The sequence below is a fragment of the Lissotriton helveticus genome, chromosome 1_2, assembly GCF_964261635.1.
Source record: "Lissotriton helveticus chromosome 1_2, aLisHel1.1, whole genome shotgun sequence".
Lineage (NCBI taxonomy): Eukaryota > Metazoa > Chordata > Amphibia > Caudata > Salamandridae > Lissotriton > Lissotriton helveticus.
This window is the reverse complement of record NC_136058.1, coordinates 435,289,633-435,406,628: the sequence shown is the minus strand read 5'-3', so window position 1 is coordinate 435,406,628 and position 116,996 is coordinate 435,289,633. Positions and strand designations below refer to the sequence as shown.

The following is a 116,996-nucleotide window of genomic DNA, read 5'->3' as shown; positions in this document are numbered from 1 at the left end:
TGGTCTGGCTCATGATCCTACGGGTGGTCTGGCTCTTGGTGGCCTCATGATCCAACGGGTGGTCTGGCTCATGGTGGTCTCATGATCCTACGGGTGGTCTGGCTCATGGTGGTCTCATGCTCTACGGGTGGTCTGGCTCATGGTGGTCTCATGATCCTACGGGTGGTCTGGCTCATGGTGGTCTCATGATCCTACGGGTGCTCTGGCTCTTGGTGGTCTCATGATCCTACGGGTGGTCTGGCTCATGGTGGTCTCCTGATCCTATGGGTGGTCTGGCTCATGGTGGTCTCATGATCCTACGGGTGGTCTGGCTCATGGTGGTCTCCTGATCCTATGGGTGGTCTGGCTCATGGTGGTCTCATGATCCTACGGGTGGTCTGGCTCATGGTGGTCTCCTGATCCTATGGGTGGTCTGGCTCATGATGGTCTCATGATCCTGCGGGTGGTCTGGCTCATGGTGGTCTCAAGATCCTACGGGTGGTCTGGCTCATGGTGGTCTCATGATCCTACGGGTGGCCTGGCTCTTGGTGGCCTCATGATCCTACGGGAGGTCTGGCTCATGATCCTACGGGTGGTCTGGCTCTTGGTGGCCTCATGATCCAACGGGTGGTCTGGCTCATGGTGGTCTCATGATCCTACGGGTGGTCTGGCTCATGGTGGTCTCATGATCCTACGGGTGGTCTGGCTCATGGTGGTCTCATGATCCTACGGGTGGCCTGGCTCATGGTGGTCTCATGATCCTATGGGTGGTCTGGCTCATGGTGGTCTCATGATCCTATGAGTGGTCTGGCTCATGGTGGTCTCATGATCCTAGGGGTGGTCTGGCTCATGGTGGTCTCATGATCCTACGGGTGGTCTGGCTCATGGTGGTCTCATGATCCTGCGGGTGGTCTGGCTCAGGGTGGTCTCATGATCCTATGGGTGGTCTGGCTCATGGTGGTCTCATGATCCTACGGGTGGTCTGGCTCATGGTGGTCTCCTGATCCTATGGGTGGTCTGGCTCATGGTGGTCTCATGATCCTGCGGGTGGTCTGGCTCATGGTGGTCTCATGATCCTACGGGTGGTCTGGCTCATGGTGGTCTCCTGATCCTACGGGTGGTCTGGCTCATGGTGGTCTCATGATCCTACGGGTGGTCTGGCTCATGGTGGTCTCCTGATCCTATGGGTGGTCTGGCTCATGGTGGTCTCATGATCCTACGGGTGGTCTGGCTCATGGTGGTCTCCTGATCCTATGGGTGGTCTGGCTCATGGTGGTCTCATGATCCTGCGGGTGGTCTGGCTCATGGTGGTCTCAAGATCCTACGGGTGGTCTGGCTCATGGTGGTCTCATGATCCTACGGGTGGCCTGGCTCTTGGTGGCCTCATGATCCTACGGGTGGTCTGGCTCATGATCCTACGGGTGGTCTGGCTCTTGGTGGCCTCATGATCCAACGGGTGGTCTGGCTCATGGTGGTCTCATGATCCTACGGGTGGTCTGGCTCATGGTGGTCTCATGCTCTACGGGTGGTCTGGCTCATGGTGGTCTCATGATCCTACGGGTGGTCTGGCTCATGGTGGTCTCATGATCCTACGGGTGCTCTGGCTCTTGGTGGTCTCATGATCCTACGGGTGGTCTGGCTCATGGTGGTCTCCTGATCCTATGGGTGGTCTGGCTCATGGTGGTCTCATGATCCTACGGGTGGTCTGGCTCATGGTGGTCTCCTGATCCTATGGGTGGTCTGGCTCATGGTGGTCTCATGATCCTACGGGTGGTCTGGCTCATGGTGGTCTCCTGATCCTATGGGTGGTCTGGCTCATGGTGGTCTCATGATCCTGCGGGTGGTCTGGCTCATGGTGGTCTCAAGATCCTACGGGTGGTCTGGCTCATGGTGGTCTCATGATCCTACGGGTGGCCTGGCTCTTGGTGGCCTCATGATCCTACGGGTGGTCTGGCTCATGATCCTACGGGTGGTCTGGCTCTTGGTGGCCTCATGATCCAATGGGTGGTCTGGCTCATGGTGGTCTCATGATCCTACGGGTGGTCTGGCTCATGGTGGTCTCATGCTCTACGGGTGGTCTGGCTCATGGTGGTCTCATGATCCTACGGGTGGTCTGGCTCATGGTGGTCTCATGATCCTACGGGTGGCCTGGCTCATGGTGGTCTCATGATCCTATGGGTGGTCTGGCTCATGGTGGTCTCATGATCCTATGAGTGGTCTGGCTCATGGTGGTCTCATGATCCTAGGGGTGGTCTGGCTCAGGGTGGTTTCATGATCCTACGGGTGGTCTGGCTCATAGTGGTCTCATGATCCTATGGGTGGTCTGGCTCATGGGGGTCTCATGATCCTACGGGTGGTCTGGCTCATGGTGGTCTCATGATCCTACGAGGGGTCTGGCTCATGGTGGTCTCATGATCCTACGGGTGGTCTGGTTCAGGGTGGTCTCATGATCCTACGGGTGGTCTGGCTCATGGTGGTCTCTTGATCCTACGGGTGGTCTGGCTCATTGTGGTCTCATGATCCTAGGGGTGGTCTGGTTTGTGGCGTCTCATGCTCCTACGGGTGGTCTGGCTCATGGTGGTCTCAGGATCCTATGGGTGGTCTGGCTCATGGTGGTCTCATGCTCCTACGGGTGGTCTGGCTCATGGTGATCTCATGATCCTATGGGTGGTCTGGCTCATGGTGGTCTCATGATCCTACGGGTGGTCTGGCTCATGGTGGTCTCATGATCCTACGGGTGGTCTGGCTCATGGTGGTCTCATGATCCTACGGGTGGTCTGGCTCATGGGGGTCTCATGATCCTACGGGTGGTCTGGCTCAAGGTGGTCTCATGATCCTACGGGTGGTCTGGCTCATGGTGGCCTCATGATCCTACGGGTGGTCTGGCTCATGGTGGCCTCATGATCCTACGGGTGGTCTGGCTCATGGTGGCCTCATGATCCTACGGGTGGTCTGGCTCATGGGGGTCTCATGATCCTGCAGGTGGTCTGGCTCAGGGTGGTCTCATGATCCTATGGGTGGCCTGGCTCAGGGTGGTCTCATGATACTGTGGGTGGTCAGGCTCATGGTGGTCTCTCGATCCTACGGGTGGTCTGGCTCAGGGTGGTCTCATGATCCTATGGGTGGTCTGGCTCATGGTGGTCTCACGATCCTACGGGTGGTCTGGCTCATGGTGGTCTCATGATCCTAAGGGTGGTCTGGCTCATGGTGGTCTCATGGTCCTACGGGTGGTCTGGTTCATGGGGGTCTCATGATCCTACTGGTGGTCTGGCTCATGGTGGTCTCATGATCCTATGGGTGGCCTGGCTCATGGTGGTCTCATGATCCTACGGGTGGTCTGGCTCATGGTGGTCTCATGATCCTACGGGTGGTCTGGCTCATGGTGGTCTCATGCTCCTACGGGTGGTCTGGCTCATGGTGGCCTCATGATCCTACAGGTGGTCTGGCTCATGGGGGTCTCATGATCCTACGGGCGGTCTGGCTCATGGTGGTCTCATGAGCCTACGGGTGGTCTGGCTCATGGTGGTCTCATGATCCTACGGGTGGTCAGGCTCGTGGTGGTCTCATGATCCTACGGGTGGTCTGGCTCTTGGTGGTCTCATGATCCTATGGGTGGTCTGGCTCATGGTGGTCTCATGCTCCTACGGGAGGTCTGGCTCATGGTGGTCTCATGATCCTATGGGTGGTCTGGCTCATGGTGGTCTCATGATCCTACGGGTGGTCTGGCTCATGGTGATCTCATGGTCCTACGGGTGGTCTGGCTCATGGTGGTCTCATGATCCTACGGGTGGTCTGGCTCATGGTGGTCTCATGATCCTACGGGTGGTCTGGCTCATGGTGGTCTCATGATCCTAGGGGTGGTCTTGCTCATGGTGGTCTCATGATCCTACGGGTGGTCTGGCTCATGGTGGTCTCATGATCCTATGGGTGGGTCTGGCTCATGGCGGTCTCATGTTCCTACGGGTGGTCTGGCTCATGGTGGTCTCATGATCCTACGGGTGGTCTGGCTCATGGTGGTCTCATGATCCTACGGGTGGTCTGGCTCAGGGTGGTCTCATGATCCTACGGATGGCCTGGCTCGTGGTGGTCTCATGATCCTACTGGTGGTCTGGCTCAGGGTGGTCTCATGATCCTACGGGTGGCCTGGCTCTTGGTGGCCTCATGATCCTAGGGGTGGTCTGGCTCATGGTGGTCTCATGATCCTACGGGTGGTCTGGCTCATGGTGGTCTCATGATCCTACGGATGGCCTGGCTCATGGTGGTCTCATGATCCTACTGGTGGTCTGGCTCATGGTGGTCTCATGATCCTACGGATGGCCTGGCTCATGGTGGTCTCATGATCCTACGGGTGGTCCGGCTCATGGTGGTCTCATGATCCTGCGGGTGGTCTGGCTCATGGTGGTCTCATGATCCTACGGGTGGTCTGGCTCATGGTGGTCTCATGATCCTACGGGTGGTCTGGCTCATGGTGGTCTCATGATCCTACGGGTGGTCTGGCTCATGGTGGTCTCATGATCCTGCGGGTGGTCTGGCTCATGGTGGTCTCATGCTCCTACGGGTGGTCTGGCTCATGGTGGTCTCATGATCCTACGGGTGGTCTGCTCATGGTGGTCTCATGATCCTACGGGTGGTCTGGCTCATGGTGGTCTCATGATCCTACTGGTGGTCTGGCTCATGGTGATCTCATGATCCTACGGGTGGTCTGGCTCATGGTGGTCTCATGATCCTACGGGTGTTCTGGCTCATGGTGGTCTCATGATCCTACGGGTGGTCTGGCTCTTACTTCCAAACATCTTGTGTCGGTGTAAATGTGGCCAAAGAATGTGATCTCTTCTTTTTCTGGTTCACACTTGACTGGATTCAGTCGATCGAACGCCGTCCTGCTGCAGGTCTCTCCTCCTCAGTCGGGAAGCTCAGGGACTCTGGGCCTCATTTATGAGGTCTTGGGTTGGGCCGCTCCACAAGGAATCTTGCTGCACTGCTCTACGTCAGAACAAAAGGGCAGGAATGTGCCGTATATATGTGATACTGCGCATTCCTGTCCTTTTCCCCAGCGCAGGCGCACAATGGGCTGCCATGCGCTAATGCAGGCAGCCTTTCTCCATGGTGCAATGCAAGGGTGCCTGCGTTGCAGGGTTGATTGATTTTGTGCAGGAAGGGAGACCTTCCTGCACAAAGTGAATCACAAGAGGCGATTTCCTTTTTCTATGTGTGCTGCAGAATGCAGCACTAATAAGAAAAGGAAAGCATGGGGAGACATAAAAATAAATATCCTTGTTGTGCCTCCCTAATGCACCCCTGGGGTGGCGTTAGATTCTGACGTATTCCCAGGTTAACAATCTCTCGTAAATCTTTGAATGCGTCCGGTTCCATGAGTGTAGTGTGGGAACACCCACAGTAACACCCATGGAACGCCTGTTTCATGCAGCGTTCTGCGTGAAAGGGGCACATATTTATAAGGCCATGAAAAGCCACGTAAAGTGGCTTTACGTCGCCTTATAAATATGCAGTGACACATTGTGCCACTGCAACATCAAAAAAGTGAAATTCCGGCGGCGCAAAAGTGCCAGTCTCTGGGGTCTACCTGCTCCAGCATGGGACCTGGCGAGATGCCAACCATCTGGTCAGCTCTCAGCCTGAGTTGGCTTCATCTTGCCGACCACGAGCGGCATCTCCTTTTGGATTCTGGTGCAGAACATGTTAGCCCTGTGGGTCCCCCTCAGGTTGACCGATTTGCAACTTGTGAGAACGCCCATTGTCCACAATTGTGCGGCCTCCAGTTTACACTATGGGAAATGTTGGGGGGGGGGACATTTCGGTTGAGATGGAATTTTACGCTGCACTACACCTTTCTTCCCATATCATTAATTCCTCCAGTTCTCAGGAATATTCACCATGACTCGTCTGAAGCCATTCTTACCACCCATGACTGGTCAGAAGGGTGTGGTATGTGGACCATCTGAGCCTCTCTGTGTGCCACCCTCTACATCTGCCTCTCAGAGTGGACCTTCTTTCTCAAGGTCCACTCTGAGAGGCAGATTGGAAAGTCTGGAGATTGAGAGGGGAAGGATACGCACCTCACTCTCCAGAGCCTCCACCTTAATGTCTGGAGACTGAGAGGGGCGGGACCCTCACCTGCCCCTGCAGAGCCTCCACCTTCATGTCTGGAGATTGAAAGGGGCATCAGAGCTCCTTCCAGCTGCCAATGGAGGTGGTCGATATAATTTTATCAGCTTTTTGCCCCTCCACTAGTCAGTCTATTATGGAAGGTAAAACGCATACATCGTCTGACCTGTCAATCATAACGTGGACCCTTCGAAGGCTCTCCTTTCAGAAGGTTTCCATTGTGCTCTGTTGCTCGTCCTGCAGAGTTGAGCAGTAGACGAAGGATACATTGCTGCCCTGTCCAGCATGCCTCATGCAATCTCCAATCATAGTCAGATTTTTGAAGGGACTGGCACATATCTTTGCACCTATTCCCTTTCTTATGCGTCAATGGACTTGTTTTCACATTTCTGAGCCCTTCCACAAATACCAGCTATGGTTACTGATCCTGTAAACCGTTTTGTATTGCTATTATTTTTATGATATACAACAGGCAACAATGCTTCACTGTAGACTTATTATGAACTAAGACAGTTTACAAACTTTAGAAAAAAATGGAGTGTCTATAGTGCCTGGAAGTCACTCAAGGAGTCGAGTCATACGTCTTCACTTTGTCTCGATGTACCCCTCACTTCTTTATTCACATGTGCAGCTGTTCACATCTTGAGCACTTTATTTCACTATTATAACTGACTTCATTTGCTAAATTCCGTGAATAGATTGAATCAAGTGTGATTGTTCTATCGTTGTTTTTCAAATGTATTTTCCAAATTGTCGAAGTCATGTAGCATATGTTAAAACCGTACATTTCTGGTTAATGGACTGCTCATGGAGAGGGGCGGCATCCACACAGTCATAAAGTTGGTATTTTTCAGAAATCAGGTCACAGCGAAGCATTGCTACTTGTTATCTGCTGTTCCCCCAGGTTCCTGCTCTAGCAGTTTGGGCATAGCTTTGTTCTCTTTATAGCATCACCTCGTTGCAGCACACGAGTGAGTTACAGGCACAGAACGTGCGGCCGCCCTTCACATGCTTCTTCCTGGAGGAATTATTCCTCAGAACTACAACGCCTCTCCTGCCCAAGGTGGTGACCTCTTTCCATCTGAGGCAATCTGTCACCCTTCCCACCTTCTACCCCCAAAGGAGGTGAGATCAGATCAGATCAGATCAGAATATGCTTTATTCGATTTAAGAAGATGTTAAACCATAAAAGCACAATACATAATAAAAAACATGCATTTCATGTAGTATACAAAATAAAAATTCAAATGATATTTTAAGAAGGAGTGGGACAATCCATTGTCAGCCGTTGTCTAACCAACCCTTTCAAGGATTTAACAATGTGATCAGTCACAGATCTGTCATTCAAATATTGCAGCTTTAGAAGGGCAGGCGGCATTGTCTCAAGTCATAACTCATTAAAATTGGTCAGTGAGTCAGTCAGTCAAAGATTCTTTATTTCGATTAATTAAAATCATAAAAGAGCAATAAAAACACATAAATCCTAAAAACAAATAAAAATATATAAAATAATTAATATGCATTTGATTATTCCAATTCAGCAACAGACTATTTAGAATACAAAAATTCATTGTATACTATTATCAAGTATAATTAAAAACCAACAAGTTTCCCACTATAAGTCCTACTAGTCGATTACATACAGACTCTCTTTCTATTATGGATCCGGACAGCGGCCACCAGAAAGCACGCTACACTATAAGTGACATGCATACTACTGAGCATTTGTAGATAGAGCAGGGCCGGCCTCACTTGTACGAAGCCGACCTCACGCAATAAGGTATATAGAAATGTTTTCCTTGGCTCTAAATAATGCTCACAAAACATCACGAAATGTAGAGTGTCCTGTGTAGAAAACATATTACAAGAACAGGGAGCTGAATTTTCCGGTTTACCCTACCTTGGGAAGGTACCAAAGGTTAAATAAATTTGATTGAACCGGAATCTAACCAAAAGGAAGCGATGGAAAGGCTTAGTTACAAATGTTAAGTACGGTTCAATAGCAGGGGATGTGGCTAACAAATAGTTGTTTCTACCCCTGGTTTCCTTAGCTCCTGCTCTTCCAGGCCTGTCACTAACAGATTCAAAAAATTACGTTTAATCCAACCTATGTCCTCTGTTTGTAGGCCCTCAGGTGATATGTACAGTTCAGGACGCCCAAGCCTGAAGCACGCCGCTCTAACGTAACTCAGCCATGGAATCCTGTTTGCCCTATCCAGGGCTACACAATCTTTTAAAATCAAGTGGCTTAGTGTGATTACTTCATTTAACCACGATTTCACCCAGCATATTATTGGGGCCATTTTTAGGTGGTCTGAATTATAACCCATATACCTAGTTCAGTGTGTAGGGTGTAGTGACAGGAGTGATCTTAAGAACCTGTTTTAGCGACTTGGATTTTATTCAGAGCAGTATAGCCCCATAGATCTGCCCCATACGAGGCAATCGCTAGGCACTTAGGTTTGTAGATTTTTAACATTGCCTCCATAGGTCTTGCTCCCAACCTCTTTGAGAAGCCCAGGAGTGCTGCTGTGGATCTTGCAACAACATTACCCTTGAGCTTCAGTTGTGGGCCCCAATTTCCCTTCTCATCAAAAAGGACCCCCAGATAAGTAAAAACCGGGACCTTCGATAATTCTGCTCCATTGCACGTAAATGTTTTTGCTTTTATGTTCCTGCTTCCTGCTCTGGCCACCATTACATGGGATTTTTGAATGTTCACTTTTAAATCTAGTGAATCCGTGAAGCTACCAAAATGATCCAGCAGCCTCTGTAGGCCCAACCCTGTACGAGCCAGTAAAACTGCATCATCCACGTACAGGAGAACCGGGATACCCAGTCCCCTGCACGCGGAATATCTAAGATAGCCACTCCCAGGGACTCCTCCAGGGCGTTGATGTAAATAGTAAAAAGTAGGGTTGCCAGAATGCACCCTTGTCTGACACCCCTCCTAGTTCTAAATTGGCCGGTGACCCTAACTGAAGCTGAGAGGTCCCGGTGTAAATCACTTAAGAAGTTTACCAAGGCGGGATCTTAGTTCCCTGAGGATTCGCCATAGTTTGGAACGGGTAACCAAATCGAACGCAGACGCGAGGGACATGAAACCCATGTACAGTAGCCCATCCTTGGCGACTGTGTACTTGCTTATCAGGAAATATCAATTTAAGCATTGGTCCATGGTACTCCTGTGGCCTCTAAAACCATACTGAAGGTATGGTATCGTATCCATATTGCCTTGGTGTGCCTGATATCGTATTCGCACTGTATCTCCTGCATTCTGTGCCATTATTATTGCATTGTTTTGGTATTTGTGCCAGTGACCTCCTTGGTTGTGCCCCCGATCTCACCTGTGCCATTATTATTGCATTGTTGTGCCCTTAGCCCGTCTCTCCTCCCCGCTCTCTGCCGCTGCTCCCCCGTGGCCCCACCCCCGCTCCCTCCAGCATCTCTGGACATATCCCCTCCCCACTCGCCACCCCGCTCCCGCCTCCCAGCTGCTCCTCCCTCCCACTAACAACATAAGGCAATACCCGCGAGGCGAGGAGCTGTGACCGTCCTGACCTCGTCAGAACCGGTCGCTCCACCCGCCGCGTGGCCCTCCTTGGTGTGCCTTGGTGTGCCTGATATCGTATTCGCACTGTATATCCTGCAATCTGTGCCATTGTGCCTGGTATCGTATCCATATTGCCTTGGTGTGCCTGATATCGTATTCACACTGTATCTCCTGCATTCTGTGCCATTATTATTGCATTGTTTCGGTATTTGTGCCAGCGACCTCCTTGGTTGTGCCCCCGATCTCGCCTGTGCCATTATTATTGCATTGTTGTGCCCTTAGCCCATCTCTCCTCCCCGCTCCCTGCCGCTGCTCCCCCATGGCCCCACCCCCGCTCCCTCCAGCACCTCTGGACCGATCCCCTCCCCACTCGTCACCCCGCTCCCGCCTCCCAGCTGCTCCTCCCTCGCTCCGCCCCCTCAACTCTCCACTTATGGCAGAGTTGCATACGTGCTGTGGGCGCGCACTAAACGCGCCGAAGGCGCGCCAAAGGTATGCCCGTCTGCGCCCATCCGCGCCTGGACCACGCCCAGCGCCAGACCCCCTGGACCCAGCAGAGGCCATCCCACCCACCAAACGTACGATGCCGCCCCCCTCACTGCACTCAACACCGGCCGACTCCCCGACTGCTACCGAGCCAACCCAGGACGCACCCATGGACCCTTCACCTGCCAATCCTGCAAGTTCTGCTGCATCAAGACCTACACTGCATCCGCTCACGCCAAGCGGAGCTCCAACATCAACCACCTGAAGTGCATCCTGCTCAACATCCGCTCGGTCCACAGACACGCCATTGAACTATGGAACCTACTCGACTCCACATCTCCGGACGTCGCCTTTCTCACTGAAACCTGGATGAACGCCTCCTCAGCACCCGACATCGCCATAGCCATCCCTGACGGTTACAAGGTCATCCGAAGGGACCGCATCAATCAAACAGGAGGAGGCATCGCCATCGTCCACAAGAACACCATCCGCATCACGACCAGCTCCAACGACACCCTCACAGCCGCCGAACACCTACACTTCCAGATACACACCGACCCCAAGACCACACTCAGAGGCACCCTCATTTACAGACCCCCAGGACATCGCACACAATTCAGCGAACACATCGCTGACTTTGTCAGCCCACACGCCCTCCCCTCCGATGACTACATTCTCCTAGGGGACCTCAACTTCCACCTGGAGAATAACAACAACAGGAACACCACCACCCTGCTGGACAACCTCGCCAATCTCGGACTCCAACAACTGGTGAACACCCCCACCCACTACGCCGGACACACGCTCGACCCAATCTTCTCCTCCAGCAAGCACATCTCCTTCGGGTGACCGTCCTGTCCTGCACAGAAGCGGTCGCTCCCCGCATTTCCTCCTGGTATCGTAGCGCTTCTTGTTCCACGCTGCCTGGGCTTTGCTTGCAATCATTTGGTGTCGCTTTCCATCTCGCCACATTTCATAGCGCCGCATTGTGCCTCGTGTTTAGACGCTACCTGTGCTTTGTAACTTAATTTGATTTGCCACATTTGTTAGAGCCGCATTGTGCCTGTGACTAGACGCTACTTGTACTGTTACCGCATTTCATTTGCCACATCCCATAGCGCTGCACTCTGCTTTAACGCGCTGTAACCATAACGCTACTGTGTATTTTATTTTTGTGCTCACTGCTCGCCCAACCTCTCCCTGATCACCGTTGTTTACTGCTGCTGCCATTTTGTTGTTTGTGCAGTCCCAACCTCGTCCCTCCAATCACGCTCCCGCCTCCCTGCTGACCCTTCCTCGCCCCTCCCCCCACCAACCATTTATGACAGATGCTTTTGCGCGCAGCGTTCACGCGCAGAGTTCACGCGCAGCGGTCGCGCCCCATGCGCGCCCAAGGCGCGACAAAGGTAAGCCCGTCTACGCCCGTCCGCGCCTGGACCGCGCCCAGCGCCAGACCCCCTGTTCCCCGCCGCACCCAACCCACTAGAGTCACATATGATGCCGCAACTCTCCTCGCCCTCAACCCCGGACGCACACCACAATGCTGCTTAGCCACCCCAGGACATTCCCATGGTCCATTCACCTGCCTCTCCTGCAAGTTCAACTGCTCCAGGACCCTCACCAAACCCTCCTCCGCCACACGCCGCCCCGACGCTAACCACCTGAAGTGCATCCTGATCAACACCCGCTCGGTCCACAGACACGCTACGGAACTCTGGGACCTACTCGACACTGCTTCACCTGACATCGCCTTCCTTACAGAAACATGGATGAACACATCATCAGCACCTGACATCGCCATAGCCATACCGGACGGCTGCAAGATTACCCGTAAAGACCGCACCAACCAAACAGGAGGAGGCATCGCCATCGTCCATAAGAACACCATCAAAGTCACGACCAGCACCGATGATAATCTTACATCCGCAGAACATCTCCACTTTCAAATCCACACAGACCCCAGGACCACACTTAGAGGCACCCTTATCTACAGGCCCCCAGGCACCCGCACTCAATTCAGCGATGACATCACGGACTTCGTCAGCCCACATGCCCTCGCCTCCGATAACTACATTCTTTTAGGCGACTTCATCTACCACCTTGAAAATAAACACGACAGCAACACCACCTCCCTTCTGGACAACTTGGCCAATCTCGGACTCAAACAACTCGTTGACGCCCCCACCCACGCAGCCGGACACACGCTCGACCCTATCTTCACCTCCAGCAAGCACATCTCCTTCAATCACACCACAGCCCTCCACTGGACGGACCACAGCTGTGTTAACTTCAGCTACAAAACCACCCTAAACCACAACCGCCCACAACCCATTCCTCGGAGAAACTGGAATAAAATCACCTCCGACCAACTCCTCACATCACTCAATCAAAACCCTCCCACCCTCTCATTGGACATAAACCAAGCAGCCACCAATCTCAAGCAATGGATCACCCATAGCGCTGACGAATTAGCACCCCTGAAAAAACACCAGATCAAATCAACCAACAAAAAGGCTCCCTGGTTCAACGATGACCTTAAAAAATCCAAGAAGCTATGCCGCACCCTGGAGAAAACATGGAGAAAAAACCCGACCACAGACAAAATGGCCACTCTTAAGGCAGCCACCCGAATACACCACCAACTGATCCGATCCGCCAAGAAATCAGCATTCAAGGATCGTCTCGACAACAACTCTCACAACAGCAAGGAACTCTTCAACATCGTTAAAGAATTCACCAACCCCACCGCAGCATCCAACGACATTACTCCTTCCCAAGACCTCTGCAACGCGTTATCCTCCTTCTTCTACAACAAAATTGCCGACATCCACAACAGCTTCGAGAATACTCCCAGCGTTCATCCCTCCCCACCCCCCTCAGATCCAACCCCGCCAACTAACATCCTTAGCGCCTGGAACCCAATCACCACTGAAGAAACCATCCGCCTAATGAACTCAATCCACTCTGGCTCGCCAACTGACCCCTGCCCCCACCACATCTTCAACAAAGCAGACTCCATCATCGCACCCCATCTCCGTGATGTCATCAACTGCTCATTCAACTCTGCCACCTTTCCGGAAAGCTGGAAACACGCCGAGCTCAGCGCCCTCCTCAAGAAACCCACAGCAGACCCCTCTGAACTTAAAAACTACCGGCCCATCTCCATCCTCCCATTCCCGGCCAAAGTCATCGAGAAAGCCGTCAACAGCCAGCTCGCCGCCTTCCTTGAATCCAACAACTCCCTAGACCCATCCCAATCCGGATTTCGAGCCAAACACAGCACCGAAACTGCCCTAATTGCAGCTACTGACGACATCCGAACTCTACTGGACAACGGTGAAACAGTGGCCCTCATTCTACTCGACCTCTCCGCCGCTTTCGACACAGTCTGCCACAGTACCCTTATACAACGCCTCAGCAACATTGGAATACAAGGAAAAGCCTTGAACTGGATCACCTCATTCCTCGCTGGGAGAACCCAAAGAATCCAAGAAGCTATGCCGCACCCTGGAGAAAACATGGAGAAAAAACCCGACCACAGACAAAATGGCCACTCTTAAGGCAGCCACCCGAATACACCACCAACTGATCCGATCCGCCAAGAAATCAGCATTCAAGGATCGTCTCGACAACAACTCTCACAACAGCAAGGAACTCTTCAACATCGTTAAAGAATTCACCAACCCCACCGCAGCATCCAACGACATTACTCCTTCCCAAGACCTCTGCAACGCGTTATCCTCCTTCTTCTACAACAAAATTGCCGACATCCACAACAGCTTCGAGAATACTCACAGCGTTCATCCCTCCCCACCCCCCTCAGATCCAACCCCGCCAACTAACATCCTTAGCGCCTGGAACCCAATCACCACTGAAGAAACCATCCGCCTAATGAACTCAATCCACTCTGGCTCGCCAACTGACCCCTGCCCCCACCACATCTTCAACAAAGCAGACTCCATCATCGCACCCCATCTCCGTGATGTCATCAACTGCTCATTCAACTCTGCCACCTTTCCGGAAAGCTGGAAACACGCCGAGCTCAGCGCCCTCCTCAAGAAACCCACAGCAGACCCCTCTGAACTTAAAAACTACCGGCCCATCTCCATCCTCCCATTCCCGGCCAAAGTCATCGAGAAAGCCGTCAACAGCCAGCTCGCCGCCTTCCTTGAATCCAACAACTCCCTAGACCCATCCCAATCCGGATTTCGAGCCAAACACAGCACCGAAACTGCCCTAATTGCAGCTACTGACGACATCCGAACTCTACTGGACAACGGTGAAACAGTGGCCCTCATTCTACTCGACCTCTCCGCCGCTTTCGACACAGTCTGCCACAGTACCCTTATACAACGCCTCAGCAACATTGGAATACAAGGAAAAGCCTTGAACTGGATCACCTCATTCCTCGCTGGGAGAACCCAAAGAGTCCGACTTCCCCCTTTCAACTCTGAAGCCACCTAAGTCATCTGTGGCGTACCACAAGGATCTTCACTCAGTCCCACCCTCTTCAACGTTTACATGCGTCCACTCGCTTCCATCGCGCGTCAACACAACCTCAACATCATCTCTTACGCCGACGACACCCAGCTTATCCTTTCCCTCACCAAAGACCCCAACACCGCCAAAACCAATCTTCACGAAGGCAAGAAAGATGTAGCCGAATGGATGAATCATAGCCTCCTAAAGCTCAACTCAGACAAAACGGAGGTGCTCATCCTAGGATCTTCCCCCACTGCCTGGGATGACTCTTGGTGGCCTTCCGCTCTGGGCACAGCACCCACACCCACAGACCACGCACGTAACCGTGGCTTCATCCTAGACTCCTCTCTCTCGATGTCCAGACAAGTCAACGCAGTCTCATCCTCTTGCTTCAACATACTTCGCACTCTCAAAAAGATCTTCCGCTGGATCCCCCTGGATACAAGAAAGACTGTCACCCACGCACTGGTCACAAGTCGACTCGATTACGGCAACACACTTTACGCCGGAATCACAGCAAAATTACAGAAAAAACTCCAACGCATCCAAAACGCATCAGCGAGACTCATATTGGACATCCCTCGCCAAGATCACATCACCGAACACCTAAAAGACCTCCACTGGCTTCCCGTCAACAAAAGAATTACATTCCGCCTTCTCACCCACGCACACAAGGCCCTCTACAATCTAGGTCCCGAATGCCTCAACACTCGCCTGTCCTTCTACAAGCCCACCCGCCAACTAAGATCGTCCAATCAAGCCCTTGCCGTAGTCCCACGCATCCGAAAATCCACCATGGGTGGCAGATCCTTCTCCTTCCTTGCCGCCAAGACCTGGAACTCACTCCCCACTCACCTCCGCCTTACTCAAAATCACATCGCCTTGAGGAAAGATCTTAAAACTTGGATATTCGACAAATAATGATCCCCTTCCCCAAGCGCCTTGAGACCCTCTGGGTGAGCAGTGCGCTATACAAATCCCTGAACTTGAACTTGAACTTCAACCACTCCACGGGACTCCACTGGACAGACCACAGCTGCGTCCACTTCAGCTTCAGAAAGACCACGACGCACCACCACCCACAACAGGTCCCCCACAGAAGCTGGAACAAAATTACCACCGCCCAGCTCACCACATCACTAAACCAGAACCCTCCTGCCAGATCAACGGACCCCAATCAAGCAGACAACAACCTCGCACAGTGGATCACCAACTGCGCTGACGACCTAGCACCCCTGAAAAACCGTCCCAACAAACCAGGAAGCAAAAAAGCCTCCTGGTTCAACGACGACCTCAAGAACTCCAAAAAGAACTGCCGCGCCCTCGAGAAAGCCTGGCTAAGAAACCCAACCACAGACAACATGACCGCCCTCAAACACACCACCCGCAAACACCACCAGCTGATCCGCACCACCAAGAAGTCAGCATTCAGGGAGCGTCTAGAAAATAATGTCCACAACAGCAAGGAACTCTTCAGCATCGTCAAAGAGCTCACCAACCCCAGCGCCGACAACAACGACATCATTCCCTCACAAGACCTCTGCGACTCTCTCGCCTCGTTTTTCCACAGCAAGATCGCAGACATACACAACAGCTTCGGCGACCAGACCACTCCCCCACCCACAGAATCGAACTCCCCCCACCACCACCCTCCGCGCCTGGATCACGATCAGCACCGAAGACACCATCCGCATGATGAACAACATCTACTTCGGATCGCTAACCGACCCATGCCCCCACCACATCTTCAACAAGGCCGACTCCGACATCGCCCCTCAACTCCAGGACATCATCAACTGCTCCTTATACACCGCCACCTTCCCGGAAAGCTGGAAGCATGCCGAGCTCAGCGCCCTCCTGAAGAAACCTTCAGCAGACCCCACCGAACTTAAGAACTACCGCCCCATCTCGCTCCTCCCTTTCCCCGCCAAAGTCATAGAAAAGACCGTCGACAGTCAGCTCGCCGCCTTCCTCGAGTCCAACGGTTCCCTCGACCCCTCACAGTCCGGTTTCCGAGCCAACCACAGCACCAAGACCGCCCTCATCGCAGCCACAGACAACATCCGAACACTACTCGACAATGGGGAAACAGTGGCCCTCATCCTTCTGGACCTCTCCACAGCGTTCGACACGGTCTGTCACCAAACCTTAATTCAACGCCTTAGCAACATCGGGATACAAGATAAGGCACTGGACTGGATCATCTCGTTCCTCGCCAGAAGAACCCAGAGAGTCCGCTTCCCCCCGTTCAGATCAGAGGCCACAGAAGTCATCTGCGGCGTACCACAAAGTTCATCGCTCAGCCCCACCCTCTTCAACGTCTACATGAGCCCCCTCGCATCCATCGCACGCCAACACAACCTCAACATCATCTCCTACGCTGACGACACCCAGCTGATCCTCTCCCTCACCAAAGACCCAACCACCGCCAGAACCAACCTACACGAAGGGATGAAAGAAGTAGCCGAGTGGATGAAGAACAGCCGCCTAAAACTGAACTCAGACAAGACGGAAGTCCTCATCCTGGGATCATCCCCCTCTGCCTGGGACGACTCCTGGTGGCCCCCGGCCCTAGGCAGCGCACCCAAACCAACGGACCATGCACGAAACCTGGGCTTCATCCTAGACTCCTCCCTCTCGATGACCAGACAAGTCAACGCCGTCTCATCATCATGTTTTAACATCCTACGCATGCTCCGAAAGATCTTCCGATGGATCCCCATCGAAACAAGGAAGACGGTCACCCAAGCACTTGTCACCAGCCGCCTGGACTACGGAAACATCCTCTACACCGGAACCACAGCCAAACTGCAGGAAAGACTTCAACGCATTCAGAACGCCTCTGCACGACTCATCCTGAACATACCTCGACACAACCACATATCCGGACACCTGAGAGACCTGCACTGGCTCCCCGTCAGCAAGAGGATCACGTTCCGTCTCCTCACTCATGCACACAAGGCCCTCCACGACCTAGGACCCAGATACCTTAACAACCGCCTGACCTTCTACACCCCCACCAGCCAACTGCGTTCGTCCAACCAAGCCCTCGCCGCGATTCCACGCATTCGAAGATCCACCATGGAAGGTAGATCCTTCTCCTACCTGGCGGCCAAGACCTGGAATTCCCTCCCCTCCCACCTCCATCGTACCCAGAACCACCTCTCCTTCAGGAAGCAACTCAAGACCTGGTTGTTCGATCAGTAGCGAACTCCTCTCCCCTAAGTGCCATTGAGACCCTCTGGGTGAGCAGTGCGCTATACAAATTTCTAATTGGAATTGGAATAGAGAGCACCCCCCTGTCCTTGAGCCAATCCCCCAATCTCTGTAAAACCACTCTGCCCGGGATTTTAACTGCAGAGTCTAGAAGGGAAATTGGCCTATAGCAGGCGGGGTCCCCTTGATCTTTTGTGGATAAACTCCTGTTTTAAAAATTGGGACTATAACCGCTGTGGCCCACGATGGTGGGGCACCAACTAGAGATGCAGCATTAAAAACATTAGTCAGAATTTTTGCCCAAAAGACTGGGTAAAGACTATATAAGTCCGCGGGAACCCCGTCAGGGTCTGGAGCTTTATGTTTTGACATTTCTCTAATGGCCCTCTCCACTTCTGTCGAGTCAAATGTAACAGGGTTTACCTGTCGAGCACCCATGATATCCACTTCCACTAGATCAGGGTGCCCCACGCCCTAGATATTATTGAAGTGTTGAAGCCACCGTTCATCTGGAATTACACAGTCCGTCCCCTCATTTTCCTGTTCCGAGAAGAACGGGTGATTAATTGTAGTCCAAAACTTCTTACTATCCCTAAGCACATCAATGGATTGAAGATTGTCCCATGCCTCCTCTCTGATTTGCCGTTTACGTAGGGCGATGGCTATTTTATAATTCTTGCGCAGGGATGCAACTAGCGCCCTATCTCTTGGCCTTTGTTTAAGTGCCAATAGTAGTGCTCCATGAGCCCCTGAGCAATTATTATCGAACCATTTGTGTGCTTTCCTGGGTTTGGCCCTATTATCTGCCTCTAAATTTTTGACAATGTGATCGCATATGGCCGCGTAGGCATCCAGAATCTCAACGCCCGAGGCCATACCATTAAGGCAGGTTGCAAAATGTGCCTCAGCCTTGCCTGTGAGATCTTCAAAGAACACTTCCGGGACCACCCTGCCCTATTTGATTCTTCTCCCTTGATCTTTTGTGGATAAACTCCTATGAACCCCCCCCCTGTATTCCTTAGCACCACTGGAGATCCCTAAGACCACCTCCAGCAGGACAGTTTTGCGGTCGCTAAAGATTGAAGTCACCACTCTATATAGTGTAGTTTTAGCCAAAACTGCGGGGGATGAAAAGATATAGTCAATGACTGAGACTGCTCCCCGCCCTATAAAAGTGGGTACTCTCTCCTCTCCTTTTTCAATACAGGGTTCAAAAAGGTTCATGTTAGACAAAAACTCCTCAAGAGCCTCTCCCTGCCTGCTATGCTCCAAGTGGGGAACCCCACCACTTAGCGGTCCAAAAGGTTTACCTAAGGAACAGTCCCATTTATAAGGATGTATGTTAAAATCGCCCAGAAGGATCACTTCTGGTGCAGAGTTCTGTTTCAGCTTAAAATCTGACAAAAACAGGTCCAAAGCACATATGTGCTCATTGTGCTGTGATCCGTCAATAGATTTATAAAAATGAATTAATAAATACCTCTTACGGTCAAAACCGCTCCATTCAACTATCAAAATGTTGCCAGAATCTGCCTCAAGTTTTTGGAAAACACCTGGAAGGTTAAGCGAAAAGAGGAAGAGAAGACCCCCCTTTGCTCTCCCCGGCTTCCCTACAACCGCTGGAATAACGAAACTTACGTACAAATCAAAGCTAAAACTGCTTGCGGGGTCCCAAGTTTCCTGCATGGCAATAATATCATGCTGACTGACAGAATCCACCCAGATAGCATTAGTTCGTTTAGCTCTGGTGCCTGACACATTCCAGCTCAAAAACTTACGTGCAGCTATAGGATTAGGCCCTCCCGCTGTGACACCTTGCCCTTGAAAACTGGCGGATTGTCAATCATTGGACTCCATATGAGACAGAGGGGAGAAGCGATGTGTAAGAGCCACATCTGCGTTTATCTGATGCTGTGGGGGGGGAGCAGGTGTTATCGGCATGAACACCCTTTCAACCCTCTGAGGCAATCGCCCTATAAGTCTAGGCTGTGTGGTATCATCACTTGGATATGGGGTCGTATGTGGGCTACGTCGACTATGCCGTTCCCGAGTTGAAATCGGATATTGTACTAGAGGCTTCGATGGGGGATAAAAATATCCCAAAGGAAGTGGTCTAATGCCCTTATTAGCAACCACTGAGGCATCCCAGAATAATCTTTCCGCACATGCCCGATTATTGAAATTTACCACCACACAGTCCCCCAAGATACTTTTTGGGCCCGCCCAACCCATCTAACCCTCCTTGCCATAATAATAGAATCTGTTATATCTGTGCCTCCGCTACTATGTTGTGCACACCAGAGACTGGCTTGTTTCATAAGATCATGGGTAGATTCATTTGCGCTGTGCCTTAATGGGGGAACCCCTGTAAAAACAGCCACCAAAGGGGCAGCCTCTGGTGGTAACTCCAAGGTCAGGCCCTGCTGAATGGTCTGCCTATTTCTATCTGGACCCGGTCTCCTAATATTACTCCTGATGCTACTTACTCCAGGATTGGGATTCCCCCCTTCCTTAAAGGTAACAGGCAACAAACTTCCATGTAACTTATCCGGGCTTTTCCCCCGTGGAACCTTGGACTCCCTGTTCAAAATATCGACCCTATCCCTGTTCCCACTAAAGGCGTGTGTCTGGACCGAACACCCCCGTGACACATGTGCTGGTTATAAATAAATCAATTTTTTCGCATTTTTTTAGCAGTCCTGCAACACATGTATTTAAGGTGTCCACAATGTCTTTAGCGATAGCCTCTAAAGCTGGTTCCAATCGCGCTATGAACAGCTCCTCCACCATTTTCCTAAGATGTTCTCTGGAGCTAGAGTCTGAATAAAGGGTCGTGTCTACAGGTTTTTGCCTTCTCATAGTTTTTTTCGCTGTCTTGTGCTTACGGGGTAATTGTCTAACAGGTCCAGCGTAGCTATTGTTCTCCAATGTCTCCTGTGTCTCTGGCACTACCAGAGTATCTGACAGGCCTAGCCGGGCTCCGCCCCAGAGGGGCCATTCGTTATTACGATGTTCGGCTCCAACGGTACAGAGGGGATCTGATTGTTTGCTAGTGCAGGTGGTGAATTAGCGATATCCAAGCCCAGTTCTTTCTCGGCATTAGCAATTTCCTCCGATAATACCCCCAATGCAGATGTCAGATATGTAATGATTGACTTTGATTTTCTAGCCACCTTAGCTTGATTACCCTCATGCACCCCAGGGCATTGTTTTTTTCTCTTACCCATTGCTGCTAACAAATGTCAGAGGGGTAGCCCGGCCCGTCCTCTTCCATCCTCGGACGGCCACAGACGGCCCGCCCTTTGCCCGGGCTTAGACCGGCGCCACCCGCGCGCGTCCTGCGGGCGGGAGATGTTAATTAGTTAAATACTCCTGGCGGTGGAGGGAGGGGCTGCCTCGCTGCGCAGAGCTCCGCTGGTGTCTGGGGCGAGTAGTCCGTGTCGCCAAAGAGCCCCCTGCAGCCTCAGGTGAAGCGTCTCCCATGAAGCGGGAGGCGCAAACAGTATTTAAAGATCCTAGTGGTGGAGGGAGGGGCTGCCTTGCTGCGCAGAGCCCCGCTGGTGTCTGGGACGAGTATTCCATGTCGCCAAAGAGCCCCCTGCAGCCTCAGGTGAAGCGTCTCCCGCGAAGCGGGAGGCGCGAACAGTATTTAAAGATCCTGGTGGTGGAGGGAGGGGCTGCCTCGCTGCGCAGAGCCCCGCTGGTGTCTGGGGCGAGTAGTCCGTGTCGCCAAAGAGCCCCCTGCAGCCTCAGGTGAAGCGTCTCCCGCGAAGCGTCTCCCGCGAAGCGGGAGGTGCGAACAGTATTTAAAGATCCTGGTGGTGGAGGGAGGGGCTGCCTCGCTGCGCAGAGCCCCGCTGGTGTCTGGGGCAAGTAGTCCGTGTCGCCAAAGAGCCCCCTGCAGCCTCAGGAGAAGCGTCCATTTTTTTCTGGGCATAGAATAAAACTTGCAAAAACACATAACATGAATTGTCGACTGAGCAGAGATGTTATCACACGGGCATAAACATAGAGTGCGGGACCAGTCATTAGTTTTTGGGAAGGTAACCCTAGTGTGAAAGCTGCCAAGGCGTAGGCGGGTCAATAACAATCTATCATAGGCTCCTGCAGTGTTTAATAAGTATGGTTGCATTCCTGGTTGAGTCAAGAGTAGTTGGTGTGTACTCACTGACGGTTTTACAATGTTGCTAGATAGATGAATGGACTCCAAATAGTCCGACATAGTGATTTTAAACTATTTCTAGTAACATTGTTCAAGCTGTCAGGGTTAGAGAAATATTCAGGATTGCCTAGACTCTCTAAAAAATGTTTGACATAGGTCAACCAGGAAATTCGATCAGCCCCATCAAGGGACAGACAATCATTGATCAGGTCCCTGTTCAAGCCAGTAGAAGTGCCAGTCCAAACTTTATGCCACAACAAGATGGGCTGCAGTTTAATCAAGTCTAGGAGATAAGGCAACCACAGCTCAGCGTAGCATACGAATGCAGCTGTACTACTGAGTACAGCTAAAAGATATCTCAGGAACCTATTTTCAACTATTTGCAGGCCCTCGGCATTGGCATGACCCCAGATGCCTGCTCCATACATGGCAACAGGAATGCATTTGGCTTTATAGATTGTTATTAAATCTGCAACTGGGCACCTCCCCAATTTCCTGGCAAAATTAATTATGGCACCAGTGGCTTTACAAAATCATAACTTCCTGGATTCAATAGCTTTAGACCACAGACCCCTTTTTTCAAATATATTGCCCAAGTAGGAAAAATGAGCTGTGAATTCGAGTTTCCTGTCTTCAATAAAGAATTCACAGGCACTTGGTACTGGGCTTACGGCAATTCATTGTAAATGTTTTATTTATATTGACACGAATGTCAAGATCTAGCATATAGGCAGAAAAGCTGGTAATTACATTTTGTAGGCCAATGGGGGTACGAGCCAATAGGACAGCATCATCTGCAGATAATAAAGCTCTTACTGGCCGTCCGTTTATGCATGGCAAGTCCTGACAATCATTACCTAATTTTGCGCCCAGGTTATTAATATAAAGAGTGAACAGGAGGGGTGCCAACACGTACCCCTGCCTCACCCACTTCTTTACCGATAGGGTCTTACTGAGTTCACCACCCCTTCCATAGTGCACCCAGGCCCTAGCATCAATATAAGACTGTTTTAAAAAGTTAAGAATGGGTTGATCAACCCCCATGGCGTCTAAAATGCTCCATAGCTTCTGATGGTTAACACAGTCAAAGGCTGAACTCAAATCAACAAAGCATAAAAATAAATTCCCCCTTTTAGCCTTTAAATACTTTCCAACCAGTAAGTTCAGGTTTAAGCATTGTTTGATGGTTCCCACACCTTGGCGGAGGGCATACTGTAATTCAGAAATTATACAGTTTTCCCCTGCCCATAACTGGAGGCAGTTTAAAACAACACGCCCAGCCACCTTTGCAAAAGAATCTAGTAATGAGATTGGTCTATTGCAGGACGGATCGTCACGATTGTCCTTCTTGTAAATAGGGACCAGTATCGAATCCGTCCAAGTGGCTGTAAATCCCAGGGCCAAGCAAGCTTTTAAGACCAGGGCTAACAGGGGTCCCCATTGCAGTGGATCTGATTTAAATAAGTCCACTGGTATGCTATTGGGGCCTGGGGCTTTGCCCTCCATACTTTCGTTGATGGCCAAGATTACATCCTGGGCATTAAAGTCGATTTCAATAGGAAGATGGTTTGGAGGGATTAAACGTATGGCCGCCTCGTTTTGCGGATCCACCTGATTATTATAAAGGCCAGAAAAATGGGACACCCATTTATCCTCCTCTATTTCGATACTAGGCAGGTTATCCGAGGGAAAGAAAGGGGCATTCGCTGCCTTCCAGAAACCTTTTGTATCTTTCAAGGCTGATGCTCGTTTTAGATCTTGCCATAATTCGGACTTTATGTTTGCCTTGCGTTCCTTAAGAGATGTCTTATAGGCTAATCTTGCCCTTTTTATATCTGCTCGATCTTTTATGGGTTTATGTAAGGAGGTTATCAAGGCTGCATGGGTTTGGGAACATTTGGCATCAAACCAACCACTCCTCTTGTCAGCCCATTTCTTACTTTTTGCCCGTAGTCTATTTTGTATAGTCTGAATTATTTTCACATAAGAACTAAGTATATCTGTTTTGTTAATGTTTTCATCGAGATAACCTGTAAAATCTTCTTTGCAGATGGTTAAGCGGTGCTTACAAAGTTCAGATTGATTTACAGCCGCCCATTTGACTGTGTAACCATTTTGTCTATCAATAGCAACATCTCCTGCCAGGTGTGTTGCCAGTGTTTTACTTGTTAATGCTTTGGCAGGGAGTTTTAAAAGGACGCTAATCGGTTAATGATCGCTAAAAGCAACAGGATGTACTTTAAAATTGTGTATTCTGTCCGCATATCTATTTGATACCAGTATATGGTCTATGGCTGAAAACAAGCCACGTCCGTTAAAGGTACTATTAAAAGGAATTAGGGACGAACACACACTATTTGCAAATCCCAAATCCATAGAATATTTTAGCAAATGAAATTAATCTCCAGAAGCAGTGTGCAAGAAATGGGACGCATCATTTGCATCATCTGGGTCCATACCACAAACATCTCCCTCGATATATGGGCAGGGTCCACAATTAAAATCCCCGCCCCAGATTATACAGTAGTCTTTACCAGAACTTCTTTGGGTCTTGTCCAAATCTCTCTGCAAATGCATCAAGATTTGTCTGGTGTCCGCAATTATTATATTATTATAAAAATTTGACAAGACTAAATAATACTTATTATCTAAGATGATTTTTAACACCTGATAATAGGTTTTAGACTTCATGAGGTCTATCTTGTGAGCATTTTACCTGTAAGACACATAGTTGCAAAGGCCGCCCTTATTCCTTCCCTTACTTGATGGCAGCGCTGAACTGGAAAATGTCTTAAAACCATTAATATGTAAGATGTTATCAGACCAAGTTTCTTAAATACTTATAAGGTCAAAATTATGGATGAATTCCAGCCAGGCAGCATTAGTCAGTTTCGCTTTAAGACCTGCCACATTCCAGAACAGGATCTCTATTTCTTTCAGTCTAGGCCCAGACTGTGATATACAACCAGTGGGGGCAGGGACTACGTTGGGGCCACCAGAGCTATTTGGTGTTTCACTATAAGAAATGCTGGCCTTCGACGGAGTTATTTCACTCTGAGTATTACAGTTGTTACAATGATTAGCGGCATTTCTTGCCCTAATGTCGGGTTGTTCAGTATGTACAAGTAAAGCTGTACATTGCGAGATTGTTCCTATTGATTGACATTGTACCCTATTGCTATTACTGTTACTGAGTCAATCGTTATCTTCCAGAGAAGAAAGGGCCTCAAATCTATTAGTCAAAGGTATGCTAAATTGAGTGTGGTGCATGTTATTCATGAAATGGGCTGGGAGTTGCATCTCCTGTCCTGCGTTTCGGAGGTAGTTAGTGGGGGGGATACAAGTAACCCAACGGGAGTACATTTATTCCATGATTGGTCACATAGAGGGAACCCTGTAGGCTCAACATTGCTTGTGTTAAACTTGGTGTTCTAAAAGTGAGGACTATGCAATCACCCGGGAGCCTCTTATCACATTTCCCCATACATCCCACTCTCCTTGCCATTTTAAATTCGCTAAATAGGGCATCAGTTAAGCCAATTTTAGACCCGAGCAAGCAAAGAGACTTATTATGTAAAGTCTCCCAGGATTCAATTGATTTGGACGTGGATTGTGGTACATTTACCAATATTATTGTATATGGTGTGGCTTCTGGAGGTAGATTCAAGGTCAGGCCTTCTTCATTTACCCTGCCCCTTACTCTATATGTGATCTCAGGGTTTGGCAGTCTTTGATTAATAACGTGTTCTATATCAGATGGTGCTTTATTATAATCTAAATTAAGATGACTCGTATGTCCAACACCCCTCCCAGATGTACGGCTGGTTGTGAGATGTCCGCCATATGGGGGTTGGCTTTATTTCCACCATTTGATGTGCTCCCTAGACACCCTAAGCAACTGGGCGTTATGTTATTTGTGCCTACACCCTGTATTTTGCTCAACAGTTCATTGCCAGCAGTTTCTCTGATGTGGCTGAGGCCGATAGTGAAAGTTGATGGTATGGGGCATTGCCAGAGCTCTGCCCCTCACTGGGCACCAAAGAGATCACGTAAATGGAACAAGACTCCAGGCGCCCAGACAAATCAATCAATGTACCTTCCAGAAGCTTTAAACGGCCGTCCAATGAAGCAACATTTTTGTCTATAGATTCCCTGATCCGACCAATGGCAGTGTCCAATACTGTCATATTAATGGCATTAATGGCTGTGCCGTCCTCCTTGGGGCAGAATTGCGTAGACAATGAAACATCCATGGTCTGAGTACTTACAGAGCAACTCTTTACCGCTGTATTGGTCTGGGAGTCACACTCGGATTCCTTTTGAAGTTTTTGTTTTGATGGACCCTTACCCTTCTTACGGTTCACCGATGCCTTTGCCTTCGGCTTAGCCTTTGTGCCCCCAATAGAAGAATTGGAAGTCCGGGTTCTAGAGGCTATGCTTGGCCCGTTAGAGATATCCATTTGTAGTGCTGGCGGCTCATCATGTACAAGGGCCAACACATCCGAGACCACTGGTAGTGTCCCCAAGTTATAAGGTGATGAGCAGGACTGGGTTAAGTTTTGGGAGATACCTGCTGGATTATGTAATCCTAATGAGGTTCACCTTGAATGAGATAGGTGGTCTAGAGACAGCCGCCTCTCTGTTAGTTCTATCTCATGGCATAGTAATGATTCTTCCCTCGTTATAAATGCGTCAGATAATTACTCCACCACGACGTTAAGTACCAATCCCGCTTCACACGAATCAACAGAAAGTTATAATTAAAATCTGTACCTGAAGGTCGTTATAGAGGTGGTATGATGTAGGGCCACTTGTTAGAGGGGGGGCCCAGTCCAGCCTCCTCCGGGCTTTGACGGGCAAGGGCGGGCCCGCCCTTGGCCCACGCGCGTCCCGCACTATGGGATCCCCGGGAGAGTTTCATGGACCCAGTGGCTGGCTGGCGCTGCTCCTCACGCGAGACCGCACTGCCCTGTGGGAGATGGAGTCCAGGCAGTCCGCGGTCCGTGTTCGGGAGCAGAGAAGAAATAATACGGAGTCCTGTGGTGGTGCCCCAATATCCCAACAAGGGCCCAGGCAGCAGCACAAACAGCAGAGCAGCAATGCGGGCACGTAAGGGCGTGATCATATCAGTAAGAGCCCCAAAAGAAAGTCTATTTTTATATTGACCCTAGGTGCGGACAGTAGAGGCTGCAAGAAGGGCACCTCTGCCCAGAAGAGGACCTTATCTCATTGCATCATCTTGTGCATCACAAAGTAACTGACTGAGAGAATCTGCGCTCAGTCCCCAAGAGCAGAGTCCTTTGCATCAGCACTTGTCAGGGGTGTTCCTGTGGCTGAGATTTACTGTGCGGTAACATGGGCTTCCCTCCTCCACACCTTCACTAACCGTCATTGCATGGATTCAGAGGAGAGGAGGGAGGGCCAGTTCAGACGTTCAGTGCTTCAGGGTCTTTAACAGTGTTATTTAACACCGCAATGACTCTTGGTGTGGTTCCAGAATCATGGAAGTCTTCCATAACTGTGGTGATTCACAAGAAAGAGGGGAGAAATGACCCCTCCAACTATCTGCTAATTTCCCAATTAGGCAACATTGGAAAAATCTTTGGGAAACTCTTACAGTCCCGACTCGAGACCTTGACAGAGGAAAACATTATTCTCTCTAACCCTCAGGCTGCATCCTGAAAAGGCAAGGTAGAATCGACCCGGCTCTGAGGTTGTACATGATCTGTTTGAAGTACGTGTCCCTGGAAACTCCCCGCTCTTCTTGGTCTTTGGAGACCTAAAAACAGGATTCGATTCTGTTGCCGCTCCGTCCTTCTGAGTCTTCTGGAGGAAGGAGGTTCCCAAGCAACTATTTGAGTATCCGAAAGGATCTGCCGCGGCAATCATTCCAGAGTAAGATTTAGTGTAAAAGGAGAATGCAGAGAAGTTTGAAATAACCATTGGCGTTGGGCAGGGTTGCTTACTTGCCCCAGCTTTATTTAACATTCACATCAGTGGAACAGATTCTCTCTGGAATCTTCGTCTTGATGTTCCGATATTGGAGAAGGAAAATATTCCGATCCCGGTGGTTGCAGATGATGCAGTAACATTAGCGCGTACTGAAAAATCAATGCATCAACTTTTGGAAGGCTTCGAGCTATCTGTAAGGAACAAAAGTTAATAATCAATAAAGAGAAAAATATATGATAATTATTCCTAAATCACAATTTTTGTTGACATTCAGGATTAATGGTAAACCAACTAAGCGACTTAAAACAGGACTACCTTGGCATACGAATGGATGACCATTTATATTGAAAGCTCACGTGGCGAAGGCGGAAACAAACTTGACGCCACTATTCTACATTTTGCTAACTCAAGCAGCAAGAGACCAATAAAACTAGCACTGATGCATTCAAGACAAATGCACGTGTGGCCTGCCCTTATGGTGCTGAACTGTGGGATTTTACGAAAGTTCAGGCTCTTCTTAAACTGGGAAACATCTTCTTGTGACATGTACTAAACCTGGGTCCTGGAATCCAACTGACAGTATTAAGAGCTGAGCTGGGGTTCACTGGAGGATCTCACCCCGTAAGATAATGGATGCGAGTGTGGTCAAATCTATCCTTTGCATCATATAGTATGGTTCCGCAGGAACTGCGACGATGCAGGATTACAATAATTTACTCCGGATCAAGCACGCTGAGAACATTCTAACATACACTAGTTGAGTAGAGAAATGGAATCATCTGGAACTGATGAATAAGGCAACACTAGAATTGGTTAAAAAGAAATATTGTGCATTCATGTGGAGCACGCAAGAAGCAAGGAAAGGCATCCTTCCGACTAATTACCAGAAAGTAAAATGTGAACCGCGCCTGGAGCAGTTCATGGACTTGCTGTTCCCTGCTGAGAAAATGGCTTTATATCTCATGTTCAGATTAGGAACTCTTCAGGTGCGGACCTTAACTAAATCATGGGTAAAGCCCCTGGAGGCAGATCTGACACATGTTCCCGTACATAAGGGGGCCCTGAGTCATTTATGCATTTTATGCTGCTGTGTGATATGTCGCATAAAATCCGTAGGTACTACCTACGTCCACTTTTTCTAACACGTACTCTGAGATGCTGCAGTGCAGTACTTTTCTTATGTTATAGAACTGATCATAGGGAGATTTTCCAGGCAGTTGCTTCGTATATGCAGACCTGCTATAGACAGCAGCTAAGGAAGTGGGTTGAAACCATAAACCAACTGTAGTGATGGTTTTGAAATTTTCCGTTTATCTCTGGGGGCTTTGCTCGTCCTTTGACATATTTGCCCTCATAAACTGGGGCGTAGCTCGACTCCAACATGAAAGGCACTGGAGAACCTTATGGACTGGACAGAGCATCGGGAGGTATTGTTGCACATTTCTACTTGTACCTGCACTTTATAAAATGCTCGCTTAGGTGTTGGCCGTCTATTGGCCCATATCTGAGGGTTTAATTTCCGCCCGGCTGTCAGCAAAACAAACTATTTGGACAATCCTTGTTTTTTTAACACACTAGGTAACGTCTGCGCAGCAGGCTTGTGCTCTTCTTTTATTTCTGATGTTTATAAGACAGCTGTCAGGCTTGTTAGGGGTTTACTTGCTCTGAGTAGGAAACAAGCAGACGGAGACGCCGGTATCTGCACCTATGTACGTGCTTGTTAGCTGGTACGCTTTGTAAGATCTAATGACCGCTCTATCTAATTGATTGGTTTTAAAAGTGATATACGTCATCTATTTGCACTAGCATTTTACGTCAGATCATGGATTATACGCAAAGTGTAGTATTTGTATGAACTGTGCTTAAGTCGTTTTAAAAAAACAAGAATTGTGATTGTTTTATTATCTGCTGTAAATAACGCTGACAATAAACCTTTGCAATCAAGTACCACACCTGCAGGAATGCTCAGTGGGTTGTGCGAAGCTAGATTTAACATGGTCGTCTGTGGAAGTGTGTCCCTCCAGAAATCAGAGTAGATCATACGGTGGGGGTCAAGAAAGGTTTATTTAAGTATCACAGATGCAGAGACCCCATCCATCATCAAGCTAAGACCAACGGACAAATGTCTCTATTCCAGCTCACGGCCTAGCAACCATCCCCACATTCCAGAATATCATGACACAGGACGTCACACCTTCTCCCCCCTTATATATAGGGAGGAGTCACTTTAGTCTGGTGCTCAATTACATGTGTAGATATGTTTGGTGGTGCCTGATAACTGAAAGGCACGCATTTGTTTACATAGAATTTCAAATATGTCTGCTTTATTATTCCTATTACCGTGCCTTCAACCTTGAGAAGGCCCATCCTAGACCAGTGTGTGGACAAAACACATGCCGACAAATCCAGGACAAAGGGATTGGGACATGGTCTAGGGAAACTGACAACAAATCCTACATCAAACCTCACGTTTAACTGATAAAGCGCAAAGAGCGATATAAAGCGATATACTGAGAAAAAGTAACCTTGAGAATTGCAGCAAACTAAAGTAAATTAAAAAAACTAATAAAAGAACTACATATCCACAGCTGTGAGACCTGGAAGCCGATTATTTCTCAATATAGCCCTAGTTTATGATTACCTTACAGTGCTCACATTATCATACGTGGTAGAAGAGATGGGAGCCTGGGGTGTCTGGTCACAGAACCTCATTTACATACAAAGGGGGTGACAACCTGTTCACAACGCACAGCACAACTTGTACACAGAAAAGGGTAAAGTCTTGTGTCTCTTTTTTCATTTACTTTAATATATCCTGCACCTCGCTCTCTTCTCTTTCTCTCTCATTTCAATTCATCATAAATTAGTCAAATTCACTATTGCTTAATCAGCACGGCACAAGTCGGGGGTAGCCACAGTTTGAAGGGGTCCCCCCACTATTATCTAGAAACTTGACTCAGTTCCATCTAGCTCCTTAGCCTGCGACTGATAATTGTTACTTTGTGCCCCAACTCTGCAGACACAGGCCTCTGAGTGTTTGTGTGAGTGGCGCAAGGAAGGAACAGAGAACTTGACAAAATTAGCCCTTCTTTTGCTTAATACACTGTAAATGTGAAACACATTGGGGCTTAGGGGCTGGATAAAGAATAACATCAGGAAACAAACGCAAATTAAAAGCACGTTTTATTTATACTCTGAAAACTGTTTAAAAATGTAATTTCCAAGTTTCACATTTCTGTTTAAAAATATGTACACTTTCAGTCATTTCCGAGTTTAGTTACAAACAAATGGTGGGAAAAATACATGATGTATAAAAACTGAAACCAAAAAATAATTTTTACATTATTTTATGTTTCTTGTTTATTGTTTTTAAAACAGGCCGTCGACCTTTCACGTGAAAATTATTATAAGGGCCTGATATCACTTCTTGTGATGTCACTACATGTGACGTCACTGTGATTTGCATATGATAATGGGCTCCTTCACTATTTTCCTTACTTGTGCGCTGTTTATTGGCATGACATGGGTCTATAGGTATTAAAAATAAACATATAAATTCACAGGTGTTCCGTCCATTTCTCTGGTGATGTCACACATTGACATGTATTTGGCTGCTTCTTCTATTTTTAGGTGAGTACAAATAACGTGCAGTTCCCCTCCTTCCATTTCTCTCTTTTTCTCCCCCTTTCTTTGTCTCTCTCGCTTTCTGGATCTCTCCCTCTCTATCTCCCACACACTCCTGTTAGCGTTAGCTTCATGAATGTCTCTGCCACTTCTGGCATTCATACGACAAATCCTTTAGAAGATTTGAGGACAAGGGACAATCAAGTGTGGAAGACTAGTTGCTGGGAGTGCAACTGATTGTCCAGTCACATATATACTTTTGATGTGGGATTTCGCTATTTCACCACATTCTTCAAACAGAGTGTACTGCTTACAATGGCTCAATTCTGGTAAAAAGTAGAGTTTGGCAAGTCACAAAATGAATAGGGTGAGCCATGTCGGAGAGGAGCCACGGGTCACACTTAGTTATAAGGCCGAGGCACGAGCTGATCCATCAACCGATAACAGAGTGTAAAAGATGCAGCAAACATTACTTAAAAACAAGGTATATGCTCTTTTATATCTCAAAACAGGTTATTTCTTGAACACCTGTGCTTTGCTTTAGTTAATTACACATACTGCAGTGGCATTTGTTAATAGTAATATCTACATTTTACCAATGAAGTTTCTCATCTCCAGATCCCTGACAACATGTCCACTCTGGGTGTGTTTGGTTTATAGGTTTTATCACTAATCCGACAAGTTAGCTGAAAATATCGTTGTTAGTCCCGGTATTGTTCAGTGTTGCTTTCACAGATGGTGTGGTCAGGTGCGATTGAATGTTTTTCTTTGTATCTCTTCTTCACCAAATAAAAATCAACAATTTTTCTTTTCTTTTAGTCCACATTGTGCGTGCCTCCCACTGTGTATCCTGGTACATCATGCTGCTTTGCTATGTGTACGGAAGGGAACAATCACTGGAAACAAACACTTTTATAACTCTGCAAATACTATTATCTGTTTTCCTTCTTTACTGCTAGTCCGGTCTTCTATCACCTGGCATCTCGATGTCCCACATAATTTGAATTGAATCTTTTTCCGTAATTCATTCCTCTCATAATAACTGCACTGTTCTGCTCTTGTCTATGTCCTCAGAAGGGTCAGTATTATTTTTGATGTTCTTAAGTTCTTTCCGGAGTCTCTGTGTTCGCTGATGTGTTTGGAGGTTTGATAAGTGACTAAAGCTCTTCCCACCTTCACTGCATTTGAATGTTTTTTCTCCTGTGTGAGTTCGCTGATGAATCCTTAATGCTGAAGAGCTGCGAAAACTACTGTCACATTCACTACAATGATAGGGTTTTTCCCCTGTGTGTGTTCGCTGATGTGTTTGGAGGCTTGATAAGTGACTAAAGCTCTTCCCACATTCACTGCAGTTGAATGGTTTTTCCCCCGTGTGTGTTCGCTGATGTCTTTGTAGGGCTGATAATTGACTAAAGCACTTTGCACATCCATTGCACTTGAATGGTTTTTCCCCTGTGTGTGTTCGCTGATGACATTTTAGGTCTGATAACCGACTAAAGCACTTTGCACATTCATTGCACTTGAATGGTTTTTCTCCTGTGTGAGTTCGCTGATGATACCTTAATGCTGAAGAGCTGCGAAAACTACTGTCACATTCACTGCACTTGAATGGTTTTTCTCCTGTGTGTGTTCGCTGATGACTTTGTAGCACTGATAATCGACTAAAGCTCTTCACACATTTACTGCACTTGAATGGTTTTTCTCCTGTGTGAGTTCGCTGATGAATCCTTAATGCTGAAGAGCCGCGAAAACTACTGTTACATTCACTACAATTATAGGGTTTTTCCCCTGTGTGTGTTCGCTGATGTGTTTGGAGGTTTGATAAGAGACTAAAGCTCTTCCCACATTCACTGCAGTTGAATGGTTTTTCCGCTGTGTGTGTTCGCTGATGACTTTGAAGGTGTGATAACTGACTAAAGCACTTTGCACATTCATTGCACTTGAATGGTTTTTCCCCTGTGTGTGTTCGCTGATGATATTTTAGGTCTGATAACCGACTAAAGTACTTTGCGCATTCATTGCACTTGAATGGTTTTTCTCCTGTGTGAGTTCGCTGATGATACCTTAATGCTGAAGAGCCGTGAAAACTACGGTCACATTCACTACAATGATAGGGTTTTTCCCCTGTGTGTGTTCGCTGATGACTTTGTAGCACTGATAATCGACTAAAGCTCTTCACACATTCACTGCACTTGAATTGTTTTTCCCCTGTGTGTGTTCGATGATGTGTTTGGAGGTTTGATGAGGTACTAAAGCTCTTCCCACATTTACTGCATTTGAATGGTTTTTCTCCTGTGTGTGTTCGCTGATACCTTAATGCTGAAGAGCCGTGAAAACTACGGTCACATTCACTACAATGATAGGGTTTTTCCCCTGTGTGTGTTCGCTGATGACTTTGTAGCACTGATAATCGACTAAAGCTCTTCACACATTCATTGCACTTGAATTGTTTTTCCCCTGTGTGTGTTCGCTGATGTGTTTGGAGGTTTGATGAGGTACTAAAGCTCTTCCCACATTTACTGCATTTGAATGGTTTTTCTCCTGTGTGTGTTCGCTGATGATACCTTAATGCTGAAGAGCCGTGAAAACTACGGTCACATTCACTACAATGATAGGGTTTTTCCCCTGTGTGTGTTCGCTGATGACTTTGTAGCACTGATAATCGACTAAAGCTCTTCCCACATTCACTGCATTTGAATGTTTTTTCTCCTGTGTGAGTTCGCTGATGATTCCTTAATGCTGAAGAGCCATGAAAACTACTGTCACATTCACTACAATGATAGGGTTTTTCCCCCGTGTGTGTTCGCTGATGAATTTGGAGGTTTGATAAGTGACTAAAGCTCTTTGCACATTCACTGCAATGATATGGCTTTTCCCCCGTGTGTGTTCGCTGATGTATCAGTAGGGTTGATAACTGACCAAAGCTCTTGACACATTCACTGCACTTGAATGGTTTTTGTCTTGTGTATGTGTGCTGATGAAGCTTGCGTAGTGATGTCAAACTAAAGCTCTTGCTGCATGTGTATGATTCTTCTTTCTTGGTTAGTGTTTGTGGGTCGGGTATATATTTGTCTACATCCCTTGACTGCATTTCCTGATGGGCCGACATGGATGATAAAGCACTTGTGTTTTTCTCACACACTTTATATGTGCACCGTATTTTGCATGTTTGATTTCTGTTTTAACAATAAAATACAATAGCCACCAAATATTTGCCACACACCTAATACGTAGAATGTTTCTTTGTAGGCGATTGTGCCTTTAGATTGGATTATGGCTACGCACGATTGCGGGTAAAGATGTATCTTTCTTCTGGGCGGTGCAAATCGAGACAGTCTGTTGTATTGTAGATAGAAGAGCTCCTCTTTCCATTACCCGTCAGTTGTCTGGCTCCGCTCTGTTGTGCTCTTCTCTGGTTACTGTGGTTTGGCCAGAAAGAGTTTACAATTCCCCTAGAGCACGGAATGATGGCTTATAATCATCTTAGAAAACAGAGCACTGCGGTAATCACATCATACCGATCCCATGATCAAAGCTGATGTTGGACACTTGTTTAAACAGGAGGCGGTTTGTTATTGTTGTTGCCTTAATTTTAGCAAGGTCATTTCTTCGTCTTGTGGCGTGGAGGTGCACAGCTCAGACTCTTACAATCACTGAACTGCCCTCGATGCTTCATCCGGGATCTGTCAGTTTGTGTGCAGGTTCCTCTGTCGCCGACTGCGCTGATGTTTTCCTGAATATTGGAGCTCATTATTTCTGCTATTATTGAAGAGTTACAGCCTTCGCTTCATTATTGATGGTCATTTCACACATTCAAGGCTTGTTTTCTGTTGGATGTAAAGATATTTAAAATTACTAAATGGAAACATAATGGAATGAGAATTCAGAATGCTTAACTGGTTGTAAAAGACACTCCACACAATGCAACGCAGCCCTCCCCCGTGAGGCTACGCTACGTGGCGTAACAGTAAGGGAACAGGTGAGCACCATATTTTCAGAGATATGGCTCTCTCCTTTACTTTCCCTTGCGCCGGCACTGATTACAGAGCGCCTGCGCCATGCACACACCTTAGCACCAGAGCACTAGGGTATGTGGGTCTGTGAGTACAGCATGGGTTTTGTACAGGAAGGACACCCTTCCTGTACAAATTACTATGCCTCGACACGAGGGAAAGCTTTTACCATTTTTCATACGTGTTGCAGAGTGCAGCACACATGCAAAGTCAGAAAAGGAAGAAGAAATGAAAGCATTTCTCCTTCCTTGCACCTAGTTTTGTGGTTGCACGAGAACACCCATGCACCACCCTTGGCAGGCCCCCATGGCACAAAGTAATGCGAAACAATGCTATGCGCAGTGTCACATTACTTTAACATTATTTCCAGTGCTAAACAAGTTTAGCGCTGGAAAGGAAATTAGGAAAAAAGATTTTGCGCCATTTTGTGCCTCTTTTGTGATGCAAACACAGTGCAAAATCTTAGTAAGTCTCCCCCTTCTTCTTTATTGCTTTTGAAACTTAGCAAGGAATATTTCATCATACACAGATATTTAACTAAATGTTCTGTTGATCAGGTGACATCTTATTAATGTCTGGAAAAGAGGCGATTTACCAATGTTTACAGAGTAACTGAGCAAAGTAAGGGCGCTCACGTAGCACCCAAGTGCTTGAGGTATAGCTTAAGATAGACGCACATGGTCAAGATTTCATTTAAACAACAATAGAGTTCAGTAAAAGAGATGGATCAGGCTGGGCTGTAAAATTTCCCGTAACTCTTTACGAAGTATACAACAAAAGTAACTCCACTTACACACTTTTTCTCATTCTTTCCGATTTACTTAAGGTCATCTCAAATACCAACTCCTGTCTTTACCTCGCTGTTAAAAAGTCACCTTTGACACTTTCAACAACTCCCTTGGTTCAAGCATTTCTGGTTTCTTCTAACCTGGAAGATTGGAACATTATTGTGAGTTGAGGGGTGTTTCCTATCGCCATAACATCTGTCCATCTCCCTGAAACGAGTGTAGCTTACAGCACCCGTTTCTGGCCCTGAAGGACAACTTTAAAAAGCAAGTCTTTAGTTCTTCCTATGTTAGATAAAGTTCTCTAAGATGCAGCTCCTTCTGGGGTTTTTGTGTAAAACAGAGCGAGGTGTTCACTGTAAGGCCCGTCCTTTACATTATAAGCGCAGATAAGGCAAACAAACGTTGAGTCATATAATTTAATATTCAACGATATCAGTCATTTACTACTTATAGAGAATCCATCACAAGCACTAATTTACCTGACATATCCCCGGAGCAGATGTGTGCCTATTACTCTTTTCCCCCCTTTTCCAACATTACATGGCATCTGGCATGATGTTGTCCTTTTGGGGCACAGGATGCCATTTGTGACCGGATGGGCATTTTGAAGAGTGGCAGGAGGTGTCAGTTATCCACAGGTGATGCAGCATTTCTACCTTTCCATATTTCTCATATTCAAGTTTACCTAATTTTATGTCCTTTGGCCACCCTACTGCCCTCTGGCTGCGCACTCACTCTGTGGGGTTCATCAGAAGTCAGATAACTGCCTCATGCTCACAAGGCCATGGATCTCACTTCTTCTACAACACTTATTGCAGACAAAGGGCCTAGTTAGGAGTTTGTCAAACAGATTATTGCCTCAAAACTAGGGCTGGGTGAAGAATTACGCTCTGCCGGCAGAACTCGCAAAAAACTCCATGCAGAACGGAATTCTTTTCTGAAGCGGTTCGCCACCGGTAAGGTGGCGAGCGCTTGTGGTAAAATATAACACGCTAGACCTACTCCTGGTGAGATTTCTCATTGCGGTAGGTCGCGACCACTCAGTGTTAAAATCTGCCATTCTCGTTGATGAAGCTGCCATTCGATTAGAATATCAATTAGAGTGGCAGAAAGCAGCATCGCCCTCTGACACGACGCGTAGTGCTGTTCGTGCTGATTTTACAGTGGGGGTTAAACTCCTGGCACTAAAAATCAGTGAGAGCAGCGCAACTTAACAAACTCTGCCACTTGCGGAAGTCTGCAGAGTGCGGCGGAGTTTCCCTGACACTTCATGGAGTTCTGCGGGGTAAACTCTGCAAACTACACCAAGGCATTATCAAAACGTGACAGATATCCTGTCTGCCTTATCATAATTGCCACAGGATGTAATGCATTTTTAATGGGTCGGGCAGGATACCTGTCACATTTGTGATGGAATAAACAATCCGCTGAAATCTAAATCAGGCCTTTGGTGTACATTGCGTCCAGTGTGGCTAGCTGGGCTTCAAGGATCTTGTGGTTTGTGGTTCTCTCACTGCTTTGAGGTCACCACCAGGCAGACCTTCTGTCAGCTGTGCCCTGTGCGGATCTTCCTTTCTAGACAGGTCTTCTCTCATCTGTGCCCTGTGCAGATCTTTCTCCCAGGCTGGGTCTTCTGTTAGCTGCGTCTTGAGCGGATCTTCCTTCCAGACTGGACTTCTGTCAGCTGCGCCTTGTGCAGATCTTTCTTCCAGGCTGGACTTCTGTCAGCTGCGCCTTGTGAAGATCTTTCTTCCAGGCTGGACTTCTGTCAGCTGTGCCCTGTGCAGATATTCCTTCCAGGCTGGACTTCTGTCAGCTGCGCCTTGTGAAGATCTTTCTTCCAGGCTGGACTTCTGTCAGTGGTGCCCTGTGCAGATCTTCCTTCCAGACTGGACTTCTGTCAGCTGTGCCCTGTGCAGATCTTCCTTCCAGGCAGGGGCTTCTGTCAGCTGTGCCCTGTGCAGATCTTCCTTCCAGGCAGGGACCTCTGTCAGCTACACCCTGTGCAGCTCTTCCTTCCAGGCAGTACTTCTGTCAGATGTGCCCTGTGCAGATCTTCCTTCCAGCCAAGGGCTTCTTTCCTCAATGATGAGTTCAAAGGTCGGGAGAGGTAGAACTGGTCCAGGTCATCTTCTTTATTGCAGTTCAACTGGTCAAGCCACAGAGGTCGAGCTCTGAGATGAAGGAGAGTCTGGATTTTCTGAGCTCCGTAGAGCATTGAGACAGTTCTACCGCATCCAGCACACACTACAAGACTCGAAGAGTCAACGCTACAAGTGCTGCTCCAAGGTTTGATTCAACCACTGTATCTGAAGATCCCCTGGCAAATGCCAACTACAGAATAAACAGCCAGCCTGCACCAGCAGAGCGCAGACAGCTTTTCAAGCACCGCGAGGTAAATGGACTTTCTCTATCTGTCGTAACTGAAGATGTTAATCCTTGGTAACATCGATCCCCTTTGGACAAGGTCCTCCATTTTGCTATCAGAATGTAACTCATCCTGTGCAGACACAAACCCTGTAGTCTGTAGTGCATGAAGCTGGGTGGTTCTCACCCAAAAGAGGGCCCTCCACAAATTGCTGTCATTTTCTTACACCCCCCTGGACAGCCGTGGCAACACACAGACCAACTACACCCCCTCAGGGATCACCCGTCCATCTGCCAGGATCAAGACTCAGATCTTTCAACCTTCTCTGTTACCGTCTTTGGAACGGCCTGTCTCTGGGATTCGTGGAAGCTCCACACTCAGTGAGCTAAGAGTTGCCTTGTAAAACCATCTCATGAGAGTGGGAGAAAAGAACATTAAGTGACAAGCGCCGCACAGAAGTGTAAATAACTCTACCATTATCATTCCATGAACCATTGTCCTACTGCTGATGTTTCGACATGGATGTTTTGCTGTCTATCACAGCAGCTTCTTCGATTAAAATCTTACTCAACACTTTTGCATCATACCCATTTATCTATGTACTGTTGCTGACCCTACGACATCTCTGGCAGGCATGCTGGGCTGACTGTTGCTACATAAATAGGAAGTAGATTGCTACTGCAGGAAGAGTGCAGTGTCCTTGCAGTCAGATGCACTTGATTGGGATAAAAGGTACCATGTTTGTTAGAAAAGCTGCAACTATTAGAATAATAACATACCAAAAGCAACGCACATAATGCAATAACAGACCAGGTACTAGAAAAATGTGATGCAAACAATGCAATAACAAAGGCCAGGAACAAGGAAAATCTGATGTAAACAATGCAATAACATAGGCCAGGCGTTGGGAAAATCTGATGTAAACAATGCGATAACACAGGTCAGGCACTAGGTGAATCTGATGCAAACAATGCAATAACACATGTAAATGTAAATGTGCTGGACTTGTAAAGCGCACAGCTGCCCGTAAGCGTCCCGGCGCTTGCTTAGGGAACCCGTCCTGGTATTCCCCTGTGAGAAACCCCGGCAGGGTGTCCACAAGGTGAAAGCCAGGCATCCCGCCGCGAGGGGCCGTAGTGGAGATTAAGCGAGCTATTGCCAGAGTCGCAGAGTGTGACCCCATGAGTTGAGTAGGCACCAGAGCGAGAATTGTCGAGTCCGTGGAATTTTGAGCCCGAGACCCGCCGAGGCGGGGAATCGAACCCTGGTCCATGGTCGATCTCAGCTTCCGGGTCTGCCGCCTTTAACCACTGAGCCACGCTTCTCCTAACCACTGAGCCAGGCGCAAGGAGAATCTGATGTAAACAATGCTATAACGCAGGCCAGGCGTTGGGAGAATCTGAAGCAAACAATGTAATTTTGAGGTAATCAAATTGGAACGGACACTGGTATCTACCATAACCATTGGTTATTATTTGGCAACCCTCATAAACGCTTAGAGTGTAACGTTGCGGTGTATCTTTTTATCCGCCTCTTCTTTTGCGTTATGGCATAGTCATTGGGCTGTCAAAGGACGTGTTGTATGCCTGCCTCACCAGAGGCAACCTCTGGTAAGAGTAGAAGTGTCCAGGAATATAAGGACAGCAACTAAGCAAAATGTAACTAGGGCAGTTGCGAGGGGTATTTAAAACACAGTGTCTCACCGTACCAAAACTTTATTCTAAAAAGGTAGACACTAGTGATTAAAACTGGTAGGTATATTTTATAATCAAGTTACTGGATTATAAATATGATCAAAAATCTGGTCGACATGTTTCAGCTCACCTGGGCCCAGCCGGGTCTATGGAGCTTTCGTCAGGACAAAACAGGGGGAAATACGTAGTGCTCACACGACTTGTGTGGTTTACAGAGAAGTTAGTTGTAGAACTCTCAGAGGATTTTCCTGCATTTAGGGAAGAGAAATATGCATCGAGATACACACTGTACATATTTCAACAGTAAACATCATATGGCATATAGCACGTAGCAAGACAGAAAACTTCGTTTATCTATCTGTACAAGTAATCAGTAGAATCAAGGAGTACTTGTGAGAGGTGCGTCACTAGTCGCACATTGGAGCAAACATACACACACGAGGTCAGAGAACAGGCAGTTAAAGTCTAAACTTTAAGTAAACATCGAACTGAAAGTGCAGGCGGCATTCTGATGTATAGCGATGCCTCGGTAATTATTTGACATTTTGTATATAAATTGACGTGAGCTTTCGATATTGCTAGAGTATATAAGGCACAAATAAGGTGTCAGATTATATAGATTATATAAATATACGGCCCCAATCCATGACAAAGTCGGAATTAAGAGTGCGCCTACTTGTGTGTAGATAGGCATAAACACTCGTTATTGCTAGAGTAAATATGACTGAATTATAACATCCATATCTGTAGGATCATATGCGGCCCCATCTCCTGGCAAGGACGGAATTACGAGCGCGCTTGCAAACTCGGGTTTTAGTTACTAAGCCATAAACGAGAAAAGTCCAAATACCTTGGTTAGGTGAGAGGTTCGCTTCCTCAGGGCGCAAAGAGTCGCATGAGGATTCTTTTATCTATACAGAAAAAAGGATGTCTATTAAATACCTGTATGTTGAAGAAAAACGGTATCTCGGCGTCTGGAAACGCCGATCTTACCCTCGTGTGCGAGTTTAGGAACTTCTAGTGCTGACTCTGCCCCCGGTAATGGAGAACATACTTCCTGTCTCCATATAACCTCTTCAGTAGAAATAAAGGGAGGGTTCAGAATATTGGTAAAGTTACTTTCAAGATGGCGGTTTTTACAAATTATTTATATTTAGAAAATTATTGCGCACATCTGGATCTCTTAAATTATGTACGCCAATTTTTACAGTATTTAGGTAAAAAAGTGAAGACCTTCAGTAAAACTGGTGGTAGGGAATATTCTTCATCCCTATTATATGTGTTTTTAGACGCTCGACCCATCTTTGTTCTTTCTCAAATAGGCGTTGTTCAGCATTGTTGTCTTTTGTTTGCAACATTTCTAGGACAGTCCATCTCAAATCTTCGCAAGTGTGGCCTGTATCAACGAAATGTGCGCAGAGTTTGGTTGTCTTTTTCTTCAGTCGTACATTACTCCGATGTTCGCCGATCCGGATTTTGATTCTTCTGCAAGTCATACCCACGTATTGTTTTTTGCAGGGGCATGTCACTAGATATATTACGTGGGTAGAATTACAGTTTGTATGTTGTTTTTGGGACCAAACAAAATCGTTCATTAATTGTAATGTTTTTGTTGTTTTTGTGTATTTGCACACGCCGCAGGTGCCACAAGGATAGTGGCCAGTGACTGGGGTCATGGTTGCATCTCTGATGGTTGATATTGTTGGTCTTATTAAGGGGCGTGTATGAACAAGAGTATCCCGAAGATTCTTGGTCCTTCTATTGGCAAACCTTGGTTTGGGCCAATTTAGGCTTCCTGATGTAATGATCTGCCAGTTTTTTCTTATTAATTTTTGTACTTCATAGGAGGCTGGGCAGAAGGTGGTGACACAGGTCACTAAATCCTTGATCGGTTCTTTTTGATGGATTTGGAGAAGACAGTCTCGTGGTTGATTGGACGCTCTCTTTTTGCATTTTGAAATTACCCGAGGAGTGTAGTCTCTTGCTTGCAATTTTCTGCAGAGGATCGTCGCTTGATTCTTATAGTCAGTTTTCTTACTACAATTACGTTTGTGTCGTAAGAACTGACTATAAGGAAGATTGTCTCTCAGTGGTCTGGGGTGGTAGCTGGAGTATGATAGGAGACTATTCTTGGCTGTGGGCTTTGTGTACGTTTTAGTCTCCAGTTTACCATTTTCGCAGAAAATGGTCAGATCTAAAAAGTCAATGCTTTGATTGCTGGCAGTGCAAGTGAATTTCAGCCATTGATCTTGGGTGTTTAGCCATTCCAAAAATGTCGTAAGGTTCTTACTGGTGTCCCAAATTAGAAGGACATCGTCGATATAACGCTTCCAGTATAAAATACTGGAAACGAATGGGTTGTCATCATGTAAGACAAATTTATGTTCAAATTGGCTGACATACAGTCCTGCTACCGAGGGAGCGAAGGCACTCCCCATGGAGGTCCCATGGCATTGTAGGTAGAGCTGATCATTGAATTTGAAATAGTTCTCTTTTAGTGCCATGCGACAGCATTCAAGGATGAAGTGACGAGGAGTTTGATGTAACCATTCTTCTTGGAAAAGAAGGTCCTCTAGCATTTGCAACGTATCGTCTTGGGGCAGGCTCGTGTACAGTGACTCAACATCAAGGCCTACTAGGACCATGGTGTTAGGGTCGAAGGTACGGTCAGCTAATTGTATTAGGAGGTCTCGAGTGTCCTTGAGGTATGTGGAGGTTTTTTGGACAAGCGGTTTTAAATATTCGTCCGCGAATTTAGAAAGGGGTTCCAAAAGGGACCCTATACCCGACACTATCGGGCGACCCGGTGGTGGAGATTTGTTTTTATGGGTCTTTGGTAGCGAATAGAAGTATGGGACTTTAGGTGCTCTGGGTGTCATAAAGTCTGCTTCTTTTTTTGAAATCCAACCTTGTACCTCTGCTTCATGTATCATGATGGCGATGGTATTGGTGAGACCCTCAGTGGGATCTGAGTCTAATTGTTTGTAGAACTTGTCATCCAATAGCAATAATAAGCATTGTTGATTGTACCCTTCTTTGGTCAGGATTACAACCCCTCCGCCCTTATCAGCTGGTTTTATGACAATATTGTCATTGTCTCTGAGTTCCGCCAGTGCTTTTCTTTCCATGTTGTTTAGATTCTGAAATGTTTTTTTCTTATCCAAGTTGTCAATACCTTTCATAAGCGCCTGTTCGAAGGTAAGTATTTCTACTGGAACTGCATTACTTGCTGGTAAGAATTTGGATTTCCTTCTTAAGGTCGTGTCTCCATCTTTGGTTTGGGATGTTCCAGCAAAGAAAGCTTTGAGTTTCAAAGTCCTACAGAATTCGGAAAATTCGCATTTAAGTTTGAAAGAGTCTACCGGTGGAGTCGGCACAAAACCGAGGCCTCTGTTGAGGACTTGTGCTTGTTCAGCCGTTAGGAGAATGTCACTGAGGTTAACTATGAGTGAGTTTTCTTGTTCAAGTCCGTCTGGGCTGATGACATGCTGCGTGTCTGTACGTTCGTGGGATAATCCTGCCATGTCAGGTTTTTCTTTTTGCCTCTTGTCTGATTTTGGCCTCTTCCTAAAAAAGGCTGTTGCGGTTGGTGCAAAGTATTAGGGTTTGTCATCAGTTGGTTACTCATTTGGGGTTGTTGTTGTTCCATTCCTTGCTGGTAAGGATTCATCCAGCCTCCGAATGGAGACATAAATGGTTGAAAGAAGGGCATAGGATTGCCTTGAAAGAAAGGTGGTCTTTGCCACCTGTTTGATCTGTTGTTTCGGTTTCCTCGTCTGGGGCCCCTAAATCTTGGGTTATTGTATCCTCTCCTTGGCATTGGGTGTTCAGGGTTGCCCTCAGAACCTTCGGAAGACCCTCCTGTTGATTCATCATCAGAAATGTTTTCTGTTCTGCTGTAATCTTCTTTGGAGTAAGGATGCATCTTCTCTTGATTGAATTTTTGGAGATCCTTAGCCAGTTTTTGGAGTTTGTTCTGCATCAGATACTCTTGTGTTTCATTCATTTCTTTGGATCCCACTGAGGGTCTCACCAATACCATCGCCATCATGATACATGAAGCAGAGGTACAAGGTTGGATTTCAGAAAAAGAAGCAGACTTTATGACACCCAGAGCACCTAAAGTCCCATACTTCTATTCGCTACCAAAGACCCATAAAAACAAATCTCCACCACCGGGTCGCCCGATAGTGTCGGGTATAGGGTCCCTTTTGGAACCCCTTTCTAAATTCGCGGACGAATATTTAAAACCGCTTGTCCAAAAAACCTCCACATACCTCAAGGACACTCGAGACCTCCTAATACAATTAGCTGACCGTACCTTCGACCCTAACACCATGGTCCTAGTAGGCCTTGATGTTGAGTCACTGTACACGAGCCTGCCCCAAGACGATACGTTGCAAATGCTAGAGGACCTTCTTTTCCAAGAAGAATGGTTACATCAAACTCCTCGTCACTTCATCCTTGAATGCTGTCGCATGGCACTAAAAGAGAACTATATCAAATTCAATGATAAGCTCTACCTACAATGCCATGGGACCTCCATGGGGAGTGCCTTCGCTCCCTCGGTAGCAGGACTGTATGTCAGCCAATTTGAACATAAATTTGTCTTACATGATGACAACCCATTCGTTTCCAGTATTTTATACTGGAAGCGTTATATCGACGATGTCCTTCTAATTTGGGACACCAGTAAGAACCTTACGACATTTTTGGAATGGCTAAACACCCAAGATCAATGGCTGAAATTCACTTGCACTGCCAGCAATCAAAGCATTGACTTTTTAGATCTGACCATTTTCTGCGAAAATGGTAAACTGGAGACTAAAACGTACACAAAGCCCACAGCCAAGAATAGTCTCCTATCATACTCCAGCTACCACCCCAGACCACTGAGAGACAATCTTCCTTATAGTCAGTTCTTACGACACAAACGTAATTGTAGTAAGAAAACTGACTATAAGAATCAAGCAACGATCCTCTGCAGAAAATTGCAAGCAAGAGACTACACTCCTCGGGTAATTTCAAAATGCAAAAAGAGAGCGTCCAATCAACCACGAGACTGTCTTCTCCAAATCCATCAAAAAGAACCGATCAAGGATTTAGTGACCTGTGTCACCACCTTCTGCCCAGCCTCCTATGAAGTACAAACATTAATAAGAAAAAACTGGCAGATCATTACATCAGGAAGCCTAAATTGGCCCAAACCAAGGTTTGCCAATAGAAGGACCAAGAATCTTCGGGATACTCTTGTTCATACACGCCCCTTAATAAGACCAACAATATCAACCATCAGAGATGCAACCATGACCCCAGTCACTGGCCACTATCCTTGTGGCACCTGCGGCGTGTGCAAATACACAAAAACAACAAAAACATTACAATTAATGAACGATTTTGTTTGGTCCCAAAAACAACATACAAACTGTAATTCTACCCACGTAATATATCTAGTGACATGCCCCTGCAAAAAACAATACGTGGGTATGACTTGCAGAAGAATCAAAATCCGGATCGGCGAACATCGGAGTAATGTACGACTGAAGAAAAAGACAACCAAACTCTGCGCACATTTCGTTGATACAGGCCACACTTGCGAAGATTTGAGATGGACTGTCCTAGAAATGTTGCAAACAAAAGACAACAATGCTGAACAACGCCTATTTGAGAAAGAACAAAGATGGGTCGAGCGTCTAAAAACATATATAATAGGGATGAATGATAATATTCCCTACCACCAGTTTTACTGAAGGTCTTCACTTTTTTACCTAAATACTGTAAAAATTGGCGTACATAATTTAAGAGATCCAGATGTGCGCAATAATTTTCTAAAAATAAATAATTTGTAAAAACCGCCATCTTGAAAGTAACTTTACCAATATTCTGAACCCTCCCTTTATTTCTACTGAAGAGGTTATATGGAGACAGGAAGTATGTTCTCCATTACCGGGGACAGAGTCAGCACTAGAAGTTCCTAAACTCGCACACGAGGGTAAGATCGGCGTTTCCAGACGCCGAGATACCGTTTTTCTTCAACATACAGGTATTTAATAGACATCCTTTTTTCTGTATAGATAAAAGAATCCTCATGCGACTCTTTGCGCCCTGAGGAAGCGAACCTCTCACCTAACCAAGGTATTTGGACTTTTCTCGTTTATGGCTTAGTAACTAAAACCCGAGTTTGCAAGCGCGCTCGTAATTCCGTCCTTGCCAGGAGATGGGGCCGCATATGATCCTACAGATATGGATGTTATAATTCAGTCATATTTACTCTAGCAATAACGAGTGTTTATGCCAATCTACACACAAGTAGGCGCGCTCTTAATTCCGACTTTGTCATGGATTGGGGCCGTATATTTATATAATCTATATAATCTGACACCATATTTGTGCCTTATATACTCTAGCAATATCGAAAGCTCACGTCAATTTATATACAAAATGTCAAATAATTACCGAGGCATCGCTATACATCAGAATGCCGCCTGCACTTTCAGTTCGATGTTTACTTAAAGTTTAGACTTTAACTGCCTGTTCTCTGACCTCGTGTGTGTATGTTTGCTCCAATGTGCGACTAGTGACGCACCTCTCACAAGTACTCCTTGATTCTACTGATTACTTGTACAGATAGATAAACACATTTTTCTGTCTTGCTACGTGCTATATGCCATATGATGTTTACTGTTGAAATATGTACAGTGTGTATCTCGATGCATATTTCTCTTCCCTAAATGCAGGAAAATCCTCTGAGAGTTCTACAACTAACTTCTCTGTAAACCACACAAGTCGTGTGAGCACTACGTATTTCCCCCTGTTTTGTCCTGACGAAAGCTCCATAGACCCGGCTGGGCCCAGGTGAGCTGAAACATGTTGACCAGATTTTTGATCATATTTATAATCCAGTAACTTGATTATAAAATATACCTACCAGTTTTAATCACTAGTGTCTACCTTTTTAGAATAAAGTTTTGGTACGGTGAGACACTGTGTTTTAAATACCCCTCGCAACTGCCCTAGTTACATTTTGCTTAGTTGCTGTCCTTATATTCCTGGACACTTCTACTCTTACCAGAGGTTGCCTCTGGTGAGGCAGGCATACAACACGTCCTTTGACAGCCCAATGACTGCCATAACGCAAAAGAAGAGGCGGATAAAAAGATACACCGCAACGTTACACTCTAAGCGTTTATGAGGGTTGTCAAATAATAACCAATGGTTATGGTAGATACCAGTGTCCGTTCCAATTTGATTACCTCAATATTGAAGTAGGGGAACTGAATGGACCAGTATTCCTCTTCCCTCCTCCTTGATTAAGTACTTTAAGCAGCGTGCAGCTGCGGGATTACGACACCTATGCCATTTTTGAGCATTTAGGTGTTCCTTATTGGGAGCTATACTCAGCAAGGATGGAGAGCAGCGGACTAAGCTTTACCGGCAGTGACATCGACGAAATCCTAGCGGCCCAACCATTACTACAGAATACGGACTTAGCAGAAGCTATTGCCCAGACGGATGAATGGGAAACCTTGTCCACAAAAAGAAGGGAACAGATTCGAACTGCTATACATGGGATCATTATGACTGAGTATCTAAGATCTAAATCAGCACCTAGAGGTCTGTGGGTGTCTAATGCACCGAGGATTTTCTTGCACGACCTTGCCTTTCGGAGAGACTGGTCATCCATATCCTGGAAATGTACGTTAGATTATTTGGTACTAATAGTTAAAACGGCTAAAAGATTATCAGATGCTCTACTTGTAGAAATACAAACATGTGAAAATGAATTAAAAAGAAACATCAATCCGCAGATCTACAAGAAACGACTTGATGAAATTACCAAAGAAATGGATGAAACACAAGAGTATCTGATGCAGAACAAACTCCAAAAACTGGCTAAGGATCTCCAAAAATTCAATCAAGAGAAGATGCATCCTTACTCCAAAGAAGATTACAGCAGAACAGAAAACATTTCTGATGATGAATCAACAGGAGGGTCTTCCGAAGGTTCTGAGGGCAACCCTGAACACCCAATGCCAAGGAGAGGATACAATAACCCAAGATTTAGGGGCCCCAGACGAGGAAACCGAAACAACAGATCAAACAGGTGGCAAAGACCACCTTTCTTTCAAGGCAATCCTATGCCCTTCTTTCAACCATTTATGTCTCCATTCGGAGGCTGGATGAATCCTTACCAGCAAGGAATGGAACAACAACAACCCCAAATGAGTAACCAACTGATGACAAACCCTAATACTTCGCACCAACCGCAACAGCCTTTTTTAGGAAGAGGCCAAAATCAGACAAGAGGCAAAAAGAAAAACCTGACATGGCAGGATTATCCCACGAACGTACAGACACGCAGCATGTCATCAGCCCAGACGGACTTGAACAAGAAAACTCACTCATAGTTAACCTCAGTGACATTCTCCTAACGGCTGAACAAGCACAAGTCCTCAACAGAGGCCTCGGTTTTGTGCCGACTCCACCGGTAGACTCTGTCAAACTTAAATGCGAATTGTCCGAATTCTGTAGGACTTTGAAACTCAAAGCTTTCTTTGCTGGAACATCCCAAACCAAAGATGGAGACACGACCTTAAGAAGGAAATCCAAATTCTTACCAGCAAGTAATGCAGTTCCAGTAGAAATACTTACCTTCGAACAGGCGCTTATGAAAGGTATTGACAACTTGGATAAGAAAAAACCATTTCAGAATCTAAACAACATGGAAAGAAAAGCACTGGCGGAACTCAGAGACAATGACAATATTGTCATAAAACCAGCTGATAAGGGCGGAGGGGTTGTAATCCTGACCAAAGAAGGGTACAATCAACAATGCTTATTATTGCTATCGGATGACAAGTTCTACAAACAATTAGACTCAGATCCCACTGAGGGTCTCACCAATACCATCGCCATCATGATACATGAAGCAGAGGTACAAGGTTGGATTTCAAAAAAAGAAGCAGACTTTATGACACCCAGAGCACCTAAAGTCCCATACTTCTATTCGCTACCAAAGACCCATAAAAACAAATCTCCACCACCGGGTCGCCCGATAGTGTCGGGTATAGGGTCCCTTTTGGAACCCCTTTCTAAATTCGCGGACAAATATTTAAAACCGCTTGTCCAAAAAACCTCCACATACCTCAAGGACACTCGAGACCTCCTAATACAATTAGCTGACCGTACCTTCGACCCTAACACCATGGTCCTAGTAGGCCTTGATGTTGAGTCACTGTACACGAGCCTGCCCCAAGACGATACGTTGCAAATGCTAGAGGACCTTCTTTTCCAAGAAGAATGGTTACATCAAACTCCTCGTCACTTCATCCTTGAATGCTGTCGCATGGCACTAAAAGAGAACTATTTCAAATTCAATGATAAGCTCTACCTACAATGCCATGGGACCTCCATGGGGAGTGCCTTCGCTCCCTCGGTAGCAGGACTGTATGTCAGCCAATTTGAACATAAATTTGTCTTACATGATGACAACCCATTCGTTTCCAGTATTTTATACTGGAAGCGTTATATCGACGATGTCCTTCTAATTTGGGACACCAGTAAGAACCTTACGACATTTTTGGAATGGCTAAACACCCAAGATCAATGGCTGAAATTCACTTGCACTGCCAGCAATCAAAGCATTGACTTTTTAGATCTGACCATTTTCTGCGAAAATGGTAAACTGGAGACTAAAACGTACACAAAGCCCACAGCCAAGAATAGTCTCCTATCATACTCCAGCTACCACCCCAGACCACTGAGAGACAATCTTCCTTATAGTCAGTTCTTACGACACAAACGTAATTGTAGTAAGAAAACTGACTATAAGAATCAAGCGACGATCCTCTGCAGAAAATTGCAAGCAAGAGACTACACTCCTCGGGTAATTTCAAAATGCAAAAAGAGAGCGTCCAATCAACCACGAGACTGTCTTCTCCAAATCCATCAAAAAGAACCGATCAAGGATTTAGTGACCTATGTCACCACCTTCTGCCCAGCCTCCTATGAAGTACAAAAATTAATAAGAAAAAACTGGCAGATCATTACATCAGGAAGCCTAAATTGGCCCAAACCAAGGTTTGCCAATAGAAGGACCAAGAATCTTCGGGATACTCTTGTTCATACACGCCCCTTAATAAGACCAACAATATCAACCATCAGAGATGCAACCATGACCCCAGTCACTGGCCACTATCCTTGTGGCACCTGCGGCGTGTGCAAATACACAAAAACAACAAAAACATTACAATTAATGAACGATTTTGTTTGGTCCCAAAAACAACATACAAACTGTAATTCTACCCACGTAATATATCTAGTGACATGCCCCTGCAAAAAACAATACGTGGGTATGACTTGCAGAAGAATCAAAATCCGGATCGGCGAACATCGGAGTAATGTACGACTGAAGAAAAAGACAACCAAACTCTGCGCACATTTCGTTGATACAGGCCACACTTGCGAAGATTTGAGATGGACTGTCCTAGAAATGTTGCAAACAAAAGACAACAATGCTGAACAACGCCTATTTGAGAAAGAACAAAGATGGGTCGAGCGTCTAAAAACACATATAATAGGGATGAATGATAATATTCCCTACCACCAGTTTTACTGAAGGTCTGCACTTTTTTACCTAAATACTGTAAAAATTGGCGTACATAATTTAAGAGATCCAGATGTGCGCAATAATTTTCTAAAAATAAATAATTTGTAAAAACCGCCATCTTGAAAGTAACTTTACCAATATTCTGAACCCTCCCTTTATTTCTACTGAAGAGGTTATATGGAGACAGGAAGTATGTTCTCCATTACCGGGGGCAGAGTCAGCACTAGAAGTTCCTAAACTCGCACACGAGGGTAAGATCGGCGTTTCCAGACACCGAGATACCGTTTTTCTTCAACATACAGGTATTTAATAGACATCCTTTTTTCTGTATAGATAAAAGAATCCTCATGCGACTCTTTGCGCCCTGAGGAAGCGAACCTCTCACCTAACCAAGGTATTTGGACTTTTCTCGTTTATGGCTTAGTAACTAAAACCCGAGTTTGCAAGCGCGCTCGTAATTCCGTCCTTGCCAGGAGATGGGGCCCCATATGATCCTACAGATATGGATGTTATAATTCAGTCATATTTACTCTAGCAATAACGAGTGTTTATGCCAATCTACACACAAGTAGGCGCGCTCTTAATTCCGACTTTGTCATGGATTGGGGCCGTATATTTATATAATCTATATAATCTGACACCATATTTGTGCCTTATATACTCTAGCAATATCGAAAGCTCACTTCAATTTATATACAAAATGTCAAATAATTACCGAGGCATCGCTATACATCAGAATGCCGCCTGCACTTTCAGTTCGATGTTTACTTAAAGTTTAGACTTTAACTGCCTGTTCTCTGACCTCGTGTGTGTATGTTTGCTCCAATGTGCGACTAGTGACGCACCTCTCACAAGTACTCCTTGATTCTACTGATTACTTGTACAGATAGATAAAAAAAAATTCTGTCTTGCTACGTGCTATATGCCATATGATGTTTACTGTTGAAATATGTACAGTGTGTATATCGATGCATATTTCTCTTCCCTAAATGCAGGAAAATCCTCTGAGAGTTCTACAACTAACTTCTCTGTAAACCACACAAGTCGTGTGAGCACTACGTATTTCCCCCTGTTTTGTCCTGACGAAAGCTCCATAGACCCGGCTGGGCCCAGGTGAGCTGAAACATGTCGACCAGATTTTTGATCATATTTATAATCCAGTAACTTGATTATAAAATATACCTACCAGTTTTAATCACTAGTGTCTACCTTTTTAGAATAAAGTTTTGGTACGGTGAGACACTGTGTTTTAAATACCCCTCGCAACTGCCCTAGTTACATTTTGCTTAGTTGCTGTCCTTATATTCCTGGACACTTCTACTCTTACCAGAGGTTGCCTCTGGTGAGGCAGGCATACAACACGTCCTTTGACAGCCCAATGACTATGCCATAACGCAAAAGAAGAGGCGGATAAAAAGATACACCGCAACGTTACACTCTAAGCGTTTATGAGGGTTGTCAAATAATAACCAATGGTTATGGTAGATACCAGTGTCCGTTCCAATTTGATTACCTCAATATTGAAGTAGGGGAACTGAATGGACCAGTATTCCTCTTCCCTCCTCCTTGATTAAGTGCAAACAATGTAATAACACAGGTCAGGCACTAGGTGAATCTGATGCAAACAATGCAATAACACAGTCCAGGCACAAGGAAAATCCGATGTAAACAATGCAGTAATACAGGCCAGGCACAAGGAAAATCTGATGTAAACAGTGCAATAACACAGGCCAGGCACTAGGAGAATCTGACGCAAACAATGCAATAACAAAGGCCAGGCACTAGGAGGATCTGATGCAAACAATGCAATCACACAGACCAGACACGAGGAGAATCTGACTCAAACAATGCAATAACACAGGCTGGGCACGAGGAGAATTTGATGTAAACAATGCAATAACACAGGCCAGGTGTTGGGAGAATCTGACGCAAACAATGCAATAACACAGGCCAGGCACTAGGAGAATCTCACACAAACAATGCAATAACACAGGCCAGGCACTAGGAGAATCTCACACAAACAATGCAATAACACAGGCCAGGCACGAGAAGAATCTGATGCAAACAATGCATTAACACGGGTCAGGCACTAGGTGAATGTGATGCAAACAATGCAATAACACAGGCCAGGCTCGAGGAGAATCTGATGCAAACAATGCAATAACACAGGCCAGGCGTTGGGAGAATCTGACGCAAACAATGCAATAACACAGGCCGGGCACTAGGAGAATCTAATGTAAACAATGCAATAACACAGGCCAGGCATTGGGAGAATCTGATGCAAACAATGCAATAACACAGGCCAGGCGTTGGGAGAATCTGACGCAAACAATGCAATTATATTGAAGGTGCTCTGTGCACACTATACTTTCAGTCAATAATCAAACAATCGTTTTAGTGCTGCTCCATTCGTTACACTTGGTCAGAGTGCCTTGAAAATATAGTAACAGATCTGGTTGGGAAAATTTCCGTCCTGGTGAAAGTGCGCACTATTTTCAGGGAACTGTTGGTTCCTTATCCATGTCTTTGAAAAATAAAAACTTAGTTGTCTTTTTGTTATTGTTATTGTTATTGTTAATTTGGATTTGTAACTCGCCCAATCACCTGCAGGTCTCTAAGCGCTTGAAAATCGATGTTATTACAATAACTTGGCTCAACACCTCAGAGAGACACAGCTACCAGTTTACATTGCGCTCAGGACTTTACCAAACAGCAGTGTTTTCAATGATTTCCTGAATCGCAAAAGATTCACCTTCTGCGTAGCCCCTCAGGCAGCTTATTCCATAGCTGGGGGGCCAAAACGGAGAAGGCTCTCCCTCCCTTGGTTACTAATTTGTAGCGGGGGCAAACCAGTAACTGGGAATCCGATGATCTAAGTGTTCTCGTTGGGTTATATACTTCCAGGCGGTCTTTAATGTAGGCAGGAGCATGGCCATAAATCGCTTTGTGAGCTATACATAGACTCTTAAATTCAACCCTCTCTTTAACCGGGAGCCAATGAAAATTTTGTAGTAGAGGGGAAGCCTTCGTTCTTCTGGGTAATCCAAAGATCAATCGTGCGGCGTCGTTCATCACGACCTGGACTGTTAGTCAGCATTTTTGGGAGGCCAAGATAAAGGGCATTCCCGTAGTCAATCCGTGAGATGACGGTTGCTGCTACAATTGAGCGCATCATAGATTGAGAGAGAAAGAGGGCTAACTTTCTCAATTGTCTGATGATATTCGTGCAGCTTCCAACAATGGAGGATATTTGGCTGCACATTGACAATTCACAGTCTAGTTTGATCCCCAAGCTCTTCACGTTCACACTTGGCTTTGGGGCTAGTCCAAGCTCTGCAGGCCAGTACAGATCCCTCCACGGTGAGGTGGTAGATGGAATTACCAATACCTCGGTCTTATCCGGGTTGATCTTGAACAGGTTTTCCGTCATCCATCTTACGGTATACCTCAAGATGTTTTGGGCGTGGATTTGTGCAGCCCCTGTGTTATCGACACTCAGCACAAGCTGATGATTTTATCAATTTCCTTTATTTATATCATTTATTTCATGATTTCTTTGTTCTTTCAATTAGATTAAATCAGTTTAATGAATTATACCCAATGCATTTCGGGTCACTTATAGGACCCTTCCTCAGGGGTCTACAAAAATGAAAACGAAAAACTAATTAGTCCCAAACAGCAAAATCTACATTAAATTTTAAACACATCCTGTCTATTTCAAGCAATAATCTCTCTTTTCAGATCAAATCCACGTACATGTATTGTTTCAGCATCGTTCATCGAGTTAAATCAAAGAACAGATCAATACACCAGAATGGTCTTTCATGGTATCTCTAAGAAAATTATATGTGAAAAAATTATATACATGACTATACCCATTACTCACAGGATCTAATTTTACCCTGCTGACAAGTCATGCTCTAAAACAAATCAGGTTTACGCTAGAAATGACAAGACTTACTTGAGTTTCACGAAATTAAACTCTCTCGCACACGCTGCACGTCGTTCTGTGCAAGCGGTAACAAACGCACTACTTTCTTGCGCTGTGTGAATAGCGTCCTGGCGCGATCATGTGTAGTGTTCTGGAGCCTCGTGAAATAGTCATGTGCTTAGTGATTTAAAGTAACCTGCACTATCGAGATGTAACCCGTTTTGTTGAAGTTGATAGAAAATTCTCAAATTGACATGATTATAATTGAAATCGATAGGTAGATTGAATCAGTAGTTAAATCATGCGTTAAAGTGAAAATAGAACAATGCTAGATAGTAATGGTATTATGAATTAGGGACACCTCTGCAGTAAGTTATCAAGTCAAAATCCTAAATAACAGTATGATCTGAAAAAACGTTCTGTGTGACATTATAAAAAACAAGATAATTCAAGACGGTCATTCAACCCAAACGGCTGTAAAGTATTCAACTTTCTGAGCCAAAGGAATTCAGCCTTTAGTAATTGTTTATGTGGGTCTGTACCCAGATCTTTTCTCACTGCTTCTAGTACAGTGTATCTTAATTGTGAAACGTTGTGTCCAACTACATGCCAATGCATAGCCACCATTGATTTGACATTCTTCAGTCTTATATTACTTTTATGTTCTGTGATTCGAACCTTTATCTTCCTTTCGGTGATACCTACATATATCTTGCCACACGGGCACTTAATGGCATACACCACATTCTTCGAGTCACGAGTGCTAGTGTGTTTCAACTCAATTGTAAAACCTTTTGAGGGGTGAGTTAGTTGTTGCCCTCTGATGACATTGTTGCAATGCGTGCAATTACCACAAATTTGCATCCCTTTGAATTTCGTGGTAGTATTTTCAGTGGTTTTCTTAGATAACAACTCCTTTAGATTGCGGGATCTTTGAAAAGCAAAAATAACTTTATTTTTGTTGATGCATTCTAGATCAGTTTTGTTTTCAATCAGATGCCAGTGTTTTTTGATGATGTTTTTTAACTTGTTTGCTTCAGTCGAATATTTCAAAACACACATATGTTGAAATGCTTCTCCACTTTTTCTTGTTGTCTTAAAAGAGTTGATCTTTCCATCATTTGTACTTGTTGTTTTGATTCGTTAATTAAAGTTTCAGGATATCCTCTTTTTATGAACTTTTCAGCAAACTGATCAATGGTTTGATTGGCTTCCTCCTCTGTGTTAGTGATGCGTTTCAAACGTAAAAATTGTGAAAAAGGTAATTGTCTTTTCAAAGCTAGTTGATGAAAGCTGTTAAAATGTAAACCACTATTTCGATCTGTAGGTTTTGTGTACACGTTGGTTTTGATGGTGTAATCCTTGATTTGTACTAGCACATCCAGGAAATGAATACCATTTTTGTTGATGGTGTGTGTGAATTTGATGTGAGGGTACCAATCATTCAACTTCTGGATGTTTTCAATGAGCTGAGTTTCTTCTCCGTTCCAAATTAAGAAAATATCATCTATATATCGTTTAAATGATACTAGATGTTCGGTCCAGGTTGATTCTTGATAAATATGCTCTTGCTCGAGTTTTTGACATAAACATCGTCGCATATGTGGGGGCTCCAGCAAAGCCCATAGAAGTTCAATTGCATTGAGCGTAAAAAGTGTTTTCCCACTCAAAATAACTATGGTACAGAGCAAAATGTGTCAATTCTAACAAGAAAACTTTATTGGCTCCAGCACACTCGTTGTTCAGCAAAAACCACTCTATAGCTTCTATACCCGCGTTATGAGGGATTGAAGTATATAATGAAGTTACATCTATTGTGAATAGTAACCAGTTCATCATGTCTTTTTTTGGAAGAGTTTCCAAATGGTTAAAAAAAGATGTAGTATCTTTAATGTAGGTCTTCCAATCCTGTACCATCGGCTGTAAAAAATGATCTACATATTAACCCAATGATTCAGAAATAGACCCACATGCTGACACTATGGGTCTAAACGGCGGTGATGATAAACATTTATGTACCTTTGGGAGCATGTAAAATTGTGGACGTCTAGGATATTGGTTATCCAAAAATTTATATGTCTTTTGGCTGATCCATCCCATGTCTAAGGCTCTTTTTAGAATTTCTCTCAGAATCTTTTGAAAATCTTCAGTGGGGTCTTTTTCCAGTTTCATATATATTCCTTGATCTTGTACGTGTTGCAACACACTGTTGTGATAGAAATCAAAGTCCATTACAACTAGGGCGCCGCCCTTATCCGCCTTTTGAAAGGTGATATTAGAGTTCCTCGCCAAATTCTTAAGGATATTCCATTCCTTTTTGTGAAATTGGATTTCTTCGGTTTTCCAAAATTGATTTTATTGCAATTTGTTTTAACCAAGCGTTCAAAAATATCGATGTTTTTGTGGGAGGAAGTTGCGCAGAAAGTACTCTTTCTTTTGAATTCAACATACTCTAAGCTCATACTGTTTTCTTCTGAGATGGGTAAGATGCTGAAAAAGTATTTGAGTCTTAATGTACGTAGAAATTTGAAAATGGCAATTTCAGTTTCAGCAATATTGCTGCTGTATGTAGGACAAAATGATATTCCTTTGTTGAGAACTTTAATTTGGTCATGTGTAAGTTCTTGACTTGATATGTTGATAATTAACCCCTTCCACGCTGATGACGAGCTGGGCTCATCATGAGGTAGCCTCCTGCTACGCTGATGACGAGCCCAGCTCGCCACGTAACATGCGCTTTTGAAAATCTCCGCGTACGAGCGGAATTCCGCCCGCACGCATGCGGTTAAGTCATCTTGACTGTGCTCCTCAATGATCTCTTTGCTTTTTCGGATTCTGTTGATTTGCCCGACGGGTTTTTCTATGTTTGTTGCATTGTTCGCTGCCGGGCTTGTGGATAAAAAAGTCGCCTTTCCTCCTTTTGTACCTTGTGTGCTGCTCCCTTTTGCAGATGTACTTGCTTCTTCATGCAGTGGTGGTCTGTTTTGGGCTACATCAGAATCTGAGACTACGCTTTCTTGTGATGAGCTTGTTTGTGTCTTCTGTTGCCATTTTCTTTGGCAATATACTTCCGCCCAAGTATAAACTTCTTCAAGTTTATAATCAATTGTATCTCTGCGATACTTTTTGATCTTCCTTTCATGTATCTCCCTTTCATATTTCTTTAGTTTTTTATTGATATCATCCAACATTTCTGGTAAATTCTCATGTTTAGTTAAATCTTTGTTGATGACTGTCAATTCTTCTTCCAGGTTTTTCAAAATATGAGATAGTTCCTCCACAATTAATTAAAATAAGATCCAAAGAGCACTTATTTAATATTTGGTACCACTTCTCTACGAATTTGTTGTTGTTACGGCACATGCCAGGCACTAGGAGAATCTCACACAAACAATGCAATAACACAGGCCAGGCACTAGGTGAATGTGATGCAAACAATGCAATAACACAGGCCAGGCTCGAGGAGAATATGATGCAAACAATGTAGTAACACAGGTCAGGCACTAGGTGAATCTGATGGAAACAATGCAATAACACTGGCCAGGCACTAGGTGAATCTGACGCAAGCACTGCAATAACACAGGCCAGGCACAAGTAAAATCTGATGTAAACAATGCAATAACACAGGCCAGGCACAAGGAAAATATGATGTAAACAATGCAATAACACAGGCCATGTGATAAAGGGTTAAAATCACGCTCTACCATCCGATCACCAAAAAGAGTATCTCTTATCTACCTTGGTAGTATAAAAGTGCTATATGGCCCCACCCAGGAGAATCTGAAAAATGCTCTTCATGATTTATTTCTACATGTATTGGGTGTTATTGTTTATCTTGCACTTCCACTTGTCATTAAGCAGTGCCGACAGCCTTTGACAGCACTTCTTCTGCGCGCACAAAAAGAGGAAGTGCCCAGTGCTATTTGCAGAACAGCTTCTGCTACAGTCCCTCATTTCCTGCCATGGCGCCCCACCCCTCCCTCTTCCACACACGCTACTGAACGCCTGCCTCGCACCCCCTCCTCCTCCTGACCACCTTTTTCTCTTGGGTTCTTCATCCCTCTATCCTACTCTCTCTCTCAATACCTCCCTCCCACTTCCACCTCCTCCACCCCCTCTCTACACTCTATCGGCACACTTGCCTCCCGACCACCTCTCCTCCTCCCATATCATTGCTTCTTTATTCTAGGATGCATCCTTTTTACCTGATCAGCATTTATTGCTCTTTCTGTATTTGCGTTTAAAACATATATTTTTTCACTGTTTTTGTTTCCTGTTCCGTGTTACTGTGTCGTGCTTTGTGTCATCAGTCTCATTGCTTTTGCTTTTTGATAACATTGCTTGTGCTTTTGATAACATCTGCGCCACTGCCCTCCCCCCCCCCCTCCCACCAATAGCTCCTTGTCCCCCACCCACCCCCCCGGTGTCTGGGTTGCATACTTACCAATATTTCCTTATATTTTTGTACCCCCAGCCAGGTAACATAGCCTTCTCCTACTCCACTCCCTACTCTTGCATCGCGTTTTTCTTCCCTGCTATCCTCCTGTTTTTGTCTATCATTTGCTTGCGCAATTGATTGCCAAATAGAGGGGGGAGAATTTGTATTTTCTCCTACCCCTTGCTCTTTCTGCCCCCCCTACACCAGTTATGCTCTGCCTCCCCCTATATCCGTGATGTCTAATGCCCCACCATGCCTTATCCATTGTAATGTCCAGTTTATTAACGGTATTCCTGAGGCTGTTCATAATACCACCACTGACCAAATCACTCCCCTTGATAACGAGTTCCGAGAAATACTGACAGCCGCCTCGGCGATTTTACGCATCAACTTCACTCAAAACACCCAAGTTCGCATCTCTGCGATTTCTCTGAACGACATATATAACGCCCTCCCAGATATATCTCTCACCCCGCCATTACCAGACACTACCCGCCCTGACCTGCTGTACGCAGAAGAAGCCTCTAATTCCTCCACCCTTTCTGCCCCCGCCTTTCTACCCCGTGAATACCTAGGTTACCCTAACCATCCTGCCAACTCACCCATCTTTATCACTGACAAAGACTCCTCAGTAGATTCCATACAGTCAGCTGCTCTATCTGAAGCAGCGTCCATCCCACCTCTGGAAGGTGAAGGTCCTGACTCCCCTACACCCTCAGTCTCCGACGCTAATTCTTTCCACTCACAGTCTGAGGACGATACAACACCTCTTCTAAGAGCACTATTGTCGGAATACTTGCAAGACCCCGCAGGGCCTGCATCCTTACCTAACCTTGACAACTTACCACACTGTTCCAACTTCATGTAGGGGAATGAACGATAATACCCGTGACAATATCACAATATTTCTGATCAACAATAACGTTGTGGGCATTTCTGATGGCCGTCCGTCTTGCTTTATCCATTTGACACCCCTCACCAGCACGGTTCTTCTCACAATACTTCAAGCACTCAACATTGACTATAACCACACCAGACAGGTTACTCTATCTATTGCACCAGCATTTTCCTGCCCCCTTGAGCCAGCACCAAATACCTTCAAAAACAGACGCAAATAGTACACCCTCATTCAGGTGCACACCTCATTCTATCACAAGCCTAATGCAGGCGCTTCAGGCACTATTTGACAAAAGAATAGTAGGCGTATCATCGCTCAAAACACCAGAGTGGATACATATATATCCGTCTATTATCCCCAGGCTTAGAAATCTCCACCACCTTTACTTCCTCTCGGCCCCGAAACCCTATACAGAGTAAAATTATCCTTGCCCTCGCCCGCCATAATCTTGAATTTCCTGACTTCTCAGCTACAGGTATATATCGGGGACCTGACGAATTGGACTTAAGGCTAATACTTACGCACATTGTTTTCTGTGAAGTAGGAGACGAACTCATAAAAGATCGATTCCCCAACCTCCCCGGTGTTTAGGGTGACAGTACATAGGTGAAGACACCCACCCTTCTGTACAGAACACACAGCATCGCCAATACGTTAGTGACCCCATGAACATGACCGAATTCTCCCAAATACTTTGTGATGAGATTTCAATGTTCTTTGAGGACAAAATTAATCTTATCTACAATAAAATCATGGCCTCTAGAGGTGCAGAAATCACGGCCCCCCTTCCTACAGACCCACCCTCACAAAATAAAAACCCTCTACTGACTTTTCCACCAGTCAGTGACTTAGACCTGCCACCTCTCATCAGCCACATAAAATCTGGGTCCCCCAATGACCTCCTCCCTGCCAAAATGGTCGCCCCTCTGATCTCCCTCCTAGGACCGTCCATTCAGTCAGTGATTAACATCTCATTGACAGAAGGGCAAGTCCCAAAGGAATGGAAAACAGCAGTGGTGAACCCAATAAGGAAAAAAGCAGCCTCCCCTTGGACAGACCTTTCAAATCTTCGGCCTATCTCCCTCCTGCCGCACATCGCTAAGATGACTGAGAAGCACGTGAATACCCACTTATCAAATCATGTCGAGGCAACGGAAGGCCTGGACCACTCACAATCTGGGTTCAGGCCTAACCACAGCACCGAATTGGCCCTCCTAGCAGTGACCAATAACATCAGGATGACACTGGACGGGGGAGGATCAATGATTCTGGTGCTGTTGGATCTATCCGCTGCCTTTGATACGGTATCACACGAAGTGCTTCTCAGTCGTCTGCAAGATGTGGGACTGGGGGGGGCAGCTCTGTCCTGGATGGAGAGTTTTCTCTCTGGCCGCTCTCAAGAAGTCAGGTTGGGCTCCCATAAATCCATCTCTAGGGAGCTCACCAGGGGAGTGCCACAGGGCTCATGCCTAAGCCCCACGTTATTTAATGTGTACGTGGCTCCCCTGGCTGACTTAGTGAGATCCTTTGGGTTCATCCCGGTGTCATACGCCGATGACACCCAACTTCTGTTCCCTTTCAAAACCTTCACACCTGCCTTAAAAAAATCTTTTGCAGATGGGATGAGGGCAGTATCAGAGTGGATGGCCAAGAACGACCTACAGTGTAACGTAGGAAAAACGGAAGTGCTGCTGTTCGGGGAGGCAGTGACACTGTGGTCCCCCGAATGGTGGCCCCTAGAACTTGGACCAGTTCCTAATCCTAAACAGACCGTGAAAAACTTGGGAGTGCTATTTGATCAAGCCCTGACTTTTAAAGACCATGTTAACCAAGTTGCCGGCACATGTTTTAGGGCCATCGGACTGTTGAGAAGGGTGTTCCCATATCTACCTGATAGACACAGAAAAACCTTGGTCCAGGCATTAGTCATCAGCAGATTGGACTACTGCAATGGTCTCCTACTATCAACTAATGAAGATCAACTCAACAAATTGCAGATAGTCCAAAACACTGCGGCAAGGTTGGTCCTCAACGCTCCACCTAGGACTCCCTCCCGCCCTCTACTGGCTAAACTACATTGGCTTCCAGTGCAGCAACGCATTAAATTCAAAACTCTATGTACCATTCATAAATGCCTGACAGGTTCAGGGCCCAAATACCTAACAAAGGCCTTCCTACCTTACACCCCAGGGCGCTCACTACGCTCCAGCAACCTCCAGCTACTGCAAGTGCCCAGAATTAAAAAATCCAGACAGGGAGGACGTGCCCTGGCCCACACTGGACCCGTTCTCTGGAACTCTCTGCCCCAGACATTGAAACAAATCACCAATCATCTATTCTTCCGAAAAACCCTCAAGACCTATCTTTTCACAAGTAATTAAACATCTATCCATCCACTCAATCACTCTTTCTGAACACGAAATGGCACAATCTGTGTTCCTTCCACTGGCAAAGCGCGGAGATACACCTTCGGGGGTCTATTCAGGTGCTCTATAAGAGAATAAAATAAATAAATAAAATAAACAGGATACTGAGTTCCACTATATACCAAACACCTGCTGGGTTTTATATATATTTTATCCTGGACATTGAAGGGTGGGGAGGACCGACAATCCTATCAAGCGTTTTTCCCAGACACCCACACCTCTCTAAAATAGCTGACGCCTGCTTTGGGGGCCAGCTTCTTTTTCCTGGGTGCCCTCCCTCCAAAATATTATACTACAGACCACAATATATGACCGTATCCTTGAGGCAGTAGCAGGTGAACTAGTACCCGATCTCTAGAACAGCACAGACCGCACCGGCCCCCATTGAAGGGTCACAGAACACACGCCTCCGGAGAGACTCAAGTATCTCATCATGGCGACCCCACTCCAGCATGTCCTGAAAATGTTTGGTGGGTAGGAACAACGCATACTCAAACATTGTAGGGAGCTTCATAAGATGACCAGAAACATGAATCATCCATGGCACTCAGAAGGAAGCTTTGACGTAACTACCCTTGAGCACGCCACCACCTTCCTAAACACCAAATATTCCGGCACTAAATTACACAAAAGGAAAGCCAGCCTGGACCTTTGGCGTATCTTTAAAGACAATACGCAAGAGCACACTGCTACCCTGCCCCTTCCGCGCCCCCACCATACCACGCCAATGGCATGTATCCCGCAATTGCATCCGCCGAAAATAAAGAACTAGACCTACAGTGTACGACTAATAATATGGCAACTGTTGGATACAGTCAACTCCCAAGTGACCTCTTTACCCCATCCGAACACCCTCAACCTGTCGTTGAAGGTAGTGCTGCCCCATCGGCACCACCCGGCACCAGCAGTGGCCCACCTATACCGGTCACAGTGCCGGCACCCATACCCGTCACAGTGCCAGCCCCCACACCCGTCACAGTGCCAGCCCCAGACATTCCCCCACCTGTAACACCTATCACTGGTACTAGTCCAACACTGCACGCCACGGTGCCAGGTTTACCAGGACAAATAAATGTGCAGTTTACGCTACAACTGAACCCCACTTCCATCGCAGTCCTGCCTGTTGAGGAGGAAGAGGAAGATTCCGACAATGTGTCCCTTGCACCATCAAACAACTCACGCACGTCATCTCACCACTCATCCGCCTCGCTTCGCCATGCACTCCCCCACTACCCTGATCTCAACGGCCTCCGTGATGCCAATGCTCCACAACTCCAGGAGCAGGAGGCCACCCCCCGAGACCACATGCCATTTTGCGGCACAAACGCAGGTGTACCACTGATCACATTCTCCTCTGTCTAACCACAGAATAGGGACAGGGAGTTACAGGGCCCTCCGGCACCGTATCTAGTCCACTATGACACATGGAGAACGGCCGCAGACTTCAATAAAGCTTAGAGTGCAGTCAAAATGGGGATACCCGAACAGACATGTTCATCAGAGAAATGCCACGCAACCCCGAACACGACGACATATCTCAGGTAGTTTGACGTTCCTCATTAAAGTTAGAACAAATGAGTGACAGATTATCTGAGACCCTCAAGATTGCCCACTTTAAACCATCCAGTACCCAAACAATAATGAACACTTCACCACAACTTACTGTACAGACAAACCCTTTTGAAAATACAGGAGGGACTGGGGAACATGGCCATAGTAAACAGCAGACAGCCTTCTTCCCATCCACACCTTTGCCACGCGCAGGTCCCTTTCGGGACATGGGAGACAACGAAGAACTGATGGAAGTACTGTGCCACAGCGCCCATTCCCCTTGCCCTCAGATAACTGCACTAGACCACACCCATGCGACTACCACGACAGCACAGGTCCACTCCACACACCCAGAACCACCACCACGACATACTGCACCTGTGGTGAATCCGTTTGCCCCACCATCCGCCACAGCCATGGTAGACTCATCTAGCCAGCCACGCGCCCCAAATGCGACAAACCCATTCTACGAACATCAGGAATTCCCAAATTCAGGTGATACAGGGGGGAGAAGGAGGACTAGGACAACAGAGGTAGAAAGACTTACAGTGTTGGGAACACACGGACGCCCAGAGGACATCCACTATGATGTCACAGGCACTGCTTCCATGCGCAACACTCGAGCGAAAAATGGTAATGGCATGTTCCTCGGCAGACCATGTGCCCTGCGGGACGATGGCCTGACTTCCAACAAAATAGTGACACAAGGAGAGGATTCAGATTATGCTGTCAACCCCTTCACAGACGATCTGGCCGGATGGACAGAGTCTTTGGCCCCGCAGATGATCCCCTGGCCAAGAGAAGGGTCTTTCGAACCTCAGCACATATCCACAGCAGTAGAATGTATCCTGCAGGGTGTAGGGAATGAGGATTGGGATTATGCTTATATGCGAGCCAGTCTCAAATTTTGGCAGAAATATGCCAGGCAATATGACACCACAAGACCAAAGCATCAAGGTGCAGGAATTACCCGCCAGATGCCGCTTTTATACAAAAGGTCAAAGGACACCCCAATTTATAACTGCTGGTCTTACGCAGAGAAGGAAGCCATTAAAAAGAACCTCCCGCCCCTCGCGGAGTTCGCCAGCAAATGGATAGTGGCCCTAGAGAAAAATACTACAGGCACCACCCCAGGGATAGGCGATATGAAAAGTTTGCTTATCTCCCTCATGGGAGGGGAAGCAGAAGAAATTTTCACAAGTATCCGTAGAGGGTTAATAACTATGAACGACACCAAGTATGATGGAGAACCATTCGACAAAATAAGGGCAGCAGTCTGGACTAAATTGCGACTAAAATACCCTGACATTCCAGATATTGGGTCTCTCATGTCACTGACAATGCAAACAAATGAGGACCCGATTAACTTTATTTCCAGAATGAAAGAAAAATGGCACCAGGAGTTAGGTGACTCCTGGAATACAACTGGAGGAAACAGCAGGCTTTTTTACCACATGGTCATGAGAGGACTGCCAGAAGACGTGCAGGAAAAACTAGATGGGGTAGTAGCCACAGAGGCAAAACCATGGCCTGAGATCCAAGACCACATCATACATTTCTGCAAAAAGAAAATAGAACAGGAAAAAAGTAGACAGCTAGCTATTGAAAATGCAGCTGCAAAACTGGTACAGCAGAAGCTTAATAAGAAAAAAGATGCATTAGACAATGTCATGTTAGCTGCACCTGTCAGCCAAATGACAGCAGTCACCACCTTTCCACAGGCCGCTCAAACCGCGCTCGCCACCAATACCCAGTCTACTCCTCAACAAGTGCAGCAGCCTGCCATACAATATGTACAGGCACAGACACAACAACAAACACAGCCAGCCGTACAGTACGTGCAGACCCCACCCCAACAAGCAATACAGTATGTACAGGCCCAACCACAGCCTACAGCGCAGTACGTGCAACAACAGCCCCCTGTACAATACGTAGCACCACTACCTGCTTACGGAATTGACCAACAACAGCACTACAACAATGACAGAAATAACACCTACTGAAACACAGGCATGCAGGGAAGGGGAAATGGAATGGGACAGCAAAGGGCCACACTACAGGCAGGGCCACACACCTGCTTTTATTGTCACAAACCGGGCCACATGCTAAGAGAATGTCGTACTAGACTTCGAGAGCAAGGCCAACAACCCATGGGCCCCATCCAACAAGCACCACAACAATTTCAACAACAACGACCCGATGTATTCACAACAGCCCAAGATATTGTATGCCTATGCTCAACCTGCCCCTCCGCAAACTATGCAGCCCAAGCAGATGGAAGCCCCCCTGCTGCCGCAACAGTAAATATCCACATACCAAATGATGCCTCAAGCCCAAAACACCGCACCCCAAGGAGGAGTGGTGATTACCCCCAACAATACCCTCACACAAGGCACTATCCAACAATACCAAACTGGAGGATACACTTGCTAGGACAGCCAACAGACAACTCTTGTGTGCCCAGTGCATCATGAGCGGTGAAGATGACCTCGCCATCCTGGTCACGATAAATAACAAAACATATAGCTTCCTCATTGACACAGTCGCCATGTACTCCTGCATTACAGGCGGACATCTGCCTATTTCTGATCAAGTAGCGGACACACAGGGATTCTCTGGGGCAATAGCAAGGGTCCCCTTCACCAAGCCAGTACCCCTACAAATAGGAGACCGGATGCTGGAGCAACCACTGCTGAGCTCGCCACATTCTCCAGTTAACCTATTAGGGAGAGACCTCATGGCAAAATTGAACATGACCATTCACTTCCATGAGAATGGAACAATGGTTTGTTCCATACCAGGCACACCCCTAGCAAGGATGTTGGCACTCACTATTGACTCTTCCTTGAAGGATCAAATAAGAGCTCGTCCCGTGGATGAGCAAGCGTTCTCCACTGTGGAACATATCATTGTAGCCAACACACCAGAACTGCACGATCGCACTGTCCAGCTCCCAAAAGAGCTCCTCTTCCTTCCACACTCCCAGAACTCCCAGACATCAGACAGAAACATGATCTTAGGCATACACGCTCTTCACATTACACCTACATACGGGGCATTCATAGCAGGAGACGACTATATGTGCTCCTGGGCCTGTGTAATCTTCATCGAGCCTGAACACCAAGTGAGGGACATTTCAGATGAACAGCTCTTTGGTGATCCTGATGAATATCCCATCACAGAGATCGTCTATGAGTATGAGGTACCCCTCTCGGTGACAGTGGAAAAGAGAACACCCACTACCCCTCAAAAATATGATTCAGTGCGTGAAGTGGACTTGGCTCAAGTCCCGCCGCATCTGTGGACCACTGGACCCAATGATGTAGGCCTTATTTGCTCTGCCACCCCATTTAAAATAACCTTGAAGCCAGGCGCAATTCTACCCAGAATTAAACAGTACCCACTCTCTAAGGAAGCAGAGGAGGGCATTGCCCCTACCATACAGGCCTTGCTGGATCAGGGAGTCACATACCCCTGTGTATCGCCTTGTAACACCTGCCTTTTTCCGGTTCGAAAAGGTAAGACCAATCAATGGCGTTTGGTACACGACTTGCGTTCGATAAATAACATAGTGATACCAGAGTTTCCCATCGTTCCAGACCCTTCTGTCATCCTCACGAATGTTCCCCCGAATGCACAATACTTTTCCGTGATTGACCTGAAAAATGCGTTTTTCAGCGTCCCCCTTCACCCAGTCAGCCAGTACCTATTGGCTTTCTCGTTCAAAGGGGTACAAATGACATACAGAAGATTGGCTCAGGGGTACTGTGAGTCCCCTAGCGTCTTTAACGAAGTTGTCAAAGAAGACTTATCAAATTTCCAATGTGACAGCACTCTGCTGCAATATGTCGACGACATTTTGCTCTGCAGCACCACAGAACAGCAGTGCAGAACAGACACCATCTCTCTGCTTACCACCTTAGCTCACAGAGGCTATAAAGTGGACAAAAATAAACTTCAGTACTGCCAAACAGAGGTACACTACTTAGGCCAGGTACTATCAGCATCAGGGAGACGAGTAACACCAGGCAGAGTTGAAGCCATAAGAAACACCCCAGAGCCCCAAACTGGGACGGAAATGGAAACATTCCTTGGACTCATTAATTATGTCCATCAATGGGTTTTTGACTTCTCCACGATAACTGCCCCCTTGCTGAAGGCAGTCAAAGCAGCCAAGGACAAACGCAACAAAATAGACTCGACACCTGAAATGACAGCATCCTTTAAGCAGCTCAAAGATGAAATAACAAACGCACCAGTGTTAGGCACACCTGACTACACAAAATCATTTTACCTGTTCACCCACTGCAATGGTCAGGTCATGACTGCTGTCCTTACTCAGAAATACCCCATGGGCCACAGCCTTTTGCCTACTTCAGCGGCATGCTAAATTCAGTCATGAAAGGCCATTACCCTTGTGAACAAGCTCTTGCTGCTGCAGCCTTTGCTGTAGATAAAAGCACCCCCATTGTCATGGGATCCTTGCTAACAATGTACACAGAGCATGCTGTCTTTGCTATAATTCAGAAAGCCAAGACAACATTAACTACACAAAGAGTGTCAGGTTACGAAGTCATACTGTCATTACCCTCTCTGTTGTCAAATGTCACACAGTAAATCCTGCCACATTCTTTGCCCATCCCATTGCAGTCTCAGATGACGACACCCATGACTGTGCCACATACTCTCCAGATGAGTCAGGAGCTGCAAAAGAGGACCCCCTGCCAGACAGCACTGTATACTTTGCTGATGGATCCTCTACCATTGACCAGGAGACAGGGATTAGGTACACAGGAGCTGCAGTAGTCTGGACCCAACAGCATGACTCCTCTGATTCCCTAGACATTGTACAGCAAATTACATCGCCTCCACACTACTCAGCCCAAGCTGCCGAATTAGTGGCACTAATTTCCGCTTTGTACCACGGGACTGATGACCACATCACAGTGTACCCAGACTCTGCTTATGTCACCACAACAACACACTCAAGCATCCTGCGCTGGAAGAGGCGCGGCTTTCTCAAATCAGATGGAACACCTGTGTGCCACAAACAATTGCTGGAACACTTAAGTGAGGCCCTTACACTTCCAACTGAGGTAGCGGTTGTCAAATGTGTGGCGCACACTAATGGACAGGACTTTGTCTCCAGAGGTAACGCTCTGGCAGATTGGGCAGCCAAAGCGGCAGCCAGACCCCCCGTGCCTTTCATTACACCTGAGGACTTTCTCTCAAGAGATAACGCTCTGGCAGATTGGGCAGACAGAGCGGCAGTCGCACCCCCCCTACCTTTGATCACGCCAGATCCCCGGAGCACCCCAATTTTACTCGCCCAAGGTGTAACTCCAGCAGACCAGATAAACACGAATGAAGATAGTGTAGCACCAGCACAGCACGCAGACAACAAGTACACTCTTGACACAAATGCTTTCAGCCCAATGGATAACACACAGCAATACGATTCCATTGCCCAACTGCATCCCAGAGAAATACAAGAAAGTGCACCACGGAGGAGCTTCGTGCGCACCCAAGATGGTCGCGTGAGCACAGGGCTCCCGGACCCTCGCCACCTCCATCGACTATCCTGTACTTTATCCTGGTTCGGACGACGGGTGTTTATTGGCGCAGTTCTACTGATCATTTATCTGTTCCGAAAAACTTTTTGGGTCTTCGGGGTCCAGAGCTACAGATCGCCGCAGTTTTCTGGCCTGCTCCAAGGTGACGCCCCGAGCTATCTTGTCTGGCCTGCCGTCCAGTAAGTGAACAACAACGGACTGCCTGACTTGCATGGGCTGGCGACCGCTTTTGGTTTCGATTCCTGTCCGGAGATCAACCTGACTTTGTTAGCTACGTAGACGGCCGGACGTGCCTATACTTTTGGTCTATCCGCTTCTGATGCCGATCTGTCGTGGCTTTCAGTTCTGAGACTGGCACCACCTTCGCCCTTTTGGTCCTGCATTTGCCACCGCGGTCACCATTTTCACCCGACAACAGGCGACCCGTACGGGTCCAGGATCTAAGATGGCCACCAAGCCAGAGAGTGAGAGGCGCAAGACTAAACCGGGCGTTCGAGGGAGTGCTTTGCAAACGAACATTATGGACCGGTACACCCTTACTAAAGGATCGCCGGGCACAGCATCTAAACCCTCGACGGCAATGCCGGAGGACTCATCGATTGAGGAAGAGCCCTCGTTGCCGGATCTCATGGGCACCATTACCGGTATGAAGGCTTCATTGGGGCAACAATATGAGGCCTTGACTCTCAAACTGGATACTGTGTCGATTGATGTCAATCTGATCAGGGCGGATTTGGCGAAGACAAACGAAAAGGTCAAATCCCTGGATCTCAAGACCACTAGCCTGGTCACTGACGTCTCTGACTTACAGGCTGAAGTCGGGAATCTGCGGAAAGCTAATGACTATTTCTCTGGGCGCCTAGAGGACTATGAAAGCCGTGCCAGGCGCAACAACATCCGCCTGATTGGGGTCCCGGAATCATCGACTGCTGCCTCGACGGACTTATTGGTGGAAGACATGGTGCTGAATCACTTGGCGCCCAAGGGTCTCAGCAAGTTTTTCGCTGTCGAGCGTGCACATAGGATCCCCGGCGGCACACCTAAATCGGGTGCTAACCCACGACCCATCATTGCGAGGATCTTTCATTTCCGGGACAGAGACGCTATCCTGCAGGCTTCGAGGCAGTCTGGTCCCATTGCCTTTGAGAACTCTACTGTCAGCTTCTATCCGGACTTTACACAACAGGTCCAGAAACAGAGGCTGGGGTTTCAAGGGGTCAAGAAGAGACTCCGGGAAAGGTCTATGAAGTATGCCATGCTCTTCCCGGCCCGTTTGCAGGTGGTTCATAGGGATCGTACTTTTTTCTTTGACCATCCTGGGGTCGTGAGTGACTGGCTTGACTCGCTGCCTGCGGATCAAGAACCTTTTGAGGACTCTGGCAGATCGGATCGGGCGGACGGTGGCCCGACGGAGCAGGAGTAGATGTCGACTTTGACCCCGTACCCTTCATGTTGGCCTTGAACTGTGCTATGCTGGGTCATTAATGTTTGCAAGTATTAGTCCTTTTAGGGGTGGGTGGGGGGTGAGCGGGTCCTTTCTCCTCCTGGGTTTTCTTTTCGTAGATTAGTTGGGTGGTTGGGCGACAGGCACACTGCAAGTTTATGGGGCTTTTTGGTCTTCAGCAGGGGTGCGGGGTGGGGCATTGTTGGGGGGACTGGGTTGTTGGTTTGAATTTTATTGTTACTTGCAAGGCGAAGGAAAGGCAAACTCCTGTTTTATGCAGTTGCTTTGGGTGTGGGGCGGGGGAGGGGCTGAATTCGGGGATGGGGTAGGGGACTTCAGATATTGTGTTGGAACGTGAACGGGTTGGGGGATGGGATCAAGAGGAGGGTGGTGCTGCAATTGCTGAAACGTTTGTCTCCTGATGTTGTCTTACTGCAGGAGACTCATTTGCTCGGCAACAAGTGCTACGCTCTGAATAGGCGTGGTTATCGCCTTGTGGCGCACTCGGGTTTCACTTCAGGCTCCAGAGGGGCGGGCATTCTGGTTCGGACCTCCCTCCCCTTGGCCATTGATGATGTCATACTGGATGATAAGGGACGATACGCCGCCATTGTGGGGCGCTGGGAAGGGAAGGTTCTTATTCTGATTTCCGTGTACATGCCCCCGGGCCTCCAAGCCACCACATTCGCGGATCTGAGTGGACTTATCCTGGGTCTCCCCGAGGATCTGCTTTTGGTTGGGGGTGATTTTAATGCGGTGGTCTCGGGGATGTGTGACCGTCACCCTCCCAGGGAACTGCCGAAGGCCCAGACTTGGTTGAGTGACTTCCTAGAGACGCTGGGGCTCACTGATTGCTGGCGCTTGCTTCACCCGGGGCGGTTGCAATATACCTATCATTCTGGTGCTCATGGTAGTCTCTCGAGGTGAGATCATATATTGCTGCCCTCGGCCCATGCATCCCTCATACGGGAAGTTAAACATCTGGCAAGGGGTATCTCGGACCATTCTCCGCTTTGGCTGGTGGTTGATGCACGGCAGGGTTCGGCGGGCCGAGTGGCTCCGATTAACCCCTGGTATTTGAAGGACCCCAGGGTCAGGGCTGAGCTGGTTAAAACACACGATTGTTATTTTGCGGAAAATGTGGGCTCTGTTTCCTCCCCAAGTTTACTTTGGGAAGCTTACAAGACTGTCATTCGTGGCCAGGCCCTCTCGTTGATTGGTAGCGTGAAGTTGGCCAACCGTGCTGAGATGGTTCGCCTTGAGGGGGAGGTCACAGCCCTGGAGGGGTGCTTGGAATCTGAGGTCACCGCTGAGGGGTTACATCTATTGGAGTTGAAACAACATGAATACAGGGCTCTGGTCACGGAAGCTGCTAAGGAAATGGGAAGGGAACAGCAGGGCCGCCTGTACGATGTGGGTGATAAAGCTGGGAAATTACTTGCTTGGCTGGATAAGAGGGAGAATGCAAGTCGTGTCGTCCCTGTGATTGTTGCGGAGAATGGAGAGTGTTGTACTGACCCTGCTGATATTGTCACTTGTTTTGCCGATTACTTCCGCGAGGTGTATTCCCAGGTGTCTGATCGATCTGAGCAGGACTCCCACCTGCTATTGCGAGATATTGCACTTCCCCGATTGCCTGACATTGATAGGGATGCTCTGGATGCGCCGCCTACTGTGGACGAGATTGCCGCTGCTGTCCGTTCGGTCCGATCCGGCAAGGCTTCGGGCCCTAATGGGCTCCCCATTGAGCTATATAAACTACGCCCGGACACGCTAGCTCCACATCTGCGCTCTATGTTTCTCGAGTCTTTGGAGGTGGGTTCTCTCCCACCAGACCAGAGACTGGCCACTATAGTCGTCATCCACAAAGATGGTAAACCTCGGGATCGCTGTGCCTCTTTTAGACCCATTTCGTTGATTAATGCGGAGCCTAAAATCTTGGCCAGGCTGCTGGCAACACGTTTGGCGACTGTCATTGGGGACCTGGTTCACCCTGATCAATCCGGCTTTATACCGCATCGCAACACGGCGCTTAACCTCCGAAGGTTGCATGGCGTCTTGGCACGAGCCGAGACGCTACGTGAGCCCGCCATCTTGGCGTCCTTGGACGCTACGATGGCGTTTGATACGATTGAATGGCCGTATTTGTGGACGGTTCTTGCCAAGTTTGGTTTCGGTCCGGAGTTTGTTCGGTGGGTCAAATTGCTTTATGCCGGTCCCATGGCTCAGGTGGTGGTCAATGGCCGGGTCTCTGCACCCTTTGCACTGGGCAGGGGTACGCGACAGGGCTGTCCCCTGTCCCCCTTGTTGTTTGCTCTCGCCTTGGAACCGCTGGCGGCCTGGTTGAGGTGGGAGCCGTCCCTGAAGGACATTAGATGGAATTCGGAGTTTGAGGACCGTATATCTCTCTATGCTGATGATATTCTGCTGTATCTCACATCTCCCCGTAAATCCCTCATTGTACTGTTCGATGTCTTAACGTCCTTTCGCAAAAACTCGGGTCTTGTCATCAATTGGTCGAAGTCCTGTGTATACGTCCTGTCGGGAGACGCCCCTCTTCTGCCAAGTGGTTGTCCTATCGCGATTGTGAGAGATGGATTTAAATACCTAGGCATTTTTATCACTCTGAAACCTGAACTGCGGTTTGACCGGAACTTGCTGCCCCCTCTTCAGCGCCTTCGGGCAGATGTTGTCGCTTGGGGGAAACTCCCTCTCTCTCCCCTAGGTAGAGCGGCATTGTTTAAGATGATGTCGCTGCCCCGCTTCCTCTACGCATTGCAAAACACACTTGACGTTGTCCCAGCTAAATATTTCCGTGAGGTTGAGAGTTTACAGAGACAACTGGTGTGGGGGGGTAGGCCCCGGATCGCCATCGCTAAACTGTCGCTCCCGTGGTACGACGGTGGAATTGCTTTGCCTGATATCCGTCGCTATTATTGGGCGTCTCAATTGGGGGCAATAAACCAGTGCATGTATGGCCCTTTGCCGAATCCGGCCTTCGAGATGGACAAATGGTTGTTACCGGGGGGTGACTATAATAGAGCCCTCTACTCGAGAATCACCCCTCGAAATGTAACGGGCCCCACTAGGACGGCTGTCCAGGTGTGGAGACATGCTTCCATGGCGCTTGGGTGGACTGATAAATTGACTCGTGCCACCCCACTGTATGCATCCGATAGACTTGGCTCTCTCTGGCAGTCGAAGGGGTTTGATAGGTGGGACTTGATAGGTATCAGCAGGATTGATGATGTTTGGACTAAGGGGAGAATGAAGACGTTTGAGGAATTGAAAACCGAGTACGCTCTGAGCGATCGCGAATTTTTTCGCTATGCGCAGGTCCGCCACGCGGTGCTCTCGGTCTTCCCTTCGGGTGTGGAGATTCCGGAGTCGTCCCCGCTTGAGGACAGGGTACTAGACGGACATGTTCCTGATAGTACGATTTCGCTTATTTATAAAAAATTGATCAACTCCAGGTCTGATCTCCTGTTTCGCCTTAGAGAGGTATGGATTGGTGATGGGCTGGAGCTGGACGATGAGGACTGGCAGGCGGCGATCTCCTCCCCTAAAGAGGTGGCCATCCAGGCGCGCCTTAGATTTGTGCAACTTAAAATCCTGCATAGAGTGTATGTGACTGGTCCCCGTTTGGTACACATGGGCTTTTCTGTGGATGGTTTGTGTCGGCGTGGATGCGGTCTCCTGGGCACCTTTTTATATATCGTTTGGGAGTGCCCTGAGATAGTGCGATTCTGGACCAGTGTGCACGAGGTGATGAGTGAGGTTACGGGGGTGCGATCGATGCCGGAGGCTAGGAGATGCTTGCTGAATGTATGGGAACCGAACGACTACTCCGTATCACAGCTTCGATGGGTGACCTTGGGCAATATGATCGCCAAACGAGACATTGCGCAACTGTGGGGTGCTCAGGGACCACCCGGGATTTGGAAATGGAAACAAAACATGGACTGGTGCATGTTCAGGGAAAAAACTGTATATATTTCCCGGGGTACCCCCCGAAAATGGGGGAAGATATGGACTCAGTGGAACACTTACCGTGGCGATATATGTACCCCCCTCTCCCTGACCCAGATGTTGCGCCTACGTCCCCGTAACCCGAGGGTTCCTCCACCTCTTACTGTGTATTGGATACATTTTGTTCCTTCTGCCCCCCCTCCATGCGAGACTCTTTCCTGATGGAAAATACGCTCATTGGTTGACCTTCCCGCTCCCACACCATGTAATGCAACGTTGTTTATATTGCTGTCTTCTCTTTTTCTTTATACCTTGCAAGTTGTTTGTGTTTGTATTTATAAAAAAAAAAAAAAATTAAATAAAAAAAGAAAGTGCACCACATCAAGAGAAAGAGCTTTGGAAGAAGAGGGGAGTACAGCAGGACCCTGCTGATTTCATTTACAGGCAAACAATGTCTGGGAAGCCTGTCATGCCACAAGCTTTACTGCAGGTGGCACTGGACCAACTCCACCTTCCCGCACATGTCTCCCGAGATAACATGTCCAAAACGCTGCAAGCAGACTGGTTCATTCCCAATGCCCACGAACTAATACAACGCTTTGTTATTTTGTTATTTGTTATTTGCCAACAGTATTCACCAAACCCAACACTCAAAACAGTCACTTCCACCATCCCCAAACCATCTGGCCCCTTCAAAGAACTCCATCTTGACTATGTCGACATGATTGATCAGTGCCAAAATTACCGATATCTCATTGTGGTGGTATGCCAATTCTCGCGCTGGATCGAAGCTGGACATTGCGTCCACTGCGATGCCAAAGCAGCAGCCACATTCCTACTCCGTGACGTCATTTCCGACTTTGGAATTCCGGACGCCATTAGGACAGACAACGGAAGTCATTTTTCAAATGCCATCTTCTCCTCTCTGACCACAATGCTAGGCATCAGACACAAACTAACATCTGCCTACCACCCCCAAAGCAATGGCATTTGTGAGCGCCTCAACGGCTTGCTCAAAAATAAAAAAAGCAAAATTAGCGCTACCATCGGTAAAAAATGGCTCTATTGCCTCCCACTTGCCCTCTACTCACTAAGAAACTCCCCAAGCTCGGATCACCACCTCACGCCCCACCAACTTGCCACCGGACGATCTATAAATGTAACCGTACCCTCCACCAGGCCCAAAACAGAGAGCCAATCATCCTCTGAAATTATTAAAGCTGAGCTTTAAGACAGCACTCAAAGAAAGACTGGACAACAACACCCACAACAGCAAGGAGCTCTTCAGCATCGTCAAAGAGCTCTCACATCCCAGCGCCTGCAACACCGACATCACTCCCTCGCAAGACCTCTGCGACTCTCTCGCCTCGTTCTTCCACCGCAAGATCGCCAACATTCACAACAGCTTCGGCGCACAGACCATGCACCCAACCGCCGAACCAGCGCCCCCAACCACCACCCTCTGCAACTGGACCCCTGTCAGCACTGAAGACACCACCCACATGATGAACACCATCCACTCCGGCTCCCCCACCGAACCCTGCCCACACCACATCTTCAACAAAGCCGACTCCATCATCGCACCCCAACTCCGGAACATCATCAACAGCTCCTTCGCATCCGCCACCTTCCCGGAGAGCTGGAAACATGCCGAGCTGAGCGCCCTCCTCAAGAAACCCACCGCGAACCCCACGGACCTGAAGAACTTCCACCCCATCTGGCTCCTCCCCTTTCCAGCCAAAGTCATCGAGAAGACCGTCAACAGACAACTCTCCACCTTCCTCGAGACCAACGGATCCCTCGACCCTTCACAGTCCAGCTTCCGAGCAAACCACAGCACCGAGACCGCCCTCATCGCAGCCACCGACGACATCAGGTCCCTGCTCGACAACGGAGAAACGGCTGCCCTCATCCTCCTGGACCTCTCAGCTGCCTTCGACACCGTCTGCCACCGCACCCTGATACAGCGCCTCAGCAACACCTGAATCCAAGGAGCGGCCCTGGAGTGGATCATCTCATTCCTCGCCGGAAGAACACAGAGAGTCCGCCTCCCCCGTTCCGATCCGCGGCCACCGCAGTCATCTGTGGCGTCCCGCAAGGATCCTCACTCAGCCCCACCCTCTTCAACATCTACATGAGCCCTCTCGCAGCCATCACCCGCCAACAGAACCTCAACATCATCTCCTATGCCGACGATACCCAGCTGATCCTCTCCCCCACCAACGACCCCACCACCGCCAAAGTCAACCTCCAGGAAGGAATGAGAGACATCGCAGAATGGATGAAGATCAGCCGTCTGAAACTGAACTCAGACAAGACGGATGTCCTCATCCTCGGACCATCTCCCTCCATGTGGGACGACTCCTGGTGGCACCCTGCCCTGGGCAACGCACCCATACCAACAGACCACGCACGCAACCTGGGTTTCATCCTGGACTCCTCCCTCACGATGACCAAGCAAGTGAACGCAGTCTCATCATCCTGCTTCAACACCCTGCGCATGCTCCGAAAGATCTTCCGATGGATCCCCACAGAAACCAGGAAGACGGTCACCCAGCCACTCGTCACCAGCCGTCTGGACTACGGGAACACCCTTTATGCTGGAACCACAGCCAAATTCCAGAAAAGACTCCAGTACATTCAGAACGCCTCAGCACTACTCATCCTGGACATCCCTTGCCGCAGCCACATCTCTGCCCACCTGAAAGACCTGCACTGGTTCCTCGTCAACAAGAGGATCACGTTCAGACTCCTCACCCACGCACACAAGGCTCTCCACGACATGGGCCCGAAGTACCTCAACAGCCGCCTCACTTTCTACATACCCACCCGCCAGCTCCGATCCGCCATCCTCGCACACGCCTCCGTCCCACGAATTCGGAAATCCACAGTCGGAGGAAGATCCTTCTCCTACCTGGCAGCCAAGACTTGGAACTCCCTCCCCACTCACCTACGGCTGACCCGGGATCACCTCTCCTTCAGGAAACAACTCAAGACCTGGCTGTTCGAGCAGTAGCGACCCCCCCCCTCAGCGCCTTGAGACCCTTACGGGTGAGTAGCGAGTCATAAAAATTATTGTGATTGATTGATTGATTGAGCTCTATGATTTTTTGTGCACACTAACCCGCGCTACGCAGTTCCTTTCTGCCCAGGTGTCCAAAAGGAAGGAGAAGAGCTCCATCGATCCAGAACTTCCACCTATTCGTCCTGGGACTCTGATCTTCGTCCGGAGGCACGTCAGGCACTGAAAGGACCCCAAGTTTGACGGACCCTTTGCAGTGACTGATTCCTCTCCAACTGCCGTCCGGATAGCCGAGAGGAAGGCATGGATCCATCGGAAGGACGTCCGCCTCAATCCTACGCCTCCGCATCAACAAACAATGGACTGAGAGAGGAAAGTGGCATGCCCATGGTCCCCCTGAATGAAGACAGCGGTTTCCCGTCCACTGCCGAAGAAGAAGAAGAAGACACCCCCGAGCTGTTCCGTGAATACAGCAGCCGTGATGCAAAGGTAATGGCTCTGTCTCTGTTGGGCGTAACACAGACTGTAACACAACTATCTTCAATTTCGACATGCAATTTGGCACCTCCGCATTAATGGACTACTACTGGGCTTGTGGAGAACGCCTTTATCTCCACCTACCTCCTCAGTGGCTCGGACTGTGCTCTTTGGTGACTCTGCATGAAGTACATCTGGTTGTGCCGGCATCGAATGCCTCCCACATACTGTCACACCCTATGTCAGGCAACGTGACATTCCTTCACCGCCACCGGCGAACAGCGGAGTACTTCGCAGCAGAAGCCCTTGGTAAAGTTCCAGAAGAATTCCGCCTCTTCAACGAGGCACAACTTTTTTTCGGAGGGGTAGTTCCAATATTCCAAACGAATGCAAATGCCCGTTGGCTGGAAGTAACTCGCTATGAGGTCATTAAAGCCATTAACAGCACCAGAGACGGACTAAATGCAATCAGGGAACAACTGCGCCCCTTAAGACTAATGGTTTTGGAACATCGCTACTTCCTCGACATGCTGACTGCCAAAGATGGTGGGTTGTGTCATCAAATCGGAAAATCCTGCTGCACTTTCATACCAGGAAACGATGAGGATAACGGATCAATAGCGAGGGCCATTGAGGAGTTGACAAAATTGGGAAAAGAAATGACCGATGAAGGAGGTGCCCCTGCGGACATTATTCCAACGGACTGGTTCGATTTTGACTGGATGCCTTCATGGCTAACAGCAATTTTTAAATTAATGATACCCATAGTTGGGATTATGATAATTCTGTGTTGCGCCTTTCAGATTGTGAGTCACTGTATTAAAAGCTTAAGTACCAAAGCTGTAGTGATGAATTATGCGAGCACAGGGATCTACCATGAAGCGAAGTATGAAGACATGGATCGGGTTCCTGGGGATGGGACTGGAATGCAATTAGAAATGAGCGAATTAGCAGCACCTGGCACTCACTATAGCATACCCACAGCTCCCCCACTTCCCCCAAGTAGGGACATCCTGAGCAAGAGCCCCGCAGCAGCCCAATACGAACGCCTGCTTAATGAATCAGGTGCAGAATATGCCGAAATACTTGTTAGGCCAGATGGAAAAAGAGCCAAGAAACAAGAGCAATTCCAAGGCAGCTTTAAGTGTTATGTTAACGACATGCCCTGGGTACCCCCACTGGCTAAAGGGTCACCGAGATACTCAGTTAAGAGTGTGTTCATAAATGAACAAGAGGGGGGAGATGATGAAGGGTTAAAATCACGCTCTACCATCTGATCACCAAAAAGAGCATCTATTATCTACCTTGGTAGTATAAAAGTGCTATATGGCCCCACCCAGGAGAATCTGGAAAATGCTTTAAAACCCTCACCATTTGCTATGTATGAGCAGCATATTAAATTCCACAAATCCCCTGAATTCTGGGGTTATAGACCCAAGGCAAAGGCCAAAAAGACATGCCTTAGGATAACAAAATGCACTAGGCCCACAATAATGTTAAACATGCATTTCTGGTTCACTGAAAACAACGTGGTAAATTGGGCTAACACGAAGTACAGTAATTTTCCACAGCATCAAAACCAACGCCCACACACGTACACAAACCCAACTGGTACAAGTTGGCACATCTTGGGACTTTTTACTGAAATATTGTTTTGAAACTTAGCTTGCCGAAATATAAGCTGCAACATCTTGCAATACTAGTACCTGGCGTAAGTTCCGCTCTCACATACATTTTTAGAAATTTGTACAGGACAAGATGTTCTTAGTTTATGTTCTGCGGTCAAGCATGCCCAACCAACCGTTAGGACACCTGACGGCCCCCACTGTCCTAGGACAATGCGGTCAAGCCACCTGTGTCAGAAAATACGTCAGGACAGTGTCAGTTCTGCAATTTCAGGTATAAAAGATTCAGCATCACAATCAGAAGACAGAACTCTCCAGCTGACTTTGGCGAGATTCTCCGGTCGACCGTTTATCTGATTTGGGACTGCCAAGCCTATTCTATCAGGTGATGCATTCCCAGATAAGATAATACCTCTATCTCTCTTAGAATTCTTTACTTTACCTAGGATTTTTCCATCCACACCCAATCCCTTATATTCTTAAGGTACCTTAGCAGCATTAGATCTTGTAGGGTTACTCTTCCTAGTTAGGTGCTTTAAGGCACTAGGCCTGATAAAAATGTATTCTGTATAACTCAGCTAAATTCAATTATGCCTCTTAAGGATCTTAGCCTCTGGTATTTGTTCTTTCTGAAATGCTTAAACTTGCTAAAATGATTCTCTCCAGGAGACTTGTGTGACAACGAAATATTGTCTTGAACTGGTTTTCAATGTTTTCTTAAAGTTTCAAGTTAATCAAATCTCGCATTTTAATAATTAATCACTTCTGTTTGCCTCGTAGCATTTTACAAGCAATCTTCATCTAGCATGTACCCATGACAGAGTAAAGCCTGGTTTTCTTAAGCGTGTTCTTTAGTAATACATTTTATTGAAATACATATGTTTTTGTGTAATAAAGTGCCACTCCAACGTGAAATATTGTCATCTCACTTCATTGTTCCTCTTTTATCAGTGCATTATTGAGACGGTACTCCAGATCACAGTAAACGTGACCACACCCTCAAAGGGGGCTCAGAAGGGCCTCCAGTTTCCCCTCTGTCACATGCACGAGGAAAATCTGATGTAAACAATGCAATAACACAGGCCATGCACTGGAAGAATCTGATGCAAACAATGCATTAACACAGGCCAGGCACTGGAAGAATCTGATGCAAACAATGCATTAACACAGGCCAGGCACAAGGAGATTCTGACGCAAACAATGTAATAACACAGGCCAGGCACGAGGAGAATCTGATGTAAACAATGCAATAACACAAGCCAGGCACGAGGAGAATTTGATGCAAACAATGCAATAACACAGGCCGGGCACGAGGAGAATTTGATGCAAACAATGCATTAACACAGGCAAGGCACGAGGAGAATCTGAAGCAAATAATGCAATAATACAGGCCAGGCACGAGGAGAATCTGATGCAAACAATGCATTAACACAGGCCAGGCACTAGGAGAATCTGATGCAAACAATGCATTAACACAGGCCAGGCACTAGGAGAATCTGATGCAAACAATGCAATAACACAGGCCAGGCACTATGAGAATCTGATGCAAACAATGCAATAACACAGGCCGGGCACGAGGAGAATCTGAAGCAAACAATGCAATAACACAGGCCAGGCACGAAGAGAATCTGATGTAAACAATGCAATAACACAGGCCAGGCACCAGGAGAATCTGAAGCAAACAATGCAATAATACAGGCCAAGCACGAGGAGAATCTGAAGCAAACAATGCAATAATACAGGCCAGGCACGAGGAGAATCTGATGTAAACAATGCAATAACACAGGCCAGGCACTGGAAGAATCGGATGCAAACAATGCAATAACACAGGCCAGGCACTATGTGAATCTGATGCAAACAATGCAATAACACAGGCCAGGCACGAGGAGAATCTGATGTAAACTATGCAATAACACAGGCCAGGCACTGGAAGAATCGGATGCAAACAATGCAATAACACTGGCCAGGCACTGGAAGAATCTGATGCAAGTAATGCAATCACACAGGCCAGGCGTTGGGAGAATCTGATGTAAACAATGCAATAACACAGGCAAGGCTCGAGGAGAATCTGATGCAAACAATGCATTAACACGGGCCAGGCACTGGAAGAATCTGACGCAGACAATGCAATAACACAGCCCAGGCACTATGTGAATCTGATGCAAACAATGCAATAATACAGGCCAGGCACGAGGAGAATCTGATGTAAACAATGCAATAACACGGGCCAGGCACTAGGAGAATCTGACGCAAACTATGCAATAACACAGGCCAGGCACTAGAAGAATCTGACGCAAACTATGGAATGACACAGGCCAGGCACGAGGAGAATCTGATGCAAACAATGCAATAACACAGGCCAGGCACAAGGAGAATCTGATGCAGGTGAGCATGTAATAGCTGGCGGGATCTAGTGTACTGTGTGGACAAGGGGGTGGGAGGGCAAAGACTAGCTTCATATGGACTGAAGCATGGGCAAAATGAGTAATATTTTAAGGAAGTATTACCATACAGTAAATCATGCAGAGTCAGTTGTTTGTTTTTTTGGGCCAGGTACGGGATATTACGTACCAAGGGGTGTCAGAGATATTATACATTTTCCTACAAGGGTCATCTGCTTTACAAAGAATTTCAATACGAGGAGTGACTCTAAAAAGCAGCGGCGGGACATGCAGTGAGAGGAGAGAATGCAGAGTATCACTAACGTTATGGAACAGCACACAACTTTAGAGGTTACTTAGATACAAGGGAGACACCTGAAATGGGCTCTGCACCTCACACGTACGCAGTACACAAAAGCGCCTTTACACACAGACCAAACATCCTAGGAGGGGCCGAGGGGAGACATAACATCTAATCCCGGCTTTACCACTTTACCTAAAGATGCTGGAAATAAACACCAAATGTTACTTCTCGACAGGGCCACTATATAGGTCCTTATCCTGGGATTGTAGTCCCTCGGCCTCTCCCTCACGATCTCCACCACCCCACGTGTGGTTTACTGCACTAGGAAACTGTGCGACCAGGAGACTCTGTGTTTAACCCTGACTTACCAATTTGTAAAATATTGAGCTTCAGGAATCACTAAGTAAATTTATGCCTCCCCCCCCCATTTATGTCCAAGATCGGGGTATTTACTACCATCCTAAAGTTGTAAGTAAAACTGTGCTTTTAAAAATGGGCCCAGACTGTGGTGATGCGTCTTTAACTAAAGATTCCTTCCAGCGGCTCCTGGAATGTTGTTGTTGATGCGTTGTCAGGAGTGTTGTTGATGCGTTGCCAGGAGTGTTCCCAGCAGTTACGTTCCTGGTGCAGTTGGGTGAGTGGTGAATAAATCTTACCCTTAGCCTACCGATGACACGAGAGTTTGATTACCACATAGACATTGCCTCTGGTGGGGGGGAGGGGTACACAGCGCCCACTCTCATGGACTATTCACCAGAATGTAACGTGGCCAAGTAATAACCTTTGGAAAAGGTAGTTCTGCGTTCATCAGACTTAAACTGTTTAGTACTAGGTGAATCCTACTCTTTCTGTGCCTCTGTTCACTGATCTGACAATGTATGTACCTCGAAGGAGGCTGGATGGAAGAAATAAACAGCAAAGGCATGTTCCAAGCACAAACCACCAGCATGGATTTCATTCACTCGTTCAAAGCTATTCAACTGCAGGTCTCCGCACTCAATATCAGCATCTCTAAAGGCTGCTTTCTAGAAAACAATGACGAAGGACAGGACTCTAACAGGATAAAACGATTCAACTCTTAATGTTGCAAAAAAAAACTCTGGAATTAAATCAATACTATTCGAATAATCAAGGTTCGATTTAGAATAGAGACATTGCTGTGCTGCATTAAAAGAAATCAGCAGCAACAATAGCTATTCTCACAACAAAATGTACTTATTTCAAGTTTGGTTTGCATATTTTACAAGAAGGGGATAAAGCGACAACTGATAGGACAATAAACCCTTATTAATAGTGACCACATAACAACCGTCTCCAGGTAGGAGCGTCTAATCACAAAAGACCTGCTAATACGGTGCACGACTACAGCGCATCAAACTGTGACTATGACATTGGTCTATCAAAACATTTGAGTTCTGCGTTTGTTCTTTTCGTTAGGTGTTGATCCTGGAAGATATAGGTTGATGGGTTTCGGGCTTGTGCTTTATGCACGCTTCAGTAATTTGCGGAACGTATTTCACACAAACATCGCACCATTTGAGGAGGCCATTGGGGTGAGAGTTAGTTGCGTAAAATGGAGCACTACAGGGGTTACTAGCTTCTCACAAGGGCATGTCCTCTGTTTAGATAGCTGTCCAGAGGGCCAAAGACCTGGGTGGGGCCATAAATGTAAGCAATGGCCCAGAGCCGCCATGGTTAATTTGTATCCCTTGGGTCAGTTTGCTTGTGTGGTGGCGGCAAAGAATCGTAGTATGCTGAAATGGTTGGGTTGCGAACACGATTGACAGACTGGCATGTGGACACTCACTACAGGATCCTTACTGCCTGGCAGCTCCTGCCACCTAGCACCAAACAATAAGGACTTGTATAGCTGAGCTGTGTGCGCCCTCCAGGCTGTTCCAGTTGTGCTGGCATCACCGAGCTGCACTAAATGATTGCTGGCAATGGAGCAGACCACCCGAGGGCGCGACAAACCTGAAGAATCACAATAACAAAAAGTTATTATTTTTAAGATTCCTGTGAGGGTGTTACCAGTACGTCTTTAATGCAGTATTTTCATGGAAACCTTAAAAAAAGGTTAACACTAGCTACAGTAGGATTGCGGTTACTAAAAATGTAACATCTGATAGCACAGTAAGCATTTACACGTTCTCTCTTTTTGCAAATTATGCTCGACTGATCTTATACTCTGTACAGCTCATCCTATAATTTGTGTAGCGTATTGTATATTTTGTTTAATTCTTTCTTTAAACTATTGGCTTTCATATTCAAAGTGCTGTCTGTCACGGGCAGGGACGTCATAGCACTGTAAATATACAAGTCACTATGCCCTTGTGCACCAACCAGGATTCAAATTAGCGACCCTCCAGTTTGAGACAAAGACATCAGAAATTATAACACCAAGTCCAGTGCCCCAGGCGATCTGAATGGCGTCTGAGTTGAGCCCATTTACGTAAACGCAGGCCATAGGCTGTGTGTCTAGTCGCTTCATACGTGATCTCAAACTCCCTGACATAGCAAGCCGCCTAAACGTCTCGATCATAAAAGGCTACTCCAGGGAGTAAAACACCTTATCGGCATCAGCTGACTTCATGTCTGGGTTTACCCGATGCAGCACTGCGAATAAGGTCTGTAGATGAACCGCTGTAGATCTACATCGGACAAATCCCGACTGTACAGGGGAGACTGTTTTCTCTAGTAGGAGGGATAGCCGAGTCGCATCACCTCAGGCAGAAATTTATTGTCATTGTTACCCAGTGGCAGAGGGCAATAAGATAATCACTTAAAGGGTCTTTTCCAGGCTTAGGGGGCACTGATATGACTGCATCACTTATAGACGCCAGCGACACACCGCCCTTCAATGCCTCGGCATACACCTCCAGCAGGTATGCGGCTGGTATTTGTTTGTAAAACTCTACACCAAACCTTCAGATCCCGAAGCCTTTCCTCCTCCTAGGGCGTCTATAACGGCAACAATCTGTGGCCCAGAGATCGATGGCTTATGATGGGATGTGAGAGACAATTTATATAGCGCTGCACAGCTAGTTCGGGAAAGAAGTGTCCTGGCCCTAGTATGAGCGCATAAGTATCAAAATCCCACAGCCCCTGAACACGAACAGAAAGGTTTTGATTTGTTTCCTGAAAGAACTCATGTTTTCTTGGGCGCACGGGGCAGGTGGGAGGGCATTCCATTCCAGGTACCTGCAGTCACCACAGGCAGAGAGCAGCCATCTATTCTGATTTTTATAAACTTAGAGACTTTATGCAGCAAAGCACAGTAGGATCTCACCACTCGGCCAGCTGATGTCAGGCAAAAAAGAAAGAACAAATAAGAACGAGCCCCCTGATTGTAGAGCATTATGACATTTAGGGGCATATGTATGAACAAGCCCTTTTGCGATTCCTTAATAGTGATTTTTAGCGAATTGCTATTAAGGAATCGCAAAATGCTAAGTATGTAGGAATCGCAATAATAATTGCGGTTCCTTAACATTCCTTAATTGCGAATTCACGACTGAGAAATGCCTTCCCATTCATTCCTATGGGCTAGAAGGCCCATAGGAATGAATGGGAAGACATTCTCAATTTGCGATTCGCAATTAGAGAATCGCAAATTGAGAATGCAATTTCAAGGGTGCCAGGGTGTCAAAAGGACACCCTGTTGCACCCCTGAAATATGTATGTAATACACATGGCACTTTGAAAAATGCAAAAAAGTGCATTTTTCAAAGAAATCGCAAATTACCACCAACTTGAAGTTGGTGGTAATTTGCGATTTCTTAAGGCCAAATTGCACTTTTTCCATGCTTCATACATTGCATTTAATGGATCGCAATTTGCGATTCCTTAAATGCAATCGCAAAATAGATAATTGAAAATTTTGCGATTCTCTAATTTGCGATGCCCTTTTTGGATGATACATCCCAAAAGGCCTTTTCCAGTTCTGAGAATCGGCCTGTTTGCAAACGGGAAAAGGGCTTGATACATATGCCCCAAAGTGCTTTAAATTGACAACTTTTCAGGACAGGAAGTCAGTGCAATTTGACCAGTTTGTTGGAGAGCGACGTTGATTTTTTTAACCTCAGAACCAGCACAGCTGCTGTATTTGTAGCAGCAGCAATCTATGAAGGCGATATTTAGATATGCCTACGTATAAAGAGATGCAGAAATTCCTTCTCGATAGAAGGTCCTTCCTAGATGAAGCAGGGATGAATTGAAGTATTTTTCTAATAACTTTCAGCAGTCAGAAGCCTGTAGAGCAGGTGATTTTGATGTATCCTTTTAGGGACAGATGCAAGTCCACCCAAACTCCCAGTTTGCTGACCTGATGGAATGGGATGGACAGATCTCCCAACGACACCGGCCGCCGCCCTTGTGCCATGAGGCTCCGGTCCCAAATATCACTATTTCTGTTTTTTTCACTGTTTAGCGCCAGGCAGTTTGAGCTCATCCAATCAGTGACTTCCAGGCGGCATCTCCTGAAATTACTGGGTATTTTATCTGTATTTAATTCTAATCCAATGATTTGTGTACATTTGATTAGAGATGATATCGAATGGCTCGATCAGGCGTATATTCTTCTAATCTAATGATTTGTGTATCATCGAGTAGAGGTGATATCGATTATCGAATGACTCAATCAGCTGTATTTTCTTCTAATCTAATGATCTGTGTATCATCGAGTAGAGGTGATATCGAATGACTCGATCAGGCTGGCCAAGTGGGCCATCTAAAGATTGAAAAGATTGTGGCTCAAAACCAGCCGGGGGGATGGGAATTGTCTTAGGGGTTAATCTGAAGTTAGCTGGTGCCACCGCTTGGGTCGGATCTTTCAAAAAGGATAAAAACCAAGCAGGCACTTTCCCCTTAGACCCACCATCTCCAATCTCTTTAGTAAAGTGGAGTGGGAGATGGTATCAAAGGCTTCTGATAGATCTAATCAGATCAGAGCCCTACCTCCCCACCCCCATACATAATGTCTCTAATATCCCAGGTGGCTTTAGCTCTTTTGGAGCCCTGGATGGACTTTGTGCAGAAGTTGGTGGGACTCAAGGTATTTGGTGAGCTGCTTGTTCACCGTGGCCTCAGTTAGTTTGGTGAACATCAGGAGCAGAGAGACAGGCACATCCTTTGAGTTAGAACTGCTGTGCCTACTGGAGCAGACATCTGGAAGTAATGTTGTCTAAAACACTCTGATTTGCTGCAGGCTGGTGTGCAACGGAGGGAAAGAACAAGAAGGTTGGGCTTGGATGTGTCCCAGAGTAATTACCAGAGCCTGGGACGAACTCAAACATCCCTCCCATCAATTTGCTTATTCATAAATACGCCAGGTGTGCCCATGTGTGGGTCCTGTGCTCGCTGCACCGCTGGAATCAAGTCACACCCTACAGTCAGAGCCCAGATGTAGGTCCCATGCTCGCTGCACCACTGGAATGAAGCTGCACCCTACAGTCAAGGCCCAGATAGGCTGAAACCGGTCTTGGGTTGATTGTGTTCTGGTTCAGAAAGGATCTGGATTGGCTCTTCAGGCTGGACTGCCCTATTGGAAGAGGTCTAAAGCTGATTTGCATATGTCTGCTTCCTGTTTGAGGTGGCATTGTGGGTCAAAAACCAGTTGAGCTCCCTCTCAGGCTTGGCCTGGTGAGGACCTGGACGTGAGCTGGAGTCTAGTAAGGAAGAGGATGTGATCAGGGCCTGTTGAGGACCAGGACGTGAGCCAGGGCCTTGTGAGGACCAGGAAATGTGTCGGAGCCTGGTAGGGACCTGGACGTGAGCCGGAGTCTAGTGAGTACAAGGATGTGAGCCGGAGTCTGGTGAGGACCTGGATGTGAGACAGAGTCTAGTGAGGATTAAGCATGGGCGGATTTTGCGAATTGGCAATCCGCGAAATTGCGTATTTACGGATTCGCAATCCGCAAAATCCGCGAACTCTCGCAAATTTTGCAGATTCCTTTTTTTTTGTGTTCGCAAGTGTTTCTGCCATTTCGCAAGGGTTTTTTACCAGTTCGCAAACGCAAACGTACTTGTTGGGTAGCAACGGTCGCGACCATGTTGTTTCTACGTCTGGTTCATCACAGCACCCTCTGTTTCACCACTGCCACCCTCTGTTTCACCACTGCCACCCTCTGGCTCACCCATGCCATTCTCTGGCTCACCCATGCCACCCTCTAGTTCATCACTGTAGATTATGGGGGGAAAAAGCACACCTGCCCTGCCTCAACTGACATGAATGAATTAGGGGCTGATTAATGTGTCACTGAATTTGAACTTTCAGGCTGCCTGGCACCTGCTTCCTTATCTGTAATTGCTTTCTGTTGCAGTGTAATTTTTTTTAACAGGACCTTTGTTGTATACTTGTAGCTATTCTCTGAGCCTGCTGTGAGGGTCAGAGCAGGGTCAGAGAATAGTTGCAAGTAGGCAACTGAACTCTGAAGGGGCCCCTCAGGAAGCACTACAGGGAATGGTTACTAATGATAAGATTTAACTTTTGCACCTGCTGAGTGCTTTCAGTTTTGCAAAAATCCAAATATTCAGCAGCATCCACAAAAAGTAATCCTTCCAGGCACTACAGGGAATGGTTACTAATGATAAGATTGAACTTTTGCACCTGCTGAGTGCTTTCAGTTTTGCAAAAATCCAAATATCCAGCAGCATCCACAAAAAGTAATCCTTCCAAGTCAAGATCCAAATCAAAGTGACCAGCACATGAAGAAAGCACTGGGAGGAGCCTGCTGGACAGGATCAGGAAGTTGGAGACTGTGGGGCACTTCCTTCCTCCCAACCCCCCCCCCCCCAAAATGGACTCCTTGCAAAAAACAGTGCAGGCAAATGTCAACCTGAGGAGTTATTCTGATAAAAATTCATAATTTTCAAGGTTTATGCTGCCTGCTGGTGGATTTCTTGTGCGAAATTGCAAATTTTGCAATCTCGCAATTGCGAGATTGTCGCTGCCCGCCGCATCTACGTGTTCACAAGTGTTTACTCCCGCAAAATTGTATAGTATTCTAGTTGGCAAGTGCGACCAAGCAAAAAATCCGCTTCGCACGGATTTACGAATTTTCGGATAAGTTCGCGAGAGTTCGCGGATTGCGAATTTACCGAAAATCCGCGAACGGAACGGATTTTACGCCCATGCCGATGTGATCAGGGCCTGGTAAAGACCAAGATGTGACCCGGGGCCTTGTGAGAACCAGGACGTGGGCTGGGGCCTTGTAAGGACCAGAAAATGAGCCTGGGCCTTGTGAGGATGAGGATATGTGCCAGGGCCTGGTGGACAGGACGTGAGCCAGGACCTTGTGAGGATCAGGACGTGAGCCTTGGCCTGGTATGGACCAGCACGTGAGCAGGGGCTTGGTGGACCAGGACGTGAGGCGGGGCCTTGTGAGGACCAGGACGTGAGCCAAGGCCTTGTGAGGACCAGGATGTGAGCCAGTGCCATGGGAGGACCAGGACATGAGCCGGGGCCTTGGGAGGACCAGGAAGTAATCCAGGGCCTTGTGAGGATGAGGATGTGTTCAGGGGTCTGGTGGACCAGGACGTGAGCCAGGGCCTTGTGAGGACCAGGACGTGAGCCATTGCCTTGTGAGGACCAGGACTTGAGCCAGGGCCTTGTGAGGACCAGGACGTGAGCCAGGGCCTTGTGAGAACCAGGACGTGAGTCTGAGCCTGGTATGGACCAGCACGTGAACCGGAGCCTAGTGAGGACCAGGACGTGAGCCGGAGTCTAGTGAGGACCAGGACGTGAACCAGGGCCTTGTGAAGACCAGGACATGAGCTGAGGCCTAGTGAGGACCAGGACGTGAGCCAGGGCCTTGTGAGGACCATGACGTGAGCCAGGGCATTGTGAGGACAAGGACGTGAGCCAGGGCCTTGTGAGGACCAGGACGTGAGCCATTGCCTTGTGAAGACCAGGACTAGAGCCAGGGCCTTGTGAGGACCAGGATGTGAGCCGGGGCCTGGCGGACCAGGATGTGAGCCGGTGCCTTGTGAAGACCAGGACGTGAGCTGGGGCCTTGTGAGGATCAGGACGTGAGCTGGGGCCTTGTGAGGACCAGGAAGTGAGCTGGGGCCTTGTGAGGACCAGGATGTGAGCTGGGACCTTGTGAGGATCAGGACGTGAGCTGGTGCGTTGTGAGGACCAGGACGTGAGCCAGGGCCTTGTGAGGACCAGGATGTGATACGGGGCCTTGTGAGGACCAGGTCATGAGCCAGGGCCTTGTGTGGACCAGGACATGAGCCGGGGCCTGTTGGAACAGGATGTGAGCTGGAGCCTGGTGGACCAGGACGCGAGCCGGGCCTTGTGAGGACCAGGACGTAAGCATGGGCCTGGTAGACCGGGACATGAGCCAGGATCTGGTGGACCACGACATGACCCAGGGCCTTGTGGGGACCAGGGCGCAAGCCAGGGCCTTGTGAGGACCAGGACGTGAGCTGGAGCCTGGTGGACCGGGATGTGAGCCAGGGCCTTGTGAGGACCAGGACGTGAGCCGAGGCCTGGTGGACCAGGATATGAGCTGGGGCCTTGTGAGGACCAGGACGTGAGCGTGGGCTTTGTGGACCTTGTGAGGACCAGGACGTGAGCGTGGGCCTGGTAGACCAGGACCTGAGCTGGGGTCTGGTGGACCAGGACGTGGCCCGGGACCTTGTGAGGACCAGGACGTGAACCAGGGCCTTATGAGGACCAGGACGTGAGCCAGGGCCTTGTGAGGACCAGGACGTGAGCCATGGCCTTGTGAGGACCAGGACGTGAGGCAGGGCCTTGTGAGGACCAGGACGTGAGCCGGGGCCTTGTGAGGATCAGGACATGAGCCAGGGCCTTGTGTGAACCAGAATGTGAGCCGGGGGCCTTGTGAAGACCAGGACGTGAGCCGGGGGCCTTGTGAAGACCAGGACGTGAGCCAGGGCCTTGTGAGGGCCAGGACGTGAGCCGGGGCCTTGTGAGGACCAGGATGGGAAACGGGACCTGCTGGACCAGGATACTGAGCCAGCTCTCGCTCCCTTGGAGAGGCCAGACTAAACACATGGTTTGTCCTCTCTTGCAGGACCAGGGAAGGGTCAGTCCAGAGATCCAAGGATACCAGAGACTGGGGCTCTGGACTTGCGCCCCCTGTTTTTCATTGTATTTCTCCCTGAAATAGATAAAACTGTGTGAAATCTCCTTGAGAGAGATTCATATTATCACAGATCTCACTGGACTCACAATCTGCAGAGAGAGGCTGATAATGAGCGTCCTTGCACATGAACTGTTCTACTCTTATCTGCCACGATGCCCCGGGAGGTACCAAATATTTCCGTAGAGTGATCCCCCGAATATTCATGCCTGTACTTTCATGTAATACGTAATTGCATTCTGGGGGTTGTAGTCTTGGTTACTTTACTTACTCTCGGTGCTTCTCCCAGGAGCTCTCGGTGAAGGATTCTCATTAAGGACAGAGGAGCCCAGACTTCATTCCACCCCATACAGCGCTTCTCACTCCGCCCTGAGCCTCGCGGCGCTATGCACAGTCCCCCGAAGAGAGACACTGCTCCCCTGGATAGGCCTCACCTCCTCTGCACCTGGACAGGCATCTCCTCCTCTGCACCCCTGGACAGGCCTCACCTCTTCTATCCCTTTGAACAGGCCTCTCCTCCTCCGCACTCCTGGACAGGCCTCACCTCCTCTGCACCCCATGGACAGGCCTCACCTCTTCTTTACCTCCGAACAGGCCTCTCCTCCTCCGCACTCCTGGACAGGCCTCTCCTCCTCTGCACCCCTGGACAGGCCTCTCCTCCTCAGCACCCTTGGACAGGCCTCACCTCCTCTACACCCCTGGACAGGCCTCACCTCCTCTGTACCCCCAGGACAGGCCTCATCTCTTCTGCAACCTTCGACTGGCCTCACCTCCTCTGCACTCCTCTGGACAGGCCTTTCCTGCTCTGCACCCCCTGGACAGGCCTTTCCTCCTCTGCCCCCTGGACAGGCCTCACCTCCTCTGCACCCCTGGACAGGCCTCTCGGGCATTCTCCCAAGGAGCTCTCGGTGAAGGATTCTCATTAAGGACAGAGGAGCCCAGACTTCATTCCACCCCATACAGCGCTTCTCACTCCGCCCTGAGCCTCGCGGTGCTATGCACAGTCCCCCGAAGAGAGACACTACTCCCCTGGATAGGCCTCACCTCCTCTGCACCTGGACAGGCCTCACCTCCTCTGCACCCCGGACAGGCCTCTCCTCCTCTGCCCTTGGACAGGCCTTTCCTCCTCTGCACCCCTGGACAGGCCTCTCCTCCTCTGCACCCCTGGACAGGCCTCGCCTCCTCTGCAACCCTGGACAGGCCTCACGTCCTCTGCGCCCCTGGACAGGCCTTACCTCCTCTGCACCCCTGGACTGGCCTCGCCTCCTCTGCACCACTGGACAGGCCTCACCTCCTCTGCACCCCGGACAGGCCTCTCCTCCTCTGCCCTTGGACAGGCCTTTCCTCCTCTGCACCCCTGGACAGGCCTCTCCTCCTCTGCACCCCTGGACAGGCCTCGCCTCCTCTGCACCCCTGGACAGGCCTCACGTCCTCTGCACCCCCTGGACAGGCCTCACCTCCTCCACTCCCCTGGACAGGCCTCACGTCCTCTGCACTCCTCTGGACAGGCCTCCCCTCTTCTGCACCCCTGGACAGGCCTCACCTCCTCTACACCCCTGGAGGGGCCTCACCTCCTCTGCACCCCTTGACAGGCCTCTCCTCCTCTGCACCCCTGGACAGGCCTCTCCTCCTCTGCACCCCTGGACAGGCCTCACCTCCTCTACACCCCTGGAGGGGCCTCACCTCCTCTGCACCCCTTGACAGGCCTCTCCTCCTCTGCACCCCTGGACAGGCCTCTCCTCCTCTACACCCCTGGAGGGGCCTCACCTCCTCTGCACCCCTTGACAGGCCTCTCCTCCTCTGCACCCCTGGACAGGCCTCACCTCCTCTGCCCTCTGGACAGGCCTCAGCTCCTCTGCACCCCTGGACAGGCCTCAACTCCTCTGTACCCCTGGAAAGGCCTCACCTCCTCCACTCCCCTGGACAGGCCTCACCTCCTCTGCACCCCTGGACAGGCCTCACCTCCTCTGTACCCCTGGGCAGGCCTCTCCTCCTCAGCACCCCTGGACAGGCCTCACTGCCTCTGCTCCTCTGGACAGGCCTCACCTCCTCTGCACCCCTGGACAGGCCTCGCCTCCTCTGTACCCCTGGTCAGGCCTCACCTCCTCTGCACCCCTGGACAGGCCTCACCTCCTCTGTACCCCTGGGGAGGCCTCTCCTCCTCCACACTCCTGGATAGGCCTCTCCTCCTCTGCGCCCCTGGACAGGCCTCACCTCCTCCCCTCCCCACTCAGCCTCAGCAGTTCTCCTGAAGACACCATTAATGGGGGGAGGGGGGGAATCTGATGATCCAGTGATTAATAAAATTGCAACCAAGTGAGTTAGCAGCTCTCCTACCTGAGCAGAAACCTGTCCAGGCTCTCTCCTCCTCCTGGGGGCAGATCTGGGGTCTGAGGGGGGGGTATGTGAGGGTCTGAAGATGGAGGTATCTGCCCACCAGACAGGGCTCCTTCCTCCTCTGCAGCAGGTTGGACACACCAGGAGAGGCCGGAAGTGATGTCACCACCGCTACTAGTGCTGTCTCTGCCGCTGCTGACCCGGAAAAGGAAACCCTTCTCCCTTTCATCCAATGTGTGCTCAGTGGGTTTCATCAGCAGGCGAGGAGCGCCCTCTGGTGGCCGCTGACGGAACCGCCGCTTCCAGGCTCCAGGAGTGAATACATTTCACACAAACAAGCACTTATACCCGTAAAGACCTGGGATTTCAGATGTCACAGACGTGAATGTTTTTAAGGGTCAGACAGTTCAAGTACAGGGCCACACACTTTGCTGCTGTAAAAAAGTATTTATAGCTTCACTTCAGACGAGCATCTTCCAAACACTGACGTAAAGGACTTGAGAGTATTTACAGAAAGGTGACAACTGGAAGTGGCAGTCTGTATTTCAATGAATATATCTGAATTTCAATGAATATATCTGTATTTCAATGAATATATCGGTATTTTAATGAATATATCTGTATTTCAATGAATATATCTGTATTTCAATGAATATATCGGTATTTTAATGAATATATGAGTATTTCGGTCAGTTTTGCAATTAAACTGGGCAGCTTATTTATTCTATTAAATAATTTATTTGCAGTTTTTCAAATCCACAACGTGCTAGATAGCAAAGTAAACAGAGGTAAATACCATGGAGTTTTATACACCATATCAGTGACAATGAGGCATAGGTCATGTGTCAAAGCGAAAATTGAAGGAACAGCTTATTTCTAATTTTCCTATGTCTGTGGCTTATTCCTTATATTTGATACGGTTTTATATCCTCGAACAAGACTGAATTGTAGGTTCTAATTAGGTTTTGAGTTTCTGGTTTAAGAGCACAACTGTCTCCTAAAATATTAAGAAAGCGGTCTCTTCCAGGCTTTGTTGTTTTGTTTACAGTAACCAGCATCCTCTCTCAACAAAGATTCACTGACAAAAAATAAAGCCATTTATCTTTGAAACAACTAATTCCTAAGATAGAGATATCAAGTATGAACCAGAAATTTCTCACACACTTTGCATTGTATCATGAAAATGAGTGGGTGTTACTGGTCTGAGGGACAGGGGAGGGGCATTTCACTACTCGAAAATATTCTACTCCTTCACATAGGCCCCTATATCACAGTACACTCGTCATCAATACACCATTGATTAGTGAGTGCGTCAACTCTTTGTAGCATTGTCATGCAAACAGTCTTGAATGCCTCAACAGCGACAGTAGTTTGGACGTGTATACATCAAAGCCCTCAAACCTCACTCACACATTTGGAGGTCGGTCTGAAGTGTCACTCAAACGTGGCCCATTCTTCCAAAATATGGGGATTAACTAGAACTTCACACGTGACTATTCGGCACAGAGCAGACCCTCTGTCCCACATTTTAGTGGCAAAACTTTTCTTATATTTCACCATGAGTATTGCACACAGTTCAGTGGAATGTTAAATTAAATGTCAATTTTAGTGAGACTTGGTTGTTAATTTTATCACTTTACATTTGTTCTGATCATGTCTATAAATTCAGTAATGTCTCTTCCTTTTTTAAAAAAAAATATTTTTTATTATAAAGCTTGAAAACATTCACAAATTAGATCCAATTTACAAAAGCTATACAGGGAGAGCAAAACACCAGGAATAACAGCTGGCAAACTAATACAATTATCCTAAATCATATCTTATTTTACAAAGCAAAATGACAAATATAATAAAAACATATATAAAAAAAAGAAACTAATTGATCAACCAATGCCTTAATGGTGGCCATATTTTTACACCCCTCTCCCTTCTCCTCCTGCCGCTTCTCAAAAACACAGCTGACTCCAGATTATGAATGCTCTCCAATTTTGAAAGGTAGGGGAGACTGGATTTAACCATTCTGAGGTTATGCACAGCCGGAGTAGTGTCATTGCAATGGACAGAAAGGCAGATTCACAGTTTGATCTAGCACTGTGCGTTTCAGAACCCATTATCACCAGCTCCGCTGCAAGCACAACCGGGATTTTTAAAGAATTATTGATAAACAGCTGAACATCCTGTAAGAATTTGATTAACTTAACACATGAAAAAAACATATGTATATCGTTCACAGCATGCATTGCATACCTTGGACAGCACTGAACGCCACTGCCACTCCATTTTGATATTTTATTGAGAGTATAGTATGTCAAGTAATGCCATGTAGCTTTGGGAGCGGAGGCTTCCTGAAACTAAAGCTGAGTGTGAGAGCTCCAGAGCCTGACCTACATCCGTGCCAACTGTCTCGAATTTCAAATCCAACTTCGAGTTCTGGATGTGAAAGTCATAAGGGAGACCCAACAACAAACTTTGATACAGGGTCCCAATTTTAACCTTCCTCAGGATCATATTCATGAGTGGCTGATTGCCCAGTGCGGTTGGGGAATTCTGCAGGAGAGTACCTATATAGCTGCGCAATTGTAAAACAATTTTAAAATCATGCGTACCTAAACAAAAACATTTCTTGTAAAGAAGAAAAAGAAGCCATATTGCTATCATATACTAAATCGCCCAGCGTAATAATACCATGAGATCTCCATCTTATTACAACTGAATCCTGGAAAATAGAGGGTAACAGCCTGGCAGCAGCAAGAGGTGTGAAAATATTTATTTTAGGGATCGACCATTTTCGTCGCACCTTCTTCCAAACTGAAAAGATTGCCTTTGCTACCTTAAACTTGGTCTTTTTATAATAACTGGGCTCTAAAACTGAGGAAAGAATCCCTTTAGCCTCCTCTCCCAACCTGATTTCAAATATGGAGGGACTAAGTGCTGGTGAGAGTGGGGAGCGCAGGCCGAATAAAGGCTGAGCAAGATGTTGCAAGAATGCCGCCCAGTTATATAACAAAAGATTAGGAACTGCCCACCCGCCCCTTTCCAGTGGCAAACACATCCATTTAGCGACCTTTCGACGGTAACCCCATAAGAACCTATTGCAGCATCTTTCTGCGCTATTGAGGCTGGACTGGGCAAATTCCAGCGGAATGGTCCTGAATATATACAAGAACTTTGGTAGGATCAACATCTTCAGCACATTCCTCCTGCCGAATAAAGATAAATGCAAGTTATCGAACCTACGGAGGGTGGAATTAACAGTCCCTATTGTCGGTAAAATTTTCATCTCCGGTATCTGCTCTACTGCAGCCGTTATTTTAACCCCCAGGTAAGTTGCAACTTGGACAATTGGTGCTTCAGAAGGACCCATGGTAGGAGACTGAATCACCTGTGTTTTCTGAACATTGAGTTTGTACCCTGATATACGACCAAAAGATTCAGCCTGTCTCTTGATTTCTGGAAATGCCGATGAAACATTGCTGGTTAAGACAATTAAATCATCTGCATATGCCAGAACTTTCAATTCGACCAGGTTCACCCTTACCGGAATAATTTCGGGAGAGGGCTCCAATTTGCTAATAAACAGGTCAATATAAAGGGCAAATAAAAGGGGCGAACAGGGACAACCCTGACGGGTGCCCCTATTGATGTCAAACAGCCTTGTTTGGAAACCTGAGATAGAGAGGGTGGCTTGTGGGAAAATGTACAGCGACTGCAGCGCAAAGATGAAGCTATGGGAGAAACCCTTCCAGCGCATAACTCTCCACAGAAATCCCCACGCAACCCTGTCAAACGCCTTCTCGGCGTCCAACAGGATTGCGCCAAGGGGAGATCTCGTGGCTTGAGCCCCGTCCAATAGAGCTATGAGTCGGCGGACATAGCAGTAATGTCTCTTCCTTTGGAATTGTCAAAGTCAAATGTTAAGTGACACCACTACCTGTGTCTTTTTTAAATATCTAATTTTGTTATTGACTTTTCATACACAATGAGCATATAACAGGGATTGAAGTTTATCAATTCAGCAGATTCCAAGATACTGTGTAAACTAGAACTGTTGAGACGACATTGATAACAGGAAAAACGATAAATTAAATAACATCTCCATATAGAGGTGATGTGTCCTAGAAGATCCCGCAGAAGATCAGGGAAGGAGGACGAGGGGGAACAGGAGGGGAAGGGACATGGAAACAGGAGAGAAAAGTCAGGGTGCCAGGCCCCATGGTCGCCCCCCAAAAAACCAACTCCCACTACGAAGGCCGTAGCCAGCTTACTCTTACCATGGGGTGTTAAATCCTGGAATATTGACATTTTGTGAAGCAAGGTCTGAGGGGCCATGAATTGCTGTGCCACCCCTTGGTTGGTCATCAAGGTATCCCAAACGGAGCCCAGTAGCACAAAGTACTGTACAGTCCACAGGAAATGCAAAATGTCACAGGTGAGTGAGCTACACCATCAGCACCTCCAGCACTTGGAATCGTCTGCCATATGTGCTTTATAGATCCACTCCGGCGTCCAGTGCCAGTGGTGTAGGAACTTGAAATAACTGATTTCAACCTGACCTCCTGAGGTATACTGCCATGATCTTTCCAAAGGTCATGGGAGTTCTGCTCAGAGAGTGAGAGGCCCAGCCTCTGCTCCAGCAAACAGCATAGATTGTAGGCAGCAGTGCTTTAAAAAAGGCTGTCCGCAGCTGTAACATACAATCCCTCCTTAGGGGCTGATTCTGATGTGGTTAGGAAGGCCTCCTAACGGCATTTGCTATGTCTAAATCGGATCGGGAACGTGTGTTACCAATTGAGGGCCCTATTACGATGCGATTAGGAAAGCATTCCCACCTCGGGCCCGATTAAGATGAGGTTAGGAACATAGGCTCCCATTGACGTCAATGGGAGTCCAACCAAATCATATCTGGAAGCATCCCGACGCATCATAATCGGTTGGTTGGACTCTCCCGATCCGATTTAGCTGGAAACCATTCCCAAAACCATTTGGTCGGGAAGCATTCCACACCGTATCAGAATCGGGCCCATAGTATCCTTTAAACCTTTCCACATCAGAGTATAACTCAACATTGGGGCAGTCTCAAGATCATAAGGGGGAGCACCCAGCATGTGTCGCAGGCTATGCATAGGCTGTTGATACTGTCAGTGATGCGATTGTGGCAGCCCATAATCACGTATGAGAGTAGCAAAGGGGGCCAACTCAACGTCCCCTACTATATCGTCAACAGAGCGTATCCCTCTGGCCCTCCACTGTGTAATGGGATTTCAGATCATACTTGCCCCCAAGCAGCTCCTTGAGAAGAGCAGGGGTCAGCAATGCGTTATACGTCTGAGCCAGGTGAAACTCAAGGTCAGTCAACCAACACTGTTATGCCTCACAGTGGCACTTATAGGCAGCCAAATCGTTCATCTGCCTTCCTGCCCTCTCACAGCACCTGTGCAGAGGAGATGGACCCAATGTTCTCCTCCAATTACTGGCTCAGATATTGGAACCGTCTGTGTTTGTTTTCAGGGGCTTTATACCGTGCTGTATACATACGCCAACGGGCCTGAGGGGTTTTTAACAGTCGAAGATTATGATCGAGTTGCAGAAGATCATGATCAGAGGTACTGTTTGGGAGGATCAAGGCGTAAACGTTTACAATGGACGCAGGAGGTGAAAGTATAGTCCGCGTCCCTTAGGTGCGTCAATCACCATGGATCCATCAAGGCATGATCATCAATAATGTCAGAGAGGATGAACCGGTCTCGGGGCTGCCTGGTCGTTTGGTTTCTGGACTTGTCAAGGTGCCATATTCCAGCACCCCCCTCATGAATACCCTGGCTGTCCAAAGGAGAGCAGGAGTTTGGTCAACCGCCGGGGCATAGATAAAGCCAACACACAAAGACGCATTGAGAATCTGAACCTTGGCAAAAATATATCTGCACAGGGTCGTCCCGCCATGTCTGCAGTGTGCAAACCTCCAGGGATTTGTGAAAACAGATGTCCAACCCACTCTGCCCCTGTTCCAAAGGAGTAGATGGCTGTGTAAGGGTAGTCTGGATCCTGCTGACAAGTAGTACCGTACTCATCCAATCCCTTCTGAGTTTATCATGTTCACTAGGTGACAGGTGTGTGTCCTGGAGCAATGCTACATCAAGGCCGTGCATCTTCTGAAATGAGAGGAGTTTCTGTCTCTTGATAAAATAGGCCAGGCTGCTGTCATTAAGGGGCATATTTACAAGGAAGTGGTGGAGCACCGCGTTGGCCTCCTTGGCTTAACGCCACGCTCTCCACTTCTGAAATGCAGGACTACACCGTATTTACAAGAATACGGTGCAGCCTTGCATTTCTCCCTGCGCTGGTGCTGAATTTAGCTGCCTATCGCCAATACAGGCAGCCTTGCACCATACTGCAAGGGTGCCTGCGTTGAGGGGAGCAGGCCTGCCAAGTACCACGCATCAGGGGTTAGAGTAACACATTTCAATGTGGTGGTCCGCATCACCTTGCTGAAATGCAAAGACACACATTTTTATAGCTTCCTGAGCTGTCAAGTGCTGGAGCGCTGCTATAATAATTAGAAGTCAAACTGAGCAAAGCTGGCAGCGCACATTTAGGGGTTCTGGTTTAGCTACATTAAGGCATGTTATGTATGTTGTTATGTTAAGTTAATTTCTATAGCGCATTACTCACCCGGGGGCATCTCAGCGCACGCCTAGAAATTTGGCCCGAGGACTTAAAGTCAGAAAAGAGTTAGAACAGGAATGCTTTTAGTTGTTTCCTAAAGGTGCTGTATATGGAAATTTTGTTTAGGGACAGCAGTAGTTTATTCCAGTATCTTGGGGCCAGATACGAAAAAGCTTTTCCACCAGTCTGACTCAAACGTATACGAGGAACCTGTAGAAAGCCTCGAGTACTGGATCTGAGATTTCTGTTCGGTGTATGAAAGGTGAGTTTCTTTTGTAGATAGTAAGGGCCTCTTCCATTCAGCGCATTGTAGGTGAGACAACAGATTTTGAAAAAGGATCTCTTCCTTACAAGTAACCAATGCAGCTCTCTCAGCAAGGGAGCAGAAGGGGAGCCAGCAAAGCGGTTCAGTAACAATCTGGCCGCCGTGTTCTGAATCACTTGTAATTTAGTAAGCAGGGTCTCTCCCACTTCCGCCAACAGAGCATTACCATAGTCTAATTGGCTGATGACCATGGATTGAACTAGGGTTCTGCGGTGATTAGTGGGCAAGTAGGGAAGAATTTTGCAGAGTAAACGCATACTATAGTAGCAGGAGCTATTAGTGGCAGCAATGTGGTCTTTCATGGTTAATGACTGATCTAATTTTAGGCCTAGATTTTTAACACATTGTTTAGGAACAGGAGCTAGTCCCAATTGTGAGGGCCACCATTCATCAGACCAGCGAGCTGAGTCTTTCCCCGTTAGCATGACCTCGGTTTTTCCAGGATTCAACTGGAGGCAGCTCTGTGTCATTCAGCTAGAGATTACAAGCATTCTGCTGGCGAACCGCAATTTCTCTGCTTCTATCTTTGGGCGAATAGTAAATATAAGCTGAGTATCATTAGCATATGAAATTATCTCAAAACCTAGCTGTTCTACAAATTTTTCTAACAGTTTGCGTTCTGTCTGACAAAGTTCTGCAACCACTTCAAGGCTGTCCCTTGAATGTCACTGGAAGCTAGTCTCTCCGCGAGCATAAATGTGAGATGGTATTAAAAGCCGCGGAGAGATCTAGAAGGATCAGTACTACCGATCCTCCAATGTCTATTTTCTGTCTGAGCGAGTCAGTTACAGCGAGCATGGCAGTCTCGGTACTGAAGCCCGGTTGAAACCCGGATTGTGATTGATACAGAATTTCGTTGGACTCCAGGCATAGACTTAGTTGCTTGTTAATTATACTTTCCAGCAGCTTGCCCAATAAGGGTAGTAAAGAAATAGGGTGGTAGTTGCTGAGTTCCTGGGGATCCGCAGTTGGTTTCTTCAATATTGGACGTACGAATGCTCCCTTCCATGTTATTGGAATGGTACCTGATTGTATTGAATAATTATTGATATTTAGAATTGCTGGCACGCAACGAGTGGCTAAAAGGGCCATTGTCTTTGGAGGACAAAGATCGTGGGGTGAGCCAGATTTTGAGAAGGAGAGAGCATTGGAAACTTCCTCAAGCGTGGTTAACTCGAAACAATCTAAGGTGCTAGCTGCCATTTTTTCTAAGCCCTCTGTTCTAGTAGAGGCTTCAAGGTCTTGAGAGGTGATCGATGAAAAGTTGGCATAAATATCAATTATCTTTTTTTGAAAATAGATTGCTAACGAATTACAAAATCTTGGGTTTCCATAGGCAATTGTCTGCAGACATGAAGAGATACGAAGTCTTTTACTATATTAAAAATGGCCTTTGGGACGTTACTTATTATGAAAAACAGTGGTCCATAGGATTAAGTTTTCACAAAGACAAATGCAAATATAGACTCCAATTAGTACTATATTGACAAGTTTTTCAGTACCCAGCCGGGTCTGAAATTTTATTTCAAATATAAACAAATTTAAAAGACCATCAAGGAGGTCTAATGTGACAGTTGATAGGGTACAAGCCTGTACCTATCCGAAAGTACACTCAAAAAGAATTCAAAGGTAGGAAGAGAGCATAAAAAGGAGGGTAAAGAATATCAGGCAAAAAGAACAGCGGAGCCAATTGTCCCTTGCATCAATAGCATATTAGCACGGCAAGTTCAGACAACCAATTCATGTAACAGTGTAAACACAATGGGAAAGTTACAGAATCGGAGTAAGTGGGACGTTACTGGCACGTTCAATTTGGTTAATAATAAATAGACGTCTGGCTGATTTTAAATTCAGATTACAGCTAGACAAGAATTGTTTAGACCGTAGTTTGTTTTGTGGGTCTTTACTAACTCGCCAAAGTCTCTCCAATCTCTTGCATTTGGATTTTTCAATCTTTAGCTCCAAAGTGCACCAGGGGGCTGATGGTGGACATTGGGGGGAATCCAAAACTGTCACAAAGGCGGTATTAAATTCTTCCAACATCGTAGGAGCATCCTTATCCTTCTTTGGTGATTCCAGGTGAAAATCCTCATTAAAGGCTTCTACAGAAAGATTTCGCCAAGGTCTTGCGCCACTTGTTTTTTCCCTGCACTTAAGTCTGAGCTCTTAGAGCATGGCTGTTGGATAGAATGATCGGTCCAAGTGAGAGTCTGGGAGGTTACAGGTTAGATGATCAATATTAGAAAAGATTAGGTCTAGCAAGTGGCCAGCTGGATGAGTTGGGCCTGTAACTCTTTGGGTGAGTTTAATCATGTCAAGAGTAGAGAGGAGTTCATTATCCTCAGGGTTCGTATGATTTTCACCATGAAAATTAAAATCCCCCAACAAAAGAAATGTATTTGAGGAGAGCACATGTATAGCGATTAGATCTATCAGTTGGTCCGTGAAATTGGTCTTAGGAGAGCTCTTCCGGGGAACCCTCCCTGCTCCCGGGACCGACGTTACAGAGCCAACCTAGGTCTGCTGCCGATGCCAGACACAATTCTGCCCTCCTCCTGCTGGGCCATGGCTGACCAGGGGAAGGTAGGACAATAGGTTTCCTGTCACAGGGAGGTCGCTCCCCACACTGCAACAGTATCACCTGTCTGCCCGTGTCTCCCAGCTCGCTGCTGTTGCCTCGGACAAGAGTTCAAGGCCCTCCTCCACCCGCAGGCTACCACCTGTGCCTCATCCCTGGTGGCCAGTGGTAGGTTGCTTTGCGTAAGGATTTTTTTAAAGCACTCGCTACTTTAACAGAGCCAGTTTCCAAGCACTCAAAGTGTTTACCGATAAGAGACTAAGGGCCAGATGTAGGAAGCTAAATACCGGTCGGTAATGGCCAAAAATCGGTGAATTTTCCGTTACAGACCGGTATTTAGCCCTTTCCAATGTAGGAGGCTGTAAATAAGGATTCGGTAATTTACCGATTCGTTATTTTAAGGAATCAGTATAATACTGATTCCTTATTTTAAGGAATCAGTAAATTACCAAATCCTTAAAACCTATGTAGGTAGCACCTAAGTGAGTGCATTTTTGCTTTAAGGATTCTCTATTTACCACCAACTACAAGTTGGTGGTAAATACCGAATACCACATGTGCACACATGCATGATTCAGGGATGTAACAGGGTGTCAATGTGACACTCTGCCACCCTTGAATATGCTCCCGCTATTACCAATTCGGTATTTACTGAATCGGTAATAGTGAATGGCTTCCTATTCATTCCAGGGCCATAGGAATAAATGGGAAAGTATTCCTCATTACCAAATCGGTATTACTGATTCGGTAATAAGGAATATTACCGAATCGGTATATTTAACCTATTTTTTACCTACATCATATTTACCGATTCTTAAATACCGAATCGGTAAAATTCGGTATTTAAGAATCAGTAAATTGAGATTACCTACATCGGGCCCTAAAGGTATAATAAGGAGATAGCGATGCCTAAGATTTTATTTCATACCAATCAAGTTACTTCCTGTGTAGACTTGGCTCACCAAATGCAGCAATAGCATGTAGAAAAGGCTTACTTTAAGGTCCAGTACCGTCTAATCTATGTTTCTTCTAAATACTAGGGGATTCAACAAACTTTATTCGGTTTTATAAATGGAACAAACCATAAAAGTCATAGATAGGATGCTTTTTTGCAGCATGCTGCTGGGGTTCTGGACAAAGAAATTGAACTGGCTATTAGACAATTATCTTGCTCACCTTTCCACCCTTCCCTAGGGGTTTCTTCTGTTGCTCCATATGCTGGTTCCCATACTCAGTCCCCTCAAGTAGGCTTGGTGGACATACCTCAAGATATGCCTCAAGACCAGGCTGGGGGTATCGCCCCCTTACACCAGTTGTTGTCACACGGGTCGGTGCCCAGGCTCCAATTTTTAGGTCAGCCTCTGACATGAGACCTGGCAATGGGTTGGGCCCAGGAGGCGTTAAGAGGAAGCGCCCTTTGGTTGGGGGCCCTTGTAAATGCAAAAAGAACATTGGATCCCAGTCATCTTCTGTAGTCCACCCAGAAGTGCCTAACCTGGATGCTATTTCGTTAGACATGCTCAAAGCGGCCTTGCTGTCAGCATTTGGAACTAAATTGGACCCCATCCTACTCCGACTTTCTGCACTGGAAAGCAACCTGTCTGCACTGATAGCTACTTGCAAAGGGACCGTGTCCTTCTCTCCACAAGTATCCCTCATACAAGGCCTACGATCTTGACCACCATTTCCAGTCCCAGTAGTAGTGGCACAGAAGCAGGAGACAGAGCAGTGTCTATCACGAAGCAGCCTAGTCGCATGGTAGGAGATACAACGCCACCTATTATGCCCAGGACTGACCCTAAAGACCGTCCAGCCAACCGAAGGGGGGCGGGGGTCACCCTGAACTCAGTATCTTTTCAGTCTCTGCAATCTCAGGGTTTCAAAGGGGGCGGATTGTACAGTTCTGATGATAGGTGGGAAGGCTGGAAGCCATGCCCCCGGGGACTAGAATAACTATTATCCTAGTTTGGGCTCTGTTCATCTCTACCTGAGTCCACTCCGCTTGTTGTGGTGTGAGTACCATGCCTCAACCCCGGGACCAAGGAAGACTTTTACCAGCTGAACAATAAGGTGGTGCACTGGCTCAATTCCAACATTGCCCCTGGGCTTAGGGTGGAAAACCAAATTCTCATGGTGCGCCGGACACAGTGGGTTGGTAGCGCCAAGAAATCCTGGCTGGGGGACCGCATTATCATCAATTTTAACAATCCAGTCATGGTAAACCGAATCTAAAGCACGGTTGCCCAGTCTAACTACAGGTGTTGGAACTCAGCAATTTTGACACTCCCGCTGGGATACTTCTACAGACCCAATTATTACCAACTACGGTCCCAACGCGAGCGGCTCCAAGAGGTGGGCCATAGGGGTTGTGCAGAGGGGATGAAAGGGGTGAGCACAGAAAATTGGAAGATTGCATTTGACGATGTGTGGGTCCCTCGGACCCTGTGGCACCCGGCATCCCAGGAAAACGATTCGCCCCCAGAACAGGTATTGAGTGTGAATGGAGGGTGCAGTCGGCAGCCCGATGTGGATCTGCTCCATATGCTTTGGTCTTGCACCTTCCTACAAGGCTACTGGAGAGAGGTCGCTGTAACTCTGGCGCATTATACCGACACCTCCTTTACGCCCACATGGGAAATCTGCATTTTAGGGGTATATGTCAGATCTAAAAAAATTGCGTCACATCGCGATTCAGAGACCCTGGTTTAATAATTGCCAAGCGCTTAATTACAAAACGGTGAAAGCAGGTAGATCCCCCAGAAATGAACGGCTGGATAAGCTCACTTAAAATATGGGCACAGGCAGAGAGTACAGCGCTACACAGGGTGGAAATGGTGGGGCTCCGCAAGTACCCCATAGCGCACTAATGGGACACCAGACTTATGGAGTAAACGGGAAGGGCAATGACACCGAGCCAGCGACTGTATGATATACTAATTGAAGTTTCCGGGCGGCGGGGAGAGAGATAGCGGTGGATGCCTATCGCTTTCCACTAGATGATACCCCGTGGAGAAAGTCTGATGTACTGGGGGCCCTGTTCTTTCCTGCCCCGACTCCTAGTGCTGTGACATTAGCCCCCTACACCCACATGAGTCCGAGTCGAGTCCCGATGAAGTAGTTATTCATGCACTCAGTAAGGCAAAGGTTAATATAATTTTTCCAGATAGAAGCCCTTTAGTTTTGTTGTTCACTATTTTTCATTTACATAAAATATGCTTTATTGATGTGTCTGTTGTTATAATCATGCACCATCCCTTTTCTTCTTTGGCAAAGCCCGCTTCATTGTAAGATCGAACAGGTCACATGTATAGGTCTCCAGCGCCGGATAACGTGTGTCCATTTGACACAAAGGACTCAAATAATGTGGGAAATATTAGCATGTGACGTTAGAAACATGTCCCTTTGATCTCTTTATATTTTTATTCTAGCATAGGCACTTAAAAGCTGCAGAGATATGTGGTGGGCAGGCAATCGCAACAATGTATGTGAAACTGTCTATTAGCAATAAGCTGATGTGAGACTATAAATCGTGTTGCTGTAATAGGAACAGTTATTCTATTATAATGTTATTAAGACGACGTTACATGCGGATATACACTGTATTCTCCAAATTTTTGCTTTGCCATGTATTGCAAGAGAATGGAATAATATGAAAAAGACCAATTCAGATATTTCTTTTTTTTAAAGTGAATGTAGGGTGTACATTTTTTTCTTGGAATATAGCGGGCCTGGAGAGCAAGATCGAGAACACCGAATGGTTGACCCTTGTTAAGAGTTTTGATGTGATATGCCACCAGGAAACATGGGCTGTAGACAATAATTATCACCTGGATGGCTATAAAACCCTCTTCGTTCCAGCTACCCCGTCCAGGTCAGGGAGAGCCAAGGGGAGGCTTATCACCTTTGTTTCTCTAGCTTTCCTTGGCATCTCCGCTCACTATATGTCTCTCCCAATTTACATGTGATATTGTTGTCCAGTGGAAAGAGCAAGCTACTTCTGGTAAACTTTCACAACGCAGGAGTTATACACCCGGATGAGGGTAATATAACTCAGCTGGGGTCTGTACTTCAGCATAGCATCTTGAAAGGTCAGAGTTATCCCTACATTTTTTAACAGGGGATTTTAACACTCATATGTGTGGGGACATCAGGCAAGGAGGAGTGGAAGCTATTGGCTGTGCACGACAAGCAGGATTACATATGGAACATACTCCCCAGGGTATTGAGCTCAACTCCATCTTGCTTGAATTTGATCTGACATCAGTAATGAATAAGCTGCCTCCAGGGAAGACATTACTCCCACCTTTTTAGGAGCGGGTGTGAGACTTTTATTGATTTCACCTTTGTATCTACCCCCTTTTATTTTCCGTTTACTGATTTTTCTGTGCAGGCAAGTGAATGTAGTGACCACAACCCCATTTATGTCTTTACAGGCTGGACCCGAACACTCGCACACACCAAGGTGGACTGGTGTCCCCCTTAAAGCGGTAGAAGCGGGAAGGAGCTTAAAGTGGGGGTGTATTGTCCAAGAGCTACTCCACAAGTCCCTTTTAACTCAGTGTTGCAGCGAGTTTGCAACCTGTGTCGATGAGGAGGCAAGTGCTCCGGACATCATGGGTGCATTTGGATCCATGTCTACTGTCATAAGGAAGTTACTACGGGCACCGGGTGGGGTCTGTAAGCAACCAGGTCCAAGATGGTTTAATTTGTCGTGCTCCCAGGCTTCCAGGGACCTGAGACAGGCCTTAGGTGTTAAGCCCCGAGACCGGTTGGAGGTCAAAGGCCTACGAAGAGCATATAAGGCTGCTCTAGCAACTCGCAAGTCTGCCCTGAAGGAGGAGGCCAGGATCAATTTAGTGGAGGCTAGTACACTGCGTAATAGCTCAAGGTTCTGGGGTATTATTAACAGCCCATTTTTATCTGGAAATAATGCTAATTTACTGGATGCCCAAATCACACAGGACGATTGGGTACATCATTTCGAAGGTATCTTCCAGTCGGATACCCCGCCAACTGAAGGGCAGAAAAGGGTGGAAGGCAAGTCGGAACTTATTTTCACCACATAAAAGGTGAGAGCCGGTATTCTGGGTCTATCTAAAAACAAGGCCCCGCGCCGGATGGGATCCCCCAGATCTCTACACCGCCAACGTAGAAACCTGAGTGCCTGTCCTCACAGCTGTCATCAATGCTGCAGTCCAGGTTGGCCGCCCAGATTCTTGGGCTTTAACGGTTATAGTCCCGGTATTTAAAAAGGGATAACAGGACAGTACCTATTGTTATAGGCCCATTTCTCTGCTGGACTCTGTGGTGAAGATGGTGGGCCGCATGGTACTTGACACACTTGTATCATGGGTTGATGAAAACAACTTTTTATCCGATATCCAAAACGGCTTTCAACCAGGTCGTTCCACTGTGGAACAGTGTTTAAACCTGTACATGGTCCTGAACAAATACACTGTGGCTCGTTCCAGCCCCATATACCTAGCCTTCATGGACCTGTCCTCAGCATTCCACTGGGTCAATATGTCCAAGCTGTGGCAGTTGATGTCCTCCATTGGCATTGACAGTAACATCATTTTATTTCTGAGGGATCTTCACCGTGATTCAACAGCGGTTGTCCGCTATTCAAAGAACCTGAACGTGTCCAGTCAGCTTGACATCAAGAGAGGGGTGCATCAGGGGTGCATTTTAGCACCTTTTCTTTTTAACCTATATATTAATTCCTTAGAGAAGGCCCTTTTGGCGACAAATGTGGATTGTTCCCAGGTAGGCCAGCGTAGCCTGCCAGTCCTCCTATACGTGGACGGCGCCGTCCTCTTGGCGAGGACAGCTAGGGGCCTACAACTGCTTCTGAATTCTTTTGCCCTTTTCATGGAGGACTTGGACCTTTTGTTTAATCATGCCAAGTCGTTAATTATGCAGGTGGGACCTCGTAAAGCTAAGAAGTTTACTTTTAAACTCTGACTATCATCAATACCGAAGACCAATGTTTTCTCCTATGTGGGAGTTGTGTTTGACGATTCCTTGAGTTAGTGCCCTCTGCTTACTTTGAAGAAAGGGGAACTAGTGAAAGCTTTTGCAGCTGTTTTTAACTTTGCCAGCAGAGTGGGAGGGAAGCCAATAGGGGCTCTTTTGAAGACATATGAAGACAAATATATCTCAAAGGTTAGTTATGGGAGTGAGATTTTGGGCCACATTGGGGCAGGGCAGTGCAAAGTGCTGAAAACTCTTTCCTGCGAAGGGCCCTTTCTGTCCCACAAAGCACTCTGTTTTATGTCGTGCACGAAGAGTTGGGGATGCCTTTCGTTTCAGATGTACTGGCATTCCGTCCCCTGGCTTTGTGGCTTAATATTTGGGCTAAACAAGAAAATACACTTAGCAAAGACATCCTACAGGAATGCCTTTCACTTGCATTTTTTTGGCGATTGGCACCTTGCCCGCCATTGATACAGGCAGGGAAGTCCAGAACTTGATTTGGGACGTGATGGCAGTTATAGCAAGGCGTAAGTTGCCATCTAGAAGATCTGTTGTTTCCCTGTATATGTGTATTCCTAGGTATTTGAAAGTAGTAGGTGCTATTTGAACCGTCCATTTCCCGGACCACTAACTGTCGTGTCAGTAAAGAAATAGACATAGGACTTGCTTTCATTTATCGAGAGTTTTTTATTTTTTATTTTTTATTTATTTTTTTTTTTTTTTAATACCTCAATTTTCTATTGATTTTTCATATACAATGAGCATATAACGTGTATGAAAGTTTAACGAGTAGTTAAAACAGCAGTAGTTTATTCCAGTATCTTCGAGACAGATTTTTAATTTTTTTAATTTTGTTGTCAAAACCATACTGCAGGCCTGCCAAGTACCACGCATCAGGGGTTAGAGTAACACATTTCAATGTGGTGGTCCGCATCACCGTATTGAAATGCAAAGACACACATTTTTATAGCTTCCTGAGCTGTCAAGTGCTGGAGCGCTGCTATAATAATTAGAAGTCAAACTGAGCAAAGCTGGCAGCGCACATTTAGGGGTTCTAGTTTAGCTACATTCAGGCATGTTATGTATGTCGTTATGTTAAGTTAATTTCTATAGCGCATTACTCACCCGGGGGCATCTCAGCGCTTGCCTAGAAATTTGGCCCGAGGAATGAAAGTCAGAACAGAGTTAGAACAGGAATGCTTTTAGTTGTTTCCTAAAGGTGCTGTATTTGGAAATGTTGTTTAGGGACAGCAGTAGTTTATTCCAGTATCTTCGAGACAGATTTTTAATTCTTTTAATTTTGTTGTCAAAACCTTTCTCATATTTCACCACGAGTACTGCACACAGTTCAGTAGAATGTTACATTGAATGTCTGTTTTAGTGAGACTTGGGTGTTAATTTTATCACTTTACATTTGTTCTGATCGTATCTACAAATTCAGTAATGTCTCTTCCTTTGGTATTGTCAAAGTCAAATGTTAAGTGACACCACTCCCTGTTTCTTTTTTTAATACCTCAATTTTCTATTGATTTTTCATATACAATGAGCATATAACGTGTATGAAAGTTTAACGATTCAGCAGAGTCCAATATACTGTATAAACTAGAATTTGTGAGAAGACATTGATAACAGGAAAAACAATAAATAAGATAACCCGTCCAGATAGAGGTGATGTGGCCAGGAAGATCCTGCAGATTATCAAGGAAGGAGGACGAGGGGGAACACGAGGGAAAGGGACGTGGGAACAGGAGAGAAAAGTCACAGTGCCAGGCACCATGGTCTCCCCCCAAAAAGCCAACTCCCACTACGAAGGCCGTAGCCAGAAAACTCTTACAGTGGTGTGTTAAATCCTGGAATATTTACATTTTGTGAAGCAAGGTCAGACGGGCCATGAATTGCGGTGCCACCCCTAGGTTGGCAATAAAGGTATCCCAAATGGAGCCGTAGTAGCACAAAGTACTGTACAGTCCGCAAGAAATGCAAAATGTCACAGGTGACTGCGCCACACCGTCAGCACTTCCAGCTCTTGGAATCCTCCACCATATGTGCTTTATAGATCCACTCCAACGTCCAGTGCCAGTGGTGTAGGAACTTGAAATAATTGAATTTCAACCTGACCTCCTGGAGGAAACTTTCATGGTCTTTCCAAAGGTTGTGCCAGTCCTGCTCAGAGAGTGAGAGGCACAGCCTCTGCTCCCATACACAGCATAAATTGTGGGCAGTGGTGCTTGAAAAAAGGCTGTCCGCAGCTGTAACATGCAATCCCACCATAGTGACCTTGTATCCTTTCCACATCAGGATATAATGCAACATTGGGACAGTCTCAAGATCATAAGGGTGAGCACCCAGCCTGCGTCGCAGGCTCTGCATGAGCTGTCGGTACTGTCAGTGATGCGACTGTGGCAGCTAATAATCACGCATGAGAGTAGCAAAGGGGGCCAACTCACCGTCCCCTACTATATCGTCCACAGAGCGTATCCCTCTGGTCCTCCACTGTGTAATGAGACGTCAAACCACACTTGGCTCCAGGCAGCTCCTTGAGAAGAGCAGTTTTCAGCAATGCGTTATACGTCTGAGCAGGTGAAGCGTGAGGTCAGTCAATCAACACTGTTATGCTTCACAGTGGCACTTATAGGCGGCAAATTGTTTATCGAATTACCTCTCAAAGGCCATCCTGCCCTCGCACCTGTGCATAGGAGATGGAGCCAACTTTCTCCTCCAAGTATTGGCTCAGATATTGGCACCATATGTGTTGTCTTCAGGGGCTTTATACCATGCTGTTTACATACGTCAAAGGACCTGAGGGGTTTGCAACAGTCGAAGATTATAGTGGATTAGCACGGAGCGTGGCCAACTGCCGAGCATGGAGGACGTGAGCTGAAAGAGCTCCGTGCCGAGCTCCAACACTTTGCCAAGAATCCTGTAAGATCGGGGGCTGTTGGAGTCACAAATCAATGCATTGTGCGGCGGAACACCTGAGGCACCGGCAGCTCTGACACAGAGGATCAGGACACCGATTTCCGGCATTCCTGCGCCGCTGCTCTTGAAAGCAGCGAGCTGGCGGAGTGAACTTGAATGGAGTGCTGGTGGGTGCTGGGAATATGGGAATGATTTGAAGACAGGGAGTGACCCCTGACCTGTTTGAGTTAACCGCTGGCTGGATTGAATGACCCACGTCGCCAGTGTACGCGCTACCCAGAACTCGGCAGGGCGATAAAACCTCGACCTCTCAGCGGCGTTCAACACAGTCTCTCCCCGCACCCTGAGACGTAGGGATCCAAGACAAGGCCCTTGACTGGATCCGCTCCTTCCTCTCCAGCAGAAAGCAGCGTGTCAGACTCCCCCCTTTCCTCTCGGACCCTACACCTACCACCTGAGGAGTCCCCCAGAGGTCCTCCCTCAGCCCTACGCTCTTCAACGTCTACGCTAGTCCCCATTGTCAGGACTTAACATTGTGTCATACGCAGAGGACATCCAACTCATCATCTCCCTATCCAATGAACTCAACACCGCCAGATAAAACGTTCGAGAAGGCATGGAAGCCGTCACCAAATGGATGAAAAACAGCTGCCTACAACTAAACACCAACAAAACAGAAGTACTCAACATGTGCCCAAATCCAGACGCCTGGAACGACACCTGCTGGCCCCCTGCCCTCGGATGCCCGCCCACTCCCACTGATCACGCATGCAACCTGGGAATCATCCTGTACTCAGAGCTCAAAATGGACCGCCAGATCAACTCCGTCTCATCCTCCTGCTTCCATACGCTCCACCTCCTACGTAAGACCTTCAAATGGATCCCCCTCGAACACAGAAAGACCGTCACTCACACCCTGGTCACCAGCAGGCTCGACCACTGCAACAAACTCTATGCCGCAATAAACAAAAACCTCACCCGCAAGCTACAGAACATTCAAAACACCGCGCAAGACTGGTCCTCAAACTGCCAAGACACTTCCACATCTCCGAGCACCTGCGCACACTCCACTGGCTCGCCAACGAAGCTGGAGTCACCTTCAAGATACTCACCCAAGCTCACAAGGCCCTCCATGACACGGACCAGCATATCTGAACAGCCCACTCAAATTCCACGCACCCCAAAGGACCCTTCAATCAGCCCAGCTCTCTATGCCGTGGTCCCCCGCATCAGAAAGACCAGATAGGGAGGTCGATCCTTCTCCTTCCGCACGGCCAGAGCCTGGAACGACCTTCTGCCCCACCTCAGACAGATAACATCGCTCCCCATCTTCGCAAGAAACCTCAAAATCTGGCTCTTCAACAGATCCCCTCCTTGATGGACTGGAACCTGTGAACCCCTCAACACTTCCCAGCACCTTGAGACCCTTACGGGTGAGTAGTTGCGCTTTAACAAACACTTGATTTGCTCAGGGTACCAGACAGGGCTGCCTGTTATCGCCCTTTCTATTCATCTTGGCTTTGGAGCCTCTCCTGCATAAACTGTGTAATATATCGGGTCATAAGGGGATTGAACTGGGGCCCAACTCACACATTTTCTCTGCCTATGCAGATGATTTAAATCTATATTTATATATTTCAAGAACCTAGATGAGGAATATGAACCTACACCTTCCACCTTGGATACGTTTCAGCGGCTTTACGGGCTCTCGATAAATGAAAGCAAGTCCTATGTCTATTTCTTTACTGACACGACAGTTAGTGGTCCGGGAAATGGACGGTTCAAATAGCACCTACTACTTTCAAATACCTAGGAATACACATATACAGGGAAACAACAGATCTTCTAGATGGCAACTTACGCCTTGCTATAACTGCCATCACGTCCCAAATCAAGTTCTGGACTTCCCTGCCTGTATCAATGGCGGGCAAGGTGCCAATCGCCAAAATAGTTATGCATCCGAGATTGTTATATTATTTCACTAATTAGCCCATTACGGTTCCGGCACAGGTATTTAAATTGTTGTCCTCCCTATTGATTGATTTAATCTGTGCAAGGGGTCGGAGGCACATTGGAATCGCAAAGCTACAATTAAACACTAAACAAGGAGGGCTGGGGGTCCTGGACCTGAAAGCTTACTGGTACGCAAGCCAGTAACAATGGCTAGCGTATTGTGTGTCGGGACGTAACCTGCAGGAAATTGGTATGTCTCAACTGACATGGCAAAGAGGAGACCTACATACACTATTATTACCCAACAGCATAATTCCCCTGTGGCGCCTCATTTTTTGAGGGTCGCGTTGTTGTGTTGAAGGAGTGCTTAAAGATACACCAAAATGGTGGCTCCATACGCCCCCACTATTCCCCTTTTGGGAATCCATTCACAGTCGGGCACAGTTACAAATAAGAGGAATGTTGGTCTGGGGGGATGCAGGAGTGCAAACAGTGGTCATGGTTTTTCTGGACGGTCCCCTGATGCCTCACGAGGTCTTTGTCCGAGAGCATGGAGTACCGAACACACTGTTTCTCCTGTACGCTCGTGTTTTTCGCAACATACGTAACACTTGGGCCCCAGGGGGAATATAACCAGCAACGCACACACTACATACTATGCAATATTTGATGGGGAACGGGCGCCATTTAACGAGGTGGCTATACAGAGGGATCCGCACGATAGCAGCGGTGCTGCTCCAACCCCCCCGAAACAGATGGGATGCGGATGTGGGCCGGGCACTCACTGACAAAGAATAGGGCACTATTTTGGAATACACTAGGAAAGTATCAAGGAACCCTAAATTTAAGTTTAAACAGCGCATGCTCCTACATAGGGCCTACCTGGCCCCAGGCAGGCTGAGTTCTATGTTTCCAGACGCAGTGGATGTTTGCCAGCGCTGTCACTCCTCGGAAGCGGGTCTGATACATGTGTTGTGGAGCTGCCCATGACGACGACACTATTGGGCATCCGTTTGTGCGATATTGAAGGACATTGCCCCGAAGCGAAATAATGTCTTGCTGGAGTTCTGCCTGCTGGGGATGGGCCCAAAAGGGAAGAAGGGAAACCCCGTTAACAAATTTGCTAACCTTGCCTTACTAATAGCTAAACGTAACATTACCATGAGGTGGAAGACCGCCTGACCGCCATCGCTACAGGAATGGCACAATTAAATGGTTAGAGGGGGAAGGGTAGAGCGTGCTGAGCTGAAGGGAAGAACACAGAGGGTTGCGTAAGAAGCCCATTTCTATGGAATGGAATATGTTGTTGGAAGAGTTTATTGCTGTTGCTCTGCAAACGTACTGACGGATTCCTTATGCACCTGCCCCCCCTTTTGCTTTCTGGCCAAAAGCAGTGGACAATTGGAGCTAAAGTACATCTTTATAATACAATGATGGTTGTTGTTACGGTGTGAAAGATTAGATTTCAATGATTATGTTGCACTAGGATGGGTCGACTAACTGTTTGGAATTTATGCTGAGTCTACGGGGGTGGGAGAGGGATGGGTGTGGATATTGGTTTAGTTTTTCTTTTTCATTATATAATTGGAAAAAACACGGTCACCAAGAACTGTTACCTTGAACAGGTCTATGACATTAAAAGGTCGACTAAGCTGGGATCATACCAAACAGCGCTCGAAGAGTAGTGTGCAGATGTGGTACCTCCATTTGTTATATATCACCTGCTGTACAGTTGTAAACTCGGGCTACTACTTTGCAATACGCTCCCGCTACTGTTTCTTCTGAGTCTCTTCATGCAGCCATATGGCGGCACTGACTACTGTCTTCAGATTTATTGTTTGATGTATATATTCAATTAAAATATGTTGAAAAAAATGGTGGAGTAGCACAGGATCATGATCGAAGGTACTGTTTGGGAGGATCAAGGCGTAAATGTTTACAATGGATCCAGGAGGTGAAAGTATAGTCCGCGTCCCTCAGGTGCGTCAATCACCATGGCTCCATCAAGGCATGATCATCAATAATGTCAGAGAGGATCAACCGG

The 116,996-nt window shown here is 47.2% G+C and overlaps 1 protein-coding gene across 1 annotated transcript; it reads right to left on the bottom strand.

Annotated features, from left to right (window-relative positions):
* Nucleotides 1–25,942: 25,942 nt before the first annotated feature.
* On the bottom strand, nt 25,943–94,676 carry LOC144805160 (uncharacterized). The gene is made up of 3 exons (XM_078671947.1): nt 94,539–94,676; nt 33,852–35,407; nt 25,943–26,574 (listed from the first exon to the last, which is right to left on the bottom strand). The coding sequence occupies exons 2-3, from the start codon at nt 34,687–34,689 to the stop codon at nt 25,943–25,945; spliced, it is 1,470 nt and encodes a 489-aa protein (XP_078528073.1). The 5' UTR covers nt 34,690–35,407; nt 94,539–94,676.
* Nucleotides 94,677–116,996: the final 22,320 nt, after the last annotated feature.

Coding starts and splice junctions, on each gene's coding strand:
- LOC144805160 (XM_078671947.1), bottom strand. CDS start 34,689: ATGTCGGCCCATCAGGAAATGCAGTCAAGGGATGTAGACAAATATATA. Junction 26,575..33,851: donor AGAAAAACCATTCAAATGCA/GTAAATGTGGGA, acceptor ATAATCCAGCAG/GTATCTCCCAAAACTTAACC.